Source organism: Panthera leo, chromosome D1 (genome assembly GCF_018350215.1).
Source record: "Panthera leo isolate Ple1 chromosome D1, P.leo_Ple1_pat1.1, whole genome shotgun sequence".
Taxonomy (NCBI): Eukaryota; Metazoa; Chordata; class Mammalia; order Carnivora; family Felidae; genus Panthera; species Panthera leo.
In genome coordinates this window covers 114,152,052-114,256,667 of record NC_056688.1, presented here as the reverse complement: position 1 = coordinate 114,256,667, position 104,616 = coordinate 114,152,052, and the positions used below count along the sequence as shown (strand labels likewise).

Below are 104,616 nucleotides of genomic sequence, written 5' to 3'. Positions count from 1 at the left end.
TCCTGTGCGGAGTTGGGGACTGCCCCCACAGGCTGTGCTGGGCTGGGGGCAGGGGAGGCCCAGGGGCACAGGGAAGCGCGCCTGCGGCTGACGTGGAGCCCCGCCCTGCCGCTGCAGCTCTACTGCCAACCCCTGACCCCATGGGGTCACCCTGGCACCTGGAGGATGAACCTTCTTTTCGCTCCTCTCTTGTAAGGGGCAGATGGAGTGCCATGACCCGCAGCCCTGGAAGTGATGGGCGAAGGCTGCTGGCTGGCAGCCCCGCGAAAACCTGGGCTGGCCTCTTCCGCGGAGGGGAGTGGCCCGAGCCGTGCCCACCACGCCTGCCAGCCACATGGGCACCATGACCATGCACCGGCCATCCATCCCCCACCAGCTCCAGGGCTGCCCAGCCCCAGGTCGTGCAGGAGCACTTGGGAGTCTACCACAGAGCCCTGAGAATGGGCGAGGAGTGGTCCCCGACGAGCGGTCCGAACAGAGACCACGACGCCCACGGAGCCCTCCCAGGCCTCCCACACAGGCACCCTCTCCCTGTATGTGAAGATCAGGCACAGCGTGGGCACGTGGCTTCGTGGCAGGGCCTGACTACACCCAGCTGTCTCCACAGCAGGATCCGGCCGCCACGGCACTGACATTTGGGGCCGGGTGGTCCTCTGTGGCGGCGGGGGCTGACCTGCATTCTACAGAACATCAACACTGTCTCTGCTCTCCCCCTGCTAGATGCCTGTAGCCGCCCCCTACCTCCGTGTGACAAAACCACTCCCCGAGGTGGCCACGTGGCCCCTGGTGAGCGGGGCCAGCCCCGGAGCCCACGCTCCTACGCCCTGTGCCATCTTGCTGGAGCAGAGTGCTGCCAAGGCCCCGGGCGCCTCTGCCAGAACGACGGCCTCCAGCTCGGCTCAAGGCCCTGGACGTGAGAAAGAACCTGGGGTTGCGGAGCTGGGTGGGCTGCTCCTGTGCTGGCCCTGGAACAGCACCGTGCCTCTGAGGGGGGTGGGCGCCCAGAAGGTACTTCCGAAGGGCTGAGGGACAGGCTCCACTGCAGTCACTGAGCTGCACGGTGTCCCGTTAGCCGCAGCTCAGAAACAGGCTGAAGGAGGGGCTTCAGTTGCAACAGGTCAGCTGGGCATGACCACAGAGCTCCCGGGGGCCTGGGCTGCCGGCCGCGGGAGCAGTTTCCCTGACCGGTGGTTCTGCAACCGCTTTACCCAATGAGCGGCGATGCACAGACCTCATCCTCCTCTATTTGGCCCTCTGAACACTGCAGAGTGTCAGCCGTAGCGGGCCACGTGACGGGAATCCTGAGTATCACAGCACGCCTGCCGCCTGCCCACCGCACCCCTTCGTCATGCCACCCCCCTTCTGATGCCAAGCTCCCTCTTGGTTGTAAGAAACAGAAACCAAGGCAAGCGAAGCCAAGGACTGTTAGTATTAGTATTTACTAATATAAAGTGTATATAAGGAACCTGCTATGCAAGAGACACTGCCCTGAGCACTTACACTGAGCAGTAAGCCAGACGGTCCCCACACTATTTCTGTAAGGTACAAACTGAAACGGGGACTTAACACCAAAAGGGAGACGGTGGTGGATCTGGCACCTGGTAAGAGGACGGTCTCTCAGGACTGTCGGTTCTCAGGCACTGACACACGTTGGGGGCCAGCCATTGCTGGCCTGCGGCCCCAGTGAACAGACACATGCCCCGCCCCCCCCCACCCCCACCCCAGGAGCTCTGAGTGCCAGCAGGTGGCAGAGGCAGGGTGGAGGCCCGTGAGGAGGATGTGCTCTGCTCTGCTCAGAGCCTGCCCTAGACCGTGCGTGCTGTCAGCTGACAGTGGAGGCAGAGGGCCCCACAGGCTCCTGAGCTGTGAGACAGAGCGACTGCTGGTGTCCTGAGGCCTCAGAGCTTGGAGAGGGGGGCGCACCCTCAAAGTCCCGCAACCCAGCTTCAGGGAAGGGTGCTACAGCATCCCTGCTCACACATCTCCCACGCCAGGGAGCTCACTACCAGCAGCGGCCCAGCCCTGGCCAGTGGCTCTGCCTCTCCCTCGCCCTGCAGCTCAGTGCCCACTCCCCTCTGCCCTCGCCCCGGGCTACCGGCCCCACCCTGGGGCTTGTCCCCTCCCCCCACCCCCATGCTTCCCCTTCCTGGATCCACCCCACTCCCCACCATCAAGTCGAATTTCTGCCGGTGTGATTCATCAAGGGCTGGAGGTTAGCAGGGAGCGGAGGAGATGACCAGTGACAGGAAGAGAGAGAACCGGCGGTGAGCATCAGGGCAGCGATGCCGGCTGGAGGAGAAAGGCAGCTGGGACGGACGGAGGCGAGGGAGGGGGCACCTCTGACCCGGGCAGTGCGCCCGCCTGGGGCTCAGGTGGGATGGCAGTCTATGCTGCTGTCTGTCCAGCTCATCCTGGGTGTCGGGCCCTGGGCTAAGTGCCTTCAGAGGCCATCTCTGTGTGCCCTCAAAATGACCCTCCAAGAGCTCCATGGCCCACCTTCCAGACGTACCAGTTTCCCACCTGCCGGAACAAGTGAGCACAAACTTACAACGCCGATCGTTACCAAGTTCTGCAGGTCAAGAAGCGGGTCTCACTGGGCTACAATCGCGGCCTTGCCAGGGCTGGCTGCTTCTGGAGGTTCTGCAGGAGAATCTGTTTCCTGGTCCTTCCCGGCTTCCGGAGGCACCTGCATCCCTTGCGGAGCGCCCTCCTCCACCCTCAAGGCAGGGGCACCAGGCCAAGCCCTCGTCCCGCCTTCCGGCTCTGGTTCCCCTTCTTCTGCCCCCTCCCCCGGTTTTAAGGAATCCTGTGATTACACTGGGCCCAGACAATCTCCGCATCTCAAGTTAAGCTTATTAGCAACTTCACTCCGTCTGCAACTTTAACCCCTTTTGCTGTGCAGGTAACATGCTCACAAATCCCGGGGACTAGGGTGTGGACGTTTGGAGGAGACCGACCTCCTTCTGCCCCCTGCAGACGGCTCTCTAGCACAACCACCTCACATGGAAAATTACTCACCCCAAACTTTGAGGTCCCCCAAACTCTCAACAGCATCAAGTCAAGCCCCAAACGTCACCTAAGTCACTCAGTCAGGTATGGGTGAGACTTGCATGATCCATCCCAGTGCAAAACCCCTTTCCACGTGCCATCTTTGACACTGGAAATGCTACCTCCTTCCAGAATACAAAGGTGGGGCAGGCACAGGACATTTCCATCCCCAAGGGCGAAGACAAGTGGAAGGGGAGACAGCGGAAGGAAGTGGGCATCACTGGGCCCAGCCAGGCAAACCCCACGAGGTGCTGGCAAGGCCTGGGAATAACTTTGTGGCTCAAGGCTCTCCCCTCTGGGCTCGCAGCTCCCCCTGCAGGCCACGCTTTCTTTCAGGAAAGGCAGCCCAGCAGCTGCCGGTTCCCCGTTCCCCCGTGTCTCCTGCCCACCGGGCCTGATTCCCTCCTCCCTATGCGCCCTCATCCCATCTGGCAGGGTTTCTGATGCGTGAGATTCTCAAGCACGGCATGGGTCTCCTGTGTACGCCATGGGGATTTGCTCCACAAGACGAGAGGCGCCTCCAGATCCTTCCAAAAAAATCTTCTCTTCTGTTTTGGCTTTTGCCGAGAGGAAGGAGGCGTCTGTCGGTCATGCGTACAACCTCCTCCGAGTGCCCTCCGCAGGACTGAACGCTCTGACCTTACTCATCTTGCCCAGGTATTAACCAAAGGCTGTCCAGCTGCGCCCTCGACTTGTTCTCTAGAGCACACTGTCTCTGACCATGAACCTGCCGTCCTTTGGCTCGGCTAAGTTCCCAAACCATCAAGTGCCAGGTCCTTTTGGTTCAAGAGCTCTGCCTTCCGTCTGACTCTCCTCCCCCGTGTCGCCACGAGCAGCAGAGCAGCAGGAAACGACGCTGCGCAGCTACACTTTGCTTGGAAACCTTCTTGGCTAAACATCCACGCGGACTGCTCCCAAGTCCTGCTTTCCTACAACCGAGGGGCAGAACTCGGCGGAGCTTTCCACGAGGTAATGCTGCACATCCAGCCTCCGTTCCCGCTGACATGGGCCTCGCTGTTCTGGGCCCTCACCGGCAGCGCCCCGCATCCCTGCTTCTGCCGACAGACGCTCGCGCTGGCTCCGGGCAGTCCTCAAGGTGAACTCACCAGGATTCCTCCGTGGCGCCCCTCATTTACTCCTGGGTCTTTGGTAGGGGACACATCAATGTCCGGGCCCCCTCCTACCAATCGTCTTGCTTCAGAAAACCGAGGCTTTTTCTACCGTGCCCCTCAAAATCCTTCCAGCCTCTGCCACTGCCGCACCCCAAGGCCACTTCTAAATTTGATGTGTTTGCTGCAGTAGCACCCCACCCCGGGACCGAAATCTGCATTTATTTCCTGTCCCCGCTGTGGCTGCTTACCACAAACCTAGTGACTTACGTCGCAGCTCTGGAAGACAGAAGTCCAAGATGGTCCCTACCGGACGACAATCCGATGTCAGCACAGCTGCTTCTTTCTGAGGCTCAAGGGGGAGAAAACGTTTTCTTCCTCTTCCAGCTTCTCGAGGTGCTGCACTCTGACTCAGGGCCCTTTCTCTCCCCTTCATCGAGCCTCTCCCTCCACTGATACGGAGTCCTGTGTGGTTTCTCGCTTTCCGGGACAGAGCTAACAACGGGGTGTGGGCGGGTAAGCGAGCGGCCTGTCGGGGCAGAGTGGGGACTCCACTCCCGGTGCGCCCACCGAAAGCTGAGTCCTCAGCACGGAGCCCAGCTGCCCCGGGAGCGCCGCACGCAGCCACTTGCCGTGCGGGCCAAGGAACCAATGCAGAGGCGAGAAGGCTTCCCCGAGGCTTAAGCGGGCCAGGATGTTCTGGCTCTTGCAGCAAAGAGCCAGCCAGCTGGAGGAGAGCACAGGGCACTGCCCTCACCCTCAGGAGGCGTGCAGCCTGCTCCTCATCCTGGCTGCCTGTCCCTTCCTGGGTAGACTTTCTGAGGCCCTGTGCCAGTGCTGTGCCCACGGATCCCACAGCTCTTTCCTGAGTCAGAGCTACACGGACCATGTGTGTCCTGGACAGCTTTCTGCAGATGCAGGTGTCACACACGTACACTCACACGCAGAGACCATGACTCCCACCGTGTACGGGGTGTTGGGGGAAGGAACAGGACAGCCGTCAACAGCCAGAGAAGGCAGTCCCCAGGCCAGATGTCAGGGCACGGCGCCCTCTACTCTCTCCTCTGCCCACACAGTACCTAGACCGACTCCAGGGTTCAGGTACCCCCTCCCCTTCTGCTCCCCAAGTCCGGCCTTGCCCCTGCATTCATCCCACTCCGGAGCTCTCCCCTAAGCTCACCCCTTGGACCACACTGCCAGGCCAGCGCTAGCCCTTGCAGCAGAGCCCCCGGGGCCAGGCTGGCCAGGAAGCCCCCCCCCCCCCCCACTCCAGAGCACACTCTGGGGTCCCTGCCACCTGCACGGGAAGGCACAGCACGAGAGATCAAGCCCCCGCCCCCCCCGGAGACAAGGCATGACCCCCACACCCCCAGCTTCCCGAGGTCCTGCAAGCCCAGGCTGTGGACACAGGTCAGCAGGGGAGCCTGTGGTTGGCCCTGGCAGGAAGAGCCCAGCCTGGGGTGCGCAGAGACCACACGAGGGGGCGGGAGGCAGGCCACCTTCAGTCTGGCACCAGCCCTGGCACTCTCAGCAAGGGTCATCGAGACGCCGAGGATACACACAGGCGCTGACCTGAGAGAATTCTTTTTATTACGACCGACCGAACAGGTGAGCGGAGCAGGGACACCCAGCCTTCCGCCAACAGCCACTTCTCCACACAGGCCGTCCGTCCGCCCAGGCACCTCGGTCCTAGGCCCAGCTAGTCCAGGGGCCCTCGTGGGCAGCAGGGGCAGGAGAGGGGGACATGGCCACAGGGTCAGGGCCCCTGTGGGGCACCCCCAGCCACGCCCACCCTACCCCACCTGCTCTGAGCCGCCAACAGCCAAGATCCAAGCAAGGCCAGGAGAGGGAGGTCTGAGGGGGGGATGGGGCGGAATCTCTAGAATAACCCCACCCTGATGACAAACCAAAGCGAGCCAGAGTCCCTCCTGGGAAGGAGCCCCAGCTCTCACTGGTGTGTTTCTCTCAAAAGAGCAGAGCCCTCAGGGGAGGCGGGGGCAGGCGCCACACGGAAGACCAAGGAAAGGAAAGCCCCACAGGAGAAGGAAACTCAGACCGGCAGTCCCATAAACGCTGTCGAGCGAACGAATGAAATCCGAGGGTCCTTCTTGACAAGCGGCACTCATCCATCCGACAGGACAGCCCCGGCGGGGGCCAGTCCGACGCGCGGCCTGCCGGCGTCCGGGGAGCCCGCGCGCTCGGCGCGCCCGGGCCGGGCAGGGGGGCGGCGTCAGCCTCTCAGACCTCCCGCCGAGCGCGCCCGGGACGTGTGCGCGCACACGCAGGCACACGGACCACCGTCTCTCTGCACACGTGCACGCCTGTCCGGCCGGGGGCTCACCTCTCCTTCACGTGGTTCTGTGCCCCCGCGCCCCCGCCGCCGGCCCCGCCCCCGCCGCCGGCCCCGCCCCCGCCGCGGCCCCCGCCGCCGCCGCCGCCGCCGCTGCACAGCACCTCCGTGAGGTCGTCCATGACGGCGGTGTCTTTGGGGTCGAGCAGGTTGAACTCCCTGGCAAAGAGGATGAAGTGGACGTAGAGTGTGTTCAAGTGTCCGTGCAGCTCGAGGGCCAGGGTCTCCTTGAAGTGGGACCAGTAGATGTGCGCCAGCACGTGGAACAGGTACTTGCAGATCTTCTTCACCAGAGACTCGAAGGAGCTGGGGAATTCCCTGCCTGGGGAGAGAGCCCACGACGTCACGTCACCGGCACTCCGCTCGGTGGGCCACATCCGGCCGAGCTCCCACCAGTCTGGAAGGAGCTGGCTGGGGTGGGGGTGGGGGTGGGGGTACCGGCTGTGCAGGAGCTGTCTGGAGGGCCCCCCCTACCTCCCACCTTCCCCCCATCGGCAGGCGCTCCAGTGACCTGTCGCCCCGGGCCTGGCTCCCGGAGCTGCGTGCCTACTGACGCAGCAGGTGCCTACTGCTCTGTACCGGCTGCCTCTGCATCGAGGGGCCTGCCTCAGGCCACCCTCAGCCTGGCCCTGGCCCTGGGATTACGTGTGCTTCCGTGATGGATGCTCTCGGGGCCCTCGATGGGGCCGGGGCCACGGAGGATGACAGGAACCAAGATGCACGGGACCCTCTGGCATCTCTGTACTGGCCTGGAGCCCCCGCCACAACCACCGCTCCTCGGCTGGCAGGCCCCAAGTAAGGGGGACTGCCATGGCCCCAGCACACGGGGGGGTGGAGGGGGTGGCAGAAGCCACGGGTCCCAGAGCCTGGGGTGGGGATGGGGGTCTCGACCCAGGCCGAGCTGACCCCTTCCAGAGGGCACCTGCCTGGCTTTACAGCCCCAGTCACACGGCTGCCCCCTCCCGATAGGTCTGGCTCTGTGTCCCCTGCCTAGCAGGGAGGGGCACCCAGCACCAGGGGAGGGACGTACCGTATTTCGTGGGGAACACGTCCTCATCAGTCACCAGCTTCTGCACAGAGCTCATGACAAAGTCGACGTACTGGGGAGCGGTGCACTTGACCTTCTTCCCCCGCTCATCGTACCAGTAGTACTGTCTGTGGGGACAGAGAAGGCCAGTCACGGCATCACCACAGACACGCAGGCCCCACCCCCGGCCACAGCCCCCTTGCTAATGGACAGGCCCTGGGAGGAGGCCAGCCCTCGATGGGGAAGGGGACTCGGCCCCGGCTGCCACTCGGCACCAGAGCCACCCACTCGGAGGTGGAAGGTCTGGGCTGTGACCGGGGTGTAAGGTGGCACTCCCCGGTACCTGCAGGGAGGCCAGGCTGCATGAGCGCCTGGTGCCGTGTGCCCCACAAGGCCCAAGAACGTGAACAGGCAGGGGAGCTGGTCAAGACGAAGCCCTCGGAAGCTGGAAAAGCTCCCTGTTTTCCCCCAGGAAGGGAAACTCCTGCAAGGCCCTGCCGTCGGTTAGAACGCCCGCCCTGGCACCCTCCTCACCACAAGGTGGCTCTGCCTCACCCCTCTCTTGTCTGCCCAGGCGTCAGTGCGGGTGCATCGGAGCACCTGAGGACACCCACACAAAGCCCTTTTCTGTGTCAGTCTGGACAGCCTGTGGGGTCCCTGTGCCAGGAAGTGGAGCCCGGCCTCTAGCGGCCAGGCTGAGGCCCAGGTCTGCAGTGAGATCCGGAGGACAAGGCCCAGTGCGTGGGCAGCAGCACAGACACCTGCTCCACCCATTCCCCACCCCCCCCCCGCCCCCCACGTGATGGCAGGTGCACCTGGCCACAGGTGCCGGCATCGGAGAACACAGCTGACCCCAGAAACTGGGAAACAGGTCCCCACAACATGCAGCCCCGAGACACTGGCTCCTGAGGGATGACGAGGACTGCCCCGTCTGGAACCAAGGAAGATGAGATGCTCTGTTTCGGACGTTCCTCTTGTTTGTTTTCATTTTAAATCATCACGCAGGAAAGATGACCTAGTGGCATGTGGTCCCGTGCTCCTCACCCATGCGGACGGCCGGGTGCTTCCCACATGAGCCGGACACAGCTCATGCTGCCCTCCTGCCACGGCCCCTGGTCAGTCCCCCCCCGCACACCAGCGATGTCCCCCGGGGACGCCACATGGCATCCTGAGCTGGGGGGTGACCCGGCCACGTCCGTGCGCACATCTGCAGCCCCTTCCTTCTTACGCTGAGACGTGCTCCTGTGTGGAAGTGCTGGTGTGTCCAGCCACTCACCTGCTCAGGCACCGGCTTGTCCCCGGCTCGGGGCGATGACGGTTCAGGCTGCGACACGCACTCCAGGACAGGTTCCTATGGGAGCACAAGCTCTCACTTGTCTAAGGCGGACACTCGGGACTGGAACTGCCGGGCCCAGGCAAGGGGAAGCGCCCCTTCCGAAGGAGCCGCGAAACCACTCCCGGACTGGCTTCCGTGTCCCTCTGCGGCCCTGCCGCACACAGCGTCGCCAGCGCTGGGCCCGCCAACGTGGGCTGTGACTTCTGAATCCCCATCCACCTGCTGCTTGAGGGGCTCATCTGCTCTCCTGTGTCTTCTCTGCTGGCCTGTGTGTGCAGGCCCGGGCCCACCGGTGACCAGGCTGTTTTCCCACAGACGAGTTGTGAGGCTTCTTCACACGTTCTGGGCCGAGTCCCTTCTTGGGTACGTAGTCTGTGGTTTGTCTTTTCTTCCTTGTGATGGCGTCCTTCTCTGAGCAAAAGCTCTACATGTTGATTATGCTCAATTTGCTGATTCTGTTTCATTAACGACCATGCCTTGTGTCACAGCCAAGAGCTCTTCACCTGATGGTACGTCATGAAGATTTCCTCACTCTCTTTCAAAAGTTTCATAGTTTTACAATTTAGAATCATTTGGAGTTGCTTTTGGCATGGAGTGCCGGGTTTGGGTCAAGATTCACTCCCCCACCCCCCACAGATGACTGTTTTTTTCCAACAGCTTTGGTTGAAAAGACTATCCCTTCTGCACCAAATTTCTTTTGCATCTTTGTCAAGAATCAAAGGCCCACATCTGCGTGGGTCTACGTCTGGACTCGGCTGTCCCCTTGACCTGTGCGTCTGCTCCTCTGCCACACCGTGTGTCTTCGGTGCCGTGGCCTTACAGCGATTACAACTGGGTGGTGGGATCCTTCCGGCCTTCCTGCTCTTTCCCCAAAACCGTTGTCGCTGCGCCAGCGGCTGCGCCCCTCCACGTGTCTCAGCCAGCTCATCGGCAACCACGACGGCTCTGCTGGGGCTCCGACGACAAACGAACAGGGCGGGCTGAGAGAGCTCCCCGTTGGAGCTTGTCAAGCCTCCCGGCCCACAGCGCGGCACGCCTGCCACTGGCGCAGGCCTGTGACCGCGCTCACCGGGACCGGGCACTTTGCAGCGTACACACCCGAGTGTACCCCGAAGCACTTGGCTGTTTCCGGAGCCGTCAGGAAAACTATCATATTTATGCCGTAAGAATTTGTGATGTTTAATATCTGCTGAGTTTATGCTGACACCCCCTTCACTGCTTATATTGATAATCTGCACCTTTCTCTTTGTCAATCTTGCTAAAGGTTTATCAATTTTATTGATCTTTTTAAGAAACTGGCTTCTGGTTTCATCGATTTTCCTGTTTTCAGAAATCACTTTTGATCGTTTCTGTTACTTCCTTTCTTCTGCTCAATTGGGGTTTATTTTGCTCTTCTTTTTCTAGTTTCTTAATATGGGAGCTTAGGGTACTGACTTGAGATCCTTCTCCTAAAGTAAGCGCGTACCCACAACTGTCCCTCTAGGCATGGCTGTAGCTGTGTCCCCTCAAGTCCGGTGCGCTTTCGTTTGTGTTCCGTTTAATACATTTCTAATTCTGAGACTTCCTCTTCGATCCACGGATTATTTAGAAACATGCTAATTTCCAAGTGTTACTCATTCTAGTTTAACCCCATGACATCAGATGACTGACTCAGCACGATTCTGATTCTTTCAAGTTTGCGAAGGGCTGTTTTGTGAGCCAGGATGTGATCTATTTTGGGGACTATTCTGTGTGCGCTTGGGAAGAATGCGCTGCCGAGGGTGAAATGCTCTCCAGTCCATCCAGTCCAGCTGGCTGGCAATGCCAGTGAGTCTGTGACCTCGCTGGCTTACTGTCTACCAGCCCTCTGCCTCCAAGACAGGAGCACTGACGTCCCCTACTCTGATTTTTGTCCGTTTCTCTCAGTTCTGTCCACGTCCTCTAGGGAAACGCTGCTGTCTGGTGCATACACATTCAAGATCGATCCTCCTTGATGAATTGACTCTTTTGTAAATATGCAGACTTCTTCACACCTCATCATTGACTCTGCTCTGAGGCCTACTGTGTCTGGGATTAACAGACACTCCGGCTTTCCTCTCATTAGTGTTTTGCTGATACATCTTCTCTGTGCTTTTAGTTGTGATCTACTGATGTCACTGGAAGTAAAGTGAGTTTCCTGTGAACACTGTTCAGTTGGCTCATTCTCACACAGTGGGGCGTGCGGTTTCGCCTTCCGTGGGGTCAGTCCCTCGCGGTGACCCACCATCCAGAGGCAGACGCTGCTGCTCCCCACGCAGCGGCAGAAGGCAGAGAAGCGACCCAAGGCCACGTCACGATGCCCGCGCCGGCCCCTCACTTCCTCTCCCTACGCAGCCACTTTTTCGTCTCGCACCATCACAAGAAGAATGTGGGTACAAGCTGAGAGACAGAGCGAGCACGTTCACGCAGCTCTCATTGTAAGACACTGTCATGACGGTCCCATTTTATTATCAGGTATTGTTGTTACACTCTGTGCCTCACGCATAAATTACATTTTGTCACAGGCATGTGTGCACACACAGGGGTCGGGCTGGTCTGTAATTTGAGGCCCCCGATGGGGGCCCAGGGGCACGGCCCTTGGGCACAACCTCTGCCTAGTGATCGGCATGTCTGCACCACGGACGCTCACTAGAATTTCTGCTGAGTCTGAATTTAAGTCTGCCATCGTTTGTTTACTGCTCATTCCCTTTGCTTCTCATCGCCCTTGTTTCCTCTTTCGTGCCTTCTTTTGGGTTATGTTTTAGTATTTCCTTTCAGTTCATCTGTTACGAATCTGGCTATGTCATCTACACAACTTCTATAGAGGCTGCTCACAGGAGTATGAACTACATACTCAGTCATGCTTTCTGCGCTGTGCTCTCAGCACAGCGGGCCCCTCCATCTGGCCCATCAGACAGGCGTGGCTTCAGGAGCTCGGAGGGCTGGTCCCCAGCCGCAGCCCCCTTGCCCTGGGACCCCCCGCAGAAACTCCCGTGGAGCAGGTGCGCCGGCTGTGCGCGGGTTGGTCTTCCTCCGTGTGGGGAAGGTCCGTACCTCACCCGAACTCCTGAAGGACGGGTTTGCCCGAAGGACTCTGGGACACCTGCTTTTTCTCACTTTTCTCACTTTTTCTCACCTCCTTTCCTCACTTTAAAAACGTGGCGGAGCCTCCTTGTGGCCCAAGGCTTCTGACAAGAGGCACAGGCACCCGCCAATGTCCCCGCAGGCGCGGTGCCGCGGGCTCTGCTCTGCGAAGGCCTTCTCTTCTCGGCCATTTTGTTATGATGCATCTGCCTGTGGATTCTTTTGTCCTACTTGGACTTCATTCAGCTTCCTGAATTTGTAAGTTTGTGTCGGCCACGCTTGGAAAGCTCCCAGCCGTTATCTCCTCAAATACACCCTCCACCCAGCCCTTTCTCTTCGCCTTCTGAGACTCCAACACTACCCTCTGGTCTCCATCCCTAGGGCAGCAGCAGGGTGCAGACAGGCCGCGGCCCCACTCGGGACCCAGGTGGATGTGCTGATCGGTCCCGAGGTAGCAAGCAGCTCTGTGGGGTGACTGACCTTTGGCAAACCTGCCTTTTTCTCTGAAACTAATTTGGTATCAAACAACCGCTAGGAAGGCACTAGAGCACACCAGGTCCTGTGAGTCTGTAAAAACCCCGTGAAGGAGGCCACAGAAGGTCGAGAAGAATGAAGAGAAGTGGGCTTCACATTCCCCAGATCCCCAGTCTCACACAGCAGCGCCAACATCCGGGCGCAGGCCTGCCCGACACCAAGCCCTACGCCGTCTCAAGGCGTCTCTTCTCAAACACGGTGATGCCAAAGGGCACACGGGGGCAGGGGGGAACGGCTTCCCCACCCGCCCACCCTACCGGTCACCTCTGACGCTGCCTGGTCAGGCCGAGCCAGCAAGCATCCTACTGAGCACACCACACACACAGCTCTCGAGCAGTGTCCTCGCCCGCCTCCAGCACCTGCCGCTGGCGTCACTCTAGCGAGGGCGCTTCCCTCCCACATCGATGTCCTCCTGCCTCAAGCCGACCTGCCCCACCTGCCCCGAGATGCCCTTGCCTGTGGCCAGGGGGGACACATGTAATGCCTGGGCTCCCGTCGGTGGCTCTTTCTGGGTGACAGAACGGAGAGTGTACATCGTCTACATTTGCTCCCATGTGACCCAGCCCTGAGCTGTGACCTGCTGGGGCCACGAGAGCAGGGCCTGGCAGGGCTAGGAGCCAGCTCAGCCTGCCTACGACCGAGCTGGGTCTGTGCCCAGCAGCCTGGCCAGCAGCTCTGCCGGCAGGATGGGCTCAGGACAGCACAGCAAATGTGTGTTCGCCAGCAGGGGCTAGCGGCTCACGTACGCTTGCATCGGCCCCTGACCTGCAGCCCCGGTAACAAAAAGGAGGCGTCAGAAAGGAGCTTCCGCGCTCGTCCTCAGTCCCAACGGCCCTAGGCTGAGCCCCAGCACACCCGGCCTCTTGTTCAAAGCCCCTTCCATCCCTTCTGCCGTCAGGGGGCCAGCCCGCACTGTGCAGGGACCCTCCCGCCCACACCCCAGTCAGAGCTGCTGCAAGTCCAGCGGGGTGCCCCCCTGCTGAGGGCACGAATGTGCACGCGCTTCCGGAAGAGAGTGACCAGCACCCAGGCCCACCGAAAACTCACGGAGAAGGCGTCCCAGCCCCACAAAACCTGCCAGTGAGGAAGGCGCCCAGTCCCTCGCCGTCCCCCGTCACCCCCTCCACACAGAGCAGGGGCTCTCAGGAGAAGCTGTCCTTCGGGGGCCTGGGCGGCCACTGGTTGGGCGGCTGGCCCTTGATTTCAGCTCAGGTCATGATCTCACGGAGCGAGCCCCCCATCAGGCTCTGCACTGAGCACGTAGCCTGCTTAAGATTCTCTCATCCCTATCTCACTTGCGCGCACGATCTCTCTCTTTCTCTCTCTCAAAAAAGAAAAGAGCCATCCTTCAACTGGACCACTAAGTAAAGCAGAGAAGTGCCTGCAGCTTCATGACGCTCTGACATTTCAGGAAACCAAGCCGGGCATGTACTGCGGACACCCCCCTACCACACACTGCCGAGTGCCCCGCCCTGGCTGGGCTCTGCATCTGGTGTCCCTGCCCCACAGCGACAGGAGGTGCAGCCCCGGCCAGGATGTCGTTGAGGAGGACCCCACGCCATCAGGAGACCCTGCACGGGTGCAGTGAGAGGGTCCAGGGTCTGAGCTGCAGCCAGGCAGCGACTCACGTGTTGCACACGGCCATCGTCTGGCATGCCTCTCCTGTGCAAAACTCAGAGATGGTGCTGTACTGCAGGTTGACGTGGTGGAAAAACGTGGTGGCTGTAAGAGAAGAGAAGGGGCAGGCGTGAAACCCACCATCGCGTCCACGAGGAACAGCCTCCTTTCCTTGGACCCTGGGGCAGCCAGCACCTACCGCAGACCAGAGACACATGTCCCAGCGCACAGCACCGGCCCTGGAAGCCGGCCACCAGCCACTGCCGTGCGGGCTCAGGCGTCTGCTTGGACGGTGCCAAGCTGGGCAGACAGGCAGGGGCCATCGAGCTGAGTCCCCCTCTGCTCTGCCTCAGGGGCAGGCACACAATCTGTGAGCCCTGAGCCCTGAGCCCCAGGCCTGCCCAGCAGGTGGAGGTGGAAGCCACCCCCCTGTCCCGTGGGCCACGGCCTTCCCATGACCTGGGCACTGCTGGCCTTGCGGCCGCACTCCCACCCCACAGACGCTCCCCGGCACGGCCAGGACCTGCGCTGGGTCCCTGTGTGGTGGAGACCCCAAGCGCACTGCAGGGCCGGCCACCGGCTGCGGGGAGGCCTGGAGGAGGTGACCACCTGCAGCCGCCATGGCGCCCTTCCCCACCCTGTGCCCACACGCACTGTTGCTGGCCAGCCACTCGTTGAGGTCGATCTCCCGGGGCAGCACCACCAGCTCCTTGAACCCAACGTCAGTGATTCTGGACTTGGCGTACTCCGGCTCCAGGTACATCTTCTTCTCCTCCGCGGCAGGTTTCTTTCCATTGGGCTTTGCTTTAGACTTCCTGCCAGGAAAGAGGGAGCAGAGGGTCACTTCCTGCCAGAGACGAGGGAGCAGAGGGTCACTGCAGACAAATGCCGGCATGGAAGCCACGAGCTGGCCCAGAGACACGAGTGGGGACACGGGCCGCTCTGGGCCCGCTGAAGGAGGTGCGCCGGCCAGGCTAGTCAGGCTCCACCTGCCACGTGTGACCCTGCAGCCATCTGGGCCCCCAGGGCCACCGGGTGGGACCCAGGGAAGAGCGTCCCTGGCCTGGGCCCCGGTCCTTTTGTGCAGATGGTCCAGCGGCCCACTGTTACAGAGCACTGACTGACACGAATGAGGCTCCCCCCTGCACAACCCTGGGCTCCGTCCCAAGCACGCGGTGCAGGTTCCGGGCAGGGGCAGAGGGAAATGTGCTCAAACTACCGCTTTGCACCAAAAGGTTTTCTTTGTTTTGAAAATAGTTCTTTTCCAAAACAACATGCTGTCATACAAAACAGAATAGGTTTGTTATAGCTATTTTTATAGGACTAAATACATTTTTTTGAAAGGTCTTTGTTTTTATTCAAATCCAATGAGCATCAGTAGCTAAGCCCCACGAACCAAAAGTTCTTGGTGCTGAGGGGGCCCCTCCTTGGTGGGGGAGTCCTTAGCCTCAGAACCAGCCTCCCACCAGCTGCCCCAGAGGCCGGAGCCAGGGTCGTGGTGTGTGCGAACTGGGTACACAAATAAGACAGGACGTCCTCACGAGAGACACGTGACCAACACAGTGGCCCAGGGTGGGTTTGTCAGAAGTCACTGAATCTGTCACACTGGAGCCCACACTGGGCAAACACGCCTCAGGGCAGAGGACCCCGGGGAGGGCCACGTGCAGACACGGCCCTTCCCCCTTCCGGGCAGCAACCACCCAATGTGGAGGGGGCAGGGGGGCCTCCCGCCATCTAGCGGTCAGCTCAGAGCGACACTGCAATCCTCCTGCACCTGTAGGAAATGCCCAATTCTTGAATTGGGCTCCTGGGGGAAAGTTTGAGAAACTGAAGGGAAATGCTTAAAAGCACGAATGAGTCGCTTGACTCTTAATTGAACCGAATTCTTTAACGGCAAACACTGTGACCCACGGAAGACAGACTGCTCGTCATGAAGTCTTATTGACCAGAAAAGGCCACCGTGGCCATCAACTCTCAAGGAGGGATCATCCCCGTCCCCGGAGCGGCCACGGGCCTGAGGGCCAGAACCCCAGGGGACGCAAGCCCATCCACCTCCTGCTCTGTGGGGGTGAGGGGCCGGAGTGGGCACGTGCCCGCCCCGGCAAACCAGCAGGCGCTCCTGTCAGGATGGCCATGAGCCCACTGCACCAAGGGCCACCCTCCTCCACCTGGCCCCCTGCAAACTCTGGGGGGCTGTGGTCGCCGTGCTGGCTGGGCCGCAGAGGTGGGGGGGCAGGCGGGCAGGGCCTGGACTTGGGGCCCAGCATACGCGCACCCAGGCCGCACCCGCTCACACCCTCAAGGGCTGTGGTGCCGGCGGAAGGAGCGGCAGACCGGCTCACTGCGCCGTGGGCCTCGGCAGGGGCATGGCCTCGTGGTGGCGGAGCTGAACACTGCCGTCCCGACGGCTCGGGGCACTCAGCTCCCTGTGCATCCCTCCCCCTGCCAGCCCTGCTAGGAGCAGGGGTGAAAGGTCTCTGCAGCTCCCTGACCTTGTCCTTTTCTACTTGTTTTGAAAAGTCGCTGGTGGTTTATTTAAGAGAAACAGGAAGGAAATATGTTCCCCGAATGCCAGGGAGATGTTTTCCCTCAGCTTCTCAGCAAATCTTCTCCTTAAAAGGCGACGTGTGTTCAGCCTCCTGGTGCACCACTGGGAGTGGCCAATGCCACGCAGGGCCACAGCGTCCTGGGGACAGGGCGGGACAGACCCCCCCCCCCGCCCCCCCCGACCGGAGCTCCGAGCCCTGCCTGAGCAGGCCAAGGCTGGAGCACAGGCGTGAAGGTCTCTGTCTCTCTCCCACACACACACTTGCAGTGAGCACTTCAGGGGTCCCTGCCCAGGGGACTGTGCGGTGGGGCTGTTCACTGGGGACAAGTGTGGACATGCGCTTCACAGGGCCCTGTGGTCCCCTGGCCTGGGAGAGCGAGGCTCCCACCCTTCCCCAGAATGTGTCGAGGGAGACCGGGTCCTGGAGGGTTCAGGGAGCCCAGGAGCTCTGCTGCTGCCCTCAGGTGCCCCGGCAGGTCGTGGGAAGGGCCGTTTCACTCCCTGCCCCCTGCCCTTCTCCTGACCCTCGTCTCTGCTACTGAGTCACATGCCACCCTGTCAGAAAGCCTTGCGTCGCCTGGAAGATCTCCTGTGCCCAGAGTGCCAGGCACGAGGGTCCAGCCCACGGGAGGCACTTCAACCCGTGCAGCTCTGCTCCGACCACCCCCACCCCCACCACCGAACATCCACCTGCTGGGCACATTGTCCACCCTGCGTCTAGGCCCCATCTGACCCCAACCCCTCACCTGTGCTCTACGTGCACACCTGCCCGCACCTCACTCTGACTCACCCGGCTACGACCACAGATGCCGGGCCTTGATCCCCGGGTCTAGAGGGTCCTACGATCACACGTGTAGGGATGGGGCAAGAGCCAGTTGTCTGAGCACCTCCCTGCCCTGCCATTTAGGAGCCATGTCACCAAGTGACTCGAGGACCACGCATCAGAAGCAGACATGCGAGGAGCAGCAGGAACCGGTGTGGTGCAGGAAGTCGTTGGGGTCACACACAGGCCCGCTCGCGGACACTGCCTTAGGAAGGGTGTGGCGCCCTCATGCTGGCGAGTCCATTTCTAGGGGAGCCTGGGAGCCCCTGTGGGCCGAGTCGCGGAGGGCCAGGCAGGCAGCCCCGGGAGGATGTGGGCTGCGACCCGCGTGGTCAGAAGGCCTCGGCCTCCTCGCCCTTCTCACCTGCTGCTGTCTGAACCTGTTCTCCTGCAACAAACAGGCAGACGCAGAGCAGGCCCGCCAAGCTCCACCTCTCCAAGCCGGTTCCCCCTGGTCTCACTGTCCTCACCACCCAGGGCTGGCCTGGGACCTCTGGACCGAGTCCTCTTCCCCTCAGTCCCACGAGCAGACAGTAGGCAATGGGCTCTGACCCAAAGGGCGCAGCACGAAGGCACAAGCGTGTCTGGGGCTCGTCTGGGGACCCGCAGGGCCTCCGTGCCGGCAGGGCCCACAAGCCCAGCCACGACAGGTCCCTCCCGCCCCAAGTTGTGTCCCGTCCACTGCCAAGACACTTGGCCCCTCTGGCCAACAAGTGGCCCTGACCCAGCCCCACTCCTCTGCCGCCAACAGCAGCAGGCGCAAGATTTCAGAAAACACCTCGTGGCCTTCGAGGTAGAACAGGCTGCTATATGCGACACCGTGCTGGTACCTGTCCTCTGTCCCTATGGCCACATCGGTGGAGAAAACGAGACCCTGTGCTCCCCGCCCCACGGGCACTGGGCTCTGGAGCCGGCTCTGTCTGGCCAAGGCCCAGGGGTCTGCCCAGGGACCACACGGCTGGGTTCCTCCTCTCTGGCTCTCCCCGCTACTGCTCGCTGGGACGCCCACAGCTACCGTGAAAGTCTGAGGCCCTGGCACGGAGCTGCACTGAAGGGACCAGAAGGCGGACACAGGCTTCGGCTCGCCACAGGGCCTGCCGGGACCTCGGGAAGAGTATGGCCACAGGCATAGGCGGAGAGCCCCCGACGGAACCCTGCACGTTGCTCCGGGTCTAGCGGCTGCGCTCCGAGGCTGGTCATCCACTGGGGGGGGGCCCAGGCCCTACGGAGAACGTCTTCCCGGTGTCTCCTCACCCCAGTGGGTGCCTGCCCGCCAGCCTCACCGTGCACCCTCCACTACTCCTGGCACCTGTGGAGTGTCCTGGGATGACCTGTCCCGCCTCTGCAGGAGTCCCCATACCCCACACATGTCCCTCTGCCCACATGCTGGGCCTAACACACTTCCTGTCCAATGTCACACCACTGGTGCCACCAGGAAGGCTCCCGAGGTTGTCATTGCCATAGCCTGGCAATGACACGTAATCCATCCATGTGGTGATGCCTGCCCAACAGGCTGGGAGGCATCTGTCAGCCACAGGAGAGGGGTCTGCCCTAGGGACACAGACACACCGTGAGGAATCCCCAGCTGCCCAAGAACACCCGGGGACGGGCTGGATTTGAGGGGACACTGGGTGTCCCATGCCAATGCGACCAGCAGTCAGCTCAACAACGCACAGGGCTGGCCCCCACGGGCAGACGCGGTAATGCCCTGGCTGGCCCGGCCACACCCGAAAGGAGCAACAAGCAGCTGTGAGGTTTGAACACGGGAGGCCTCCTCAAGCCCTCAGCCATGCTGGGGCAAGGGGCCGGTGGTCCCCGGGCACAGAGCAGCGCCTGGCGAGCGGACAGAGCCAGGGGAAGAAGGGCAGGACGGGGGGAGACCCCTTCTTTCCTCAGAGTCCTGCTCAGCCTCCTGTCCCCCAGTCTGGCCCCCGAAGTGCTCACTGGACGCTGGTACCCTGAGACGGCTAAGGATGTGGCTGGGAGGAGGCAGGGCAGGTGTAGGAAGGGACCCCCGTGGGAAGTCAAGGGAAGCATGGAGACCCCGGAGGAGGGGGCACGCTGACCGAGGCAGCCTCCCGGGATGCAGGCCAAAGGTCTGGGGGTGGGGGAGCAGGATCACGAGGAACCTGCGGGTGTGTGAACGGTGGGCCTGCGGCGTGTAGAGGCCCCCAGGAAGTGCTGCACGGACACAGACGGTGCCGACGGCGGTCTGGGAAAGCAGGGGTGCATGGAGAGAGCAGCACAAGTGGACGCTGACCGCCCTGGGCCCAGCCCACCGCCCCCCACGGCAGCCTCGTGCAGGAGGGAGGCACACGGGCTCAGAGGCTCAGCTCCCGGGCGCAGGCTTGACAGACGCCGCCACCTGGGGTGGCACGCTGGGGGAAGCAAGGGCGGCCTCCGGGCCGAGGGCACAGGAACGCACCGACCTCCTTCCTGGGACGGCGGTGAGGGCGCAGGCTCGGCAGGGACGTCGCTGACGGCCCTGTCACCCCACACGGCCAGGGCACACACGGGCCCGCGACCAGGGCCAGACACACAGGGGACCTTCCTCCCACAAGCCCCTCAACCCCGGGACAGCGAAAGCACTGGGGCTCGGCAGCACTGCCTACCCTCAAGACTGTGACGTGGCGGGCCTGGCGTGGGGCCCGAAAACCACCGTGACGTGTGGAGACGCCCCTCCTGGATCGCGTCCTTGCTGGTCTTCACTGGCCCTGGGGCCCCTGTAACCCCCTTCCTGTCACCGAGCCTTGGAAACCAAAAGCTGGGAAGACCCAGCTTGGGATGGGACCCCCACTGAGTCCCCACAGGCCACGGCCAGCCTGAGGCTGCCGAGAGGGACCCGCAGGGCGTCTCCCTCCTCCGTTTAACTGCCCGGCGGTCCGCACCCCCGAACAGAGCAAGCTTTCACGAGCCTTCGTATCCCCTAAGGAACAAGAGACCCACTGAGAGGGGAAAAGCCACGGCAGACTGAGAAAAGCACGCAGACACCCCGGACCGAGCGTCCACGCCACGTGCGCCAGGTGCCCCTGAGTGCTGTCTGAGCCACGGTGTGGCCACTGCTAAGAGTTCAGCGTTAACTCTTGCTACTCTGTGAAGTGAGTGCTCTTCCCCTAATCTGGCTGAGTCGTCACCTCTACTGTGAGGTCCTCCCAGACCCCCCCCCACCCCCCCCGTGAGAATGGCTCGGCCTCCAGTCTGCCACAAGTGCACGCAGACTCAGCAGAGTCGGGGTCTTGCCTCTTGTCTTCTGTGGAGCCCACCTCAGCATTCGGCCCTCACCATGGCACGCACGTGGGCACCCGCGTGGTCCCTGCACGAGGCCAGGGACGGGCGCTGCTCCGGGTCTGAGCCAAACTTCTGGAGGAGAGCACCCACAACCTGGCCACGTTTCCAAATCTCACACCTTAATGTGACAGAAGGACAGCTTTGGGCAGCTAACAGGCTGGATCTCTGGTTTCTACTTGTAACTCGCCGGGGTCCTCCCTGTGCGGCACACTCGTGACCCGCTGTGGAAGAGGGGGGTGGAAAGCAGAGGTGCCCACGGAAGGTCGGATCGGTCACTCCGCGATGACCACCAGCAGTCACACCCTCACCCAAGAGGCCTGCTTAGTTTGGTTACAGCTAAAGACAGAACAGAAAAGCAAGAGGCACTCGCTTTGAGTTTTAAAAGTTATGACCCACTGAAGTCTCAGGCAAAGGTAAGATGATTACACTGAAGAAAACTGGATTTGAGTCTCGACTGTGACACGTTCTGGGCACGGACTCTGGCTGTGCTCCTAACCCCTGAGAGCACAGAACAGCCCATCTCTGGGGGTCAGGAAGGCCACTGCTGCTCACTGGCCCTCCTGGCCGCCCCCGCCCGCTCCCGGCCCCAGGCTCTCTCACACAGCAGGCCGCACCTGCTCTACCCAACGCCCGAAACAGACCTACTCTGACGCAGACATGCACTGCACTGGCTTTCTCTAAACCCTTCTGTAGGTCAGAAAAATAAATTTAAACAGCTCGCAAAAATGGCTTTTCTGGCAACACCCCTCCCCCCCCCCCCCCCCCCCCCCCACACACACACACACAGCGGAGAGCCGTGGCCCACGTCAGGTCTCTGGACAAGGCCACTCATGGACAGGCTCCGGTCATCCTGCCTACGGCCAACAGGCAGGACACCCTACCGGGGGTGAAGCACCTGTCTGGCAGGCTCGGGAGGGGGCAAGGCAGGACTTCCATGGTCACAAACGTGGTTAACCACCAAGAGGGAGGTGGGTCACTGGTGGGCCCCCTGTCCTCATCCAGATCCTCCGGGGCCACTCTGTCAAGTGAGTGAGCTGCCTCCCACAAGCAGCAGGAAGTGCAGGCATTTAGGGAAGACTGGACTCCAAACAAAGTTCCCGACCAGATCCAGCTGGCCGCCCCATGCCCTGCCAGCGGCTGCCTGCCACCGGCACTTTAGCGGACGATTACCGCCAGTGCTCCGCAGGCTGAACCCTGGGATATGGACTGGGGACGGTCAGACCACCCCCACTGGCCCGTCCCGTTCACCTGAGCACTTTGCCGACTGCCTGAAGCACCATTTTGCAGCTGAGTCCAGTTTTGGGGGGCTGGCTGAGCAGAGCTCGGTCTGTGGGGAGACTGCTGTGGTCTCCAAGCATGATGGGGCAGTGCAGACACGGGGAGGGAAAGCAGGAGCCGCGGCACTGGCACGGGACAGCCGCGCCCTCCTTGCTCTCTCCTCCCTCTCTCCCTCCCTCCCTCCCTCCCTCCCGGAGACCAGCCAATGAGGACACGCAGGGAGAGAAAGGAGGACTCTGGCCTGGTAGAAAGGAACAGCTGCTCCTTTTACAGGCGAAGGCTGGCCAAGTCTGGTTAAGTGAGGGAGTGTCTCGATGGCCTTTTCAAAGTGGCGCCTTGCGGGCGCTGTGTGGGGCAAGGCCACTGCCGTGGGGAGGGGCACAGCCCTTGGGAGGACCCATCAGCGAGGCCCCAGGGTGGCACCACATGGCCCTTCAGACAGAGAGCAGGCAGAAGGTCTGCCCCATGTGCTCCTGGGGCCAACACACAGCCCCTGCCTGACCCCAGCCCAGCTGAGACAAGAAACCGGTGGAGGCATGGCTTGGGGCAGGGGTGGGGGTGGGCGGACAGGCTGACTGCACACCTGCAGAGCATGGGCATGAGCCTGTGGCGCACCGACACTCCTACAGCCTTGGAAAGATAAAGCTGGCTGGCTTCCAGGGCATCCAGGGCAGGCACTGAGCTCGCACTGGGCAGAGGCTGCTCCTGGAGGGCAGACCTGGATAGAAACATCCAGAACACCTTCCTAGGAGGGTGAAAGAAGCTGTGTGCCCAAGAACTTCTCTGTAGCTGTTGTATACGCAGGAGGCCACAAAGTACTGACAAATCAAACATCTGCTCAACCCTGGTTTCAGTTCCAACCACAGTGACAGTGACAGCCCTTCCCTGTGCCCACTGACAAGCCCCAGCCAGCACGGAGCACAGCCACAGGTCTGCCAGGCCCCTGCACCCATATGCCCAGGCTCAGCTCTGCCCTCCGCCCACCAAGGCCACATCCCACAAAGGGCCCTGCCGACCTTCTCATCTGTCCAAGTTCAACCCAGTGGCAACTCCAAAACCACCAAGAGGACAGCTCAGTGACAGCGAAAGGCAACCTCTGCCCGGGCACAGCTGAGGACACCGCCAGCAGAGCTCCAGTCACCTGTGAGGCAGGGCAAAAAAGGCCTCTCCTGCCCTGGCAGGATGGCATCCCCACTGCCACCCTGGGAGTCAGCATGACCTCAGGCACCACACTCATTTGCTGTCTGTCCAGGGTAGGGATGCCGACAGGATGACCACGCAGCCCCGGGCAGGTGAGGTGTGGAGCCCCCGCGAAGGGATGACACCACCTGCTCTGTCGGGGCCCCAGCAGGCTGGGCAGCTGAAACCAGCTCGTCTTTCTCTATTCCCTGCCCTATGTTAGAACTGGTCATTTCTCCAAGAAGCCTTGGTCCCTTCCAATGGAGAAAACAAAAACCCGAGATCTGGCTCTTGGGTGGTCCTTTCCTATCCTAGGTCCTCTCCGCTGACAGAGCAAAGTGTGTGTGCTCACCTGCACACGTCTGTGTGCGTATTATGCTACACACATGTTCATCCCGATGCCTCCAACTCTCATCTGTCACCCGTGCGTCACTCCAGCCTCCTCCCTGGCTTGTCTATAAGCCCCCCTCCAACAGTGAGACAACTCTGAGCAGCCACAAGGTTATGAATCACTCTGTCAAAACCACAGCAGAAGGAGCTCCGTGCTCTGAAGGCAGCAAAGGGAACAGCCCGGCATCCCTGTTGAAGGTGCAGGAAAGCTCCGGGGCGCTGGGGAGGCTCAGCTGGTTGAGCATCTGGCTCTTGGTTTCGGCTCAGGTCATGCTCTCACGGTTCGTGGGTTCGAGTCCCACATCAGCTCTACGCTGGCAGCATGGAGACTGCTTGGGATTCTCTCTCCCTGTCTCTGCCCCTGCCTGACTTGCATTGTCTGTCTCTCTCTCTCTCTCTGTAAGTAAGTAAGTAAGTAAGTAAGTAAGTAAGTAAGTAAGTAAATAAATAAATAAATAAATAAATGCAAATGGGAAAAGCTTCATGGTTGAGTCCAATGAAAACAAGAAAATAAGAGAGAATAAGAAGCCTCCTGATGACAACCAGAACACCCCAGAAACACACACGCACAAAACAGCTGAAAACCGTAACCCAACAAATTAGACAACCTCAGAAATAAAGTGACTCAAAAAAAGGTAAGATGAGAGAGGCAAAAGAACTCAGAATAAGAACCAGAAATCAGAGCTTCTGACATGCAGTGTAAACCAGAAGGAGCACAAAGCCAACAAGGCTGGAAGTGCAGGACGGGAAGTTTTTTAAATAAAAGACGAGTGAAGACACTCTCCCTTCCGTGGCAGCAGGGCTGGCCAGGTGCTGGGCTGGCCTCCTCGACGGCCACCAGCTACAAACTGGGTGAAATACACAAAGCAACTGGTTTCGGATGCTGGACAACATGCCATGCTGGCAGCTGGCAGCTCAGGACAGTGCCCCTGAGAGCAGGGGACCCACGGGTGAGCAGACATCAGTTACCTGCTGGAGGCTGGAGCGCGGAAAGGCTAAGCCCACGCAGGCCCCGCAGTCTTGGACGGAGGCAAGGCTTGAAGGTGGGGCTGTTGGACTGCTGGAATGTGCAGGGTAGGGTACCAGAGGGGCTGGGCTGCCCAGAGAAGGGACTCCAGACAGAAGGACAGAGCCAGGTAAGCCTCTGGCCAAGCACTCGGCTGAGGGCATGCGGGGCCTGGCAAAGAGCAGCTATGGGGAGCCGCAAGCCAAAGGGGTGTTCTGGAAGGCTGCAAGGGCAGAAAACAGGCATCCTGCTCCCAAGTAGAGACAGAGGATGCTCCAGTGAGGCTCCATGGGGCCTCCACCCAAAGCCATGCCAGGAGCAAGGTTAGAGTAGCCTCGGAAGGAGGTTTCTCTAGACCTGCCCTAATAAAGCTTCACCAAGCCTCAAAAGGCTCCTGTTGAGCCCACAGCACATGAACCGCATACTGGAATACGCACAGCATTCTTTAAGGAAGAACAACAAAACCCAGCTCTAATAACACTAGCCACCACAATGTCTAACACACACACACATACACGCAGAGACAGGTGAGGAAGTAAAAAATGTAACCCATAACCAGGAAAAAGAAGAGTCAACAGAAACAGACCCAGACACAACAAAGAGGCATCATACATTCAATGATTCGAGGATTTACAGGAAAGGATGGACATAATGAGCACAAATATTAGGACTCTAATATTATACATTTAAAAAAAGAACAAACAGAAATTTCTAGAACTGAAAAATAGAATATCTAGAATGAAATTTTATGGGGGGGGGGGGTGCCTGGGTGGCTCAGTTAAGCATCCTCTTGATTTCGGCTCAAGTTGTGATCTCATGGTCAGTTGTGAGATCAAGCCCTGCGTTGGGCTCTGCGCTGGCAGAATGGAGCTGCCTGGGATTCTCTCTCTCTCCTGCTCTCTCCACTCCTCCCCCACTCATGTTTATGCTCCCTCTCTCTCAAAAATAAAATAAAATAAAAAATCTTAAAAAACTTTTTTATGGGATAGACTTAACAACAAATTAAACAGTGGAAAAAAAAAGATTACGATAAAAATATAACTTATTAAAGTTTGTAGAATACAGGTAAAAAGCCAGGCTTAGGGAAAACTTATAAGTTTTAATAAGTTATAATATGTAAAGAGGTACATATTAAACCCAAAGCAAGTAGAAAGAAGGACATAACAATAATAGAAGTCTATGAAACAGAAAACAAGGAAAAAAAACCCCACAAAGGTAACTTTCAGAAGCTTAAGAAAATGGATCAATTCCTCAGCCAGACTGACCCAAAAAGGGGAGAGAGCGTGAGGGAGGGCGTGAGGGTGCAAACTGCCAGTGTTAGAGGTGAAATAGGTGTTGTTAAAGATCCCAGACACTGCGAGGACCAGGGACCGCAGTGAACAATTGTGTGCCAACAGAAATGAAACAGGCAAGTTCTTTACAAACACAAGTTACCCAAACTGACAGAAGAACAAATATAAGATTCGACTTTATGATTAAAAATTTGATTAAAAAATTCAAAAAACCTTTCTACAAGGAAATGCCAAAAGCAGATGGCTACGAGTGAATTCAACTAAATCCACAGAAGAAATAACACCATTCTTACACACACTTTCTCAGAAAATAGCTGAGGAAACACCTCCCAGCTAATTCAGCGAGGCCAAAATGGAAACATCACAAGAAAAATTACAGAGCAATATCCTCCTTGAACACAGATGCAAAACTCCCTAAGAAAATGTTAGCAAAATGAACCCAGCGATATGTAAAAGGAGTAACAGAGCATAACCAAGAGAGGTTCATCATCTAAGCTTAGCCGACATCTGAAAATCAATGTAATTCACCACATTAACAGATTAAAGGGGGGAAAAAGTGATCATCTCAATTACATGATCATTCTCACGTACAGGTAGAAACACTACACGGCAAAATGTTCACATAAACCCTCAGCAAACCAGGAACAGAAGGGGATGTTTTCAACTGGAAAAGGGCGCCTATGGAAATATCTAAATATGAAAATCAAATATCCAGCTGAAAAAGTCTAAATATCTTGCGGGTAAGATTGAGACCCAGGCAGCGATGTTCACTCAGTACTGCTACTCAGCACTGCGTGGATGGTCTCAGCTGGTGCAATGAGGCCAAACAAGAAATGAAAGGTATAGATATTAGCATGGAAAAGAACATCTTGCTTGGGAAATAAGATGGTTGTATATACACAAAGTTCTAGGAACCTGCAAAAAAAGTCTGCTACAGCTGAAAAATAAATTTAGCAACATCACACGATACAAGGTCAATATATAAAAATTCACTTTATTCCGATATACTAAGACCACACAAATGGAAAATGCAAGTTAGAAAACTGTTATTTACAACAGAATCTGTAAAGTTTAGAAACAGATTTAACTAAAGTGTACAGAGCCTCTTGCTACCAAGCACAAAGCGTTGCTGAGAAAAATTAAACACATAAACAAATGAGAGGGGCGCCTGGGTGGCGCAGTCGGTTAAGCGTCCGACTTCAGCCAGGTCACGATCTCGCGGTCCGTGAGTTCGAGCCCCGCGTCAGGCTCTGGGCTGATGGCTCGGAGCCTGGAGCCTGTTTCCGATTCTGTGTCTCCCTCTCTCTCTGCCCCTCCCCCGTTCATGCTCTGTCTCTCTCTGTCCCAAAAATAAATAAAAAAAAAAAAACAAATGAGAACATCTATCCTCAACCTAGATTAGAAGCCTCGATGCTGTTAGGATGTCAATTTTCCCACCTGAACACAGATTCAGCACAAGCCTATTACCATCCCAGCAGAATGTGTTTGTAGAAATTGACAGGGTGATTCTGAAACGTATATGGAAATGTAAAATGGCTTACAATAATGAAATCATTCTTGCAAGAAAAGGAGTCAAGTTGGGGGACTCACTAATTTCAAGACTTACTTTAAAGCCATAGTATTCAAGAAACTGTGTTACTAACAACATAAACAGATGTTAAAAAAAAGAATAAACATGGTCAATTGGACTTTAACAAAGATGTCAAGGCAATTGTATGGAAAAGGAAAGTCTTTTCAATAAACACTGCTGCAAAAAGTAAACAGCTATTAAAAAACAAAAACAAAAATCCTCAACCCCTACCTCACACCACAAACAACAGGCAACTCAGCACGAGCTGAAGAATGAAGTACGAAAGCAGAGTGACCACACTTCTAACAGAGAGCTCAGGAGGAGTTCTGTACCACAGTCAGAGCAGGCAAAAATGACTCAGGACACATGACGCATTAATGATAAAAGAAAAAGGTGATCACATTTCATCAAAATTTAATTACCCCCCCACCTCCCACCGCCAAACACACTCCTTCCACTCAAAACACCGTTAAGAACAGGCAAGCCACAGATTGGGAGAAAACATTCGCAAACGTGTATCTGGCAAAAGACTGCTATCCGGACCATACACAGCAGTGCTACAACTCAATAACAAGACAACCCAGGGCTTAAAAAGGGCAAAAGACCAGCACACTTAACAAAGGAAGCTGTCTGAGTAGCAAACACAAAAGAAAGTGCTCAGCATCACTGGTCAGTAGGGAAAGGCACGTTAGATCCATTCCCAACGAGATCCCACCAGGCTGGCTAAAATTAAACACACGAACACCACCAAGGGTCGATATGAAGGCAGAGCGACCAAAACTCTGATTCCCTGCTGGTGAGAACAGGACACAGCACAGCTCCTGGAGAAAACAGTCGGCAGTTCATCATAAAGTGAAATGTGTCATCTATGCTATGAACCGGTAAGTCCGTGCCTAAGTATTTATCCAAGAGAAACAAAACACACATCTACACAAAGGCACACAGAATGTTCACAGCGGCATTACTCGCAATAGCCAAACACCGGGTACAACCCCAAAGTCCATCAACAGGAGAACAGACTGATTATGGTAAATGCACATAATGAATACCACTCAGCAACCAAACACATCCACATGCTAAACCTCACAGGCATCACACTGGGAAAAAAATGCCAGGAAGAAAACACAGGTACCCTACAGTTCCATTTATGTGAAGTTCTAGAAACGGCGAAGTTAATCTTTGATGGAAATAAATCAGGATAGCGGTCGCGTCTTGGGAGGGGACGCAGCAGGGAAATGGTGAGAAGTGGCTGGGAAGCACAGGACGGAATCTTCTGGGTTTGAGGGTGTAACTGCAGGGGTATTCACATCTGCCAAGACTCACTTAACTGGACGCTTAAGACCTGTGCATGACACTGTCTATAATTGAGACACCAAATTTTAAAAACAACTAAAAATTTTTATAAAGGAAGACAGAAAAAGCATTTTAGTGAAAGCAGTGGGTAAACTTAAAAGAAAAAGGGCCTGGATCCACATAGTGAAGAGGCACATGTCAAACCAGAGCCACCCACACCAAGGTGTCATGGTCCCATCACCAGACTTACAACGTGGAAAGGCTCCTTCCACAGAAAGACCAGCTTACGTGCAGGGGAAACCGTATTTGCTTCAGACTCCAACAACAACGCTTTACGTCAGAAGGCCGTTGTTACAGACGGAATGTTGGTGTCGCCCCCAAATCCCTACACTGAGGCCCTACCTGCTGATGGGATGATGTCTGGACGTGCGGCCTCTGGGAGGTGATCAGGGGTAGATGAGATGGTGAGGGTGGGCTCCACGATGGGATTAGTGCCCTTAGAAGGAGAGAAAGACATCTCCTCCCCCAGCCTCCCGACGCCCAAATCACCCGGGACCTCGATGTCAGACTCCAGAAGCGTGAGACTAAAGGTCTGCTGTCTGAGCCGCCCGCCTGTGGTGTTCTGTTCCGGCTGCCGGAGCCAAGACAGCTACGGTGCGCTCAAAGATGCACAAGGTGAGAAAGCGTGAGCCAGAGACTTTATACCCATCCATCCAGTCTTTCAAGTGTGAGTTCTCAACCGGGGGCAATGCTGCCCTGCGGAGCACCTGGTAATATCTGAAGATGTGGGTAGAGGACAGGGCTGCGGCTCCACACCCCACAGCCAACAGGGCCGCCTCTCTGCCCCCCGAGAATCACCCAGCCACACACGTCAACAGTGTGGAGGTGGACGAACCTGGGTGAAGGCTCCAGACAAGCTGCAAACGAGCTCGCGCCCCACGGCACCCACGAGGCCTCTCTGCACTTAGGTCACTGCTTCTCAAGCGGCTCCCAGACCGGCATCAGCAGCATCACCCGGGAGCCTGCCCGAAATGCCAGTTCTCAGGCCCACGCAGCCCAACCAGCCTGGACACTCTGCCGTGAAGCCAGCACGTGGGTGTGAACATGCTCTCCGGGAGACTGGGACGCAAGCGAAGTGCTGACAAGGACGTCCGGGGGGCGGCCCTGTGAGCACCGAGGGTATTCTATCTTGAGAACCAACACTGAGCCAACAACTGAACAGCAGACATCACTCCAAATCACGGGGTATACGAGGAAGCGGAGTGGGCAGAAGCTTCTAGCTAATACGACGTTTCTCACTTCTCACGTGAGGGGACCCAAGGGCAACAGCCAAAAGATGATAGGATAGGACTGGAGGCTTTATAAAGTAACTGCTAGAAAAACATCAATATTTCTAAACAATCTTCTTTTTTACTGTGACAAAACACACCTTAAAAAGCACCATCTCCACCGACTCTTAAGCGTGCAGCTCAGGGGCACTAAGCACGTTCATACAGTTGTGCGGCCGTCCCCACCCCACCCCCCCGTCTCCAGAACTTTCCATCTTCCCAAACGGAAGCTCTGTCCCCGTGAAACACGGACCCCCGGCCCCTGCCCCAGCCCCGGCGCCCACCGTCCACTCTCTGTCTCCGGGAATCTGGAGACTCCAGGGGCCTCGTGTGAGGGGATCACACGTGAGCATCACGTCCCCCGGGTCCATCCACGTGGTGGCAGGTGTCAGAACGTCCCTCCTTGTCAGGACTGAGTGACAGTCCAGGGAGCGGACGGACTACGTCCATCCACTCGTCCGTCGGTGGACACGGGGTCGCTTCCGTGTTTCAGCTGCTGTGAACGTGGGTGTGCAAATACCCACTCGATTCCCTGCTCTCAGTTCTTTGGGTAAATACCTGGAAGAGGAACTAGGGGTCGCACGCTCGTTCCAGATGCAGTATTTGGAGGAACCGCCACGCTGTCCTCCGCGGCAGCTGCACCGGCTCACGTTCCCGCCGACAGGGCCCGAGGGTCCGTCCTCCGCTTCCTCGGCACACGTGTGGTCCCTGTTTTCTGTGTTCCTCTTGTTGGTGTGGTTGGCATGGGACGGGCACAAGGGTGTGGTATGGCGGAGAAAGGGCCTCGTGGTGTGGGGACACAGGTGGAGGTGAGGTCCTGAGCCTGGACCTGAAGTAGCCGTAAGAACTCGTGTGCTCCACACTCACGCTTTTCCTGCCTCTGTCCACTGAAAAGGCCAAGAAAACGTAACTGGCTCAGAAGCGGAAAGCACACCCGATGTCCAGACCGTGGCCTCTGCACGTGCGTGCCCCTGCAGTGGCCAGGTGGGCTCCTGCACACGGACTCCAGGGCTGCACCTTTCTGTCATGGCAACGGGCTGCAGCTGAGGTTGGTAGGGTCACTGTCACTGTGACTGTGGACGAGCCTGAAGAGATTCCCTGGCCAAGGATGGGGCAATTTAAGTGTACAGGACGACAGCCCAATGGTCTGAAACGCAGAAGTGTTTAAACCTTTATCTAACGATACTTTTTACGAAAACACCTGGTCGTTTACCTTCGGAAATGGCAAAAACACAAATCTGCATGTTGAAAGACAGTCAATAAAAGGAAGGATTGAGTATTTATCCTGCTTCTCAAGCTGCCCAGTTAGTTGAAGAGGAGAAGGTTTTCTTTACAGAAGTATCCATCTAACCGGCCAGGAAGGATGCAGAGAGACAGCCTTTGTGCAACGCCTAACAAAGCAGCGATTCTGGGCGGCCGGTGGTCACGAGGGCCACACACCAGTCACAACAGCCAGAGTGCAAGCCTCCTGCTGGAAGCTCACCACCACTGACAGCGAGTCTGGCCCCCACATAAGAAGAACACGACCCAACTAGTGTCTCAGGAGAGCCGACAGCTTACGGGACACACAGAGGAACACGCCAGACTGGACCACAAGGACGGCTGGGTGACACCACGGGAGAAGCTGCCTGGTTTCATCAGCGTGACCGCAGGGGGAAGAAGAAGGAGCAGTGCCTGTGGGCTGAGGACTCGCTGAATAAAGTCTGTGGCCTGGTGAACAGCACTGTGCCAACGTCACCCCCTTACACCCCAGTTGTGTGCAATGTCACCACTCGGGGCTGGCTGAAGTGGACACTGGATTCTCTGTGATGTTTTTGCAATTTTTTGTGAGTCTTCATTTCGAGATATAAAGTTAAAAAAGAGAAAGTTATAAAGCCTGTCAACCAACCACGATGCATGGACTTTCTTTGAATCCAAACACTAAAAAAAACAGTTGTAAGAAACTGGAGAAAACATGAACACAGACCGGATGTTTGATGCTACTACGGATTGCTGCTCTGACATGGTAACGAAATGTCCTCTGTGCAAGGAAGAGTGGCCCTACCCTTTGTGCGCACACGAAGACATTTACAGACCAAATGTCACGACGTCCAGAATTTGTTTCAGAACAGCTTGGGCAATGGGGTGAAGAAAAGAGAACGGCAAGATTAGGGTCACACTGGATGTAGGTTCAGAAAAGGAGCTTCGGACTCACGTGCCCGCTGAAGCCTCACCCTTAACGACACACTCCTATAAAATCCGGCCATGAATCTGGCCCCCAGCCGAGAGACGGGCCTCCCCGTGAACACCTGGTGGCAGCTCCCCTCTTTCAGTGCACTGAGGCTCCCTCGGAATGGCCAGCATGGCCCAGGCGTGGTCATGCCTGGTCAAGCCCCAGGCAGCAGGGCGTTATAACACGACACACACTGACGTTATTCATGGCCCGCGTGCGTGTAAACTGGCACTCTGAGAAGTCAGGTCCACGGTGACGTCCCCGGAAAAACCAACGGCAGCAGCCCACTTCGTCAGGTGGGGAGCAGGGCGGACCGGGGGCACACAGGCGCGTGGCAGGGGTGAGGGCGTTCACCGGGCTCTTCCGGGCATGGTCCACACTCAGCCAGGGGCACCATCAGCTTCCACAACAAATGGAAGTGAGAACCGTGCGGGGCGCATGCGTACTTGGAAAGCAAAGTCTGAGCGCAGCTAGTGGTGACTGGTGTGCCTCCTCCGGAACCGCCAGGCAAGGAGGGAGACGGCGCTCTGCTGCCGAGACCATGGCCCATTTCCTCACACCCAGGCCCACCTCCGCTCGGCCCGGGTGGGGATGTGCACTCCTCCCAAGCTGCCCCTCTAACCTGCATGGGCGGCAGCTCAAGTCTTGCTCTTCTCGTGTGCAGCCAGGAGCTTCTGGAAACCCACCGTTCCCGACTTGCTCAGGGGCTCTGTGGGTGGTCCTGTGCCGGGGGGCGGGTGGGACCCCGGCTGCCCTGCCTGGCCCAGTGGTCACGGGGTGGCTGGCCGGGATGTGGCTGCAAACTCAGCAGGACCAGTCAGGAGCAGCTGGCATGCACCCCTAAACACACTGCACCGGGCTTGCCACGGAAGGAGCGGACGAAAACGTAAGGCCAAGGGCTGCCTTTCTCTGCCATCAAACGGCCCGTCGCTTTCATACGCTGAAGAAAGCAAGTCTGGGGAGATAAAAGTGATTTCAGACCTCACTCAGTTTTGCTACGTGTGCGCAGACTGAACTTCACAGGCACGTGAGGAGGGAGACGGCGTTACAGAGCAACCATGGGTGGCCGGTCTGAGCACGACCTCTAACCCGGAATGTCCTCAAAACAAAACTTCCAGTTGGGGCGTCCACTCTGGTCAAGGTGGGGTAACGGGGACCGGATTCTACCTACTGCTTCAAACAACAGGACACTGGATAAAGTATGTGACAGCTTTCAAGATCCTGGACACCAGACAACACGGCACAGTGACCCCGGGACGGGAGCAGACAAGGTAAGTCTGCATGCAGGGAGGGGCCCAGCAGACCCTGGGTTGAGGAGTCTCCACCGGGGGCTGGGGGCAGGGGACCCACAAGGACAGCGCTGCACAGATCTGCCGAGGGCCCCGCTGGCCGGGATGGGTGGGCGAGGGAACGAACTACTGAGGGTGGGGCGAGCCACCTGGGAAGGTTACAGGGACCATCCTTGGGGCTCATGCAGGGAAAAGGGGCACCCTGGCCAGAGTGGAGAAACGACTCACGGCATCAGATGCCATACTCGAGGACTTCGGCATCAGCGGGAGGAGAATCGGCTCCACGTGAGACCCTGCCAGAATCCCAGCAAACAAAGAACATACACAAGAACTAAAAAGGTTCAATCATTTCCCAACAGAGTCCAAGAAACACAGCTCAAGAACAGCTAGAAACATACAAAGACATCCAGCACCAAAAAAGGCAGAGCGCATGTCGTCTTGTGTCCAGTTGGAAGCCTTCAAGGAAGGAGGAAAATGCAAGTCATTGTTAAGAGTCAAATGACTGATGGAAAAGGACCCCGAAATGGCCAGATGACAGAATGAGAAAACGTTAGAAGGTTGTCACAACGGAGTCCCGCCTGCTGCAGAAGCTGGAGGAAACACTGAGCACGTCACGGAGAGACAGGGAAGGTTTCTTTTAAGATGCCAATTGAATTTCTGGACACAGAAAGGATAACACGGGCGATGACAAGTACTCTGGGTAGGATTAGCGGCCAACCGAACACGGCCAGAGCAAAGAAGCAAAGATGCATGAACTTGAAGCTGCGACCACGGAGGCCATCCGAAATGAAACATGGGAAACAGACGATGACTCGAGGAGCGGGCCTCCTGCGAGCCCACGCCCCCCCTCCCCCCCAGGCAGCTGCTTGCGGACCCCTCTTAAAACACGTGTCTGACTAAGGGCTTGCATCCAGAACGCTTAATCGCCCCCTATGACTCAACAAGAACACAGACTCCGTAGAAAACGGGCAAAAGGTCTGAACAGTCGGCACTGAGAAGACCTGGAGGTCATGAGGTCATGAGGAAGCGCGGACCGCAACCGCGGGACCCCGCCTCCCTCCCTCACAAGGGCTCTCTGACCGACACTGCCGGCACCCAGTGCCGATGACGGGCTCGCTCTGGGGCTGTCACGCGCGGCTGGCACAAAGACAAGTGGCGTGGTGGCTGCAGAACACGGTCCGACAGTTTCTAAAGATGTTGAACGCACGTGTGTCGTACGACCCAGGTGACCCACCGAAGGGAACGCGCGTGTCTGTACAAAGAGCTGCACGCGTGTCCAGAGCAGCTGCATCCGTGTCGGCCGACATGTGAAAACAGCCCCCGTGGCCGCCAGCGGGAAAGCGGACCACTAAGCTGGGGCCGGTCGGCACCACGGAGCCCCGCCCGACTGCAGACAGGAGACACCGGGCGCACGCGGCGTGTGGGGGCCTCACACTCTGCTGTCAGACTCCCTCCAGTAAACCGCCAGACTATTTCACTAACCCGTGACGACAGAGGCGTGCCAGCGGTCACCTGGGAGGGAGTGGGAGAGAAGTCACGTGGTGCCTTTTGGAGGTGACGGGTGGGCTCACTTCCCTGACTGGGGAGAGGGCTCCGAGGCTCGCGCACGCGCATGCTGACACCCGCAGGACCGGCCTCTCAACAGGCGCGGCGTGTGTCGAGAACCGCTTCCGGCTTCCGTGGCGCGTCCTTGCTCCGCCCGTCCCGAGGTCGCCTTAAGTTCCCCCTTCCAGCACGGCCCCTCCGGCATCCTCCCAGCCCCCACCCACACCCGTCCACCAGCGTGACATCGAGGCTCTATCTACCGTCGGCGGGTCCACCCTGGCTGAAGCCCCCCGTCGCTCTCACTGCGGGACCGTGGTGGTTGACAAGTCTCCCTCCTCCCACCTGTGCCCGCCCTCAGTCCGCTCCCCTGTCCCGGGATGCTGCTGCCTGCGTGCTCACTCACCGGCACGTCCCGAAGCACCGTGTCGCCCCAGGAAAGGGCTGCTGAGGCAGAAGGGCGTCCGCGGGCCACGGCGCCTGCCCAGGGTTGGGTTTCTCAGGAGAAAAATGCACTGTCCATCTAAAGTAAGCGGACTCCAGCTGAAGGCAGCAGCAGGCCCAGGGCCGGGCGGTGTAAGTGCCCGTGTCTCCTGCTGTGGGTCAAGCACCGTGACGCGGACCCAGCCCCCCACCCCTGCATCCAGCCGGCAAACAGCTGCTCCCGCCTCTTCCAGGTGCTGTGCCAGGAGCCTGCCTCCTCCTCTCCCACCTCCTGCATGTTACTTCTGACCCCAGTGCCTTACAGGACTGGAGCGACAGGGCCCTGGCACCCCAAGTGCCCACCACACTGAGCCAACATCATCCCAGTGTCTCCCGCCACAGCAGCCGGACCCCAGCCAGGCACCTGCGCACGCTTACTGCCCAGGGCCGGACAGAGCCGGACAGAACAGTGACTCTGTCTACGAGCATGGCAGACGCCAGGAGGGAGTGAGGGTGCTGGGCGGGTGCCACTCCCCCGACAACACACAGCTATGGACGGAGCACCCATCCGGCCGGGCTGCACAGAACTGCGTTGTGACTCTACCCCACCCCCACCCCCGAGAACCGCCAGCTCAGGGGGCCAGGCTGTGTGCCACTTCCTCGGCGGTACACTCTGTACTTGGAGCGCACCTGGCACACTGAGGGCACAAAAAGAGCATGTGTTGACAGGTGCGTAGGCCAGCCAGGAGTTAAACGAGGAAGAGAGGACGGAAAAACGTCTTTCTGTGCGGTCATTCTGGAGAAGCCCCGCGCGCCATCACGGCTCTGCCGTCTGGCCGCGGAAAACCCCAATCCCCGCCCCCCTGGCACACAGACACGTGCACACACGTTCCGCCTGCCACCAAGCTGAGGCCCCGCAGGCCACCACGGACACCGGTCCTCCACTGGACTGCCACAGGGAGAAGGCCTGACACCCAGCCCTGGGAGAGTCCAGGGGTAAGCGGCGGCCACCGGGGGCTCCGTGGATCCCTTAAACTGCAGAGTGACCTGGACAGGAAAGCATGTGCGCTCCTTGCCAATGTGGGGAAGATGGCTTCACCCTTCACCCCCAACTGACCCGCTGGCTCCTGGGGGCATCTGACTTTGAAAAGTGAACACCGGTAATCCTGCCCTCCTGGCACTCTCTCCGGAAGCCAACACCTATCACGGGCGGCGGACACGTGGCCAGGCCGAGGGCGCCCTGAGTGCCGAGCAGAGCGTGACGGCACGGTGGCCTTGGGCTTGCTGGGGTCCCCCCGACTCCCCCACACCCGCTATGCAGCCTCAGGCAGAGTGTTGCTCCGGAGAACGGGACCGCCTCTGCAGGGAGCCTGCGCCAGGAGCGTGCGTGGCTTACAGGTGGCGTGTGTGTGTTGTGAAAGAGAGAGGCGCTCTGCCCACACTCACAGGCTCTGCACATCCCTGCCCTTCACTCGACGCTCTGGGTGGGACAGGGAGCGAGCTCACCCAGCCCTGAGCACACACGAGCGTCCGACCCCGACAGGCTGTGAGGGAGGGTCCAGACGGGTGAGGCCCGAGGGATGAGGAAAAGAAGGGTCTGTGCAGGGAACAGCATACGCAGACCCCTGGGAAGGAGAGCTCCAGCCACCAGGAGAGCCGTGCAGGGTGGCTAAAGAGACAGGGCAGCGGGGCTGAGATCTGGACTGTGCCTGAGGCGTGTGGGAACCCCTGAAGGATCTGAGTGGGAGAGCGGTGATCAGAAGGCCTAACTTGTGTGGAGAAGGCGGGACGGCCAGTCTGGGCTGGAGTGGCACGGCTGGGCCGGGGTCATGGCGCCAGGACGAGAGAGGCAGAGGCTAACAGGGCTGCACCCGGCTGCCACAGAGTCGCCCAGACGTCCCGGATGAGCACCTGTGCTGGCACCGCCACCGCAGGTGACATCTGCTCATCACTGTGCAGAGGCATCAAACCCTCGCCTTGGCCCAATGACCCTGACAGGAGCCCCGTCCCAAAGCTCCCCCGGACGCCGGCCAGCTGGGCAAGGTCCCCAAGCATGAGGGTGCTCGCAGCCAGCAGGGCCTGGGCACGGCCCAAAGGCGGGCGAGCCTCGCACCACAGTGCAGGACCCGTCTCCGACCACAGGTGCCCCGCGTACCTCCTCATACACAGATGATCGCACGGCTGGCTCGAACTCCCAGCCAGGCTGTGGGGCACGGAGCACACCAGAGCCGCCTCCCCACCGTCCCGCCGCTCTCTGCACCCAGGGGGAGGAGGCAGTGTCTGACGGGCCTGGCCGGCGAGGACCTGGCCAGCATGTAGGAGCCGTTCCTCATAAGCCTCGTGCCTGGAGGGAGCATTTTCTGGAAGAACCCAGAATAGCTGCTGCCGACTTCAGCTCCACAAGAAGGAAGCACCTGCTTACCAGACCTTTTGGACAGGAGGTTCTCCCTCCTTCCTGGTTATCCAAGAACCTTGTAGGAAAGGAGGCGCCTCCCAGGCAGAGACAGGGGCTGGGTATTTCAGAAAACGTTTCTGCCTTGGACTTTGGTTCTATGCCCCCCCAGGAGCCTCTGAGCAGGCAGATCCCAATGTCAAGGGCTGGAGGCATATAGACCAGGGCACAGAAAGGGGCTTGTGAGAAGGTAAACGGTGGGGGCTCATCCCCAGCGTCTCCTGGAGCACCAACTGGCCTAGGCCTGCCGGAAGGAGGGAGCAGAGTTCTGAGAAGAATTGGCCCCTGAGAGCAGCCCCTCTCACGTCCTCTCTGACATCCTCTTCTGGTGCTCCAGACCTGTGACCCTGCCTGCCTTATTGGTACAGAAGGCATGACACGAAGGTCTGTTCAGGGCACACTGGCACCCTCTTTCAGAAGAAAACACAGAACCTTTATAGCACTGAAGAGAAGCTGGAGAGCCCCCAAACACCCACAGAGGCCTGGCAGGCAGGAGACGGAATCAGTATTTTCTAATCTATGACAGCTGGCGCGATGCCGGCTCCCAGAAGGAGCATCTCCACGCCAAAGCCCTACGGGCAGTGCCCCATGGGCATGACCTCAACGCGTCCTCCTGGCCCAGCGAGGCGACCAGATACTTCCATATCCATTTTACACCCAGGAAAACCAGCAATGAAGAAGATCCACACAAACCCTTTCATTACATCACACACGGCGGATTCCGCGTGCCACGTGCAAACTTCCAATCGAGAGGGCAAAGAAAGCTTTCCAGCAGCTCATCCACCCTCATCTATTGCTTTTCTCTACGTAAGACAAGCGTCTGGACTGGCCAGGCTGCACACGGACTCCTCCAGGAGCCACACGCCGCAAAGCAGAGAGTGCGTATCTATCTGCGTATTGTGTGCATGGGTGTGTGTGTTTGCGACTATGTGTATGTGTGTGTGTGCATGATTATATGTGGGGTGTGTATGTGTATTTGTGTGTTTATGTGGATGTGAGTTGTGTGTGTGTGAGCTGTATGTATGCACGTATGAGTTGTGTGTGTACACGTACATGAGTACATGTGTGTGCACGCACATGACCTCCAGGCAGCTGTGCTCCTTTCTTCCTAAGGCTCTCCCCCCGCCCACCCCAGCCCGTGACCCCCGACGCTGCTGGGCCGTGCTGGCCCCTGACCACGCCGAGTGCAGGAGCTCGGGCCCGAGCACAGGGGGCTGCTGTGCTCCTGCTCTCCCTCAATTCTCTCTCCCAACTGTTCACGTGCCGCTCCCTCACCAGTTCCCAGAGATGCCCCCCCATCCATGGTCGACCCCCCCGTTCCCTCACTCTCTGCTAGCGCACAGCACCCGGCACGCGGCTTGTTATGTCCCCCGTTGCCACGCCAGGGATTAGTGTCAGGCGTGCAGGGCATCGCCAGACCTGTTAACGGCCGTGTCCCTCACTCAGAACGCGTTGAGGGCCCGCGCACTTGCTGACTTCTCACACGAACTGTTTCATCGACTGTGCCCTCACCTCGGCACCTTCCCAGGGAGCTCTTAACGCAACTTTCAGAGTTCAATGACCTGCCACTGGCGCTAGGACACGCTCCTGACAGCCTTCCAGCTGAGGTGAAGGGTCACTACCACGCTAACTTCATCCAACCTTCGTCTGCTCTCCTGGCACTTCTGTCAAACTGGCACGAGAAGCAACCAAATTTTCAGGACGCTGGATGAGCTCCAATGTCCGGGCAGACAAGGGACCTGGTGAGCAGGTTCCTGGCTGGAAGGCAGCACCGCCACGCAACAGCTAAAGTGTTTCCACCAGTGATTATCCAGGTCCCCAGAGGGTGCAAAGAACACTTTCGGACCACAGATCCATAAAGCCCAAAGGCACGGCCAGCGAGAGCCGGACATTCCGAGTTTCCAGGGATGTGGGCGCACAGTGGTGTCAGAACTCCTCTCTCCTCGCTTCCCAGCTTTGCGGCTTGCACACCTGCTGGCCCCAGGAAAGCACACAGAGACAGGTGCTCACGCCCAACCTGGCACCCTGCCCGCCTGACCCTGGCCCCCCAGGAGCTCGCGTGATACACAGAAAGGGGGGGCCTGCACCGGACTGGAAATTCTTCTAGGAAACAGCAGGAGCAAGACCTCAGTGTGGTACATAAACACGCCATCTGCCGAGGGCATGGCCCGTAGAACATGACGACGGATGAGCGGCACATCATCAAAAGGAAAGAGGGGTGCGTCTCAGAAAAGACAAGCCACAGACTGGAAGAGATATTTGCAAGTCACATAGTGACACAGGGCTTCCATCCACAACAGATGAAGCACTCTCAAAACTCAACAATAATAAGACAATAAAAAGTGGGCAAGAGCTTTGAAAAGATGTGTCCCCAAAGGAGGAAAGGAGGGCTACAAAGCTGTGAGCAGCCGCTCAGCATCAGTCGGCAGGGAAACCACAAGTCAGCACCCCACCCCCCCAGGCTGGTGGGGTCCATGGTGACGACAAGGGCTGAAGAGGACACGGAGAAACCGAGAGCTGCTGGCGGAAAAGGAAGGGGTTGGTGCTTCACGAGAAAGCCGTCCTCTGAGGTCACGCGTGCACCTCCCGTGCGACCCAGAGTGTACCGCGTCTGCAGGAGAGACCAAGACGGGGCCGGGACGGTGCGCGGCAGCACTGCTCACAACCGCCAGCCCCCGGAAGCGACCCGAATGCCCAACCACGGCAGGAGGTTAAGCAAACAGTCTCACGCACGGAAGCCCGTGCATCTGTGCTCTCCCCATACGGGACGTCGTGATGAACTGTTTACTTAAGATGCAGAAACACAAAGATGACACGTGTTTGGGACACCTTGTCTGTACACCGGGCGGTGGCTACAGCATGTTCACCGGCCTTCTCCGTCCCTTTCTGCAAGACGACCACACAGGACGAGTGGCATCGCCCACGCTGTCGAAGATGAAAGGAAGGAAGGGAAGGTCCCACCCACCCAGCTACCCGGGAGACATGGAGAGAAGCCACCAGCCCACAGCATCTGCTCCGTCCCCTATGGCTCCTCAGCCCCATCCCCCAGCGACCCCCACCCCCCTCCAGGCCACATTCAGGGGCCCAGCACCCCAAAAGAGCACGCATGGCCAGCTAGAGCCAATGCATCAGGCCTGTCCCCTGGAATGTAAAGAAACCTTCTGTTGCAGTGAGGTTGCCACTTTAGTGGAAACATCCTGGGAGGGACCTGAGGGATGCCACTTCTGTTATTTGGGACAGCCAATGCCGCAGCGGTCACCACTCACATGGGGTCAGAGAGAGAGAGAGAGAGAGAGAGAGAGAGAGAGAGAATGCTAGAGTCATCCCACGACTAAAACCAGGCTGGAGCCGAGCAGAGAGCACGCAGGGAACCCTCAGCAGCAGCAGGAGTCAGAGGACAGAGACGAGAGAGGAGGTGAGGTTTGGGCGGGGAGGTGGCAGCTGACTTTGGTGCAGGTTTTCTGTGGTGAGAGCCACTGGAGTGGGGGCTGACACAGTCCCCTATGGCCAGAGGTCCCCACTCCACTCTGTCTAGGGCACAGAGGAGAGAGGCACAATCCCGTCCACAGTGGGCAGGTGCCCCTGCACACAAGCGGCCAGGACCTGCAATCCCGTCCACAGTGGGCAGGCGCCCCTGCACACAAGTGGCCAGGACCTGTGACGTGGCTCTGCATGCACCAGCCCAAGAGGCCCAAACTTGGCGCACCCTGAACTAGGTGGAAAGAGCCTTCATATGCTTCCCTGAGACCCTGCTGGGCCAACAGCCTTGTACACACAAGAGGGGAAGGACACAAAAGAACAAGTCACTAGAACCTCTGAGTTCTGGGGCTCGGCGCCCCCACCCCATTCCCCTTGCCTGTGCCACCAGGGGTGGCACCTGCGTGCAAGCCCAGTGCTGGCAGACCCCTCAGAACACTGCGATTGCCCTCCAGGTGTCTGGACGTCATTCTACAGAGGTCGACACCGAGGCAGGCAGGGAGAGCAGCCCAGATACGATACTGGAAGTCTGCTCCAGAGTCTTTGTTCTTAAACACCCCACCCCCCAAGAGGGGACGGGCACCTCTAGAAAGGAAAGCAACTTGTTTCCATGCTGGTCCAGAGCTCAGCTGTCCTGAGCAGAAAGCAGGCCCCGGGCAGCCTGGCCACAAGCAGCCATGCAGCGGACTCAGGAGGCAAGTCGGCTCCAACTTCCCAGGGCGAGCATCTCTGCTTCTCTCACCGCCCTGGCAGCAGAGGCAGGAACCAGAGAGAGAAAGAGAGCCCCAAACCCACCCCTGCACCACCACGTCACGCCAAACACACCATACCGTCTCCTTTGCACCCTGGCCCAGGGAAAGCAGGAGCAGTGACAGCCCGGCCCCCTTCCGAGGCTCACCCTGGTACTAGCCTCCGAGTGGGGGCCAAGTCTGCTATGACAAGGCAAGAATGTAGACGCGGGGGTTGGAGGAGAGCTAGGGCTGGGCCCGGGTCCGCGACGAAGCGGGGCCCACCCTGCATTCCTCACACACTTGCCCAGCACCTCTGTGAACCAGGCCGAGGCGGTCAGGGGAGAACCCCTAGGTGGCGGGCGAGGAAGGCCTGCAGGGATGAGGCGGGCGGTCAAGTGCCTTCCTGGAACCCAGTACCAGAGAAGCCATGGGTCCCAGGGAGCAGGTCTGAGGTCAGGCTGAAAGAGCCGCCTCGATGGGAGAGGAGGCAGGCTGTATGCCACACAGGGCCGGGCGCCAGGATATTAGCACACATGCAGAAAGCAGAGAAATGCACCACCACGCCACCAAAATCGTTCCGTTCCAACTTCAAGTCAAGCCAAACTCCAAACAATGGAAGTGGCTGTTGAAGCCTGCCTAGTCATCCCGCCTGGCCCCCGGCCACCGCTGACCACAGAGGGCAGGGGCGTCCAGGCCGCACGGCAGCCCCCTCTGGCCAGTCTTCCCTCCTGACCCCCACACTGGCATCGGCCAAGACAAGTGCCCACTGGCCTGGGCAGAAGCAAGGCGGCCTGCTCGTGGCAGGCTGGCTGAGACTCACGGACTCCACAGCACCCCTTTGTTTAGTGCAGCAAAGCCCATGTGCCCCAGCCCTCCCTTGCCCATCTCGGGGCCCAGGTGAGTGCCAGCCGTGGCAGTTACAAACAAGGGGCGGGTGCACCGGCGCTAACTCCTCCGGGCGAGGTCGTGGTCAGGAAGGCCAGTCTGCTCAAGGCAGGGGACGGGTGACCGCCTCTCTTCACCCCCCCCCCCCGCCCCCGCCAGGCTTCAGAAGCCCAGCAGGCAAGGAGCCCACAATGCCTAATAGGGCGATGTGGGTCCTGCCAAGCTGCCCCGCCCTCCCCACTGGTATAAAAGCCTAGGCTGCAAAATTTAGCCCAGACTCAGACCAGGAAGGAGGGGAGCACAGCCCAGTGAGACGCCGCCTGTGCCCAGCCCCTCCCAGTGCCCTTACTTCCTGTATGACCCCACCACGGGCAGATACTTCAGCACAAACACTGGCGAGCTTTCTTTTTCCCCCCAAAACACTGAACTCGAAGCAAGAAACAGCCTTTCATTAGAAAAATGCCAAAGGGAAATAGATGAACGTCTCTATGTCATGGAAGGGTGGAGGGAAGCTTCCAGAGAAGGCTGTACTCCCGAGAGAGGCATAGATCAGGGAGCCCAAGGGGGGTGGAGACAACCTGTCCCCCATAGCACCCCCCCGGTTGCTTGCCCCTGTTAGTCCGCTCAGCCACGGGACCAGGCTGTCCCTCGCAGCCCCGCGCAATACAGCCCAGGAGCATCGCAGGTCTGGGGAGGGTGCGGGGTGCCAGGAAGCACCGCGCTGGCCCAGCAACTCCATGCACCAAAGCCAGGAGCACCCGAGTTACCCTGTTAAAAAGGGCAGAAGGGTCAGAAACCCCCAGAACTCCATCCTCATGAGAGCTCTGCCAGCAGCAGGCCTGTGGCTGGGCACCGTCCACTTCGTGCCGTGGCTGTGGGGCCCCGGGGAGCCGGTCCCTGGTTGCAGCATTAAGGGAAGGCTGAGGCCGTGCTGGCAGAAGGGTCCCGGGTCCCCTCCCCCACACGCTGCTCCCCCACAGCACATTCCCCTCTAATTGAAAGTGCTGTTTTCTTCTCTGACATGAGGAGGAGGGCAGCAGGTATGGGAGTTCAGCAGTGTGAAGAAGCCAGAATCTGACATGCCGAGGCCCATACTTCAGATTCCTCGGGGGGAGGCCCAGAGAAGCCGCGGGGAGCAGACACTCAGCACAGCACTCTGGCCTGGGGACAGAGGGTCCAGACAGGAACCTGGCCTCCCACCCTGATGCCTCCCGGGCACGGAAACTGCTCGAGGCCCCCATGGCCACCTGCTGGCCCCAGGCCACAGTCCTCAGAGGGCTCCTTCTAAAACCCAGACCTGTTCATCTCACTTCTTAGCTCAAATCTGCCCAGGGCCCCCATTGGCTGTGAAGGCTCATGGGCTCTCAAGGGTCTTGGAGGCCCCACGAGATGTGTGCCCCTGCCCAACGCCCAGCAGGCCAGCCCGGCCCCAGGGACAGAACCTTGTCTTGCTGTGTTCTCAGCCCCAGTAAGCCTCAGATCCTCCCTTGCTCCTACAAGTCTTGGCACAAATGTCACTTGAGACCCTCACCCTCCAAAAAACAGCACCCTGCAGCACCCCCGCCCCCCCCCCCCCACTCCACTGTGTCTAGGAGTTAAACGGGAGTGGGAACCAGGCCTGTCATTTTCTGCTGCCACCTCAGCGTTGAGGACACGGTCCAGCAACAGCAGCAGCAGCACTGAAAGGCTTGTGCTTCTGAACGAATTAACTACGGATGTACAAATCAGAACATGTGCAAATCACTAAGGAAAACACGACCCCCCTCCCCTCAGAAATATGCAATAAAGGGCAAGAAAAAAAAAACATCCATAAGAGAGAGGAAAAAAAAAAAGACAAATGGTCAATGGTCAATAAACATAAGAAGAGGAGGCCGATTTCCCTAACTCAGAAGCAACCCCACTGAAGACAAGACAATTTTTTCCTGCTTCGGATGTAGGACAAGGACAGCCAGTGCTGGGGAGACTCGCCCACACTCCCTGCCCAAAGACTGCCCCACAAAATGTTCCATAATGCACAACGTGAAGACCCTTTGGGCCAGAAAGTCTACTTTTAGGAATTTATCACAAATACTCAAACTCAGAATGACTTACGAATAAGGACTTAATTGCTTGAAATTAAGATATTGGAAACCGTCTAAGCCTGTATGCGCAGGGGCCTGGTCAACAAGCCGTGGTGTGTCCCCATCAGAGGGGCAGTCTCTGTGTCCCTGCTGGGCGCACGCTGGCACGGATGGGCCACAGCACTGGGAAGCTGGAAGGGGCCATCCTGAATGGCTGCTTGGGGGTGAGATTTGATGTGGATTTCTTTTTTTTTTTTTAAAGTTTATTCATTTTTGGGACAGAGAGAGACAGAGCATGAATGGGGGGGACGGTCAGAGAGAGAAGGAGACACAGAATCTGAAATAGGCTCCAGGCTCCGAGCTGTCAGCACAGAGCCCAACACGGGGCTTGAACTCACGGACCACGAGATCATGACCTGAGCCGAAGTCGGACGCTCAACCGACTGAGCCACCCAGGCGCCCCTTCATTTTCTTTATAATTCTATGAATTATTGGAATTTCCCATACAATCAGAAAGGGGAAGAAAGCTATTGCAATTTTGGAGAAAGTCAAACATGAAAACACCAAGAAACAAATGCTAATAAAGGGAGGCTTTGTCCCCAGGTCTCCAAATTTTATAATTGGAAAAAAAAAAAAAAAAAAAGTTACTACATACATCCTAACAAAGATTTTTAAAAATTAGGTGCAGTTAAATATTTGGCATTTCCCAAAAAGTGAAATACACAGTGGGCACCCCATGACGATGCCCCTCCTAACCCCTAGGGCACAGGCCACACGGCCACACGAGGACCTCAAAAGCTCTGGAAGGAGCTCTGGCCACAGTGGGAGAGGAGCCGACCGCTGCCACACACACGGTGGGTGACCTCGAGGCCCAGGAAAAGCCTGAGTCAGGTGGCAGGCAGGCAGGCATGGCTGTGGGAGGGCTAGAGGAGGGAGCCATCCATCTGCAGGGAGAAACACATGAACCCACACCTTTGTCAAAACTCCTCCAACAGCACTGCTGACCTGAGAACTGGGTTGGGGTGGACGCTGTCCCCCCCCACCCCACAACGCTGACCACACACACACATACACACACAGCAGCACTGCCCCAGGTCGACCTGGGTCCGCTGAGCCGAGGGTGGGGCCCACGGCCAAGAAGACAGGGTGGCCGCCAGCGAGCATCCGGGGGACTTCCATTACAGCTTACTTCCCGGTGACAGCGGGGCCTCCGCTGTTCCCGCCTCCCTCCCAGAAACTGGGTGACGTGCACGGTGAGGAAGAGGGGACAGGCACTCACGGAGCAATAGCACGTTGACACCACTCACCTAGACTTAGGTCAATGTGGCTTTCTAGAACCTGAAGCCAGGAATTATTAATTAGGAAAATTCAGAGTAGGACAGGGTCCAACCAAGACATGTGACTGGACGGACCCCTGAGAAAGCGCTTTGGTAAAGCGCCCCCCAGGGTCTTCCCTGGGTTTCCTGCCAGTGACCCCGTCCCTCAGTTCTGACCAGGCCTGCTCCCCAGCACTCCACAGGGCTGCCCTCCTCCCCCTTCAGCACCAGGTCTCCTCAGGAACTTCCTGAAAGGAGGTGCATGAAAGTAATCCTTTCTTGTAGAACTTATGAGTGAGAAGAGATTTTTTATTCTAACCTCACATGTGACTGATGGTTCGGCTGATACGAAGTCCGTGTTGGAAATCCTTTTCCGACAGTTCCTTGAAGACTATTTTTTTCTTTTCTGGGCTAGAATTTGTGTTTGGATTCCTTTGTTTTTTGTTTTGTTTTGTTCCTCTCTCTGGAAGTTTTTAGAATCCTTTCTTTATCCCTGGCATCCTGAAATGTTGTGGGAACAGAGGCCACTCCCTGTGTGAGGCGCTGAGCCCATTCAATGTGAACCCACTGCCTGTGGTTCTGGGAGAATGGTGACTTGGCTTAATAATTCCCTCCTTCTGTTTCCTGCTCTTTCTGGAACTCCTCTGTGGAGTCTGTGCGCTCCCTGCACAGATGCTCGGACACCCTTACTCTTGTGCTCCTGGGGTCGAAACCTGACTTTCTGTTCTACCTGCTGGGAAGTACACCCAATCTTATCTCCTATCCTTTGGGCTTTTAGTTTGCTCTTACATTTCTAACTTCCACACAGAAGCCCACTCCACCTCCTTCAGGCATCGGGGCCAAGTGCGCGGGATGCAGGCAGGCGGCCCCGGGCTCCGCATCCCACCTACCAACTGAGGCCCACGCCCACTTGTCTCTGTGTATGAGAGGTGAGTGGTGAGGCATCTGAACCGGGCCACAGAGCATCCTGGCTGGTGCGGGCCCCACGCCCATCACTCGGTCCCACGCGGGGCCCAGGGTCTCTGGCTCACCAAGGAGCCGCTGGAAATGTCAGTTCTACTCATCTGCTGGCACACTTCCCACCCAGCTCAAGCCCACTCACATAGGAGGATTCTGCCCCACCAGGATGGAGCTCGACTGCAGGGCTGGCCAGCCTTAGAGGAAATGCATCCTGACAGCCCCTGCCCCTTCCTGTGCAGCCCAGCCCCAGCCCTACTTCCTAGCCAGCATTTCAGGATCACCTGTCCCTTTGTCCCCTATCCCCAAAGAGTCAGAAAGCCATGGACTCGATCCAACCCTGAGGGTCAGTGGGTTGTACCCGAAGGCCATGGGCGGTAGACCCCAGCCCCAGCCGTGGCCCAAGGCTTCCAAACACACACCACTGTCTCCACGGAGGTGTGCTCGGAGACCAAAGACAAAGCACAAATCTGTCCAACGTGTTGGACTCTCATCCCAGAGCCTGGCTGAGGCTGCTAACTCAGGCTCGTGTCTGCATGGCAGGAGTGTGGCAGGCAAGGGAAGGCGCATGCATGTCTGCTCAGAAAAGGGGGTCCCCTCCCCTCCAACTAGCTTCAGCTGCCACTACCCACGTCCCAACCCTACTTGGAGAAGGCTCGCGTGACTTGGAGAGGTCCCCACGCCATCTCCCTGTTGCAGCCTCGGGCAGAGTCCCTGATCCTGGCAGTCACCCGGCCCCTGGCCCTCGGCCCTCGTGGTGGGGAGTGGGCACAAGTGGACAGCAGGCTTTCACTAGGGTTACTATCTTTGTGAGGAACCCTGAAAAGCAAATACTTAACGCAAGGTCGACCAAGCGGCAAAGTGCGGACACCTCCTCTTGGTGCCCCCTTAGGAAGCTGCTCAAACACTGGCACCTATTTATTATGAGCCAGACACGGCCACTCGTGTTCACCGGGGGCAAACACACGCCTGCTCTCCAGAGCTCAGAGCTTAGCAGGGAACCCAAAACAGGCGCCAAATGGACATGTTCCCCCCAAGACCACCACCCTGACAGGTGCTACAAGGCAGGGGATGGTCGCGGGCTGCCTAGAGTCTTCCAAACAAAATTCAGGGTCAGGTGAGGGACGGGGGGTGGGGGGCAGCACTAAAACAAATGAGACCAAAAGTGGACCAGTGATGACAATAACCTAGCAGACAGTCAAAGACTGAGACGCTAAGGCCACCCAGCACTGGCAGATGTGAGAGTGGGTGGCATTTCCGTGGCTGTGGGGGAGGAGCAGCCAGAGCAGGCAAGCCAGCCTGGCAGGGCATCCTGCTGGTGATGGCACGCCCTGAGGCCTCCCGTCCTGGGGACACGGCGTGCACTTCGTAGGCAGGCCGGCTGTTCCACAGGGCCACCTCCACCAGGCATCTGGTCGGCAGGACGCTGAGCCGGCGCACACCCAGCAGGACCCCTCAGGGTCCTGGCAGCCACAGCATGTGGGGCAGCAGGGCAAGGACCAATAGCATACACAAACACACACGCAGGCTCTACAGCGGCCCTCTCCGGCACGCACTCATTTTCCGGGTGATCATCCAGCCCCAGAATCTCCATTCCGCTGTCCAGCCTGCTTGCGTGGTCACCTGCGCCCTCTGGTGGACACAGGCTCCTTCTGCTCATAGCAGCTCCTTCGAACCCTCCTCCTGCCGGGAGACCAGGTAAGTACCCCCCCCCCCCCACGTTAAGTCCCACCGTGGGCCGCATGGTCTGCACTGGCTGTCTTCACTTCACCTGCCTCCTCAGCTCAGAGCCGTGGCAGGTGTGCAGCTCAAGCCTGTGTCGGGAGGTCTGAAGGCAGTGGTCGAGGTGGGGTCAGCCTGCTTCTTGGGGAGCACCCAAGCGTACCCCAGAGGCTTTAGTGAGCAGGCTGAGTGGGCTCCAGACTAGAAAGTGGGCACATCAATCCCTGGCAGCACAGTTCCCAGACTCAGGACCCCGGCAGCCGCTCGACCTCTCTGGGGCGTCTTTTCCAGTCTATAAAGTGGGAACGCTGGCCTCCAGTCCAGTCCAGTCCAGTGTATCCTGAGCAAGCAGACGCAGCCTCGTGTGGTGTCTGACCCCAGCTCCCAGATGTCCCTGGGTATAAGAAAGCTGGCCGCCAGAGAGGAGGGTGCCTGGGCCTCTGAACTTACGACGTGAGGAGTGGTCTTTAAAACTAACAGAACTGAGGTGATAAGGGAAAGGGCCACCTCTGGCAGGTGTGGAATCTCGAAACTTGAATCTTCCTGTCATGCAGTGTGCAGAGCTATGCAAACAGAAGGCACCAAGCACTAGCTGCTTCCACGGTCTTGCTTCCTCTGACTTGATGCTCCCCTCCAGTCACCTGGAGGGAAGCACCTCTGCGTGGTGAACACAGGTAAAGGAATAAATAGGATAAATCTCTTTTTTGGTAGTGACCACACCAATCAACACAGCATTCTGAGACTAGAATGAGCAATCCAGAGGAAAACTTAGAAAGCTAATACAGACATAAAAATAGGCTTGGCCCCACTAACAAAGAAACACAGAGGACAGTGGGACTGTGTTCCACCAGACTGGCAACCCCTGACCAGAGCAGGCCTTTGGCCACCCAGCAGGCAGGAGGGCACAGGAAGAATGTGACAGTGTATCATCAAGGGAAGGGACAGCAGTGATTCCCTTGGTAAAAAAAAAAAAAAAAAAAAAAAAAAAGTAGCAAGGACAGATGGGCCAAGACAGTCCCTGTGAGACTGTCCCTGTGACGCTGTTTATAATTACCACTATAACCACTCTCACCACCACCCACGATGGCAACAACAGCCGACCCGAGATAAACACGTCACAGTCACACGAGCCGGGGGGAAGAGGTCCACAGCAGGTTTAAGCAAGGTCCGGAATACAGTCGCCCCACTTTTGTTTCAAACAGACGAGAACGGGAGAGAATACTCTGTATCTCCAGATCTAGGGGTTCGTATGCCCCTAAGAGGGAAGTGGACGGGGGAGGGGAGGGATGGGGGGTGTGATCTTCCCTCTCTTCTGCCAGAAGGTGGAGCCTGTGTGGCTTTACCTTGAGTCTCCTTATGGAAGAAAGAACACTGCACGAAACAAAGCTCACAGCAGAGCATCCAGACGACCTTCTATGAGGCGGGCAGGGCGCGAACACCTCTCGAGGCTTATTCTCTTGTGCGGTCCTCCGTGTCACGAGAAAAAAATGCCAAGAAATGCAAGGAGACGGGAGACAGAGCAAAGTGGCCGGCACGGAGGCCGACCCAACAAGCCCCACTATCTTGTGCCCTTCACAGCCAAGCTCCTGAAAATCGCTTCCTGGCTCCACCTCCTTACCTTCCCTGAGGTTGACACTGGCCCGCGCCTGCCCCCTGCCCCCCATCCATACCCCAAAACCGCTCTGGCTAAGGTCACCCTCAGTCCCATACCCTTCGACCCAGGCCGGTGAGCGCAGGGCACCTGTCCGCCTGCCGCAGCTGCCCACGCTGGCCTCCCTGCAGACTCCGTGCTCCCCACAGCTCCTCCCAACCTGGGGCCCAGCTCCTCGGAGCCCAGCCTTGCACCTGCCCTTCTCTCTTGGCCCTCCCTTCCTCTCCCTCTGCCCAGGCTCGGCCAGGCCCGTCTGCATACTCACAGCCCCCCGGCACCTCTGCTCCACCAGGCAGAGGGCACCATTGTGCATCAAACTCACCGTGCCCTGAAGTACAACCAGGACATGGACGCCTGCGTCTCAGTAACAGAGCTGCCCCCTGCCCACTCATGTCCACACAGGGCCGGGCCACCGTCTCCCTCTGCAACCCGAAGTCCACCACCAATTCCCTCACCTAGTTCTCAAACCCACCAGAGGACCCTGGAACAGACCCTGGAACAGACCCTGGCATGGCTGGGTCAGGCTGAACTCCAGCACCAAGACTTCCTAGTAACTCAGGCACTGTCCTACCCCCTCTGTGCCTGTCTTTGTCGCCTCGAAAATGGGGTCACCAGGAGTATGAGAACCCCCGAAGGCACGAGCTGAGGAAGGAGGGAACAAGTGCGCCTGTCACCCTGTCATCTCCACCTCCACCAGGCACTGCCACCTGCTGGGACCCTGACAGGTGTCCTAACTGGCCTCCTTCACGGGGTCCTGGCAACATCCTCCTGTCCAAGCAACACCCAGAGGGGTCGTGGCAAAACACAACCAGGCCACGCTAAGCCCCTCTAAAGGCTTCCTGATGTGCTTAAAACACACCTCAAGTCTGTGAGGCCCCCTGAAGCCTGTCCCTCTGGCCTCAAGGGATGTGCTCACTCGTGCCCTTCTTGCCCGCCTCGCCCCAGGCCTCGTGCATCCTACAGAACTTGTCTCCCCCGGTGCCTAAGCTTCCCTGGCTTAAGCATGCCTCCTCAGGACCCTCTGGCAGCCAGTGCACTAGAGAGACCCGCCCACCATGGGGAGGCCCTGTCCACAGTGGGGTCTCACCTGGTACCAGCTACAGCTGGGATAGAGCCCTGGCCCCGGGGCCCCTGACGAGATGGCCTCTCACCTTCCACTCACAATGCACATGAGCGACGTCTGCCTCCCCCCCGTGGGAGTGCCAAGGGCGGGTCAGCCGGCAAGACTCGACGCCGAGTCCCGGCCCTGGCATACAGACCAGTGGCCCTGGCAATGAAGAGAGGACTCTGCCAGGCCGGCCACCCACAGGCTGATGTGCTGCAGCAGTGAGCCTGGGCAGGGTCGTGGTTCGCTCAGCCCACACTGTAGCAGGCACACAGACGCCACGCCTGGCCTGCTCTGGTGTCAGGAACGTGGCAAAGTCAGTTACGTGACATTACGCTACACTGTGCAGCCCAAACCCCTGCCTCCGGGACACTGTCATTTGTTTCCAAGGATGGAGACAAGCCACAGAGAACTCAGGTACTTTCATCGAGACCTGAGTGATGCAAAGGGACAGCCAAGCAAAGGTATTGAGGAAACGGCAAGTGCAAAGATTGTGGGACACAAAGGAGCCTGCCATGCAGACAGGCAGGAGGCCGGCAGGCTGCAGCTGGGCCCCGTGGGGCACAAGCTGACGTGGGAGTCCAGTGCAGTGGAAACCCACTGGGGCCCTAGGGGCCGAGTGACACGGCTGACGTGCTGCCGCTAGAGGCAGAGAAGCAGCAGGGCACCAGCTGGGATGCCATGGAGGCGGCCCGGGAGTAAGAAGCCGGGGTGCCCACAAGGCTCATGTGCATGGCCAGAACCCAGTAGGTTTGGGGTGTGCTTGACGGGGGAGCTGACCTCCCAGGGCCTGAAGGAGACAAAGGAACCAGAGACGCATGGCTGTGGCAGAGCCAGCCAATGAGCCAGACCCACTAAGAGAAGGGCCAGAGGGGAAAGAAGGAGCAACCAGGGAAACTCCGAGACACACGGAGTCTGAACTGAAGACATGCCACGTGGGTAGAGACAGGGGTGGAGACACAGGTGGGCAGCAGGCACAGGACGGGAACTCAGGATGTGTGGGAGGTGGCGGCAAGCTGGGTCCAGCAGGGGCACGGGCACAGCCAGATTGGAGTCCAAGGCTCACAGTCATGGGAAGAGAGGGGGCCTGCAAAAGTCCTCCAAAGGACTCCCAAGAGCCCACGGCGACACTTCTAGAAATAATCCCCCAGCAATTCGCCGCTGAATGCTTAGCAGAAACAGGAAGGAGCCCGACGCTTCTGTTCTCAGACAGCTCTGAGAGTAACACCTACGCCTCACTGGAAGGTCGTCCACCAGAGCGGAAATGAGAATCGCTCCCAACCAACCCTTCCTGCTGCCTGGCCCCTGCACACAGGGCCCGAGCGGAGGCCTGGGGCTGTGCCCCGCTGCCCAGAGGCCTTCCCAGAAAGGCGTCTGCAGCCTCAGCACACCCGAGAAGAAGGAGAGCTCCCACCCCTGCACAAAAAGATGTGGCCCTGGCCCCGCAGCCCCTGCTGCTGCCTGCGTGGACTTCTCTGCCCCGAGGGCCAGACACGCAGGCAGCGAGTGGCCCTCAGCTTCCAGGCAGGCACCGCACGCGGTCAGCAGAAAGGCTTGGCCCGAGGAAGGGTGCCGGGCAAGACTGTCCCACCTGGGAAAAGCCTTCGCTCGTTCATTTAAACTTGGTGTTCGTGGTATAGAATCACACCTGCCAGACAACCTGGGGGCCTCATCTTCTCAAAGGAGTCTTAATTCTGACTCGTCACTCTGTTGCCTTGAGCAGAGGAAAGGAAAGGCAGTACGTGCTGGGCCTACTGAGGTTCCTGGCTGGTGAGCTGCAGCCAAGCCCCGGGAAGGGGCGCAGAGGGCAAGGGACAGAGACAGCAGGGGACACAGGGACCCACATCTGCCCTCTGCCACCAGGGACTTCGGTGAAAAGCCCAGGTCCTGGTGTTTCAAGAGCCAGGGACCCCAGCCCAGGGGTGGGGCCGCGCTTGCTGTGCGCCCCTCCCTACAGCACTAGCTTTAGGACCACTCCCCTGCCCCGGAGGGGTGGGGAACCTCGGCCCACCCCAACCAGCTGCACGGCACAGATCCCTAACTCGGCACCTCCCCCAAGAGGAGGCGCCCACCACGTACGGCAGGTGCACAGCCCCCATACCACGTGCATGCAAACAACGCACGCCCTGCGTGGCGAGACATGAGGGCCTGCGCAGGAGCTCTGGCCAGCGCTCACACTCCACTCACAGGATCGTCCCCGTCATCTGTCTCCTCCTTTAAAGTACGACATCCTCTCAAACAACTCTGACTGTAAGCCTGGATTTTGTCCCGTTTTAAACAGATCTCCTTACGTGTGTGATTTTTCTTATTTCAAAATGGAAACTATGCTGGACCTACAGTTTCTCAAACTACAGGCCGGACCCACTAATATGGCTTATAAAACCGGCCAGGTGGGGCAGACCTTTTTTAAAAAAATAAAAAAAGAAGTAGCCCAGAACAGAAATGATCGGTGTAGGGCACGTGCACCAGACCAGTGTGTTTCAGTTATACATAAAGACCACACACACGTGCGCACACACACCACATATACACAGACTTGCACAGTGTATTATTCTAAGTCACATTACAAAATGAATTAATTTCATGATCACAGAGTTTCGGAAGACTGTTCTGGAACAAATGGTGGCCATATCTGGCCTGTTATCTGGGACGACCTGTGTGGACACAGGGCCTTGGAAAGTGCACCCATTGAGACGTGCCTACTGGAAGGTCCTACCTACCAACAGGGGCACAAATTCACAAATTACACATTCTGGAAACAACTGAAACATCCTCTCTGCTGAAGAGTCTGTTCCAGGGGGAAAGAGCTACAAACACACGTGGGTCTGCAACAGTCCTAAGGAGAAGGATTGCTGGGTTGACAAAAACAAAACCATGCTCGCAAACAGAATCAATGGAGAACGCTTTCCAAATGCAATGTAGTTAAGTGTGTTCACTGCGTCAGTGTTTTTACGAGCTAGCCATAAACTTTAAGTGAGGTCTGCTATTTCTGGAGCTGCTTTTCAGATTCTGCTCCAGACAGTTATTCAAAATGTCACTTAATAGAAGTTCTTCCAAAATATCTCTTACAGAACAGACACCCCAACACCCCCAAACTCCTAGCCAGCTCTGCAGTCAAAGTACCTGTGAGTTTCCTTCCTGCTTCCGCCACGGCCCTCCAACATCACGAAAGGGCAGCGTTCCCCACCCCCCGGGACGCTCCCAATCCAAGGGGCTGTGGTGGTTAAGGGAAGCCACACCGATGGGGAGCCTTGAAGCTCCAGCATCATGTGCTCAGGGACTGGACACCACCCAAGGCCCAGACACCTTCCTCCCATGTCCCCACTCCCTAAGTGGTTATTAAGAAGCACAACACTCTTTCATTCAGGTGGCCTCAGCTCAGCAAGAGTCTGGGATCCGCCACTCTGTACTTTAGCACTTGCTGCCCTTTCTGCCCTGAGCCCAGCACCCAGCTCCTGGCCTCCTTGGACCTGAATCCCTTCTGATAACCAAATCTGGCCCCTGACCCAGGTGAGCCTGCTGGAGTCTTTCCCCAACAGAGACTGACTGGAAATCCTGGTGGCCCAAACCTAGGGCCCCTCCATCAAGTTAGAAAGCTTTGTCACCAAAGGCTGTACCAAGCAGAGCAAGAGGGGTAACTTGCTGCACGTTGTTCGTGCAGAGGAAGGAAGAAGCTGAGAAGTGAGGGGCGAGCCAAAACCCAAAAGTAGGGCAGCAAGGGGACACCCAGCCAGGGCTCCACAAGGGCAAGGGGCCCTCCCACAATGCCTCTATGGGACAGAGAAGGACCCTGCCTTCCTGCTGTCCTCAGCTTATGCAGAAACAAAGGAGGAATACCACAGGGCAGACATACGATGGCTCGTTCTGCACATTTCATTGTATACTTTAACAAGTGACTGGCTGAGCATATTATGACCAATGGTCACCCTGCCACACCCAGGAGACAGGCACTCAGAGTCCACTCCTCGCTCCTGGGAGCAACAGCACCGGATCCTCCTCCCCAGAGGCAGGCCCGGGCCCAGGGGGTAGTGACGAGGCCGTGAGCCCTCGGACACGGCGCACCACCACGCAGCCCCCTGGACTGGGGTTAAGGCAGGGCAGCCCACTCAACCTTACCGAGGAGGGGGGCGAACCAGCGATCGGCCTTGAGCAGGCTGCTAGTGGGCACAGCCAGCAGGCCAGCCGTCTGGACTATCATCACACGATGGGGCGACACTGGGCCACAGGAGGAAGCAAGGGAGGCAAACTGGCCTCCCTGAACAGCAGCGAGTCGGTCTACCGGCGACCACAGGTGCCCCTGGGAAGCGAGGCAGGCCTGGGGCACACAGAACCCGACGCGGCACGGTCTGATGGTGCAGAGCCATCTAGCAAACACTAACGACGGCTCCTTCCCAAGTTGGAGCCTGGACAGAGGACAGTAGACACAGCTCGGACAGAGGCAGGGAGGAGGCTGATGCAACCCTCTGAAGACAACAGGAGAGGGCCACCTAGCGCACAAAACTAAAAAGACGTTTTAGGTGCTCCCCTGCTCTCCCCACCGAAAACAGAATAAAATAAAACCCAACCAAAAAATAAAACGCGTTTTACTTAATTAGAAAGAGACTGACAGAAAAGGGTGATGGGTGAATCTGACTTGGTCGCTGAAGGACTGACCGAAAAGCCCAGGACTACAAGTACCCTCCATGCAATAAACACCCGCCAAAGGGGCCCACCCCTCAAGATAAAAACCATAACCCACAATTTCAAAACTGTTTTAACAATGAGGAAAATACAAGAAGCCATGAGAGGACCGTGATGCCACATCAGAATCAGAAACACTCAGAGCACGTGACAAAAGAACCTGACCTCATAGAACCAGTCCATAGCGTTCCCTCCAGAGAGAACGGTGGAGAACGGCGCACGAGTGCCTGGTGCGCCCGGATGGGAGGACTGAGCAGCTTGGGGGGGGGGGGGGGCAGACCCAAGGAGCTCGGGGCCGCACCCAGCCCAAACTCTGTCGGGGGGCGAGGCTCATCCTGCCATTATATTCTGAGAGTCTTGCGTACGGATAGGGGATGAATCAAAAGGGAAACTATGCTGGTTAAGGTTGAGAATCTTGATTTCCAGCACAGTGGGAGATGGCTATAAAACGGATTCAATTAATTAAAAGCCCCAGGCCCACACGGAACGGGAAGGGTGAGCATGACTCCGCAGCACCTTTGTCCGTCCACGTGTGGTCTGTTCACCAAGAAGGCCTAGAGACCGTGGTCAACTCAAGGCAACAGGGTCAACCCTGGCACCCGGAACGTGGTCTTGGAAAAGCATTTCCCACCACAAGAAACCAGGGGTTCTTAGAGAACAGGCAGATTCCAGGTCTGGACCTTGCTATCACAGCAGAAGAGCGACACTATCCAAGGTCACTAGAGCCCGGGTCATCAGAACTCAGACCCAGCCTGAATGAGCTCCCGGGGGCGAGAGACAGGACGATATGACCACTGCTGAGGAGGACAACCACAAGAGACTCAAAGACCAAGACTGTTTTAATCTATGAGTTCTTCTTGAAACATGTATATTTTAAATCCTCCTGGGCATTTTGAGAAGATGTCAGGGTATCAACTCCTTAATTGTGAGAGCTGGTAAAAAGAGGGAAAAAATCAAGCATTTATCCTGAATTTCCTACATTGACTCGGGGTATCTTGGGGGAACCAAGCAGTTGACAGGTCTTTGGTCAGAGTGCTGCACTCCAGGCTGCCCTGACACTGGCATCTGGCCTTCAGCAACGTGTCCACACACCCAGGAAGGTGAGGCTTGCACCTGCTCTCTCCCTCTCACCCAACAAGGAGAAATGAGGCACCAAGTAAATGACACTATGTGCTCAACTCCAACTTCCGTGGCCAGTGGGGACCACACGAAAGCTGTGAGCTCTGAAAGGGGTGAGGGGTGAGGGGTGGGGGGTGGGGGGGGTTCTGGCCAGCACAAAGACAGACTTGTGATGCCAGATGTGTTCCGAATCACACTCCTTCCCTGCCCATGGCCACCGCCAGAACCTATCAGCCTTTGTGGACGGAGACCAGGCGCCGTGCCAGGATGGCCCGGGAAGACATCCCCTCTGCTGGGCCAGCACCAGGGAGGAGGAGGTGGTCAGCAGCCAGACAGGGCCTTGTCCAGCCACTCCAATGGGGCTCAGGTCTTTTTCCCTCCCTCCGGCATCGTGACCTTGGGGCCGCGTCTCCAGTCACCTGGGGTGGATGAGCAAGCTGGAGGCAGCAAGGCCAAAGTGCCTCACTACAAACCACAGCTCCCTACACCAAGTGGCTGCTTTGACGCCCCCGATTCCACCCTCTCAAACACCACTGCAGTGGACTGGATGGCTTACTCCCACCCACACAGGAGGCACAAAGAAAGCACCCTCACGACTCTCTCGCTGATGCCAGCCCCAGGAGCCCTATGTCCTTGCAGGAGTCCCTCTAAAACCGAGATGGCCAGGCCTGTCCTCTCTGGGGTGCCGGCAAGAGGCTGGGCAAAGGCAGTGGAGGAGGCTGAGATGGCTCTGCCACAGGGGCTCTCTGCACCCACCGAACACACATCACCGGGCACCTGCCCAGGCCAGCCCCGGAGACCCCGGGACACAGCACCCAAGGATTCACTGCCCTGCCTCCAAGGGGATGGCCAGCGAGTAGAGCCAACAGAAAGGAACAGAGGCTGGAGAGAACTCCGCACACCGAGGGACCGGAGCAAGAGACTGGGGCTGGGACCTGGCACATTTCTGTCCCGGGCAGCATCTGCCACCTCGGTGGAGAAGTGAAAAGTCAGGCTGCGGCATTGACCGAGAGGCTGCACCAGGAGAGGGGAGAGGCGACTGGTAGGGCCCAGCTAGAGTTCCGGAACCTGCCGGGGGACACCGCAGGGATTAGCATGGGCCTCGTGACAAAAGAGCAGATCTGCTTTACCAAGGTATGCCAGAGCCCAGGTTCGCCTGAGGTCGTGCTGGAAAAGGAAGCTAGCTCACTGGAGCACAGACAGGCTCTAGAAAATACCAACCAACTCCTTCCACAGACTTTGCTCTCCGCAGATGGGGCATCTCCAACCTCACAATTAGGGGAGGGGTGTCACCAACACAAAAGCAAGAACGATGGCTGCAGATGAGGAGCAGAGAAGACCTGACGTGCTTTCCGAGAAGCTGGACACAAAATCCTACAAAATGCAACAAATGTACGTATTTGGGGAACACTGACTGCTTTGTGTCTTACTCTGCCTCTAACCTGCCAGTCGCCAGACTTCCCCCACATGTCCCATCCATTCTGTTTTCCCTGCCGCCAGGGAAGGGCTGCTCTCCGTGGCCTCGGGAGCTGGAGGGCAGACATGCGCCTCCGCGGAAGTGGGGCTTCCGGAGGGCACACCAGCCCGGCGACCCCTGGAGAGCTGGCCCTCCAGGCTCCACCCCTGCCCTGCCTCTGCTGCATGGGCCTCAGAAGCTGGCAAGCCCGATGTTCTGTTTCCTACCCTGATACCACATCGTCCTCACCTCTGCCTTCTCCCTTCCCTGTGGCTCTCATCCAGTGACTTCGGATCCTATTTCTAAGCTATACAGAGCAGGGCAGAGGCAGAGGACTCCTTCAATGCGTCTTCTAGTGCAGTGCAGCCGAGCACCTTCCCACAAAAATATGTTCTGTCCTATTTTGGGTTAAAGGGGCAGGTCACTCGCAAACCGTTAGGGAAAAAATACATACGTGGGGGGAGGAGAGAATGACAGAGCAAACATGAGAAGTTTAACGCTAGGGAATGTGGGTGGAGTACACAGGAATTACTGAAACTATTTTCTGCAACTCCTCTAACTTTGAAATTACTGCAAATAAAAAGTAAACAGTATTGGGGGTGGTGGGGGGGAGGGTGGTAGGGGGAGCAGATCACTTCCAAAGAAGAAGAGTTTACCTGACAGGTGGCTTCTAGAAGCCAGAAGCCAGTGGCCAGACACCTAAATGGGCTGAAAGAAAGCCGAGCAAAACTGCTCTGTGCAGTGAGAACACAAGGCAAATTGGAGGCATTTTCAGGCCGACAAAGATGGGGAGCCACCCACCCATGTACCGACACTGAGGAAAGCAGATGAGAAGGACGTCTTTCAGGCAGAAAAGAACCGGCCGTGGAAGGAAGTCAGACGCCAGGAGGACTAAGGCACAAAGAGAACAGCAAATCCCCGACATGGGATGGAAAGAAAGTGTGCACCTAAACGAACGCCAAGCGTATAAAACACTGCTGACACCGGGGGTTAACACGTGCTGCATGAAGAGCCACGTCAGCAGCATGCGGAAGCCCCCGGGGAGGGCAACTGCATGCGGGCCTGAGGTCTGGGCGCCGCAGGGAGGCGGAGAGGGCGACTCGCAGCCTCAGACGCTGGTAAGCTCTGGGTCCGTGCCACAAGACACCTCTGAAAGAAAGGGACGCGAGTGCACAGCCTCCAAAGCAGTGGGGTGGGGGTTAGGAGGAAGGAGGGTTTAAAAGAGCAGTAACAAACACATTCAAAGAAAGGCGGACAGGCAGTGCTGGCAGGCCTGACCTACACGACCCGGCCACCACCGCAAGCATCGAGGGCAAACGGGCTAAAAAAGAAAGACGGTTCATGCGCAGCCCGGTTACGTGACAGTCGCCCAGAGCCCCGGGGCAGCCCACTTCTGCCTCTGTCCGGGGGCCAGGTGTGCCCCCCTCCTCCGTGAGTCTCCGGCCTGTCTCTTGCTATTCCACGAGGTCTGGCTGTGTCCCTTCCGTCAGGGACGTGTGCCACACTTCCCCAGGGTACTGGCCTTTTCACTCTTCGAGGGGTATCCTTTGGTGAACAGAGTGCCTTAGGTTCAACGTAAACCAAATTCTCTTCCCCCTCATGATCTGCGCTTCCTGGTCCTGTTCTGGAAAACCGTTATGCACCCAAATGCCAAGAATAGCATCTTCTGTGTTATCTTCTAGAACAGCACTGTCCAGGAGAAACATACCACAAGCCACAAATGCCAGCCGTGTCTGAAATTTCAGATTTTCTAGGAGCCACCACAAAGGGTCAAGGGAAACAGGTGAAATTAATTTTAATATATTTTGTTTAGCCCAGAGGATCATCATTTCAATATGCAATAGACACAAAAACAACACTTCACGTTATTTTTTTCAAAATCTAGGTGTTGTGCACTTCAGCACAGCTGAAGTTCTCGGTGAGCACGTGAGGCTCTCCAAGTTTTAGACCTACATTCTTCCCGGCTCAACTACCCTTTGTATGCTGTGAAGTATGGACCAAGATTTCCTTTTTTTTTTTTTTTTTTTTAACACACGGACACCCAGTTGACCCGGCATGCATTACTAACAGACTCTCTGGACCTTCTCTTTCTTCTGTCTTGATTAGTCTTGCCAGAGATTTTCACTTTATCCATACGTTCAATGCATCAAAATCTGGCCCTGATGACTCTGCTGGCGATCCAGTCTGTGCCGCGGCCTTCCTTCCCTCCACTGCCTCCTCTGGGCTTGGATGCCACTCCTTGGGTGATTCCTTCATGTGTGATCCGTGCATCCGAGGCTCTGAACTAGTCTCCCATCTCGCTGCAGCGCACAGGTGTTGACAGGTGGGGTTCTGTTATCTTCCAGCTAATAATATTTCCTAATTTCCATTCTGAATCATTATTTGTCCCACTGGTTACTTAGAAGTGTGTCTCCTAATTTTTAAAAAGAGGGAGTTAGCTTCCCTTTGTTGCTGACGTCTGATTGGATTCCACTTAGGCCAGGGATACACCGGATGGCTGCAGTTGGCGGAAATCCGTCGAGGTTTCAGTCAGTATGCGAATGTTCGATGAGGGCTTAAAGAGGGTGTGTGGCCCCCCCGTTGTTGGGTTCACTATTCTCTATATTGGCTCAAATGTGAGTCGTGGTTTTCAAATATTCACGCTAGCTGGCATGTCTGGTTAGAGTACTGCCAAGCTGAGCTGCTGTGACAGGATCCCCTTCCCCTGCATCCCTAGAGCAGGGCCAGCGGGTGGACTTGGCCTCCCAACACCTTCCTAAGGCCCTGGGCCAGCAGGGTAGCTCGAGACTCCCGGGGCGCTGTCCAAGGACCCCGGGGAGGTAGAAACAAGAGGAGGGGCGGAGCCAGGACAAGCATCCTTCTTCCCTGAAATTGTGTCCTTCTACTGACTTCTCCCTATTTCCCCCAGCCCCTGGCACCACTCTACCACTCTGCTCCCGAGTTTGACTTTTCCTTTCTTTTTTTAGATTCCCCGGATAAGCGAAACCATGTGGTATTTGTCTTTCTTCATCAGTCTTTTATTTCACTTGGTGTAATAACCCCCAGGGTCATCCATGTTGTTGCAAATGACAGGATTTCCTCCTTTTTTAAGGCCGAGTGGCATTCCATTGTGTCTGTTTACCACACGCTCTTTACCCATTTCTCTGTCGCCAGCTGCACAGGCTGCCTCCACACCTGGACTGCTGGGAATAACTCTGCAGCGACGACGGGGACACACGCGTGGCTTCAAGGTCATGGTTTTGTTTGGCTAAATACCCAGAAGAGAAACTGCTGGGCCAAATGGTAGCTCCATTTTTAACGTCTTGAGGACCCTCCATACTGTTTTCCGCAGCGACTGCACCAGCGTGCACCCCCACCAACAGTGCTCCTCTCCCCCCCTCCTCACCCACGCTTGCCATCTCCTGTTTTATGATCATCATTCTGGCAGCTCAGGGCAGTTTTGATGTGCACCTCCCCGACGATGAGTGACGTGGTGCTTCTTTTTCTGTATCTGTTGGCCATGTGTACGCGTTCTTCAGAAAACAGGCAGCGAGAGACTCGCCAGGCCACGGAGACAGCGTGAGCGTGGGCCAGGGGTCTCAGTGGAAGAGGGCACATGGGGGGCTGACCAGGCTGCAATACAACAGGTACCTGTGGGGTGGCTACGGGGTGGGAGCTGGAGGGAGATGGGAAATTTGACAAAGGATCTTTTAAGCAGGAATAGGACACGATCTGCTCTCTGGTGGTCTTGGAAGATTGGAGTCAAAGATAAGGACATACGGCCCCCAACCCCACACCTGGGTGCCTGTATCTGAGAAAGCCCAGGGCCCTGGGGCCTGCCTGGAGGGAGCCCAGCAAAGCCATGGCCCTGATGAAGTCCTGGCGTCTAGATTGGCCCCCGGACCGAGCCTAGAGCCAGAACCACACGGTGTGTGAGCAGCCAGGACACGGCCTCCCCGGCACAGGCCCTAGGCCCAGGCATACCGGCCAAAGAGTGCAATCTTCACCCTAGACTCCTGCAAATGTCATTTGAGGGGACATTATATTGTTTGTATTAGAAATCAAAGGACCCGGACTTCTGCGAAAGAAATGGAAAACCGTGGGTCCCTGTGGGCGGCTCCCGGCAGGGGTACCTGGCTCCGGAGAGCAAGAACGGCCCCATGATTACTGTTCTCCCAGCTGCTGTGTTACCAGGAGCACTTTGTGACTCCAGTTACAGCAGAATTAGCTTAAAAAAACCAATGGGACAACTGGCGACACGTACAGGTACTGCATCTTGATCCTGCACCTGAACCATCTGGCTAAAAACAAGCCATCAGAATAGACTCAGAGGCCACAGCTCTGCGGGCCCTGGCTCAGGCCCCTACACCACACCCCACTCCCACTGCCTGGTCCCATCCCTGCTCCCCCAGGGGGTAGCCAGCCCAAGCCCAGCACCTTCGTCACCTCTAGCACTACAGGTGCCGACTACCAGAGGCCAAGAAAGTACAGCCGACGTCCCCGCCCTGCCAGGTCAGCACAGGGCCAGGACACCGAAAACCCCAGCCACCGAGTCCCGCACAGCAGCACCTGCTCCTACAATGCGGCCACCACCGCAGGTGCAGCGGGACCGCGTGCCACCGGGAGCCAGATGCCGGGACAGCGCCCTGGCCGGCAAGGCAGCACAGTCCTCACAGGCAGGCAGGGCGCCTACAGCTTAGGACCTGAACACCAGCCCCCAGGCACACGCTGGCGGTGGGAAGGGGCCACAGCAAGGCTACAGGACAGCGCAGGCGGCTCCTCTGGCCAGCAGCGCTAGCTCTTGGTCAGCCCTGACCCATGTGTCCCTGCCGCGCTCACACAAGCAGGGAGCCTGCTGCACACAACGGGAGGCTGCAGGGGACAGGACAGCGGGACCCCTCAGGCCCCTCAGCCAGTATGCTGCTGCCAACAATTCTCCCGGGCACAGCCAGATGCCAGGTACAAGGGCAGCAAGCACAAAGCTGAGCCGCTCCATCCCAAAAAAGCACTGCAGCACCCCTGAGGTCTCTACCTGGGGGCTGCCCTGGGACTGCCCAGGGCCCCGGCACACAGCAGGAAAGGGTCAGCGGGGCAGGGAGTGGTCTGGGCCACAGCACCGCCTGGCACAGACCCTCTTGTGAGGCCTCCCAGGCCCCCTCCTCCATCCCAGGCCTCAGAGGTCCAGGCCGGAACTCTGGGTGAGGGGCTCGGCGGGGCCCTAGAACCCGGGTGAGCGGAATGCGAGTCCCACAAAGGCCACCTTGGGCCCCAGCTCCACCAGAGGGCAGTGGGCTGTGCCCTCACTCTCGCTCAGACGTCAGGAGACAGGAAGCTCTTCGGGCAAACCAAGGGCCCTGTCACCATCCTGGTGACAGCTCGGACCTCAGGGGCCTGCAAACCACTAAGGCTACTCCCCAAAGCCATGAGCCTAGTGAGGAGGCAGCAGATGAGAGAAAATGGTCCAGGGTGCAAAGGCCCCCCAGGAGAAAGCACTGCCCACGGGCCACAGCCTTGCTCCTCACAGAGCCCCGTAAAGAGGGTCAGAGTGCGACACCTCAGGGCTGACAGTCCACTTCACTGAACAACAGGTGCACTCGGCCGGCCTTGGAGGAAGTACACTAAAGCCCACAAGGTCACAGCAAGACAACACGTTTATTTTTACATGAATTACAAATGCCAGGAACTCTCAACAGAACTCAGCTGAGCCCAGCACTTCTTCAGCCAAAAAGGTAGGAGGCCTTCCCAGCAGGAACAATAGAATGTACTTGAAAACAAGGATTTTAATTACAAAGCATTTTGAAACCCCAGCTGGCTGAGGCCTGGGTCTCCATTCTGACAGCATAGGAGCAAACGTGCATCCCCAGACCACAGTGCAAGCCAGAAACAAGTCCCCTCTGTACATCAGAGCAGAGAGCTCAGCCTGGATGCCCTGCTTCCAAGAGGCAGGCAGCAGGGACAGCCTGTGTGATTACAAAGTGACCCATAAGACGCACTCCCCTGTGCCCCTGGTGCCTCTGCACCCTCTGGGGCTTCGCACATCCGTCTCTCTGAAACCAGTAAACTTGATTACGACGAGGCGGATGCCTGCCACCACCAGGCACCTGCTACAAACTACGTCCCAGCCCAAACCGTCCTGCAGGGCAGGGGCTGTGACCTGGGTGCTGAGGCTCAGGGAGCAGTCACGGTGCCCGAGATCCCAAGCTGCAGGCGATACGCCGAAGGAGCACCCAGGCCTCCGTGCCAGCACCTCCCCCCACCGAGGCCAGGGCCTACGGGACACACGCCTGCCGCCAGCACTCACCTCACCAGCTGCCCACTGGCAGGCTCAGAACACCTCGGTGCTGCCTCCTCCCTGACCACACCATGTACGGCAGAGGCTCCCCAGGGGCCTGGGGAGAGAAGATGAAGCCCACCCGAAAGGGGAGCTCTTGTAATGTATTTTATCACAGGTGCGGGAAGCCAGTGCAGCACAAAACGCCCCTCTCAGGGAAGGGAGGGAACCCTGTCCCGGACCAACAAAGGTGCCCACTCTGTTCTCCTGCTGAAGCCACGGTGCTCAGCTGCACAGCCCGTGTCGGTGACTCTCAGACAAGCTCATGCGGCCTTAGGCCCTGCCCACCTTCTGCCCTGTGGGCCACCACACAGTTCACCCAGCACAGGAGGGAATATGACACAGTCCACAGCAAGAAGTAAACACACTTTGGGAGCATCGCCCCGAGGACACCAGGCCTCCCAGGAGGACTCCTCTCTGCGGCCCATCATCAGCTGGTGGGTGGGCAGGGGGTGGTGACGACAGCAGCGGCCTGGATTCCTTCTCAGCCCTTCTTTGTTCATTCACCCCAACAGCCAAGAGGAAATGGGGCAGAGGGACTGGGAGAGGGCTATGGCGGGGGGACTGTGACCCACAAGCTGTACAGACAGCTCATATGGTGATCTTCCTTAGGACTGCTCACAGCCCAAACTACTGCTGACCACTGAGCTTCCCAGAGGACCCCAGACTTCAGCCAGGGCGTCCCAAACTCATTCAGCATCTCAGACGATGAGTGCTCCTCGAGGGGCATCTTGAAAAGCCCCGTTCCGGGCTCTCCACGTTGTCCTCTGGCCCCAATGCTTTCTCAATAACCCCTGTAGCTCAGCCCCAAGGAGGCAGTCGGCAAGCAAGGGGCTCCTGAACAGCTCACGATACCAACATGAACTGAACGTCTTCCCAGGAGAACAAACCAAATGGTACACACAGTTCCAGTAACGCATGCCGTGTGCATGTGAGGAGGGGTGGTAGTGATAAAGAAAACGGCACAAGAAAACGGAATGCTGAGATCACCCCCCACGCATCAGCCAGGAAGGAAAAGGGCAGGGCACAGGGCCAAGCTCTGGTCTGTGCCTACGGCCCTCCCCAGGCTATACCCCAGAACTGCCTAGCAGAGGGTGTGGGGCTCAGTCTCACAGCCCAAACACGCTCACACACTGCTGTGTCCGCTGTTCCACAGCTACCATTCTGGTCTCCTGGCACACCCTGACGCCCCGTGGGTTCTCTGGTCTGGGCAGCATGGCCACACACACTCTCTGCTCTGCTGGAGAATGAATGGCCCTGGGAAACGGCAAGAAATGGGGCACTGGGAGCCGGGGGGTGGTCCCACTCCCGCCGGCTGCAGCACCTTCCCCGCTTTGTCTTTGCTCTTGTCTCTTTAAGAATTCTAAAATCTTAATACTTGGGATTAATACCCTCAGAATGTACAGAACCCAGGCCGGTCACAAGAAAGCTAGACCACTCAGCACACAAAGAGCACACCGAGGATTCACCAAGAACACATGGGCCCAGCGCACGAGAATGTCAGCCCCAGCTCCCCTCAAGGAATCGTGCTCCAACCAAACACCCTTTCCTACTTGCCAACGCGGCAAAGGTATTTTTCACAAAAGAGTAACACAGGCAGCTGGCCACAAAGCAGAGGCGAGTGCCTGCTAATGCTGTCGGGAACGTGGGTGGGCAGAACCTCTCCAGGGAGACCCTCGCGGGCCCCGCTCTTGGAGCCCGCCAGTCCCCTTCCGGAATTCTACCCAAGGAAATGCCAACATCGGGCACAGTGAGTGACGTGCAAGGGTGTGCAGCACACCACTCACCCCGGAGGAGACATCCTCAAGACGCAACCACAGAGAACCACGTGAGTTATGGAGTGTCCACAGGCAGCCACCAGGATCTCCTGCCGGCGACTGCTGACTGCCGCAGGAGAGTCCGGCCCAGCAGGACGCCAGATTTAATTGCGGTCTCTGGGCGGCAGGATCACTCACTTTTTGTTTTCTACGTTTCCCGCGTTTTCATATTTCTACAACAGACTCGTGAAATCAAGTTCCGTGGGAGCAGGCACTCTGCTCCCTCGCACACCAGCAGGAAACACAAAGGAACACACAGCGGTGCTCGCAAGGCAGTGAGTGAGCAAGTGGGTGCTGTTGCCTCTCTACCCGGGAAACCCTTCAGGAGTGTTCTTAACTGAGATTTTGGAATTCCTTAGACCCCTAGATCCAAGTGGACCTCCACCTTCCTGCGTGCTTCCACACGGTGGCCCGGCACCCCAGTGCCCCTCTGCACCTGGAACCCACTACTCCTTCTCCTCCTTGGGCCTCAAGAGCACTCTCCGCAGGTGACACGATATTAGCTCAAAAGGGCGCAGCCACTAGAAACCACAAACGCACGCGTGTCTACTCTGGTGGCTCCCCAGGACGGCCCCCATGGCACCCAAAATCCTTTTTATGCATCCCACATTTCCCCAGTGCATCCCAACCCAACCGCCCAGGAAGCGCAGCCACTCTGGCATGACAGACCCCCCGGGCCTGGCTCTGAGGCCTTTCTGCCCACCCCCGTGCAGGGCTGACAATCACCAGCACTGGAGACAGCAGTCAAGGACGGGGGCAGCCCTGGACCAGGGTCGCAACTGCTCGGGGCACCTCCTGTGATTCATGCCCTAGAGCCATGCGGTGTTGGCCTGGCCCAGGCTGGTTCCACCATACAAGGCCCCTGGAGAGGAGTCCTTCCCACTGTGAGGCTGTCCTGCACCACAGGATGTAGGGGCCAGAAGCCCCCACCCAAGCCTTGCAATGTCTCCAACCAAAACATCCCCAGCAGGTGAGACCACCGGCGGCAGGCTCTGTGGGATGGGGTGACAGGATGGGCCCTCGCTTCCCGCAGGGACCAGGTGCTCAGTGTGCCAGTGTACCAGGCTCTGAGGGCCAAAAGTGAGCGCGAGCCAGTCCCCACGCTTCAGAGGTACAGCCTGGAGGGCTCAGAAACCAAGTTGGCGCTGTCAGCTCGTGTCTGCAGTGTCCACGCTGGGCCACCACACGCAATTAGTCTGAGAAAGGACCAACAGCACACGCCCATCCTTCTGAGCAGCCAGAGGGACTGAGGATGTCTCAGGAGCTTCCAGCACAGAGTGTCCCACCCCTCCTCCCAGTACAACTGATGACATTTGTAAAAATGCCACCCTCACCCGCCCTCGCTGGCCACCCCAGTGCCAGGCACTCCACATGGGCACTCTCCATCATTTATAACCACAGCCGCCACTCAGAAAGGACAGGAAAATGGGTCACTCCCACTTTTTTTTTTTCATTTTTTTTCAAGTTTATTTATTTTGAGAGAGACAGGGACAGCATGAGTAGGAGACGGGCAGAGAGAGAGGGAGAGAGAGGGAGAGAGAGGGAGAGAGAGGGAGAGAGAGAGGGAGAGAGAGAGGGAGAGAGAGGGAGAGAGAGGGAGAGAGAGGGAGAGAGAGGGAGAGAGAGGGAGAGAGAGGGAGAGAGAGGAGAGAGAGAGGGAGAGAGAGAGGGAGAGAGAGAGGGAGAGAGAGAGAGGGAGAGAGAGGGGAGAGAGGGAGAGAGAGGGAGAGAGAGAGGGAGAGAGAGGGAGAGAGAGAGGGAGAGAGAGGGAGAGAGAGAGGGAGAGAGAGAGGGAGAGAGAGAGGGAGAGAGAGAGGGAGAGAGAGAGGGAGAGAGAGAGAGGGAGAGAGAGGGAGAGAGAGGGAGAGAGAGGGAGAGAGAGGGAGAGAGAGGGAGAGAGAGGGAGAGAGAGAGGGAGAGAGAGAGAGGGAGAGAGAGAGAGGGAGAGAGAGGGAGAGAGAGGGAGAGAGAGGGAGAGAGAGAGGGAGAGAGAGAGAGGGAGAGAGAGAGAGGGAGAGAGAGGGAGGGAGAGAGAGGGAGAGGGGAGGAGGGGAGAGAGGGGGAGAGAGGGGGGGAGAGGGGGGGAGAGGGGGGAGGGGAGAGGATCCCAAGCAGGCTCCATACCATCAGCACATGGCCCAATGTCGGGCTCAAACCCATGAAACTGTGAGATCATGACCTGAGCTGAAACCGAGAGTCGGACGCTTAACTGACTGAGCCACCCAGGTGCCCCGATCACTCCCACTTCTAAAGAATGTAACAGGCCCAGGAGGATAAGGGACCTTAGTAAGGACCACTCCTACTCCCCACGCCTGCACACCCAGCCCCCAGCAGCTGTCAGGAAGGCACCAGCAAGATAAAGCTGCAGTGACAGGCATCAGCGTGCAGTGCCCTCCATGTGGCTAGACCCAGGGGGCCCATTCAGGAAACATCACCTCCCATGCACCCATCCCTCCTCCCCTACTGAGGAACATTATGCTGGGGCCCCCGTTCTCTGAACTAGAGACAGTCCTTGTGAACCTATCAAAGGGGTCTGCTTTGATGAGCTAGGGCTAAGCAGACAGTGTGGCTCAATGGGTGAACCACCCCAAGGGGAGGCCTGCCCCCGGGGCTGGTTGAGGCTTCTAAAGCCGCTGTACAACTGTCAGGGGGGAAGGCTAGGTGCTCTGGAGGTCGGGGGGAAGGCTGCACGTACTGAAGGTCAGAGGGGAAGGCTGCGCCCTCTGAAGGTCAGAGGGGAAGGCTATGCGCTCCGAAGGTCAGAGGGGAAGGCTGCGCCCTCTGAAGGTCAGAGGGGAAGGCTATGCGCTCCGAAGGTCAGGGGGGAAGGCTACGCTCTCTGAAGGTCAGAGGGGAAGGCTACGCGCTCTGAAGGTCAGAGGGGAAGGCTGCGCCCTCTGAAGGTCAGAGGGGAAGGCTACGCGCTCTGAAGGTCAGGGGGGAAGGCTGTGCCCTCTGAAGGTCAGAAGGGAAGGCTGGGCAGTCTGAAGGTCGAAGGGGAAGGCTGCGCCCTCTGAAGCCTGCTGCCTGGCGTTTCCCCCTTTCCCTTTTTTAAAGTTTTTCTTTAAATCCCAGTTAACACACCGTGTAATGTTAGTTTCAGGTGTACAATCGAGTGATTCCACACTTCCACACGTGGCCCTGCGCTCATCACAAGTGCCCTCCCTGATCCCCATCCCGTCCCTCCCCTCTGGTGACCAACTGTGTGTCCTCTGCAGTTCAGGGTCTCCCTTCCCTTTCACTCTGAGGCCTCCGTTGAGGCCGGCTGCTGGCCTGGGGTTGAGGCCAGGGCACTCACATCCTGCTGAATGGAACAGGCTGGGGGCAGGCTGGGAACCCCCAAGCCTCCCAGGCGCTTTTCCTAAATGAGACGTTCAGAGAGCAGCCCCTCCCCAAAGGCATCCCTGGCCCAGAGCACCCTAGCAGTGGCAACACACTGGGCCAATGCTGTGCCAGGCAGGTGCTGCTCACATTCGAGAATCTAGCTCTGCCTCCAGAGAGACACCAGGCTGCGTGCCCTCAAGGACACGGGCCACAAGCAGCCCACCTACACCACAGGAAGCGACTCCCAGTCAGCCCCTTTCTCCCCCCAGCTGTCCTAGCACCTCAGGCTCACCGTAAGGGGGAGACAGGTAGAGAACAGGTAGAGAACAGCCTTAAAATAAGAACAGCCGCAGCCCGGAGGCGTATTTGTTTTGGAAGCGTCTACTTAATGAGTAGCTGGGGCTGGTGATAATGCCTGGTTATCCTCTATCCTCCACGACAGCGCAGTTCCCGAGGGATGCACAGGACGGGCCAAAGGGGCCACATTCATGTATAGAAGCCAGAGCCCACCTGGTAGGCTGGACCAAGCCGACAGGCTCTGAGCATGGGATCTGGGGCCCTACAGCCAGGGAACTTGCCGTTGGCTCTGCGTCCTATGCTGACGGGCCACGTGTGTTCTACGAGGGAGACAGCCTCCGTCCCGTGGAGTGTAGCTGGGGTGGCCCCGGGTCTCGCCAAATCACCTGACTGACAGCAACTAAAGCACCTAGCTGAGGCCAGTGTCCCCATGGCCCCCTCAAAGGCCTGCCCAGGGAGGGGCAGACAGGAAGAAGGAACAAGCACTGTGAAAGCCACCACCTTTTCACAAACTGCCAGGAATACGGCGGCTACTTCTGTGCTGCTGGCCTCGCGGGGCTGGGCCTGCTCCTTTGCTCCACGGCTGGAGAAGTGGCCACCCGGGTTTAGAGATAAGCCTAACCTCAGGTCACGTATACCCCTCGTGCATCCCGAAGCAGGCTCAATTCAAGTGCTCCCCCAGATGGAGCTCAGCTGATGGAGCCCAGCCACGGACCACGGGCTGCTCACTCAGGACCAGACACGCCACGCAGGCACGTCGCTCATGCTAAAGCAGGTGTCTCCTTTTAGGGGCTGCCCGTGGATAGGCAAGGCCACGGGCCACGGCCTCTGCTGCTGAACCTTACCGCCTTGCCCTGGGACTGCCCCCCACCAGGCCCAGACATGAAGGGAAAGAAGGGAAGTGGTGGTGGGGGATGGGGGGGAAGGCAGGGGGACAGAGGGTGGAGAACGAAAGGCACAGGGGGAGAGCTGAGTGAGGGCAAGAGGCAGGGGCGGCACAGGAGGTGGGGAGGACCTGGCACAGCCCCCCCAGCCCAGGAGGGAAGTGTGACAAGAGTCCACCTGTGGAGGGCCCGGAGGGCGGCTGCCCCCAGAGGGGGGGAGCAGGAGAAGGAAATGAGGAGTCCACTCTGGGAAAAATACTGGGCACAATGGCCGTGGGGAGCCCGGAAGGAGGGAAACGTGAACAAGCGGGGGGCAGGCATGCTCCTCTCAAACGGCAGGGTGACGAAGAGCCGCTCTCGGTGAGGCCAGCGCCCTCTCAGCCTCCCCTCTTTGGCAGCAGGAACATGCTCACAACCAAGAAAGCGGTAGAGCACAGGGAAGAAGCGGCCACAGCACCCGCGTCATCGATCACAAAGGCCACGGTCCGCCGTCGCCACCCGGTGCCACGGCATCCCGTGCGGGCCAGCGTGTGACGGTGTCAGGACAGGCATGGGGCGCGGAATGAGAGGGATGAGCCGGCAACCCCCACGGCACAAAGGTGGAGGCAGGAGACGGCAAACAGGGCATGCCGGCGCCCTTCTGACGACGCTGGGGTTGTGTCAGCAGAGGCGCTGGCATCTGGCAGGGAAGGCAAGCGTGGCGGGATGACGCCCCCCACTCAGGCCCCGTGGGACTGGGAACCGGCAGGTCACAGACAGAAGGCACTCTCTGCTCGGGGATGGGGTCAGGCAGTCTCCAGAGAGCACCGAGCCCCCGAAGCCTCGCCCTCTGCCCACGGTCGCCCTGAGAGCCAGACCCGCCACAGGACCCCGGGGTCACGCTCCAGGTGCCGACCCTGCAGTCCCAAGAGCAGCCGTACCCGCAGGATGGTGTGCTCATCCGACCGGGCTCTCCCTAGGGACCGGGACACGAGGCCTCACCGCACATAACAGCAGCTCTCGAGAACAGGACAGAGGTGACAGGGACAAGGTGACATGCAAGGTGACAGCGGAGCTCTAGAGGCTGCGGTGTGGTGAGGTTCTCGGGGGCAGACAAGCCGGGAGGGAAGCAGCCAGGATGGCGAGCCGTGTGCACCTCACATGTACCCGGCCCCGCTGGGGCGCTGAGCACGTATGCCGGCCACCGCAGCCAGCACCCGGGGTTGGGGGTGGGGGGGTGGGGGGGTGGGGGGGCAGGGCAGGGACCGCTCGCACACCAGCCCACCCCCAGGTCTCCAGGAAGAAACTGCAGGCCCAGAAATGAGTTCTCAGACCCGGCCGGTGCTAAGCCCCGTCTCAGCTGGGGGAGGGGGGTTCCCTACAACAGCTGCCTGAGGTGCACCCACACCACACGCGGACGCCTCACAAAACCCCCCCGAGCGCTGTCAGGAAGGTGACGACTCAGGCCGTGTCGCAGATGAAGAAACAGAGGCTCCGGGGCCCTGAACAAGCTGTGGCGCCAGGACTCCCACCTGAAGCAGCTGCCCCGGAGCCACACGGGCTCAGCACCTCTGCAGGACAGCGGCCTGTGCACCCGGACCCCCGACTTCCAGCAATAACTGGCCCAACGTTCCCATGCCCCCTGGTCTGCAGATGGGGCTGCCGGCAGCCCTCCCCTTCCCCACACGTGGCCCCCCCTCCCCCCTTCGGGAGGGAGAGTCCGTCCCCTCCCACCATATCTGGGTGGCCCTGTCACTTGTCTGACCGACACAGCAGAGCTGACACTCATCTTCTGACAGCTTCCACCGTGGCTCTCCTGCTGCAGCAAGGCCACGTAGAGAGCCCCTGTCACGGTGCTTGAAGTGTGACCTGGGGGGCCACGGTTAAAGCTCTTCTCATGACAACCTGAAGACGGTACTTGCCTCTCAGTCCCATTCTCTCACCTGTGTACAGCGGAGCTTTCCAGAAGCTACGTGACTTGTAAGATTATAACAGAACGAACCCAAAAGGAGATATAGGGATCCAGCTCATGAGATTTGCAAAAAGTTGGATCATTCTTCCCATGCTTTGTATTCTGCAAAATATCATTACTTTTTAATTGAAAACAACTTACGTTGACATACACTGGGTTTACCTTTCTCTTTAAGTGAATTAAAGAATATTGTAAATTTATTTTATTTGCTAATACGTATAGCTACAACCCATATAAACCCAATCATTTTTTTTCAAGGTTTATTTATTTTTGAGAGACCGAGCACGAGCAGGGGAGGGACAGAGACAGAGGGAGGCACCAAATCCGAAGCAGGCTCCAGGCTCCGAGCTGTCAGCACTGAGCCCGACACGGGGCTTGAACTCACAAACCGTGAGATCGTGACCTGAGCCAAAGTCAGACACTTAACCGACTGAGGCACCCCTAAACCCAATAATTTTTAAGAATGTAAGGGGAGCTTGAGACCAAAAAGTTTGAGAATGCTGCTCCAGAGTCCACATGCAGAGAGGCCATACGGGGAAACTGAGGCCCCACCCATCAACCCAGAGGTGAGAGAAATGGTGGTCCTTGTTCAGAGCCACTAAGTTCTGGGGTTGATTTCACTGCAACAGACACCACCCAAAGCCCAAGAAAAGAGACACATTTACCTGGCACGATGGGGCCAAGTCCAGTGGACCCCAGGACTGCATGTGGGCCACACATCCACAACCTGGCTAAGCCACCCACGTTACTGCTGGGGGTCAGACCAGTAAGCCGTTTGGGGTTGGGGAGGGTCTCCCTGCTGGCCTTGAAGGACACAGCCAGTGAAGTGGGGGGCTGGCCACTTTGGTGAGCACGGGCAGTGCAGGCTGAGCCCCGAGACCACGGGACTCCAGAGGCGCCGTTCTCTGGGAGAGAACAGTCTGCCAGCCCAGGGCCAGCCTGGTGCAAAGGCTGGAGGGGAGAGGTCCCCTGACCCTAAGGGGAAAGAGGGCACACCTCCCTGCTTGCCAACGGTCAGCCTGCCTTTTGGGGGAGAAGGTGCGTGCCCCTGCAGGAGCTCCCTGCCCCCACCCTACGCAGAAATGCTCAACTAACACCAAAAATCACCACCATGACCCAACTTAGCAGCGACATCCCCAACAAGCAAACAAACAAAAAGGTGTGACAGGTTGTGACTACACACCCCGCTCTCCCAGGGATGTGCCCAGGAACAGCTGCAGGAAGGAGGAGAGTATGTCCCACCCCAGCAGCCGTGCACTGGCAGCTCTCTCGAGCTAGCAAAGGAAACCGTCTTCAAAGAGAAAGGAACCAGGAGGTGACAACGTGAATGCGGTCACCGCCCAAAGCCACATGGCTCTACACAAGAACAGCGCCAGAGCTCATACGTGGCCTGGACACCCCACCCAGCACCCCCCTCTTTCCTCTTCAGGCCTCCACAGTTCACTCCTTGGTTTCACCTCTTCCTACGTCCACGTCTCCACGCACTGTTCTACAGAGCAGCTCCCGGCGCCGGTGGGTGTGTCGGGCCAGGAGCAGTCCTGTCCTGGAAGAAAAACAAACACGGGAGACAAAGAAGGGCGGCACTGCTGCCAAGTCGGACAGGAACAGCATGCGCCACCTCCTTTTCCGGACAGGCTGACACTGACGGGAGGAAAGGCACACACACAAGTCACGGGCGGGGCCCGAGACCAGCCCCCTGACTAGCTCCCAGCACCCATGTGCCCAAAAAGTGCAGAGAGCGCCTCACCGAGCACCTCACAGGCCACACGAGCACATTCACGACAAAGCCAAGAGCCGGTCGGTTCCCAGGACGAAGCAGGAGACCCCGCGACCACAGGAACACCGGCACAGGCGTCCCCACCGAGGCCTCCGGCACCCACCTTCCCGAACCACACGGCTCCCTCCCACGGCAGGCCTTAGAGCGAACAACAGCCCCGTTGTACGAAGTGAGCCCCTCCCAAGCCACCGCCAGCTCCTGACAAGGTCTGGCAGCCAGCCCCCCCTTCCCCCCACCCCAGTGCTGTCTGGCTTTTCTGGGTTCTGGGGAAGAGGCCTTGGTGAGCAAGCACCAGGCGGTGGCACCTAGTGGGAAGAGCAGCGTCCATCAGGGTGGCCCCGGGGCCCTCCCAGGCCACAACCCCCGTGGCGGCAGAGCCTGTCTGCAGCGCCACTGGTGAGTGCGTGTCCCGTCTCCCCGCAGAGGCACGGGTGCTGGGACGCTCCCTGCAAAGCTCCCAGGGGTACCCCAAGTGGGAGGACAAATGAGAAATGAGGCGCCGCTGAGAGCACCCAGCTGCACGGGCTCACCCCACAAAGGGGTTCGTGTTAACGGGAATCTGAACGCACCAGCGGCCGCAGCCAAGAAGTTCAGCAAGCCCGGGCCCAAACAGCCGCCCAGGTGGAGCCGTCTGTACCACGGCCGTTCCTGGAAGCTCCACGATCACAGCTTCCGAGAGGGTCACCAGCTGGAAGACACCTTTTCCATCGATGCCTCCGTGCCTTTGCACACGCCGGGGCCACAGTCCTTCCCTTCTGCTTGGAAAATTCCTACGCATCTCCCCATATGAGCTCCCCTGCTCTGAGCCACCCTCCCGGCCTGGCCTCCCCACCCCAGCTCTACGTCATTCACCCCTCCACGCTGGGTCACCAGTGTCCGCGGCCCTCCTCTCCCAGCCTGACAAAGCAAAGACTGTCTCCTTGATCTCGGAAGCACAGGGCCCGGCCCACAGCGGACAGTGGATGCCGTCCGGACCCGAAGGTAACCTCAGCTGAGGAAGTGGTCCGACTCACTGTCAGAAAAGGCTGGGTCACCGCAGCATCGCTCACGATCGACCAACAGTGGGAACAACCCAGACCACCGACAGAGACGCCAAGTGTGCGTATCTCCGTACCCCAGAATGTCACCCGGCCGTGAAAAGGACTGATGGCTGATCCACGCGCAACGTGAGCAAACTTTTAAATGTTACGCTTAAGCGAAGAGCCACAGAAGACCGTGTGTTGTGATTCCACTTACGGGAGACGCTCAGAACAGGCGGATCTAGAGACAGTCAGTCAGTGACTACCCAGGGCTGGGAAAGGGGAGTGACTGCCGATGGTCACGAGGCTCCTTCGGGGCGATGGCAACACTGGCACACCGAGCTGTGCCGATGGCTACACTGCTCTGTGCTTTCGCTGAAAGTCACCCAACTGTGCACTTAAAACAAGTAAACTCTACGCTGCGTAAATTATACCTCGATGAGGCTGTTAAAACAAAAAAAAAGCCTGGCGACTCAGGCAAGTCCAGTCTGGGTGTCCACACGATCAGACCTGGTGGTCAGTCCCAGGCCAGTCGTCCCATGAGCCAAAGTGCAAAGAAAAAGTCATCAACACCCCATTCAAATCCTGCATAGGTACACGGACACAGGAATTATGTCCTTCAACGGAGCACAAGATTCCGAAGGCCAAGCCAGACAGGCCAGAGAGCCCCGTGGCCATCTAGAAATGCCTGCTGGCTGACCAGGAGCGCCAACTTCCATCGTGGCCTGCGCTAAACTGCCAACACCAGAGGCGGCTCTCCTGCCAGAGCCGGAGAGCTCTGAGCTACGGACGTCACCCACCTCATCCGCCGCTCGAAGAACAACAGGGCGGCCACAGCCCCAGGAAGGGGGCTGGTGTGCGCCTGCCCCTGCCCTGGCTCCGGGCCCGGTCTGTAGGGTGGAGGGCGGGCATGTCCCTGCAAACTTCACCCCGTCGGCCGCGCCCACGACCAGTGGGAGGGCTCAGGTGCTCCCCCCACTCAGAAGCGGGAGGAAGTGCATTTCCTCTTCTACATTCCCAGATGCTCAGAAGCTTCTGGACTGTGGGCTTTCTGTTGGGTAAAAACTAAACTGCACTCTTATTGTCTGCTCACAAATGCCCGTCACTGCCAGTTAAGACAAAAGTTTTCCCCCAAGCCACTCCCCGCTACGTGTAGGGCTCCTCACTGTCTGGGACCACGCAGAGTCTGATCTAGCTCACGCAGCGTCTCTTCTGGGGCTCGCTTCCTCCCCCTGTCATCAACTGTCCAGGACGGAGACCGCCGAGGACTTAAGAGGCAGCCACACGAGAAGTGGTGGCCCTTCTCAAGTCAGAAATTACTCTTTAAGAAAAGAAAGAAAAGTTACTCTGCACCTAGCTCACGAGCCAGCTCCACGCCAAGCAGAGGAAACGTGCAGTAAAACACACGGAGGCAAGCTACGCATCGCAAAACTCTTCTCCAGGTTAAGTCCCAGCGAACTGCAACGGCAAGTCGTGACACGCTGGCGTTGTTCTCAACTTCCCGCGGCAGGTTTCCGGCAAGACCTCCCTTTCCTCAGATAAGGCCGCCGGTGTTACTCAGCAGAGCACTTTCTGTGACAGACATGTACGTCCGTTGGCTGCTCCGCCTGTGACAGCTGCCAGCATAGAGGGCGGGAGCGGCGTTTGCTACTACAGTTGAGTCCATACTTTGTCACCCGAGATGAACCATCGCAAAGAAACTTTCTCAAAGAAGAAGAAAAACTGTTCAAAACATAAGAGAACTGTAGTTCAGACTAGCTGGTTGATAATGGTGTGAATTAAGAAAAATATCAAAGAACGGTAAAAAAAACAACACATTTCCTCAATTCTTCCAGGTTGAAAACCAGAGAAAGGACCGATGGGCAACTAAAGCCCCGCACTGAGCACGCAGAAGGTGCCCGGCAGCACAAGCTTCTTCACCCGCCGTGGGCTGGCTCACCTCTAGGAGAGACCAGCGGGAGGGCCACCGGGGGTCTGTGCTGGTCACTCCCTCTGCAGCTGGAAAGCCAAGGCCTCGGCATCCTCCTTCTCCACAGCAGATGCTCAGTAAACGTGCGGGAGGGGCAGACGGCACCGGGCCCTCCCAGCTCTCACGTCCTAGGATGACCAGCTCTGGAGGGACGTCACTGCGTGACAACTGAAACCGCGTCACTTTTCTTTAAAGGGGCGGGAGGCCCGCGGTTAAGGAACTGCTGAAGAACTTCTGATTCACAACCCCCGATACACAGTCCACTAAACTAAAAACGCACACGCACGCGTAACCAGACCCCGTCCGAATCCCTCTGCCGAGGCCTCTAGTGTCCTCTCGGAACCGCCGGTCCCACAGCCAGGCGGCAGGAAACGCTCCTGCCCTTCCTAAGGCCCGAGGAAGCAGCGGCTCCAAGCCCGGTCCCTTTCAGAGCGGTCTTCCTGCAGCACGTGGACCGGCCTCCTCAGCAAGGGACCCAGCAGGCGAAGGCTCCGATGACCTTACTGCGCCCCCGCCCCGGCTGCAGTCTCGCCCAGGGCCTCGAGAACAGTGCCCGGTTAGCCTAACCGTGGTCAGCTTCTGGACGTTGGCCGCGACGACTGAAGGGGCACACAGCACGGAACTCGGTTCAAAAGACCGCCTGCCGGCGGGTGTTCAGCACGTGTGGGCCGGCGCGCCCAGCGATCCCACGCGGACGACCGAACAGTCGGCCGCTCCCGCAACAACCCCACGCTCGGACCGGTCCTGCGGCCGCGGCGCCGGGAAGTCAACTCGGCCCATCAGCCGTCCACTCCCCGAAGCGTCGCGGGACGGCCTGTCCACGCAGAGAGCGTCGAGGGTCCAAATAAGCACACACGGCCGCCTGCCCTCGACCCTCCGCGCCTGTGGGGTACAAAGGCCTCCCACAAAACGCATCCCCGTCCTGCCGCAGCCCACGGTCGCCAGTGCCCAGCCCCGCGCCAAGCGCTCTTCTCCGCCGCCTCGGTCTTCCTCCCCGGACCTGGCCCGCCGGCGCTGCCATTTCCAGGTCCCGGACGGCGTTAGAAAAGCGGGTCTGGAGACGTGACCTGACGGCGTGAAGCCACACCGCCGCCAAGCAGCAGGCACAGGACGGAGGCCGGCCTGTCCAGGCGGCCAGCAGAGCGCCCCCCCCCGCCCCGCCCCGCCCCACGGCGGTCCCCTGGGCTGCCCCACGCGGCCCGAGCCCTGCCCTCTGGGCCCAGGCCTCCCCCTGCCGAGCTCGAACTTCTCTCTGGCCTCTGGATCCATCCCTCCCGTGCCCACCTCCGCCGGTCTCCCCGTCACTGGCCCGCGCGGCCAACCTGCGGGCCGGGCAGGGGCACGCCGTCCCCTCCCCCCCACCCCCGCCACCCCCGCCCTGCGCGGACCCGGACACGAAGACCATTCGCCCCCCTCCCCCCCCCCGCCGGGTCTGCGGGGTCGGCCGGGCACCTCCACCTGCGCGCTGCCAGCCCAGCCCCCGGGGGCGGCGGGGCGGGGGAGGGGGCGCTAGGAGCGTCGGGCGGGGGGGGGGGGGGGGGGACGCACGAGGGCCGCGCCACCGGGTGAAAAGTAGCCGCCCCTCTCGTTCCTCAAAAACGAAAAAGTTTTCACCCGAGCTCGCTTCGGGGAGAGCAACTTCTGGAGACGACGCCACGCTGTGCTTCCCGGGTTTCCAGCCGCGCGCAGGGCCGGCGGGACGGAAGGCCGGCGTGCCGCCGCCGCCGCCGCCGCCCGGACCGCCCTGCTCCGCACCCCGCCCTCCGGGCCCCGCCGCCCGGGCCCCGCCGCCGGCGGACGCGCCAGCACGGGGGGCCCGCGGTGCCCGCCGCCCCCTCCCCCGCGGAGCGTCCCCGGCCGGCGACACACTTCTTTCTTCCACGGCCGGCTCCCCGCGGCGGCCGGCGAGAGCAGCCCCGGCCGCTCCCCCAACCCCCCCCCCTCCCCCCGCCCAGCGGCGAGCCGCGGCCGCCGGACCCGCGCTGGTCACCGGGGGCGGGCGCCTGTCCGTCCTGCCCGGGCCGGCCGCCGCCGCAGCCCCGCGGCCGGCAGCTCCCGTCCGCCGCCCCGTCCCCGAGGAGACGCCCCGCGCCCGGCCGGCCCGCTCCGCCCGGGCCCGCCGCCCCGGCCCCGTGCCGCCCGCGGCGCGCCCCGCCGCCCCGGCCCGCCTGCCCCGCCGCCCCACTCACCCCATGAGCCAGTCCATGGCTGCTCGGGGCCCGCCGCCCGACACGCTCGGCCCTCAGCCCGCGGCGGCGGCGGCGGCCGGAAGTAAACACTCGCTCGCACACTCCCACACGCGCGCCGCGGGCGCCGCCGGAAGTGACGCGCCGCGCGCCGCCTGCTGGGACGCGTAGTCCCGGCGGCTTCTAGGCCAGGCCCGCCCAGCCAGGGAGCCGGCGCGGGGCGTGGCGGGGGATGGGGGCGGAGGGCGGCCTCGACGCCCCGCTCCCCACTGCGAGACGGTTACTCACACGCCCCAGGATGTCCCGTCACACCCCGGATGTCCCCTCTCCCCCCGGATATCTCCTCACACCTCGATGTCACCTCACCAGCCCGGATGTTCCCCCACATCACAGACCGTCCCCTCACGCCACGGACGGTCCGTTCACACCCCAGATGTCCTCTCACATCTCAGATGTCCCCTCACAACCCGGGATGTCCCCGCACACCCCCAGATGTCCCCTCACACCGGATGGCCCCTCATACCCCCAGACGTCCGCTCACAACCCCGGCTGTCCCCTCACACCCGAGATGTCTCCTCACACCGGATGTCCCCTCACAACCTGGCTGTCCCCTCACAACCCCAGCTGTCCCCTCACAACCCGGATGTCCCCTCACACCTGGCTGTCCCCTCACAATGCCGGGTGTCCCCTCACACCCAGATGTCCCCTCACACCGGATGGCCCCTCATACCCCCAGACGTCCCCTCACAACCCCGGCTGTCCACTCACAATCCCGGCTGTCCCCTCACACCCGAGATGTCCCCTCACACCGGATGTCCCCTCACAACCTGGCTGTCCCCTCACAACCCCAGCTGTCCCCTCACAACCCCGGATGTCCCCTCACAACCCGGATGTCCCCTCACAACCCCGGATGTCCCCTCACACCCCAGATGTCCCCTCACACCGGATGTCCCCTCATACCCCCAGACGTCCGCTCACAACCCGGTTGTCCCCTCACAACCCCGGCTGTCCCCTCACACCCGAGATGTCCCCTCACACCGGATGTCCCCTCACAACCTGGCTGTCCCCTCACAACCCCAGCTGTCCCCTCACAACCCCGGATGTCCCCTCACAACCCGGATGTCCCCTCACAACCCCGGATGTCCCCTCACACCCCAGATGTCCCCTCACACCGGATGTCCCCTCATACCCCCAGACGTCCCCTCACAACCCCAGCTGTCCACTCACAATCCCGGATGTCCCCTCACACCCCGGATGTCCCCTCACACCCCAGATGTCCCCTCATACCCGGGTGTCCCCTCACAACCCCGGCTGTCCCCTCACACCCGAGATGTCCCCTCACACCGGATGTCCCCTCACAACCTGGCTGTCCCCTCACAACCCCAGCTGTCCCCTCACAACCCCGGCTGTCCCCTCACAACCCCGGATGTCCCCTCACAACCCCGGATGTCCTCTCACACCGGATGGCCCCTCATACCCCCAGACGTCCGCTCACAACCCCGGATGTCCCCTCACAACCCCGGATGTCCCCTCACACCCGGGTGTCCCCTCACAACCCCGATGTCCCCTCACACCCGGATGTCCCCTCACAACCCCGGATGTCCCCTCACACCCGGATGTCCCCTCACAACCCCGGATGTCCCCTCACACACGGGTGTCCCCTCACAACCCCGGATGTCCCCTCACAACCCCGGATGTCCCCTCACACCCCAGATGTCCCCTCACACCGGATGTCCCCTCATACCCCCAGACGTCCCCTCACAACCCGGCTGTCCACTCACAATCCCGGGTGTCCCCTCACACCCCAGATGTCCTCTCACACCCGGATGTCCCCTCACATCCCCGGATGTCCCCTCACAACCCCGGATGTCCTCTCACACCCCAGATGTCCTCTCACACCCGGATGTCCCCTCACAACCCCGGATGTCCCCTCACAACCCCGGATGTCCCCTCACACCCCAGATGTCCCCTCACACCGGATGTCCCCTCATACCCCCAGACGTCCCCTCACAACCCCGGCTGTCCACTCACAATCCCGGATGTCCCCTCACACCCCAGATGTCCTCTCACACCCGGATGTCCCCTCACATCCCCGGATGTCCCCTCACAACCCCGGCTGTCCCCTCACACCCCAGATGTCCCCTCACAACCCCGGATGTCCCCTCACAACCCCGGATGTCCTCTCACACCCCAGATGTCCCCTCACAACCCCGGATGTCCCCTCACAACCCCAGATGTCCCCTCACAACCCCGGATGTCCCCTCACACCCCAGATGTCCCCTCACACCCGGATGTCCCCTCACAACCCCGGATGTCCCCTCACAACCCCGGATGTCCTCTCACACCCCGGATGTCCCCTCACACCCCGGATGTCCCCTCACACCCCGGATGTCCTCTCACACCCCAGATGTCCCCTCACACCCGGATGTCCCCTCACAACCCCGGATGTCCCCTCACACCCAGATGTCCCCTCACAACCCCGGATGTCCCCTCACACCCGGCTGTCCCCTCACAATCCCGGATGTCCCCTCACACCCCAGATGTCCTCTCACACCCGGGTGTCCCCTCACAACCCTGGATGTCCCCTCACACCCGGGTGTCCCCTCACACCCCTGGATGTCCCCTCACACCCGGGTGTCCCCTCACACCCCAGATGTCCTCTCACACCGGATGTCCCCTCACAACCCCGGATGTCCTCTCACAACCCCGGATGTCCTCTCACACCCCAGATGTCCCCTCACAACCCCGGGTGTCCCTCACAACCCTGGATGTCCCCTCACAACCCCGGATGTCCTCTCACACCCCAGATGTCCCCTCACAACCCTGGGTGTCCCCTCACACCCGGATGTCCCCTCACAACCCCGGATGTCCCCTCACACCCAGATGTCCCCTCACACCCAGATGTCCCCTCACACACGGGTGTCCCCTCACAACCCCGGATGTCCCCTCACACCCGGATGTCCCCTCACACCCAGATGTCCCCTCACAACCCCGGATGTCCCCTCACACCCAGATGTCCCCTCACACCCAGATGTCCCCTCACACACGGGTGTCCCCTCACAACCCGGATGTCCCCTCACACCCCGGATGTCCTCTCACACCCCGGATGTCCCCTCACACCCGGATGTCCCCTCACACCCAGATGTCCCCTCACAACCCCGGATGTCCCCTCACACCCGGCTGTCCCCTCACAACCCCGGATGTCCCCTCACACCCCAGATGTCCTCTCACACCCGGATGTCCCCTCACAACCCTGGATGTCCCCTCACACCCGGGTGTCCCCTCACACCCCAGATGTCCTCTCACACCCGGATGTCCCCTCACAACCCCAGGTGTCCCCTCACAACCCTGGATGTCCCCTCACAACCCTGGATGTCCTCTCACACCCCAGATGTCCCCTCACAACCCCAGGTGTCCCCTCACAACCTTGGATGTCCCCTCACAACCCCGGATGTCCCCTCACACCCGGATGTCCCCTCACACCCGGATGTCCCCTCACACCACAGATGTCCCCTCAGACCCCGGATGTTCCCTTCACACCCAGATGTCCCCTCACAACCCCGGATGTCCCCCTGCACTGGGACCGACCTCCGCCAGGCCCGAGGGAAGCAGCCCTCCCAGTGTCAGAGGACCCGCCCCCCCAAGTCCCTTCCCCTCAGGTCCCCTGATGCCCCCTTGCGGTCCCTGAGGACGCGACGGTTCACGCGTCAGACGGGTCCCCCCCCCGCCGTCGCCCGCAGGGGCGTCTGAGGGAAAGGGGAGCCCCGGGGGGGGGGGGGGGGGACAGCGGCAGCTCGCGGCGCGGCCGGGGGCGGGGGCGGGGGCGGGGTGGGGGGCGGCTTCTGGGACCAGGCGACGGGCCTGGTGAGCCCCCGCTGTCCCGCCGTCCCCAGAGCCGAGGGCCGGCGGCGACCCCGTGTCCTCCCAGCGTCCCTTGCGGCAGCGGGAGGCCAGGGTCGTGTTGAGGTCACCGGGGAAACCGGGAGGCCGCGGGCTTCCCTTCCAGAAGCCTCCGAAGAGAGGTGCCGGGGCGCCCGGGGCTTGTGCAGGGGCGCGATGCCCGAGGCACCGGAGCCAGCTGGGGCCACGTCGGGGGGCGGGGGCGGCTGCCGCCAAGACCGGGGAGCAAGAAGACGGGGCCGGGTCGCGGGCGACTCGGGCGAGCCGCCGTCCTCCGCCGTTGTGGCGGTGACAGTGGCCGACGGCCCGCGGGGACCCCCCGCCTGGCACGGCTGCCTCCCCCCCGCTCCCCCCTGCGAAGGAGGGCCGGCGGGGACGGCGGGGTGGCCGCACGGGGCCCAAGGGCTGCCGGCTGGGGTCGCCCCGCTCCCGCTCCCGCTCCCGCTCCCGCGCCTCGGCTGAGCCAGGGGCCGGAGGCTTCTGGAGAGGGGGGCGCACCCCGCCTGCCGAGGCGAGGACCCCGGAGGGGAGGCCCGAGGCCGCCCGGTTTCGCTGCTTCGCCCTAACCGCGTTGTCCCCGCGCCCACACTGCTGGGGGGGGGGGGGGGGGGAAAGGCGCGCTCTGCGACCGTAACGCCCCTGCGTCGTGTGCAACCCTGGCCACCGACTACCCCTGAAGTGGGGAGGAGACAGATGGCAGAAGAGGAGAGTCGCCGAGTCCGTCATATCTCGGAAAGGAAGGACACGCAGCCCCGCACCAGGGACCTCATCTCTGCGACCCGACGGGAGGCCGTGGCCTGCTCTCACGACCCTGCCCTCCGCCAGCCCCTCGTCAGGCTGCACCTCCACCTGGTGCGGCGACCTAGACGGCCATCCCGGGGGACTCCGAGCTCCCGCTGACCCCGCCGGCCTCGGGCCACCGCCGTCTTCGCCGACCGGCTCCCCCGGGCATGGGACTCCTGGGAGGGGCTGCGGTCACATCCGTCTTCCTTCCTGCCCCCGCCGTGTACCGGCCGAACTACGTCCCCTCGTCCCCTCGGTAATCGGAAAGTCAGACCCCAGCTCTTCTCGAACCCGCCGGGTGACTTGGACACGTTGCTTAATGTGCCCGTGACTCAGCGTCTTTGCTGGAGAAATGGGAGTAACCCTTGCCAGATGTGTCATAGGAAACTTCGAGAGCTCACCGGTGCAGGCTGGAGGTGCGGAAGCGGGCAGGTGTGACCGGGCCTATGGGGAGTGTGGCCTACCTGCTCCTGGCAATTTCCCCGGGCTCAAGGTCAATCCCCTTTCCCTTGATGATGGCGCATGGCTAGGCACACCCCACTTTACGGCCCATGTCACCCAGTCCCTAATGGGCAGCTCAGATCGCATGGTCGTGTGGCACCCCCCCCCCTCCGTCTGATGTACAGTTTGAATTGTGCCCGGTGGCAAGCCAAAACTTGCATCTCAAAGACTCGCCATTTATTTTTTCAGGTGACATGGCTTTGCTCCAAAACCCGGGACCCCCCCCCCCCATCTCTCTCTTCCATTAGTGCTTGCCAGGACCAGGAGGCAGAGGAGCAGGACAGAATGGGGTTCCCGCTTCCGCTCTGGGACCCCCCCACAGCAGTCCCGAACTTCTTGCCTCTGGACTCCTTTTAAGAGAAAAAACTCTTGATTACGTCACTGTTCTTCCCTGTTGCCGTTACTTGAAGTAAAAGGCAATTACCTAATTGATACCCTCGTCCGGATGTCTGTCTTCTTCCTGTCGTTACGGTCATCAAGGCATAAAGATTTGTCCTCCACTTTGCAGGGGATATCTTGACATTCCCGGACCACTGAACTCCCGAAATTTCACCAAGTCCTGGGCTCCACGGCCTATTGGCATGAAGCTATCATCCGGTGGAATGGTGTGAGACCCTGAGGCGTGCCGAGACGGTCAGAATCTGTGTGGACCAAACTGGGATGGAAAACAGGAGACGATCTGACCCCGCGGCATGAAGGCAGGGGCACACTGCTGGTCTGGCCACAGGACAGCGCGCTGCTCTGAGGCGGGGCGCGTCGCGTCCATGAGACCCGTAGCTGTGTAACAAATGTGCCGACCTGCTCCAGGAAGGACACCACATCTCGAAGGACAGCCGCGGTTGGAGTCGTGTCTTTTGAACTTGCAAGCACACTGTCAATCACCGACGCCCCTCCACCTCCTGCGCGGGCGGGGGGAGGATGAGAATGACAGGAACCTCGCTGTCTGTGTCCTTCAGGTCTTGGGCGGTGGCATGCCCGTCTGTGACTTCTCTGGCCACAAAGCTCTGCTTGCGGTCTATTTAAGCAGGAGGTGGACCTGTAGGATTTTCTTTTCTTTTTTTTTTTAATGTGTATTTATTTTTGAGAGAGAGAGAGAGAGACAGCGTGAACAGAGGAGGGGCAGAGAGAGAGGGAGACACGGAATCAGAAGCAGGCTCCAGGCTCCCAGTTGTCAGCACAGAGCCTGACGCGGGGCTGGAATCCACGAACTGCGAGATGGTGACCTGAGCTGAAGCTGGACGCTTAACTGACTGAGCCACCCAGGCACCCCGGACTTGTAGGATTTTCAATCCGTTCTTCCTTCTTTCCATTCATTCCTTCATTCATTTGGCAAATAAGTACTGAGTGCCAAGTATATGCCAGGCACTCGTAAGGTGCTCAGAATACGGTGGGCAGACAGAGCAGACAAGAATCTACCCCCATGGAGCTTACAGGCTATTGAGAGCCGACAGTCAATGGGAAAAAATGAGACATATAATACGTCAGACACAATAACACCAATGATAGGGACAAAGAATGCTGGGTGTCCCCTGCCCCCACGACCACAGGATGGGACCTTCCCTGTAAAGAGAGTAATTGCAGATTAAATTAGTTCGGATGAGGACACAGAGACGAGGGTGGGCACCTAATCCAGTATGACAGGTGTCCTCATAAAAAGGGAGGAAGCGGGAGCCGAGGGTTAGGAAGGCAGCGTGAGGACACAGGGGAGGACGAGCCGGGGGTAGCCTGGGCCGGATCCTCGTTCACAGCCTCGGGAGGAACCAGCCCTGCCCGCCCGAAAGACTTGGGGGCTCCGATTTCCAGAACTGTGGGACAACGAATTTCTGTCGTGTTAAGCCACCCAGTTTGTGTTCCTTTCTTACTAATACAGGCTCCAGTCCACAACCTCACCTTTTCCACCAGGCACCCGCCTTCTGCCCAGATTCCAAGGGGCCGTGCCAGCCGGGAGCTCCTGGGCCGGGAGACGGGGCTTGGTTTGCCCAATTCTGCTTTGCTCTAGACGAGGACCGGCAGGAACTCCCCCCAGGGAAATGGTCCTGTTGCGGGTGGAGGCTGACACCTGTAGCAGAAGCGTGAACGCGCGGCCTAGTCTCAGAGGAAAGCGGGGTCTCTGCTCAACGGCTGACCCGGGGCCCTCCCTCCTCTTTCACTGCCTCTGTCTGGACTGACCCTGTCTGTCCCTCGGGCTCACTCACTGCCCTCCACCGGGCCCCTGCCCACAGCCTGGGTCGGTCCAGGGCACCCCCTCCCTGTGCTTGGCCGCCCCGCCACGAGGCCTTGGCACCGGGCGCGCCTCGTGACACACATTCTCCTCCACTCTGGAGGCCGGAGAACAATGGCTCCCTCTTGCCTCCCGAGCGGGTTCCTGTGCCGGGTACAGTCCCAAGTAAGGCTGAGGGTGCGCGCCGGCAGTGCAGGAGCAGCGGGGGGCCGGGGCGGGGGGGGGGGGGGGGGGGGGGTGGCAGGCTGGGTGCGGCAGCCCCTTCCGTTCCCACCACCCCAGAGGGTCAGCGTTTGCTTGTCTGAGAAGCTGGCCTGGGGGGGGGGGGGGGAACACTTTGGGAAGGGGTACTCAGGAAGCCAGTCCCATGAGAGCTTCCGTGGTGGGTGGCCGCTGTGTCTTTCCTGCGGCATCAACCCTCCTAAGCCCTTAGCAAACACCGAGACGCCCTCCTGCAGACCCACAGCGGGCCAGCTTTGCCCTGTACGCGCTCCTTCACTTAAACCCCACGGCGTCTGGGCGGTGGTCGTCAGGCAGGAGACCTCGAGGGGCGGGGACCGGCCCAAGGGGGGTGGGATCCCAGAACCTTCTGCTCCCAAGCCCCCCATCTTCCCACTGTGCCCTGCTTCCCAGCAGGGCTCTCCTCCCTGGGTGTTGGGCGACAGTGGCTTCAGCGCCCTCCCCCTGCAGAAAGCAGGAAGCCCTTGGTGGTGCACTTGGCTTAGGTGCTGAGGGAGAGGACTTGGGGCCCGTGGGGCAGCCAGGGCTCAGGGCCAAGGTAGCGATAGGGACACCAATAACCGATATCGCCTGGGATCGCTTCCGGGGTGCTCGCCACCAGCCAGGCACCAGGCTCATGCTCCGTGTACCCCGCCGCTACCCCCCCAGACGGGGGCCCTCAGGGATCTCTCTTACAGGTGTGGCTCAGCACGCTGGCCCAGGTTACACCCTGGGACGCCTGAGGGCTGGGTCTGTCCCCCCCTCCCCCCCCCCCCCCCCCCCCCCCCCCCCCGGCATTCCCAGGTCTCCTTCCTTCTCCTCATCCATCCTGGAACGTGCAGGTGACTGCAACGCCCCTGCTCACAGCTTCTGCCAGCCGGCACCCACGGAGAACCAGCGCCGGCCAGTGCCTCCGCTCCCGGAATCCACCTTGCTTATTCACCTGAGGGCATCCGGCACCTAAAGAAGGGTGGGACCTTTCGAATGAAGGACTTCTCGTGTTTTCTTCACCGTCCGAAGTCTCATCGTTACGCTTGAGTTCGGATGATGTGCCAGCCACCCCCTCCCCCCAGGATACTGGCTGTCACTTTGGGACTTCTGGGTGGAGATCCAACCTTTAGTTAAAAAACAAATTCGGATTTTGGTGGGAGGCTATGTCAGTTTCCTATGGCTGCTGTAATAAACGGCCACAGACTGGGTGGCTTAAAACCATGGGAGTGCATGGCTCCACAGTCCTGGGGCCCGGGAGTCGGAATAGAGGTGGCAGCAGGATCTTCCTTGCATGTCTGGTGACTGCCAGCACTCCCTGGCTTGTGGACCGCTCGCCCCTCTCTCTGCCGCCCTCTCCACACCGCCTTCCCCCTGCGTGGGTTCTGTGTCTGAGTCCAAACTTCCCTCTTTGCATATGGACACCGGCCATCGGGTCAGGGCCACCCTAATGACCGCGTCTTATCTTGCAAAGACCCTATTTCCAAATAAGGTCGTATTCAAAGGGTCCGGGGGTTGGGACACCCACATGCCTCTTCTGGGGCACACAGTTCAGCCCGTAACAGGGGTGGTTCCTTAGTCACATATGACATGCTTGCCCTGGGATTTAGATGGGACTCTGGAAGTCCCCAAAGACTTATAGATCTGCCGAATGTTATTAATCTAGATGTGACTTGTCATTAACTAAACACCAATTTCTGAGGTGACAGGCAAGCTTCTTTTTTAAGGAATGAATCATTAAGGCGGGACTTGGAACTTTCCCCACCCAAATGGTGAATCACTTGAATTCCACTCGCTTGAATCTCCCGTCGGGATTTTCTTTAATTTTTTTTAATGTTTCTTTATTTTTGAGACAGAGAGAGACAGAGCATGAGCGGAGGAGGGACAGAGAGAGAGGGAGACACAGAATCCGAAGCAGCTCCAGGCTCCGAGCTGTCAGCACAGAGCCCGACGCGGGGCTCGAAATCACGAGCTGTGAGATCATGACCTGAGCTGAAGTCGGCTGCTTAACCGCTTAACCGCTTAACCGACTGAGCCACCCAGGTGCCCCACCTGTTGGGATTTTCAAAGGCTCTGCTAACCTCGGCTCTCCCTGGACCTTCACTCCTAGAAGAACTCCCTCTTCCTGGACCCTCTGCGGCAGAAGACTAAGCACGGAAAACGTGTCCTGCCTTCACAGGCCTGAATATCGGGTGGATTTTCTCCCGCAGACGGGGACGTTTTCCATTTTATTGTTTGTTCTGCCGTCCAGCTCAGGACGGCAAGAAATGACCTCAAGAAGGTAAGTTTCTCCTGGCTCCCCTGTCCCATCAGCAAAGGCCCCCAAGATCCAGATGATCTCCCACTGGTTATTGCTGCCAAGGACCCCAGGCCGAGCCTCGCCAGGTCTCCCAGTTTTTCAAAAGAAGGCGAATCTGCAGGTGTTTTTGCCTGTTCGACTTGCCCCAGCGCTGGTCTTCAGCCTTCCCCCAGCGCTGACCCGGAGGTCCCAGCAGGTCCTGCCCCTGCCCCGCCTTGGCCTTTGGAGAGGTCCCCATCCCGCCCCGCCTCCTGGGGGTCCCCCCCCCGCCCCTGCCAGAGGCCAGGGTGGGGCGAAGTGCTTGGAGGAAGCCCCATCTTCCTCTATTTCCAGGAAAGGGGAGGAGGCATCCAGGGGCTGGGGTGCCCTGACCCCAGCAGGATCTTCTCCAGCCACCAGAGCAGGCTCAAGAGGGGCCGGGGTTGGAAGACAGGGCCCAGGGGAGCCCCCGCAAGAGGAGGCGGCAAGAGTGGAAGGGTGGCACGATTTCCCAGGCCAAGCCGTGACCCACTGTCCCAATGCCTGGTAGGAAGTGTCACCCCCCCACACACACACACACCATCATGCCTATTCTCTCTCAGCATCCTCAGCCATCCTCAGAACTGTCTTTCCAGATACAGGTGAGGCCTTCTGCCAGCTCCCGCCCCATCTCACGTGGACAGAGTACCTGGCAGGCAGCAGGTGGAGACCACTCAGGTTGCCCCTTGAGGACCCAACCCCACAGGGTCACCTGCAGGCCATACCTGGGAGCAGGGAGGTCTCTGGCCTGCTGGGTTAGGAACTGCCCTTTGGTCTGTGCCCGCCACCCAGCCCGCCACCTCTACCCAGTGGGAGAACCGCCACTCCTTCCTGGATCTGCGATGCCAGCCTCCCAGCAACCCTTCTGAGGTGTCGGCCTGGTCGGCTCTCTTCACCCTCAGGGGCGGACCCAGCCCCATTCTTCTCCCCACACTAACCCCGCTTTGTAGCCCAAAGAGCACCTGACCCAGGGTCGATGCCTGGTCAATAAATGACCTGCGTGGCCCGAACCAGTATGCTCTGTCACATTATAGAACTTTGCACATGCTGTTCCATCTCTCTGCAATGCCCTTCCTTCTAGAGAACTCCTGCTCATCCCTCAAGGCCTCTGTCAGATGCCCCTTCCTCCAGGCACTGCTTCCTTCAAGTGGCGGCATCTTTGCACGTTCCCTGTCACAGGAACCGTGGATTCACTGTGGTGGCATGCCGCATGGCCCCTGCCACTCATCTGCCATTGTATGAGGGCAGGGGTGGGGGGACTTGGGGGGGGCGGGGGAACTTGGAGGGCTGCTGAAGGGTCTCTTTTATGCAGTGGCCCAGTACTTGTTAGTAAACCCAAAAAAATGCACACAAGGTGGGAGCAGAAAAGTAAGGCAGCGAAATCTCTCCCTGCCCCCACTCCCGTCTCATGGGCTGACACGGAGGCCCGGCGAGGGGGCACTTGCCCGGGGTGGCTCCGTGAGGAGTTGGTGGAGCCAGGCCGGACATGGATTCTCACTCACGGTCGGGAGGAGGCCACCAGCTCTGCTCCCACTGCCTTTCCCACTGGGGCCCCTGGGGCCCATGGGACGGGCTGGGCGCTGGCCGGCCAGCTGAGTTCTTCAGGAGGCCTGGGGCCGATGCGGACTCCACTGGCAGCAGCCAAGAGCTAGGAGCCGGGCCCGGTGTGGCAGAGGCCATCCTGGTGGGAGCCTTGTGCCCCGGGAGGCCTGGGGGGGGGGGGGGGGGGGAGTGGGTGCCTCGGAGGGAGCTGGAACAGCAGGGTGCCAGCTCTGTCCCCAGTTCGGGCTGCAGCTTGGCCACTGCGGGGATGGCTGGGCCTCCTGCTCAAAGACCTCAGTGGGGCCTTAAAAAGCCGCCCTCAGCCCCTCTCCGGTCGGGGCTTCCTCCCGAGGGGGAGGAAGAGGGTGAACAAGGTGACAGGGACCACAGAGGTCTCACTGCCTCTCACCCACCCCTTTCAGGGGTTCCCACGCGACCGCTCCCTAACCCCTCCCTTACTGGGTGGCTTTGGGCTCCAACCAGCCTGAAGAATGTGCAGGTGCCTGAGGCCAGGGGTAGGGGCCACTCCACTCCCAAGGCTCCTCCCCCTCATCATCGATTCCATAGCCTTCCCAAGCTCCAGTCCAAGGGTTGGTTGGGGCAGGGCAGGCTGAGGGTCCCTAGATGATGGCCCTGGGCAAGTGGTAGTGGAAGGATCAGGCCTGGGAGGGAGCCAAGAGATGGCCTTCCTCCTGGCCTGCCATTAACCAGCTCGGGTTCACCCCTCATCCCCTCCATCAGATGGGTGAGAACCACTAGATTAGGGTCCCAATGCTAGATCCCCCCATCAATTAGCACAGCAAACTCCCTGGAGGAACTTTGGCAACACAGATGCCTGCCCCCCCCCCTTAGAGTCTGACTTTGGGGGTGAGGGTGGGGCCCAGGGATCGGCATGCAAAGATGCTGCCAGGTGACCCTGAAAGGTGTCCGGGTGAGAAGCCCTGAGCCACATGGCCCCTGATGGCTTTTCCTGATCAACGTCTCTCCTGCTCTGGTCTGCAAAGTCACCAGTCAGCCCTGGAGGCCGCTCTGCAGACCCGCTGCTACAGAGCCTTGTGCCCAGGGCAGGCTGCTGGGCAGGGCCGCGCGAGAGGGCTGAGTGGCTTCCCCCTGGTGGTCCTGAAGTGCACGTGGGTAACTCCCTCCCTCCACTGATCCTTGTTATAAGCTGGTTTGTGTCCCTCCCACAAAAGATATGTGTGAGCCTGACCCCCGGTACCCCAGAATGTGAACTGATTGGGAACTAGGGTCTTTACAGATGAAATTAGTTAAGATAAGATTACAGTGCATCCTAATCTCATGACTGGTGTCCTTACAAAAAGGGGACATTTGGACATAGACATAGGGAGAATCCCATGGAGAGTGGGGGCAGAGTTGGGGACTCTCAGTTTTAGGCTCTGCTGGACAGTGGGGGACAGAGGCAAGCCCCAGCAGAGGGGGACACTGTGTGTCCCCTCACCAAGGAGGGGACCCTAGCAAGGCCACGCATCTAGGACCGGGTGAGGCCGCTGAGGGCATGGAATATGCCTGCAGACCAGGGGAGGGGCACCTTCTAGGAAGAGAAAAGGAGGGTGCTTTGTAGACAGCCCTGGAGGATGGGTGGGTGGGGGTGGCGGCAGGTGGAACCATCCAGTGAGAGGTGCAGAGGTTGGGGGGGGGGGGGTGGTGAGGCAGGTAAGAGTCAAGAACAATAACCAGTACTGCTTACTAGAGCTGCAGGGGTGAGGGCTGGGGCAGGGAAGAGAGTTGGAGGTGTTGAGATCCAGCCGGTGTTGGCATTTCCCGGTCTGAAGGTCGAGGATGAAATCTGACTGGTGATACCGCTGGGGCATTCGACTGCACGAGTGTCCCGGGAGCCACGGGTGTGGCTGACCTTCCTGTGGGGCCCGGAGCCCCAGAGCGGCTCAAGGGCAGTTGAGGCTGGGACGAGGAGAGGCCCTCAGAAGAGGGGCGGGTGGGAGCCTCGGGGCTCAAGGCCGCTGGAGACCCAACCTCCCCCCCCTCCCCCCAGGTGGGATGTGCACAGGCTGGGGGCTACTCGGCTGGCAACCCGGACGCCCCCTCTTCGCGGGCGCGGGCAGCAGATGGCGCTGCCGGGCTGCCGTCGGCCCTCGCGGCTCCGGGAGCGCGAGGAGGGTGGCCCGCGGGGCCAGATCCGAGCCCGAGGCCCAGAGGAACGCACGCTGCGACCCCGGGTCTGAAAGGCACCCTCTGGGGGGACGCTCGCCGCCCTGCCCAGCAGGTGTTCGGCCACCCGGGGCCAGGACTGGAGCGCGGGGTGGGGGCGCGCGGGCCTCGGGCTCCCACGCCGAGCAGGTGCTCTGCGCGCCAGCCCTGCGCTCTTAGCGGGCCGACGAGGGCGCGCGGAGGCGGGGGCGGGGGCGGGGGGGGGGAGCCCTGGGAGCACCCGCGCGGCGCTTTGAGGATGAAGGGCGCCGCGGCCGGCCTGGCGGGCGGGCGTCCAGGAGTGGGCGCGGCCCTTCCCGGCGTGAGCTCATCGCGGGCGGCGCGGCGCCCCCACCGCGCACAACCTCTCGACCCTCGGAGCCCGGGGCTGCGGGGGGCAGTGCGGGCGCGGGGAGGGGGGGGGGTGGGATCGGGCCTCTAGGGAGGAGGACCCGGGGGCCGGAGTGCGGTGGGGGCGCTCCCGGGGGAGCCCAGGACCAGAGGCCGGCTGCTCCCGCGCCAGCTGCCAGGCCCCGAGCGGCCCTTCACCTGGGCTGACGTCACCGTTCATCCCAGCGGCCCCGCCCGCGCCGCCGGGGCCGCTCCCGTCCTCCCCCTGGCGGAGCGGCTGCCCCCTTCTCCAACTGGGTCCTCGGCTTCGGGGAGGGTGGGGCAGCCAACCACCTGCCGGGAGAGGTGAGGGCCGAGCGCCGCCTCCCCCACCCCAGCCTGCCCCTCCTGCAGTTTCCCGTTAGGGCCCACTTGTGGAGAAGGGCCTGATCTGCTGCGCCTGCGACGTCCCCTCGTTCTTTATCAGCCCTAACGCCTGCCACCCGGCCACCAGCCTGCCCACGCTCCTCCCCAAGGCTGACCACCAACAGATCGGGAGCAGAGAGGGGCGGGCGCGTGGCGGGGGGTGTCCTGGGGCAGGAACCTGGGCAGAGATCACGGGGAGGGGCGGGAGTGCAGAGAGCAGGCCCTGGGTTTCTCCCTTCCACCTCTGGGCCTCACTGTGGGGGTTCAGCCCTGCAGGCCTGTGGTTCCCCGTCTTGGACTAAGTCCCCAGACCCTCCAAATAAACAGGTGGAAGAGAGAAAAGATCGCCGCTCGGCATCAGCCCAGCATGGCCTTGGACAGGTCCTCCTGCCTCTGAGCCCAGAGCACGTTGGGGCTCCACCTTGCAAGCACGGGACGCCTAGTGGAGCCCCCTCCTGGGCAGACTAGTTCAGTCCCTGGGAGCTGTGTGAGGGGTGCTGGAAGGGGCTCCTGGGTCAGGGGCTAAACTGGAGAGGGGGCTGAGGAAGGAGGGGCACGGAATCCCGTCCCGTTAGGCATCAAGAGGGTCCAACTCTCCACCTGGGACAGGCAGCGGGGGCTGTGGCCCTCGGTCGCCACCCCCGCCCTGGGCCGGCAGGGTTCTTGACTCCACCCTTCTTCCCCAGCTGCTTCTGTGCGCAAACACCCCCTTAGACAGGCTGGGTGGGGGTGGGGCGCTCTAGGACCCGGCTTTGTCTTCCTCCTCTTGGCTTCGGGCGCTCTGGCCTTTTCTCCCCTCTACCGGCTCCAGGAGTCCGGCCCCCTCCCCCTTCTCTTCCCCCACTTCTATTTCAAGCTCTCCTTGGCTATTTATAGCTACGTCCGCCAATTGCGTCAGGCTGAGTCTGGCTCCCGCCGGCCCCAAGCCAAGGGCGCCACCACCCCCGCCTGGGCAGCTACCTGGCCTGCTGGGCCCCGGGCTGCCCCAGGTGTGCGTGAGTGCCCCGGGGTGTGGCGGATCCCACCTTGGGCGCGGCATCACCCGAGGCAGGCTTGGGGGAGACAGCCCCTTCATTCGAGATGGGGGCAGGGGTGGTGGCGGCAAGGGGGCAACTTTCCCTTCGGTCCTCAGAACTACCCCTCTGGGCTGCCTTGAGGAAAGGCCTTTGCCGCTCTGGTTTCACCTTTGGTGTTTGCAAAGAAAAGGGGTGCAGCCTCCCACCGGGCTGCACAGGGCAGCCCGCCGTGGCCTCTGCCTCTTCCCTCCGGAATGAAGGCCCCTCGTCCGAACGCCAGTGTGTTCTAGTCCCGTCCGATTTACTGGGGTCCCGCGCCGCCCACCGCTCTTCTTCCTGAGGCCCCGCCCCCCAGCCCTTCCCTTCCCCTGGTGCTCCCCAGGAACACGGTCCTTGGAAGATTTGCTCGGTTTGGAAAGGCTAGAGGGGCTCTCTCCAGGCACCTGCCCGGTTAGCAAAGGCCTGCCCCTGGCATCACCCTGCCCTGTGGCCTGTGTGTGTTTTGGCAATGGGGCACTGTCCTTCCCCAGCCCACCAAGGCTTCCTCAGGTTCTGGGCACTGGCCCCTGCATCTCAGCCTGGTGCCCTCCTGCCTGCCTGCCTCGGGTCTGTCCTCTGGGGAACCACTCCTGTCCCCTTGCCTTCATCAAGCTATCGGCACCCTTGTCAAAGCCTGGCCACTCCTTCAGAGATGACCTTCTATCTGGAGACACCCCCAACCCCAGGGCGGGGAGGAGGCCCTGGGACTGTCTTGTCAGCCTAGCCACCGCCCCCCCCCCACCGAAGGCTGAGATTACTCTGGGGGGTTGGCTGAAGGAGCCCCTCCATGGAGGGAGAACTGTTTCCCGAGTGCTCATGCTAGGTGCACAAGACATGCCCTGTGAAGTTCCACTGGCAGTCGGCCTGTCTGTCCAGCACCCCTTTCTGGAGAATGGGACACCCAACTGCCAGTTTCCATTTTTTTAAGAGTTTATTTATCTTGAGAGAGACAGAAAGCTCGATTGGGAGGGGGCAGAGAGAGACAGGGGAGAGAGAGAGAGAGAGAGAGAGAATCCCAAGCAGGCTCTGAACCACAGAGCTGGATGCGGGGCTTGAACCCACAACCGTGAGATCACGACCCCAGCTGAAGTCAGACGCTTAACCGACTGAATCATCCAGGCGCCCCTGACAGTTTCCATTTTTTCTGACCCTTGGAGGCCCTGTGGCTTCTCAGGAAGGACCACTTTTCTGGAGAACAGGTCAACCTCCCAACACCCCCTCCCACGGGTATTCTGAGCCTCGCACTGCACCTCCCATTGGACCCATTGGCCAGAGGCAGTCAGCTTCCGCCCCGCTGGAGCATGCAGCCCCACCCCCACCCTTTCTCTGTGGTCTGGCTGCATTGTCCCCTCTACACATGGCTCCAAATCCAATCTGGCTTTCAGAGGCCAGCCCCCCACCTTCCTGAGAACCAGTGGCTTCAAGCTTCCCCTCCTCTAAGCCCCTCAGGTCTGAACCTCAGAAGCAGGGTCTGAGCTGGAAGGGGCCTGAGGCGCCACTGAGGCTGGCCCCATTCAGGACACCTCCAGGGACTGCTAGCTGGGATGAGTGGCACCCAGAGATCAGGAAACAGCCTACCCCGACTCTGTCCCAACTCTGGGGGACGTCGGAATGTCAGTTCCCTTTGCTAAAACACAAAATTCGACTGGATAAATTTGAAGGTGGAATCAGCTTTATACAAAGATTCACGAATTGGGCAACACCCCACCTAGCAGGTAGAAAGAAGCTCTGAGGAGTTGTATAGAATGGAAGGTTTTTCTGGGCAGAAGGGCTGGAGGGGACAAGGAGGTTGAACGAGTGGATTGTTTCAGGAAGGGAGGGGTCTGATCCGGCAGATGACCTCACTGGTGCTGACCAGGAAATTCCAGACTGAGTTCACTCCTGGGAGGGGCTGAAAGTGCAGTTGGGTTAGATGTTAAGTCTTGTTTGCTGGTTGGGAGCTTAGCACAGGTGACTCCATTTTGGGCCGGTTGTCTCTCTTCTAACACCTCCTTGGGCCTCGGGGAGGGTTGAACTGGGTCTATACGGTAGTCTCCGGCTCTGAGCTGTGGGTTTTACACTGGACACTTACTGCCCATCTTCTATAAGCAAGGACTAGGAGCCTGCATACAATCTGGCGGTAGAATGAAGGTTAGCACCCAGCTCTAATATCAGGTAGACCAGCAGAAGTGCACCGTGTCATGTTACTACTCACCTACCTTCTTTCCCTCCTTCTTGCTGCCTCCGTTTACCCATCCGTCAACCTGCTGTCCACCCATCCGTCTTCCCTTTTACCCATCCATCCGTACATCTACACACTCATCTATCCAACCACCCATATACCCCTATTCACCCATCTGCCCAACCATTTAACCCACCCACCCATCCACCCCTGTAGCATAAGTGCCCGATGAGTAGCTTTTCTGATTGTTAATCTAAGTGCCTGGCATTAAGCCTTTCACTGCCGAGGCAGTCACTTCAGAGACACCCATCTCACATAAGCACGTTGCCAGCTACCCAACTCGATAAAGAGCCAGAGCCAGGCCGCCCCACCCGTGAAATTCCCTCTAGAAAGCCCTGGGTGACCTTGATAACTGACCACTCCAGAAACCCCAGCCGCCACCCTCAACCCCAAAAAGTTAGAGACGCTGCCTCCCTCTCTCCCCGTGACCTTGCCCTGTGGCCCCAGGTGTGTGTGTGCACCTGCCAGGACCTGTGAGCAGTAAGTGTCCCTCCAAGTGCCCCTATGGCTGCTGCTGAGGTGTGTCCTGTGGTCATCGTAGGGACTGGCAGGGCCGGTGTGGCCACAACCCTGGCCCCGTGGGGGCCACCAAGCAGTGCGGGCCAGGTGAGGGCCCCGGGTACCCCCGGCCGAAAGCATCACAACCCACAGGCCCAGACCCACACCAGTCTGGGCCTTTACTGACCAGTCAACTCACCCACCCAAGACCCATCAAGAGCCTGAAGCTCTTGACCTAGGGAGGCAGGGGAGCAAGAGGCAGAAACCGGCAGGATGCCCAGTGTTTACAGAAGACCCCTTGTGATGGGCACCGGGCCGTGTGGCCAGGAGCAGGTGGAGGCCAGCCCACCGGTGTTCCGGTCTGGCCTCACTACCTGCTTGGTTCAGCTCTTGGGCAGGTTGACCTCCCCTTGCCTGGTCAACTTGGCAAAAGGTGTCCCCCACCCCGCTTGAATTCTTATGCACCCCCCCCCCCCACCCAGTGTCCTCTGGCCTTCTGTGCCCCAGCCCCGGCCAGCCTGGGAGAGGCCCCATCACCCTGCCTCCTGTACCTGCAGGTGCTCTCCTGCCTTAGGGAGAGTGGGAGAGACCACGCGGTGCTTGAGACAGCTTTCTTCCAGTCCTGGTTTTATTGACTCCAAGGGGCTGCCAGACTTATAAATAGATGTTCTTGAGCTAAAAATAGCCTTGCTTTAGCGGCAGCCCAAGGCTTCTAGCTTTCAGCCTCTTGAGGGCTCCTAGGATGCTGGACTCAAGGACCCTGCCTCCTCTGGCAGCCCCCAGACAGGGGCCAGCTCAGCACCCCCCCCCCCACCTCCTGCTTCCTCTTCTCTCCCGGCTCCTGAAACACACGCATTCTGCACGCACACACGCGCACACGTGCTCACACGCACCCACGCGGGTCGGGCCCGTGTCACTGGCTTGGGCTCTCTGCTGCTTGGAAATTGGGAAGCGTCCCTAGGAATAAGCAGGCCAGGCCCGCGAGAAGGGTCCGATGCTCTGTGAGGTCACCGATCGGTCCGACCGCTCACCTGGACATGGGGAGATACGTTCCCGGGAAATAACCTGGAGCGATGCTTGGCAGAGTGAGCTCAGTACCCAGGGGCTGCTGTTATAGTGATGGCCAAGCGAGCGTTGGAGTGACCCAGAGGAGTCCTGTCTAAAAATCTGTCCCAGGAGAGCCCTGCCTGAACGGTCGGAGCTGTGGCTGTGACCACACAGGGTGGAGTAACCTCAACCCGGGCTGTCGCGGCTGACGGAGCCCAGAGCCGGCACTCGTCCCGCTGCAGTCAGCGCAGACACACGTAAGCCGCAGCAGCCCGGCCGCCCTGGTGGGAACCCAGTGGTTGGGGACGAACGTGGGTGAGTCGCACCGGTGCCTTCCACCAGATACCCGTGGGGGCCTTTGGTCCTTGTAGCACGCGTGTGTATTCCTTCAACAAATTATTTGAATAATAAATAAAAAGCTAGCTGCATCACGCTCTAGAGCTAGACCCCCATTTCTGTTGGGAAGGAAAGCCATCGTGTGGTGTGTCCATGGTGCGCCCGCTGGCATGCACACGAGGGCTGCAGGGAAGCGGCGAGCTACTCCAGGGGTTATGCCTGGGGAGTGGGATGGGAAGGGGTTGAGTTTTTACTGGACGTAGTTCTGAGGTGTTTAGATCTTCCCTGGGATGTGACCGCAAACAAGGGGGCGCTCCTCCGGCACGGCTCCCCCCCAGGCCCAAGCTGCCCTCTGGGTCAGGACCGTGAGCCCCGGGAAGTGGGTTTTGTGGGCCCATCCCCAGCACCGTGGTGTCGGACGCCTCCAGGGGCCGCTGCCCCATCTCTGCTCCACCCTCCACCAGCGTGAAGAAAGAGGCAACCAGAGGCATGGAGAAAACATCCATCTCAGGATTTATTACAACACGTCGTTTCCAAATACAAAAGAAGGGGACAGGTCGGGGAGCAGAGTGTGGCCGCGCTGGGGGACGGGCTCTGAGGCAGGGGCGGGCTGCCCAGTCCAGAGAGACCAGGAGCCATGCGGGGGACCTGCCACCTCTCCTCCGCTGGACTTTCCAGCAAATATTAGGAGGGGGCGGATCCAATGTGGGGCAACCCCCAATGCCAGGGCCGGGGGAGTGGGGGGGTGGGGAGGTATGGGGGAGGGGAGGAGGGCCGAGAGACTTGGGAGAGGGCTGGGGCCCGGCCCCCGCCCCGCCTTGGGCAGTGCGTGGAAGTGGCCGGGGAGGGACTTGTGCCAGGGCCCGGTCCCCCCAGGACAGGAGAGGGGGTGGCCGAGACAAGACCTCCCCCCAGTGCAGCTGCTTGCTTTGGGGTGACCCGTGCCTCAAGGGCAAGAGCCCCCCACACCTCAGGACAGAAGTCACAAGAGATGCTGGCCGCCCTGAGAAAGGGCAGAGGGAGGAAAGGACCGGGACCGCGGGACCTGCCTCCAGAGTTTTGGGGCCCAACCAGTGGCCCCAGACCACTGTCTCCTGGACAGCACGGGGGTGGGGGCGCGGAGGCGGGGACCAGTGCATCCTCCACACCCAGGGTCACCTCAGAAACCCAACGCGATAGACAGACAGAAGGCAAATTTACATAATCAATAATAATAATAATAAACCAATAATAATAAATACTTAAACCTCTAATCCATAGATTGCAAACACAACAATGATAGCTTATTTTCTTGGGGAATGGGGTGGGGACGGAGGGAACCGGAAAGGACTTTTGCTTAAAGAGGGGATGGCAGGTGCACAGAGCTGCAGGTCAACAGAAGAACAAACAGAAGAAACAGCCACAGAGGCCGCTGCCTGAGGACTCCGTCCCCCCCAGCCACCCCTCCTACCAAGCCCCTGGCCTCTTCCCAAGGTGACCAGCCCCCACCCCTAGACTCTAGGACATCTGAAGATTGGGGGTCATCTACTCCTGCCTCCAAAAGCCGTGGGTCCCTGTGACCTGACAGGGTGTGGGGCAGGGGGTGGCTGGAGTTTTTCCCTGCCTTTCCCACCAGGCTGGCCCACTCGGGCCAAAAAGCCCCCGGCACACCACGTGGAAGACCCCAGGGAGGCTACAGAGGTGAGTGCTCCCCAGGAAAGGGGAGTACAGGAGCTGCTCTTCTCCAAGGACCCCAAGGGGCAGGGGCAGGACTGGGGGCCACCTCTTGCACCTGCCTGAGTCAGGGGTCCTTATCAAAGCTGAGGACCCCCACCCCCAGAAGCACAAGGGTCTGACTGGTGCTTAACTGCCACCTCCGGCTGCGAGGCAGCCAGCTCCTCGTGGAGAACCCCCCCCCCGCCCTCCCCACCGCCCCACCTGCAGGAACATACCTGAATTCCAAGTCTGACCTGGGGCCTGGGGCTGGGTGCAGGAAGAGCCCAGAACAAGACTCTAAATCCATCTGCCCTCTGACCAATGGAGCCAGCACTGGCTAGCCCAGCTCCTCCCGCCTGATTGCCCCAGGGGCCAAGCTCCTGTACTCCAGCTGTTTCCCCCACCTGGCAGGTGGCGCTGGAGGCACCTGCAAAGTGGAGGAGAGGGGAGCAGCGTCTACCCAACAGCCTTGCTGAACCCACGAAACTGGACCTGGGCTCAGGCAAGGGGGGGGGGCACTCTACCTCCATTCCTGCTCTGGGGACCCACAGCATCTGACACTCAAGAGCCCCCTTCACTGCGCCCCTACCCTGTTCTATCCCCAGCCCCTCTGAACACCCTAGCCTCTGCAGGCCCAATGCCTGTAACACCAACCAGGCAATGGGGCGGGGGAGGGGGGGGCAATAGGAGGGCAGGTGAGGGGGAGCCTCCAGCCGGCAGAGCCTCCTCCGCCACACCCCAGCTCCTGGCACACTTCTCCCACCTAGGCTTTGGTGCAGAGCCTGAGACAGGAGCAGAAGAGAAGGAGTGGAGAGGAGGGGGCGGGGAGGGACAGGGAGGTTCTGAGGCTCAGTTTGTGGCAAAGTTTTTTTTCTCCTTTTTCCCCCTTTTTCTTATGTAAAAAGTGCACAAAAGCTCGGCAGCCTCTTTGCAACGGTCAGCAGTGTTTCCTGGGGGAGGGAGGGGGCAGGGAGGGGACCCCAGGCCTGGCACCCCAGCTCGGGACTGAAGGTGGCCTCATATTGCTTAGAAACGGGTGTTTCAGTTTAAATACCAGACAGTAAAAATAGAGCTCCGAGGACCGCCCGCACTGTTGCCAAATCATTGCCAGAATGAACAGCTTAAATAAATAAAAAAATCGAAATATTTACTTCTCGATAAAAATCGCAGTAAAACCATTTACCTTTCTTTGCATTATATATAATATATATTTATAGTAGGCCCGGCTGCTGGCGGCCCAGACCAGGGGGCGGAGGGCAGCGGAGCGCCGGGCGCCGGGTCCCCGGCCGCCGTCAGGACACCTCGATGACCTCCACGCTGCCCGAGAAGCTGGCCTGCTTGCCCAGGGCGGCCAGCTCCTCGCCGCGCGCGCGCCCCTCCACCATGCCCTCCTCGAACTCCATCTGGCAGCTTCGGCGCTTGAATTGCGTCTCCGGGGCCGGCTCCTCAGGCCAGCCGGTCCGCGCGTCCCGGACCTCGGCCCGCGCCGCCTCTCGCCGCCGCAGGTCGCCGCCCCCCGCGCCCTGCGCGCCCGCCCGGCCAAACGGTGCGAACCGCGCGCCGCCGGCGCCCTGCGCCCCCTCCGGGCTGAAGCACCAGGGCCCGTCGGGCGACGGCGTGCCCGGAGAGTCGAGCGGCGGCGCCCAGCTCCCGGGGCCCACGGGCTGGCCGGGGCCGGGCAGCCCGGGTGCCGACAGGGCCGAGAGGCCGAGCCGCGGAGTCTGGCGGGAGGCATCGCCGAAGTTCAGGCCGAGGCCGTGCGCGGGGGAGCGCGCTGGGGAGCCGGCTGGAGGCCGCGGCCGCCGGCGGAGGCGCGGGCGCGACTCCGGCGCCGCGTCCGGGCTGTCGGGGCCCGGCGAGGGCAGGCCCAGCGCGCCCCCCGACGGGCTGTCCAGCTTGCAGAGCTTGGGGGCCTCCCCAGGGTCGGGGGGCCCGGGGTCGTCGGGCCGCCGGCTCGGGGCATACGCCGACTTGATGTCCAACGAGAAGGAGCGCTTCAGGCGGTTGGTGTCCTGGAGGCGGTCGGAGGACAGGTGCAGGCCACGAAGGCCCTGTTGCAGCGCGCTGGTGGCGGGGTTGGAGGAAGGCGCGGGGAGCTCCCCGCCCGCGCCGGGCGCGCCCTCCCTGACTGTGCTGGCCGCCGCGCTCCCGGTGGCAGCGCTCTCTGAGGTAGGTGGTGGCAGCGGCGGCAGTGGGGCCGCAGGGCCCGGGAGGGGCTCGGGGCTCCCTGGGTGGGACGCCCCGTCACCCTGCAGGGCGGCCAGCAGCTTCAGGCTGCGCTCATACTCCAGCAGCTGGCCCAGGAAGTTGAAGTTGGGCGAAATGGACGGGCGCCGGTCCTTCACGAACCTGCGGGAAGGAGAGCGGCTGTGTTGGCTCGGGGCTCCCTGCCAACCCGGACGGCCTCCCTGTCTCCCTCCGCTCCCCCTCCCCCACGCTGGGGGCGCGGCGCGGCCGAGGCGCCCGCTCGAGAGTGCTGGAGCCCCCCGCTCCGCCCCCCCCGCCCCCCCCCCGCTCGGGCCTCTCCCTCCCTCCGAGCCAGGGCCTTTCCGTTGCTGGCGGGGGGAGACGGGAGGGAAGAAAGACGGGGCTACCTGTAGGCGTCATCGGAGGACATGCCCATGGTCTTCATGATGTAAGCGATGGCGATGGTGGCAGAGCGG

At 59.6% G+C, this 104,616-nt stretch overlaps 2 protein-coding genes and 1 long non-coding RNA gene across 7 annotated transcripts in view; 1 reads left to right on the top strand and 2 right to left on the bottom strand.

Moving 5' to 3' along the window:
- Nucleotides 1-5,730: 5,730 nt before the first annotated feature.
- MOB2 (MOB kinase activator 2) lies at nucleotides 5,731-80,839 on the bottom strand. Of its 5 annotated transcripts, none has more exons than XM_042907071.1 (5): nucleotides 80,712-80,839; nucleotides 14,757-14,917; nucleotides 14,114-14,207; nucleotides 7,538-7,662; nucleotides 5,731-6,829 (listed from the first exon to the last, which is right to left on the bottom strand). In XM_042907071.1, exons 1-5 carry the CDS (start codon nucleotides 80,726-80,728, stop codon nucleotides 6,495-6,497), a joined length of 732 nt encoding a protein of 243 aa, XP_042763005.1. In that variant the 5' UTR covers nucleotides 80,729-80,839; the 3' UTR covers nucleotides 5,731-6,494. The 5 variants fall into 5 exon arrangements, with proteins under 5 accessions (XP_042763005.1, XP_042763007.1, XP_042763006.1 ...); XM_042907073.1 differs by lacking the exon at nucleotides 80,712-80,839 and adding an exon at nucleotides 77,907-79,627; XM_042907072.1 differs by lacking the exon at nucleotides 80,712-80,839 and adding an exon at nucleotides 77,354-77,867.
- Nucleotides 80,840-85,221: 4,382 nt separating this feature from the next.
- On the top strand, nucleotides 85,222-86,324 carry LOC122201136. Its single transcript, XR_006194097.1, has 2 exons — nucleotides 85,222-85,807; nucleotides 86,082-86,324. It is a non-coding gene; the product is annotated as an uncharacterized LOC122201136 (long non-coding RNA).
- Nucleotides 86,325-102,176: 15,852 nt separating this feature from the next.
- The window catches only part of DUSP8 (dual specificity phosphatase 8), a 17,028-nt gene continuing 14,588 nt past the window's right edge, over nucleotides 102,177-104,616 (bottom strand). Inside the window, exons 6-7 of the mRNA XM_042904707.1 lie at nucleotides 104,548-104,616; nucleotides 102,177-104,302 (exon numbers count right to left, since the gene is read on the bottom strand). The exon at nucleotides 104,548-104,616 is cut by the window's right edge and continues 55 nt beyond it. Coding sequence (XP_042760641.1) covers nucleotides 103,246-104,302; nucleotides 104,548-104,616 — 1,126 coding nt within the window. The 3' untranslated portion in view covers nucleotides 102,177-103,245. The remainder of the gene's footprint in view (nucleotides 104,303-104,547) is intronic.

Excerpts from the sequence above, each read along its gene's own strand:
- MOB2 (XM_042907069.1), bottom strand. The coding sequence starts at position 22,771 with ATGTTTCTATCCAGGTCTGCCCTCCAGGAGCAGCCTCTGCCCAGTGCG. Across the intron at positions 14,208-14,756 it reads CGAGTGGCTGGCCAGCAACA|CCACCACGTTTTTCCACCAC; the intron begins GTGCGTGTGGGC and ends CTTCTCTTACAG. Across the intron at positions 7,663-14,113 it reads ACGATGGCCGTGTGCAACAC|ACAGTACTACTGGTACGATG; the intron begins GTGAGTCGCTGC and ends CTGTCCCCACAG.